This window comes from Amblyomma maculatum, chromosome 2, assembly GCF_055883805.1.
Source record: "Amblyomma maculatum isolate TAMU_Amacu chromosome 2, ASM5588380v1, whole genome shotgun sequence".
In the NCBI taxonomy this organism is placed as follows: domain Eukaryota; kingdom Metazoa; phylum Arthropoda; class Arachnida; order Ixodida; family Ixodidae; genus Amblyomma; species Amblyomma maculatum.
Window position 1 is genome coordinate 173602529 of NC_139345.1, and position 144179 is coordinate 173746707.

The 144179-nt window shown below is 47.4% G+C and overlaps 1 protein-coding gene and 1 long non-coding RNA gene across 2 annotated transcripts; both read right to left on the reverse strand.

Annotated features, from left to right (window-relative positions):
• Positions 1-13661: 13661 nt before the first annotated feature.
• LOC146200458 (glutathione S-transferase 1-1-like) lies at positions 13662-88131 on the reverse strand. The gene is made up of 5 exons (XM_084595523.1): positions 87719-88131; positions 53022-53080; positions 51012-51152; positions 42044-42218; positions 13662-14017 (listed from the first exon to the last, which is right to left on the reverse strand). Exons 1-5 carry the CDS (start codon positions 87857-87859, stop codon positions 13880-13882), a joined length of 654 nt encoding a protein of 217 aa, XP_084451649.1. The 5' UTR covers positions 87860-88131; the 3' UTR covers positions 13662-13879.
• Positions 61388-66151, reverse strand: LOC146200459 (uncharacterized). The gene is made up of 3 exons (XR_014705240.1): positions 65441-66151; positions 64277-64681; positions 61388-63540 (listed from the first exon to the last, which is right to left on the reverse strand). It is a non-coding gene; the product is annotated as an uncharacterized LOC146200459 (long non-coding RNA).
• Positions 88132-144179: the final 56048 nt, after the last annotated feature.

The window sequence follows — 144179 nt, forward strand, 5'->3', positions numbered from 1 at the left end:
TGCTCTTGTCTTTTCTTCTCATCGCGGAGCTCTTGCTTTTCCTGTTCCTCGCGTTGGTCTCGTCTTTTCTGCTCCGCGCGGAGATCTTGCTTTTCCTGTTCCTTGCGTTGCTCTCGTATTTTCTGCTCCGCGCGGGGCGATCTACAATCGTTTCCCAAGCCTCTCCGGCCTCCACAATCGTCACTGCCTCCAGACTCATAACCTCTTGAATATCTTTCTATCGTTTCACACAACCCAGCGAAATTTTCAACTCGTCGTAAATTTCGAGCAGCTCCTGTACCTTGAACTTCTCCATCGTGGTCTTGTACCGCTTGTACACTTTAGCGAAAACGCAACAGACTCAAAATGGCCTGAAACTCATTTCCCGAAAATCACAATCCCTCCTAACTATTTTCCTTTGCTAGGGAGGTCTGGCGAAATGTGAGGTGAATCTCAGGCACTTACCCTGTCGAAGTAGCTAGTGGTCGTCAGTCCCGTTGCTGCCGAGGTCCTTTGGAGCCGGTGAGTGACTTTTCCATCCCATAGCTGCCATCCAGTTCTCGAGATTCACGGGTAGCGTGGTGTCTGGTTGCGAACAGCAATCAAGTGGACAATACGGGATAGAGTTGAGAAGAACAAGTGAAAATAGCTTTATACAGCTATTTAGAGCAGGAACAAAGAACTCGGAGAGCAGGACGGCAGCCTGCTTTCGTTGAGAGCTTATCGAGCAATCTCTCAGTCGCTTCGCAACATACACCTGTCCCAAACACTCTCGTGTCTTTCTCTCGTCAGGTCCCGCCCACGCAGTCACAAATAACTGTCAGGCAGTAGGCGGTCAAGATGCAGCTGCAGGTGCCAAGGTCGCAGGAATGGGGCCACAGGGTCCGGGACCCATCTCGAAGCCGATGGTCGGCCGCGCATCCGGGCCTGCGAATACCGGAGCAGCACGCTGGTTCCTTCTCTCCCGCTTGCCAATATCGCGTTCCTCGCGAAACCGCAAACGCAGGGGGAGAAGAACAAAGTTCATCCCGCGACACGGCGGCGGCACAAAGCCCGGTGACGCGGTGAAGCTTGGCCGGCCTAAATACCCGAGGGCTTCAGCCGGCCTGGCACAACAGCGTCCATCTAGATGCTCCAGCGCATGGCATAGGCACTGTCTTTACTCACTGTATATGAGGCACTCACAAAGAATGTGGCCTAATAGACTCGTTGCACCCACAGTTTGTACATGCAGGGCTGTTTGCCATGCCTATCACAAAAAATACAAGTTTGTGAATGCTACACCAACCCACAGGTGGCGCAGCAAAGTTTCTTCGCGTCGGGGTAGGCCAGGTGGAAGCCGGAGCTTGAGGTCAGGGTCCAGGAATTTTAAGCGGCAGCTCGCAAACTGACCAGAATTCCACAAGGAGAGCGTGTGCTCCCACGCAAGTGTGCGACGCCTGCCAGCTCCGTCTGCCCTCAACACGCAATCGACGTCTTGGTGGGCTGTTCGTGCGACCTCGTCCACCCGAATATTGCCCGCTATGCCACTGTGTCCTGGAAGCCACTGGAAGATGATGTCATGTCCTCCAATAATTGTACAGGGCCACTGGAAGATGATGTCATGTCCTCCATTAATTGCACAGGGATGAATTTGTCCTATTTCTGCCACAAGGTGTACATGGGCTCCACGGCGAAGAGCCGCTTTTAAGGCTTGCAGCGCTGCTTTTGAATCTGTGAAAATAGACCACTGCTGAGGGCTCTGCTGACTGATATGCCTAATTGCGATACGAAGAGCTCTTAGCTCTGCAGCTGTTGAAGAAGTCTGGTGAATTGTCCTAACTTTTATTTTTGTATTAATAGAGGGTATGACCATAGAGCCTGAAGAACTCAGGGCATTTACTGAACCATCGGTGTAGACGTGCAAACGATTTACATGGTGCCCATGGAAGTACTCAAGAGGTGCTTGTTTTAGTTCTGACGGAGATAGCTCGACCTTCTTCCTTATGCCGGGTATTGAACGAAGCACGTGTGATTTCTGCAGGCTCCATAGTGAAGAGAATGGTCTAGATGCGGGTGTAAACTGGGACGGCAAAATAGCGCGATGCGCATCAACGGTCTCTGTAAATGATGTACGCGGCCTGGTAATAGGAAGACTGGCCAAATGATGACAGGGAATCCGGGAGATATGTCGGAAATGTGCCCTCAGGGTGTCAACTGTTAGGTAGGTAGATATGGGAGTCTCCTGTGCAATTAAAATGGTAGCAGCCATAGACGCACATTTCGCCAATCCCACGCAGGTTCCCAGAGCTTGAGCTTGAATGCTCTGTAAAATTCCTAAGTTTGTTTTCCTGATATTTCCAAGTGCAGGTAAGCTGTACCGAAGGGATTCCATAAATATTGCACGATATAGTTGGAGCGTCGACCGCACGGCCGCTCCTGTTGACTTTCCCCCAATAAAGGCAAGTACGTCAGCAATTGCTGTCAGCCTTTTTTTCATGAATGAAATATGGGGAGTCCAAGAAAGATTTCACTCCCAGAAAGCGATGGCTGCTTTCGTAGGGTATTGTTTTACCATCAATGCGTACCGTGTAAGGTGACATGTTCTTGCGTGTAAATGCAACTAGCGAACACTTTTCAGTTGATACTGTAGACCTTGCAGGTGAAGGTAGGCCGCAACTATACTTGCCGCCTTTTGAAGCCTCGCTCTAACTTGTGGGCGCGTAACTCCTGATGCCCAGATAGAGATGTCGTCTGCAAATATTGAAAGTTACGCCGACTGTGGTATTACAAGCCCTACAAGAGTAAGATTGAAAAGCGTTGGGCTTAGTACTCCGCCCTGTGGGACTCCACGGGAAGTGAAATTAGGCGACTTTGGGCCATCCTCAGTCTGCATAAAGTGAGACCTGTTGGATAAATAACTGCGTATCCAGCAAAAACACGACCGCCAAGCTCGGCAGCTTCCAGAGCGTCCAAAATGGCTTGGTGAGTGACGTTGCCATATGCGCTCTTCATATCCAGGAACAACGCCGCGGTTAAGCGCTTCACAATGTTTTGGCGTTGTACAGATGATACCAGGTGCACCACGTTGTCAATTGAAGAGCGTCCACGTCAAAACCTTGACATTATATCCGGATATATACGGTAGTGCTCCAGGTACTACTCTATATGCGTAAGCAGCATTCTTTCCAGTACTTTAAGAACGTAACTAGCCATTGCAATTGGACGGTATGATGCCAAGTCCAGAGGCGATTTGCCAGGTTTCAGGAGTGGAACTAACCGATTGCACTTCCACTCGTCTGAAACGTACTGTACCCTCACTCCATTATTTGTTGTAATATTCCAAAAGAGCGTGCCTAGCTTCTGGTCCAACATTTCTAAGCGCAGTGTAAGTTACACCGTCGGGACCCGGCGATGATGACCGTCTGCAAGAAGCCAGCGCAGCGTCAAGTTCCTCCACAGAGAAGGGAAGGCCCATTCGAGAACCCCGTGAAGCTGGAACATCGTTGAAATGTAGCGTTACCGTTGGAGTCGATTGGCCTGCTACCCTAGCGCAGAAATCTTCAGCTACCACGACCTCGCCACGTCTTTGGTAGAGTGCGAGAGATTTGAATGGGTAGAGCTGTTTAGGGGATGTTCGGAGAGCACGAACGACATTCCAGATGCGTGATAAAGGCTTGCGGGGATCAATTGTTTCAGAGAATGACCGCCAACGTTTTGCTTGGAGAGCTTGAATTCGGCGATGAATTTCCTTTTGCATGTGCCTCTCACCTCTGAGGTCGAGGCTCGACTTCGTGCGTCTGTATCTACGCTCTGCCCTCCGTTGTAATGCTCGCAGGCGCTGTAATTCCGTATCAAACTCTGTGTAGGTAGGCATTGGGGTGAAGAAAGACGTCGCGTTTATCATGGCCTCCTTAATTTTCTCTTCAATACCTGCAGAGAGGCCTCATGTGCAAGAATCTTCCACAGTGCTTGGAATGCCGACCAATGAATGTGGCGCATTCATGGGACAGACGTGGATGTGAAAAGGGTATTTATGATCACATATGTAGGAATAGGCCACTACCGTATGTTTCTATATCTGCAAGCTATTGGACGTTGTTGCTAAGGCCTCGAGACACGAAAGCTAAATCAAGACATCTGCTGTAAGTTGCCCCTCGAATAAATGTCGGTGTACTGTCATTAAGACACTGCAGGTCATGCTCAGAGGCGAAAGACAGAAGCTTCTTTCCTTGAGGTTCATTCGAACACTGCATTTCTGCATTGAAGTGGCTTGGGCACGAAAGGCCGTACCAGGTGTCGGAAATGTCTAATCCTTACATGCGATGGTATGCAGTCTCCCTTGAAAGTGAGCTTGATGCATTTCGATCTCCCTAGGGGCTGCACTTGCAGTATGGAGATGCTATTTCATGCTGGTTTGATTAAGACTGGTAGATCGGTGTCAGCGATGGCCACGTCAACATTGTAGATGACGCCGGCAATAGTGCCATTGCCCTGAAGAATATTGGAGCGCACACTGATGTCGCCGAGTTAATTGATGGCAGCCAATCTCTCCAATGCGCTCCACTCCATGACATCAATGGCAATTATGTTTTTGTAAGGATTCACTCTGACGTCTTTAATTTTTCCAGAGACGAGGCTTTCAAGGAAAACATATGTGACTTGCCTGTTGCGTTGTTTCAGATTGTCCGTTGGCGTCTCTGGCACAAACAAGACAGTGTGTGTCGGAGGGCCACGCGTAGCGATGACTGTAGGCGTGCTTGATGAGGACGAATCTTGTCGTCGGTGTAGTCTTCGCTGTGCTTTCTTGCAAAGCATCGGCACGAACCCATCGTCGTCGGCCGAAGAGTCATCATTGGCAGGCGAGTACAGCACGGTGACCTGGCTGCTTGCGTCACTCGAGTTGTAGAGGCGCTTCCTCTGGGCGACTGCTGCTGGCGCACCGGGATCCATAGGAGGCCCATGGGTGTCCACTTGCATCGCCGTGCGAAAAAGGGAGCGGCACCTCCAAAATTTGTCACGAATTCCAATTAACAGCGGAGACGGGAACGCAGCCTTCTGGTAAAGAACAACTTCTTCTTTCTACTACACTGTCCTATTGGCTCCCTTGAATTGCAGAAAAGCTGTGGATACCTTTTCTGGAATTCAAGGGAGCCAATATGACCGCCCGCGTAGTTCAAGTGGCCTTGTGGGACATTCTGGATGCGTAAGGTGTGGTTGATGGAGTAGCCGATATTTCAAGACATTTATAAATGTAACCAGGTGCTTATACAGAGAGAAACTTTGGTAGAGCTAAGCTTAGTAGCTGAGCGCATCAGTGCGCTTGAGCTAGTTGGCATTTGTCATCAAAATGTATGGGGTCCAGAATTTTGTGATGCCTTTTCATTGTGATGAAAATTTTGGATGTAAGATACTGTTGTGGACTAGTCGATGACAATGGTTTAAGCTTCCAGCGCATGTTAGGAATTGTTTTCAGTTTTCCTGCGCTCACAGATAGCATAGTTAAGCATTTCATAGGAAAACAATGGGCTGTGCATGGTTTGAAAGTAATTGTGAGACAAATGTGGAATATTATAAGGTGCCATTTATGAATGTATTGATATAAATGGTATAAGCTACTGATACGCAGCGAATGTTTTCTTGAAATCTGTACTGCTTTCCCAACGTGTAATTGGGACTTTGCATAGAAAACCAATTGGAGGCCTTTATCCAAAATTAGGAGAAAAAAATAGGAGCCTGCTGAGGGAAGTTAGCAGATGCATTGATTGTTGCCGTGACTTTAAACAATATGCGAAAAAAAGATGTTATGGTTTCTGGGTATGGGAGTGGTAGAAGGCTCCAGATATGGGACGGAACTGCAGACGGCTGGGTTGGTCTCTACCATTTCTCTTGTCATCTGCAACGTCGTAGAGCAATCCGGAAAGTCGTATCGCCTTCAGCGTGGCACGGCTGAGCAAGCGGATGCGCCCACGTGCTCAGATCTCGGCTTACACTTGCAAGTGCCTGCATGGTCTTTTTTAGGACTGAATTGCGCACGAATGGAAGCTGATGGAGACGGCGAAGCACAGTGCGAGAACTACTGGCTGATTGACACGTGTGATGCCAGGATGCGGTGATGGCTCAGTACGCACCGACCGAGTTTGAACCGGAGTGACACTATTTCTTAGTGGGACTCCTGTCTTCGGGTTTGCGTCACATTGCGGTTTGTGCTGATTTGGTACATCTCTAAATATATTATATGTACATAAAATATTGCTTTAGTCTAATGAATACCACATTGAAAAGAATAACTGATGGTTTAGTTACACAAGACCACGCCCAGGGGCTCCATGGGAAATGAATAGATTTGGTCAAGTTGTAATTCGTTATATAAATCGTCGCGCTGTTGTTTGGAATCGTTTTCGAGGTCAGTATGATATTCATTCATTTTGTGCGTTATTATGCGCTCACTACGCTGTGCGGGAAACGTCACACCGTGACATGTGAGGACGGCAGAGTTACTTCTGCTCCTCATGAGTTCATACCTGACATTCACTGGCGCACGACGTTTCATTATGCGTATGCGCGAAAATATTTGTGCAAACGAATAAAAACGCTTTTAGGCTTGCCGTCTCCGTCGCTCCGTTTCAGGTTTCGTTCTGTGATTGTTTCCACCCACACTTGCAGACGAGCCTGGAGGCGAGAACAGCAAGTTGATGTACTTATGCCGTCGCGCATATGGAGAATACAATACGTTCGCGCGCCGACGAATGTTGTGAGTATTGCTTAGGGGTCCCTTTAGAGGTGCAACGGAGGTTCAGGCATTTGTTCCCTCCGTCAGCTTTGCTGTTCATTTTGTACCTACAAAGATTAAAGACCGAACTAGAGAAGATCAGACCCGGCTCTAACCTTTCTTTTGTTTCAAGCCAGGCGATGAAACACAATTGTCAGAACTGATGTGCATGGTTGATACAATACTAGAAGTTGGTAATAGGCAAAATTGAGAGGGTTGATGGACATCCTCGGTACAGGACGAGAGAGATTATATTAGGTCCGAATTTGATTAGCTACGAAGCATCGGCTGTCATAATGTTTAGTGACACTCTCAGAACAAAGACGAGGAAGAATCAGCTCTTGGGGTTTCAACTAATTTTCGTGCTCCTCGCGGTGTGGCGCCAGTGCAAACTTATTCCTTGTCCAGCGCCTTGCCGTGGCTAGCGACTAGAGCACGGTCTGAGAAGCGCTACAAAGCTCCTTCCCGTAGAGCAGAAGCCTGACTATCTGCCCAGCGGACAGGTATATATGAGACCTCACGAAAGGTGGCCGAGTCGAATCTAGTGAATAGCCGTGGGGGAAGGAGCTGCATTATAGATGGGTCTGTGAGCGGACACGACGCATTCACGACCGTTGATGTCGAGCCTAAAGGTTTTCGCTGCACGATGTTGCTCACGGAACCGTTCATCGTTGAATGGTGTTAGGGGAGAACAGAGTTGGTCAGTGGACTAAGACATGGCCGCAGGAGTCCATACATCCTGGCTGACAAATACAGACTGACTGACGGTTAGCAAGGGTGGTAAGAGTATTGCGTAAATATGGATTAGCGGAGGGCACGAAGGAGAGAAATATTCCCCAGGTAGGCGCAGGGTACACCATAGTCTAGCTAAGCAGAACAGCAGCCTGATCAGCCTTCAATTCTGAGTGGTTGCCCATAAGGACAAGGGGAAAGTGGTCGGACCAACACACCCTCTGCTGATAAGTGCTAAGAGCAGCTTTCAGTAGATGATGACGGCATTCCGCCATATCATTTGCCGAATGATGTTAGGCGGTCGTAAGTATTTGAGGGACTTCCAGTATCATGGCAAGACGGTGAACAAGGTCCTTTGAGATTGGCGGCTGAGGTCGGTGGCGAGAACAGACGGACAGCCTAAACGATACCTTCAGAGGCCAGGAAGGCAGCAGTAACTCTTTGGCTTAGAGTCAGCAATGGGCAACATCTCGGGAGAGGGGGTGAAATGATCCACATGTGAGAAGGTAAGGGCCCCACGTGATGACGGGAGCGGTCCAAAAAGCTGGATGTGGACGTGGGGAAACCTCGCGATGGGAGGTCGGAAGGGGAGGAAGACGTAATAGTATGCAAGTGAACTATGACGCGCTAACATTGAAAGCAGGTTTGTGCCCAATGACGGATATCGGCGTTGATGCTCGGCCAACGGAAGCGAGATGTAACCAGCTTCTGTGGCGCACGAACACCAGGTCGGCTTTTTACATAGATGTTGTGCGGGTTTTCAAAAAACAGCGTGACGGAAAGCCAAAACGCGTGAGAAGCGGAACGTCAGTGGATGTCACGTTCGTACTCAACGTGGAGGAGAACGACCGCAAACATTCAGCGATGTACAAGTATGTGGACGCGGAGCATAGGCAATGCAGCTCTGCGTCGCTGCACTGTGCGGTTTGCAGCTCACAATTCAGACGCCAAGGTACCAGCATGGGAAAATGCATCAGCTGCAACATTTTCTGGTCTATGGACGGTAAGAAAAAGCACAGTTGGCGAATCTCGCTTGCAGTTAGGTGCTGTGATTTCGTTGGAAGACAAACGTCAAGGTCTTATGGTATTTGACGAAGTGAAAGTCGCGGCTCTCCAGGGCGAAAATTCTTGATGACGAGGTACACCGCGAGGAGGTCTTGACCAAAAGTACTGTATTTAGCCAAAACTGGCTTCAGGTTTTCTGAGGAAACTGAGAGGCTACCAGCTAGAGACGTGCTTCTCGAGAACTGTACCGACTGCAAAGCTCGATGCATCGGTGACGAGAGGCAGTGAAGCGTCACGAACGTTATGCACGAACATGGTGGCGTCAGTCTGCATCTTAATTCATGTTTAGAAAGAATGGATAGTGCTTTAGGCAGTAATGTCCAAAGGAGGTGCAGATAATTTTGCGCCGCTACACAACTTTCTGATCACTAGTTCTCTTGTTTTTTCGCATAGTTCAGGGACAAACCATCCCACCGAAACTGGCTATTAAAAACTACCTATTGGGGTGTCGCTTTCATTTTCTTTATTTTGTATGAAGCAACAGGGCATAGGGAAAAGGGAAAATATTTTCGTTTTTAATTTTTCCTGAGGTTTTGCCAAACGTTTACTCTTGTTGTTTCTGTTGTTTTCCGTTGTTTGTAGTTTTGACTGCTTTTTCTATGATGGTAACTCAGAACTGCTGGTTCTCTAAACTTTATCATTTTATTTTTATTTTCTCTCAGGCATATAAGCTCGTTCACTGCCTCTGACCTTCCTGGGTTGATGTCTGCTGTACTGGAAATGATTGTAATTGTGCTTCGTGTTTTCTGATTAGTGATATGCGCTTTGGGGTATAAGTTATGACCCGTCTTTCAATAAAAATTCAGTTGGTAGACTGCGCCAGTCCTGCTTTTCCATGTTTTCTGAATTATTTGACTAGCCTTCATAATTATCCAAGAGAAATGTCCGATGCCGCCCAATTAGACTCACTGCCGCAGCGTAAGCTGTTTATCTAAAATTGTAGAATGTGTAACCAACAGCTAGATTTCACGGGCCTTTCAGAAAAGTTAGTAAAATAAGCAGTCCGTCGCTGGCCGAGTGGCAGATGCGTACGCCGAGTCTCACACCTGTAGCCAACAGTGCTTCAAACGCGCAGCACTCACAGAGTGAAATCCAGCACAGAGCATTCAACCTAGGCTGTCTCCTAGCGAGAAAGTTGGAGAATAAGGCACACAAACTTGGTGTCGTAGACCATGGTTCAACCACCTCCGGCTCGACGCAATGGGCGCAAGAGGAGAAGGAGGAAGATGAGGAGGAAAGGCAGGGAGGTCAACCGGTAAAGGAACTGGTTTGCTACTCTGCACTGGGGGAGAGGGGTAGGTGGGTATAAAAGTTGTGGGTGAGAGAGGGATGGGTGATGACAGTACAGTCACACACACAGACATCTCACATCACATCATATCACGTCACAATCACATCACGTAACATAAATGGGCGGACGAAGCAAGAGATGTAAGCGCATCTGCACATGCCTGCAGAATGTAATGGAAAACAAACGCTCTAGGAGAGATGCTTCGTCGGAGCATAGCCACATGCAGACTAAAAGATAGACAAGTAGAAACCTCAACCGTGCGCAGCTTGCATCAAGAGTGCAGACATGCTCTGCGTGACTTCAAGCCTAGCCTGGCCTGGCATGCCGCGCTCCATTAATCCGCAAAATGAAGCGAACACATAAGACTGTGTTTCCCCGGCAGCCAGTTAGTCGATCCGGAGAGCACGGCGCACGAAGTCAGTCTATGCCTAGTGCTGATGAGCGTCACTGGGGGTACTGCCTTGTCGGCCTCCTTCGGTGCTTTGACAAACGTCCACTTTACGGTAATGCAGAATTGCTGATGGGTGGGCACAAGTAGCAATAAAATCAAACGACGATATGCATCCCCGTGACAGGAGGGCGACCAACACGCTGCATCGTCGCTAGGCTGAGAAGGCCGCGCAACGCGCCCCCCTCCCACCTCCCCAACGCTCTCACCGCGCGCTTATCTTCTACCCGTGCGGTGCCTGCGGCCCAGTTGCCCAGAGAGTCTATACGTCATAGACGCAAGGTGACGTCATGGCTTATATAGCTTTCTGAACGCGCAGTCTGCGTTGTGATCATGTCGATGCCAATGGGTTCGGAATATTGAACATTTCTCCAGGCGTGGCAATAAAATCAAATTAAAATATGTTCCACGCAAAGTCCGCGGATGAAACTCGCTGCAAGGTACCTCGGTTCATTCAGAAGTCGAGTCGCATCGCCATCACAGCTTCAAAATTAGGTATCTCTATTCCTTTAAAGGTGCATTTCTTGTGTCCCACCCTGTAATTATACTTCTGAAGAGCAAGCGCCCAGCGGGCTAAACGGCATGCTGGGTTTTGAGCTTTGACAACAACAACGGCTAAAAGCCGATGTGAATCGTAAACTCAGCCCCATTCAAATACATATAACACTTTTTAGTACAAATACAATTGCCAAGCATGCTTTCTCTGTTACCGTGTAATTTAGCTCTGGTGGTATGAGACTGTGGCATTCAAACGCCAAAGGGCAAAGCTTCCCTTCGTTCTCCTGAAGCAAAACAGCACCGACGCCATACGCGCTTCCATCAGTCAGCACTGTAAAGGGTCGGTCTAGGTCCGGCAGCCACAGACCAGCAGTATCGGCGATAATCGTTGACAGCGACCGGGATGATGCCTGCTCTGTGTCTATCCAGAACCAACGGGCACCTTTCCAGGAAAGCTGATGAATAGGCCTTGCCAGGTTGTCGTAGTTTGGAATGACGGGTTGGCAGAAACCCACCATGCCCAAGACTCACTGCAGGCTATTGACGTTTGTCGGGGGTGGCAGCTGTAATATGGCCTGCAGTTTCTAGTCGTCAGGCCGGACTGTGCCCTGTTCAACAACGAAACCAAACAGGTTGATTCTGCGCGAAAACAACTACACTTTGCGGGGGTTAACGGTGATGCCTGTACCCTGCATTCGTTGTAAAACAGTGGTTAAATGGATCAGATTCTCATCTAGCTTTTTGAAAACCTTACGACGGCGTCCATGTAAGCCATTGCATAGTTCAATTTCGCGCCTCCGAGCACGATATTCAGTACGCGCTGAAAGGTAGCTGGCGAGTTGCATGAATCGAAGGGCAGTCGGACAAATTCGAATAATCTCCGGTGGCAAGTGACTGCAGTTTTTGGACATCGCTGCGGTCAATCGGTATTTGCAGAGAACCCCTGCTACAGTCCAGAGTAGTGAAGAACTTTGCTAACCCAAGCATATATACACGACAGATTCGACTGACGGAAAGGGGTACGAGTCTGACTGTCGCGGCGTTCTGCCGCGAGTAGTCGACACAAAATCGTGCTGCGCGGTTTTTAAAAGCTAAAAGAACGGGTAAAGCCGAAGGGCTTTTTGAGGGTGTCACTGTACCAGTAATAGCCGCACCACCATTTCATATAGAGGGTCATCCAGAAGTCCTCGCTTGTGGACGCTCAATGGCCTCGGGTTGACACTGATCGGGCGGGCACTCTCGGTGTCGGTCCGGTGCGTCAGTACCTTAGCATTTCCAAGAGCCTCCCCGAACATGGTAGCGAAGGGCTTTAGTGCCGCTACGATTCTGGGTCTTTCCGCTGCTGACACTGTGAAAGACTGCAGGTTAGTGAGAACTCCACTTTCTGCCACGCCGACTGAGGGGGGGGGGGGTCGACTAGAACATTTGAGTGACGCTCTGTTCTCTTTGTAATGAACTTGAACGGTTCTGCTTTAATACCGTGTCGGTAGCTGCCTGAATGCAGAACAACAATGACTCCTGCTTTCGAAACGAAATTACGACCCAAAATTACCGGACAGGAGAGTTCGCGAAGTCGGAAAACGCTGCCTTATCTTCCGACCATTTGCAGTTACCGTTAGACTTGCAACAGAGGTTGCCGATGATATCTGTGGCGATGCCATACTAAGCTTTCTGTTAACCTCTCGTAACTGCAAATTCCTTGCGTTGCATGCTTGTTTGACCCCACCTCCAAAAAACAGAAACTGTGGAACCTGTGTCCAGTAGAGCGGACACTTCGATTCCTGCTATTTTGACAGCCACCAAAGGTGCATTATCAGGGCCGGCATCCTGGACGCGGACAGTAGACGGCAAATCGATTACCGTTTTGTTCTGGGGCCGCATTTCATGCTCCAAGGGGACGGCCGTCACCCCTGATACCGGGGCTGTCTGGGCCGGAGGGGACTGCAGACCTGTATACTTTTGGCAGGTTTGAAATCGCTGCGCTATTTGCGCTCATTCTACGCGTCTCCAACATTTGGCGGCGGTTATTTGAGCGCCTGCCACGCGCCAATCGATTCTGGCTCGGCGAACGGTGGCCGGCAGACCCAGGCTTAGAAGAGCTATGAGCTCATGTGTCAGTTAACGCGCCTTCTCGCGGAGCAGTGCGTAGAGTGAGTCAGTCTTTTGACAAATGTAGTCGCCTCTCTGTCTGTTGTAAATACTTTTCTGTACTTCGAGTTCTTATGTATAAAGTTAAGTTTTGTCTTCTTAATTCAAGTTGTCTTTCGCCTCTCACTGTGTAAGAGCTACATGTCGCCCACCAAATCGACGAGCACCTTGAACAGGTGCAGAAAAATTGAAGAGGAAAACGAACGAACATGACCTTTGCTGAGACCTTAGTGTCCCCTGAGAGTTTGCTAGTATTTAGCTCATATTTCACCTTGTGCTGTGTGGCCGAAAAGCACCCGGTATCTTCACTGAGCCCTATTTCCGGGGTTTCCTGTGCGGCCAGTTGCATATTTGCTGTAACGATGTTCCGCATCTGTTACTCTATAAGATTTGTTACATTGACAATTTGGCAATATGTGATTTATATCATGCCGTATTCCATACCGTTCCTTTGAAATATAATAATTTGTTAAATGCTTCCGTCTGATCGGTTTTTAGTTCACTTAAGGCTACAAAGAGGTCAGAGTGATTGTCGCTGCCAATGGAGCGAGTGATCAATACGGGATTTTAATCATTAATTTCATAGGAGACCTGCAAAAAAATTCCAACCTCTCAGGAAAACTCGGCACACTATTGTTAGGGACAACATTACAAACGAAACGTAGATCGTGTTCACACGGACCAAAATGCTTCTCGACAGTTCCGGCAGCAAAGCGGTACTTCAGCCGTGTAAGAAACAGTTTAGTACATAATCATGAAGGCTTTTAATTGTATTTGTCCCGGTACCCACTCGATATCGCGTTCACCCTGCGAAACACAACTTCGCGCGCCGACCTTTTAAACAGCCTATTACAGTGCACATGGCTACAGCTGTCGTTTAATTATTTTTAACTGTTTCTTGAGATGGTCAGCACCACTAGCGACCAATAGACCATAGCGCAGCTGTGTACATTGAATGCGCGGTCGCCTATTTCAAACCATTAAGGCGCTCGTTCAACATGTCTATTCCCTGCTGAATTATCTCGTCAAAGTATGGAAGCTCCGATTTGATTTTCTCGTAGTAGGCTTTCAGGTCAGGATACTTCTCCCTCCGAAGAGCTGGAAGCTGCGAAATAGAAAAGGCGAGAAAGTCGGTATAATAATCTGGAGAAGGAAAAATATTTCTCTGATGTAAATATGAATCTGGAAAAATATCTCTGTACACTAATTCTTGGCCGATTTCTATTATTATGCAGACCACAGCAACGGCAATCATCTTTTCGCACACTGTCAAACAAAGTTGTAAAGTCTACACTGTTATCGACTGTACTGTTTACATACTATCATACATTACGCTGTAATAAATTGCAGTTATTTTGCAGCAATACGTTTGCAGCTGGACTTCCTTAATAATGGGCAGCAACGCGGCGGCCATTGGCTTAGCATTGTATGGAAAAGAATGATTTTCCACGCATTAGGACATGGCGTATGCACGTGTAAGCACGGCCAGTATTCTTATTAGGATGTTGGCAAACCGTTAGCCGGATGTATGAAGAGTCTGATGACCATATCTTTGCCTGGGCATATGTGATTATGTGACCAATACATCCTGCAGTATTTGCTTACACAGTTACCCACTGTTCCTCCGCCCCCCCCCCCCCCTCCCCCCGAAGAACTCAAATAGTCGAGGCGAACTATATTTAAGAGCGTCTATTGTACGGTTGATGACTAGTCGATTGGCCAATTCGTCTCGCTGCAAAGTCTACCCAAAAAGGATAATGAGGATATTTTGTCGCTTTCATCTCCGACTGAACATGCTGCAAGCTAAACCTCCTCCCACCTGCACCTGCTCACAAATAAACTTGTTGGTAACTTGTTCTGCAACAGTGAATTTACTTTCGCTGGAGATAAGTCAAGAGAGTGAAGCGACGATGTCGACGCATGTGGTTTTCTAATAAAGATAACTATTGTATTAAAGAAGAGGTAAACGGTGGTTTGGATTAAAAGCTCATAGTAGCGTGGCACGAATTTATTTTTTTACTTACAACTACAGCAGGCAGCAGAGCTGCCCAATAGGAGAGGGAAAAATATTTCTTGCAATAACAACTCAGCAAACATAATTTCACGGGAACATTCAACAATAAATGGAGGTAAACAGCTTCACTGGCGCGTTGTGAGGGGGCCATATTCTGGTAAAGTTCTGTCATGGAGAAATATGGCCGTACTACTTTGGAGTGGTTCAGTCTACTGGGTCTCTCATGACGGAAAACTATAGTGTCACGTGACACACAAGACATCACATCACCTTACTTAGTGATTTGTTAGTCGCTAAGTGATACTTCGTCTTGCATCTGCTTCCCGTTACCTTTTAAAGCATCGTGTCATTGATACCGGAAGTTCTTTGGGGTTCATTGTCTCTATTAGCACCTACATTGGTTTACAAATGTCAAGACCGTGTATGCAAGTGTGAGTTCTGGCATACACTAACACGTACTCAATATTGCAACTTCGAAATTTACCTGATATTTGCGTATTCATTCGCTATAAATAGCGCTCCAGCTTCTTACGAAGACGTATTCAATTTGCGACTTGCCACGAGCTACTGATGTTTCGCTTACTTATTTCATTACGGCACATTGTTAGTCAGGCATGCAGTTAAGCGATGTCCCTTAAGTATATATATATATATATATTTAGCTGGTATACTATACAGGTTTAAGGAGACTAAACTGTCATTTTCAGCTCCTCAGATCGTGGCTAAGTCAGGTACAACGCACTGCTACGAGGCTTAATTGAAATACTTACAGTGCGGGAAAGATTAATTTTATGGGGAGTGTAACTTCGTGATATTTTTACGCGGCAAGCCGCTGAACACAGAACAGAGAACAGAGTGATGATGCTCGATGGGCGTGAGATGATGTTTAATGAAAAATGTTAGCGGGCCTAGCGCGAGCGCTCCTGACCGCGCCACTGCCCGCTTCTTTTTCCTTGCTCATCTGTAACAATATGAATGATATGAGAAAAGTTTGTTCTCGAGATAGCTACGCGAAATTGGTGCGGAGGCTAGAATTGCGCGAGAACAAGTTGTTAAACGCACTGGCTGTCATCGTTTCTTTTTATATGTTTTTTGGCTTCTAAAGACCTCTTTTCTTTAGACAGAGCGAATTTCCGAGCTTACTTTCTTTTTTTGTGCGTGTAAATGTGCAAGCAGTGTCAACAACTGGCAGTCAGCTTGTGGGGTACATTTCTGTCAAAATATGAGCAGTTATAAGTTCAAAACGACCAGCCCAAATATTGGCTCTCCTAGAGTCATGTGTATTCGGCACGTTCAGCTAGAAGAAGCTTATCATCATTATCATCACCATCATCAGCGTGACTATACCCACTGCAGGGCGAAGGCCTCTCCCATATTTCTCCAATTAACCCGGTTCTGTGCTAGCTGCATCCACTTGACTATGGCGAACTTCTTAACCTCATCCGCCCAAACAACTTTCTGCCTCCCCCTGCTACGCTTTCCTTCCCTTGGAATCCAGCTTGTTACACTGAGCGATCATCAGTTATCGGCCCTTCGCACTACATGTCCCACCGATGCCCATTTATTCTTCTTGATTTCCACTAGAAGTAACTTGAGTTATATGTCTGACTCACTCTACACGCTTCCTATCTCTTAATGTTACCCCTACCATTTTTCGTTCCATAGCCCTCTGCGTTATCCTCAACTTAAGTAGAACCCTCTTCGTTAGCCTCCACGTTTCAGCCCTATAGGTGAGTACAGGTAAGAGGCAACTTTTGCATACTTTCCTCTTGAACAATACTAGTAAGCTGCTAGTCATATTCTGCTAGTGCAAGATAGTGACAAGATATGTGATAGATATGGACAAGATAGTCAAAGTAGCCGAGGAGTTTAATACTGATCTCTACAGTAGCCAAAGTAGTCAGGTCAGTCGAACGCGACATTCGGAGGTCGTGGGTTCGACTTCCACCATCGGCGCGTTGTTTTTCCTTCCGCTTTGCATATAATGCTCTTTATTCCAATAATCAACACACCACAACATTCCCAAATGTTAACAGTATGAATAATAAAAAAAAAGTTTGCCTTGCACTCTGAGACTGTTCGCTCCTTTAAATGCTTTATTAACGAGCCCTTCATTTGCCTTTCAATTGTCTGCCTAATAGCTTGCGAGGGTCTCGGTTTTGGCAGTCTGGAAGTCGCAATGGTAGCGTAAGAGGGCTGTTGCCCAGCTGCCGCCCTACCTAATAATCACGTGCTACGTGACGCTTGCGGTATAACAGGATGTTTCACATCCGCCGCTAGGGATGAGGATGGCGCTGGTTCACGCTCACATGTTTAAAACAGTTTGTGAACATATATACCCAAGCAAGCGGAGGGGAGGACAGCCGCCGATGTAGCTTAGTTGGAAGAGCACTGAACGCGACATTCGGAGGTCGTGGGTTGGACTCCCACCATCGGCGCGTTGTTTTTCTTCCCGCTTTGCATTTAATGCTCTTTATTCCGATAATCAACACACGACAACATTCCCGTAAATGTTAAAAGAATGAACAAAAAAAAAGTTTGCCTTGCACTCTGAGGCCGTTCGCTCCTTTAATGCTCTATTAACGAGCCTCTCATTTGCCTTTCAATTATATATATATATATATATATATATATATATATATATATATATATATATATATATATATATATATATATATTGTAGGGGTGTGTTTATTCGGTGAACCCAGGTGATTCCAGCCGCTCAGGGGAGACTCGCAGCGAAGCGTCAGGCGTGGCGAAAAAGCAAGGCAGCGAACAACTTCTTCGTCCTTGAGAGCGGCAGCACGCGACGCATGTCAGTGGTTATATCGATGAAGATTACCACACTACAGTTTCCCCCCGGGCAGAGAAGGAGCCATCCTGGCGACTCATGGTGCCGAAAGGACAGACGGATCGTAGTAAGGCTTGATTCGGTCCACATGAACTATTTCGCGTCCACGGCGACGCAAGTCCGCAGATGGCGTAACCGGCTCAACTACGTAGTTCACAGGAGATGTTTTTTGAAGGACTCGGTATGGACCGTGATACCGAGCAAGAAGCTTCTTTGACAGGCCGGCGGTTGTGGCAGGAACCCAGAGCCACACCAGGGAGTTGGGCGCATATGAAGGCGCCTCACCAGTGTCACGATGGTGTTTTTGTTGCCACTGATTTTCCTTTGTAAGCGAACGAGCGAGCTGACGGCATTCTTCTGCGTACTGGGCGGCGTCCGAGAGTGGCGTCGATTCAGAAACATCAGGGCGGTAGGGAAAAAGCGCGTCCATTGTGCAGGTTGGCTCGCGCCCGTAAAGAAGAAAAAAGGGAGAAAATCCGGTGGTGGTCTGTATCGCAGTGTTGTACGCGTAGGTTACGAAGGGAAGAACATGGTCCCAGTTGGAATGAGCGTCGTTGACGTACATGGCCAGCATGTCACTCAGAGTACGGTTGAAGCGTTCTGTCAGGCCATTCGTCTGAGGGTGGTAAGAAGTAGCGGTGCGATGAATGATGCGACATTCTTTCAGTAGGGCCTCGAGAGCGTCGCACAAGAAAACGCGTCCGCGGTCACTGAGCAGTTCCTTCGGAGTCCCGTGGCGGAGAATCAAGTTGTGGAGAATGAACAAAGCAACGTCTCTTGCAGAGGCAGAGGGTAACGGTGATGTTTCAGTGTAGCGAGTCAGATGGTCTACTGCCACAATAATCCACCGGTTTCCAGCAGGAGTAGTCGGAAGAGGGCCATAGAGATCTATGCCAACGCGGTCAAACAGACGAGCAGGGCAGGGTAACGGCTGCAACGAAACAGAGGACTTCTGAGGAGTTTTTCGGCGTTGACAAGATTCGCAAGCGCGCACGAAATGTCTTACGAAGCGGTACATTCCACGCCAGTAAAATCGCAGACGTAGGCGCGTGTAGGTTTTCAATACGCCACCGTGAGCACATTGTGGGTCACCATGGTACGCAGCACAAATGTCGGCACGGAGATGACGCGGGATGACTAGAAGCCACTTCCGTCCATCAAGCAAATAATTGCGGCGATAGAGAAGACCGTCATGAATGGAGAAGTGGTGGGCTTGGCGGACGAGCGCTTTGGATGAATGACCGGGAGTAGGACTTGAGAGAAAATCCAAAAGTGCATTGATCCAGGGGTCATTCCGCTGCTCGGTAGCCATGTCGATAGTTGTAAGAGTCGACAAATCGTAGGCACAGACGTGGTCAGACGAATTATCTCTAGGCAATGGCGAGCGGGAAAGAGCATCCGCGTCCGTATGCTTTAGGCCTGATCGATAAATGACATGAATGTCAAACTCCTGGAGACGAAGAGCCCAGCGAGCAAGGCGACCGAATGGGTCTTTCAGAGAGGCAAGCCAGCACAAAGCGTGGTGATCGGTCACAACGTAAAACGGTCGACCATACACATAAGGACGAAATTTTCCGATAGCCCAAATAATGGCCAAACATTCCCTTTCTGTGACTGAATAATTAGATTCTGCCTTTGTCAATGTTCGGCTGGCGTATGCCACAACATACTCGCTGTAACCAGGCTTACGTTGGGTAAGGACGGCACCAAGCCCAATACCGCTGGCATCAGTGTGGATCTCCGTAGGCGCAGCCGGATCAAAGTGACGTAGAATGGGCGGCGAAACCAAAAGGCAGCGTAAAGTGTCGAAGGCTTTATCGCAGGCTGGAGTCCAGGCGGAAAGGTCGGAGCTGCCGGCAAGGAGCTGGGTCAGAGGAGCGATGATAGAGGCGAAGTTCAAGATGAAACGTCGAAAGTAGGAGCAGAGGCCGATAAAGCTCCGAAGCTGCTTCAGGGAGGTTGGCTTCGGGAACTCTGCAACTGCGCGAAGTTTGGTGGGGTCGGGAAGAATGCCGTCCTTAGAAACTACGTGGCCTAAAATTGTGAGTTTTCGGGCGGCAAAGTGGCACTTCTTCAAATTCAACTGAAGCCCAGCGCCGGCGAGACACGTGAGGACATCCTTTAGGCGGAGAAGGTGAGAAGAAAAGTCGGCAGAAAAAACTACGATGTCGTCCAGATAACAAAGACAGGTCTGCCACTTGAGTCCACGAAGAACAGTGTCCATCAGGCGCTCGAAAGTAGCCGGGGCATTGCAGAGGCCAAAGGGCATAACGTTGAACTCGTATAATCCATCCGGTGTTATAAAGGCAGTTTTCGAGCGGTCATTATCAGCCATCGGTACTTGCCAGTAGCCGGAGCGCAAATCCAAAGAGGAGAAATACTCGGCTCCCTGTAAACAGTCCAAGGCGTCGTCGATTCGCGGCAAAGGATAGACATCTTTGCGCGTGATTTTGTTAAGCCTACGGTAATCGACGCAAAACCGGATGGAACCATCTTTCTTGGTGACCAAAACAACCGGAGAAGCCCATGGACTGTTAGATGGCTGTATGACGCCCCGGCGAAGCATGTCGTCCACGTTGTCAGCAATGACTTGGCGCTCAGAGGCCGACACGCGATAAGGACGCTGTCGTAAAGGTGCGTTTGTACCAGTGTCGATTGCGTGCGTAACGACAGACGTGCGACCCAGAGCAGTGTGAGGAAGGTCGAAGGCAGAAGTGAAGTTCTGTAGAAGAGCAGCGAGTTGATCGCGTTGTGCGGGTGGGAGATCTGCGTCAATAGCTTGTTGAAGAAGATCGGGTGGTGTCGAAGCGGTCGCTGTATCGCAAGAGCTGAGCACATTAACGTCTAATGAAGTAGGCGTTGCAGGAAGAGTATTTACAAGCTCGGGATCAAGTTCTTCAATACGACCGAGACACTCGCCGCGTAGCAGGACGGACGGGCACGAAGATGGATTTGAGACGTACATTGCACTAAGGCCATCTTCGAACTTGAGGACAGCAAATGGAAGCAGGAGGCAGGGATGGCGTGAAGCGGCGTCGGAAGGTGTGAAGAAGACAGTCGAACTAATAACGCTTTCACAGGAGAGTGGAACGAGGGCAGCAGAAAATGGAGGAATGTCTGTGTCACTGGCGACGAGGAGTTTTGCAGGCCGGGTAGGGACGTCACACAAGACGGTATCACAAAGAGGTAAAAAGGAAACTTCCGCGCGGGCGCAGTCAATAACGGCATGATGAGCGGAAAGGAAATCGTAGCCCAGGATGATGTCGTGTGAGCAGTGAGCCAGTACAATAAACTCGATGGTGTATAAGACGTCTTCGATGAGAACACGGGCCGTGCACGCTGCTGAGGGATGAATGCGCTGGGATGAAGCGGTGCGAAGCGAAAAGTCGGGTAGTGCGGTGGTCACCTTGCGAAGACGACGGCAAAGAGATTCACTGATGACGGATACGGCAGCGCCCGTGTCAACAAGAGCGAGTATTGCGACACCGTCGACGAACACTTGTATTACGTTTGCGGGAGAAGACGGAGGACTTGAAGAGTTCGAACCAAGCGCAGTTCTTGCCCCGGGAACTGCGACTGTTAGTTTCCCTCAACAGCGCCGGTAGAACGTCGGGGAAGCGGTGATGGTGAACGGCGACGAGGGGAAGATGATCGGCGAGAGGTATACGTTTGATTGTCCCGAGGAACGAACTCGGAACCGGGTTGAGTTCTCGGCGAGGGCTGGTCGGCGTCGTACGTGTAGTTCCAGGGGTCAGGGCAAGAAGGTGGAAGGCGTTGGCGGCAAAGACGGGCTACATGGCCCGGCAGCCCACAAGAGTAGCAAATTGGCCGGTTGTCTGCGGTGCGCCAAGGGTTCGTAGGGCGTTGGCGTACCCTTGGAATACGGACATGGAACGCCGACCCAGGCGATGGTGAAGGATGGTTGGAAGGGGCGGCCTGGTAGGAAACAGGTGCGGTTGGCATTAGCGGCCTGGCCGCAACTTGGGCGTACGTTAGTGGTGCCGTTACTTGCGGTGGCACGGGGCTGGTCGGAAGCACTGGGCTGGGCGAGAGCACGGAACTGGGCGAAAGGACATCAGCGATATGGTCTTGCACGGCACGCCGTATGGTAGGGGCCAAAGACGGAGCCATGTCAGGAACAAGGCGACCAGTGTCTTGTAATTGAGGGACCAGGGATAGCTGGCGGGCGACCTCTTCGCGAACGAAGGCTTTTATCTGTTGAATCAAAGGGCTGTCCTCAGATGAAGTAGAACCACCCAGTGCTAGTGTAGAAATGGTGTCGTCTCTAAAACCGGACCGCCGGGTAGAAGCGCGCTGCTTTCGAAGCTCGTCGTAGCTCTGGCAAAGTTTAATCACTTCACTGACGGAGGCAGGATTTTTCAGCCAGAGCATCTGACACGCGTCCTCGGAGATACCTTTCAAGATGTGTCCGATCTTAGCCGCTTCGGACATTACTGGGTCGACACGTTTGCACAGGTCAACGATGTCCTCTATGTAACTTGTGAATGACTCTTCGGCATGCTGTGTGCGCTCACGCAAGCGTTGTTCTGCTCGGAGTTTGCGAACTGCAGGACGGCCAAACACTTCCGAAAAATTCTTCTTAAATGCAGACCAAGATGGCAGGTCTGCCTCATGGTTGCGAAACCAGAGGTTCGCCACGTCGGTCAGGTAAAAGATTACGTTACCTAGTTTAATAGTGTCGTCCCATCTGTTATAACTGCTGACACGTTCATACGCCGACAACCAGTCGTCGACGTCTTGGTCAGCCGTGCCACTGAAGAGGCATGGATCACGCTGCCGTAGAACGCCAGAACACAGTACCGTGGTTGGTAGGGGCGCCGATGTCGAGGTGGTCTCGTCTGGCATGGTGGAAGCAGTGGTCAACGTGCGGCTTCTAAGTTCCAGGGTGAATGGGAACGTACCCAGCACCTCCACCAATTGTAGGGGTGTGTTTATTCGGTGAACCCAGGTGATTCCAGCCGCTCAGGGGAGACTCGCAGCGAAGCGTCAGGCGTGGCGAAAAAGCAAGGCAGCGAACAACTTCTTCGTCCTTGAGAGCGGCAGCACGCGACGCATGTCAGTGGTTATATCGATGAAGATTACCACACTACAATATATATATATATATATATATATATATATATATATATATATATATATATATATATATATATTGTTAAGGTTTATTTACAAAGTGGTTCTGCCCGTTAGCCTGATGTGCTAACCAAGATATAGTGAGCTTCCTCTTTCACTTCTATTCCGGAGAGACTCTTTTTGCACTTCCTTGTTCTCTCCTGTTCGCATGCCTGACATTTCCCCCTTCGCAGACGAAGCCCATGGGCTGTCACAGTCCCGAGCGAGAGTGGCAGTGCTTCATTCTTGCGACATGAACTACCTGTGTTTTCAGAGAGGGGCGACCTTGGGAACATTGGCGAGACACGACGTAATTCAACTCATTGATGCGTTTGAGCACAATAAATGGGCCTGTGTAGTGCGACAACAGCTTCTGGGACAAACCGCGCTTGCGGAGAGGTGTCCAGAGCCACACTAAGTCGCCGGGAAGGTAGGAGACATCCTGATGCCGATGATCATAGCGCTGCTTAGAGCGGTCCTGCGAGGCCAGAGTGCGTAATCGTGCGACCCGACGAGCCTCTTCAGCGCGGCTGAGGGTGCTCGAAACAGACGGCTCGGTGTCGAGAGAGAACGGCAAAATGGTGTCAAGAAAACATCGAGGCGGATGGGCGTAGAGGAGGAAAAATGGACTATAAGAAGTAGTCTCATGCTTCGAGGTGTTATAGGCGTAAGCAATGAAAGAAATCACGTCATCCCAGTTCTTGTGCCGCGAGTCAACATACATCGCAAGCATGTTCGTAAGTGTCCGGTTTGTACGTTCGACGAGGCCATTTGTCTGGGGATGGTACGGCGTAGAGTGACGCAACTGGCCAGTACAATAGCGCAGAAGCTGCTCCACAACATCTGCCGTAAACTGGCGGCCTCGGTCACTGACACTTACACGAGGAGGCCCATGACGGAGGACGACAGCGTGGAGAAGAAAGAACGAGACGTCAGCAGCGGTGGCGGAAGGGATGGCGGCAGTTTCACAGTAACGCGTGAGATAATCAACGCATACGATGACCCAGCGATTGCCTCTGGACGAGCGGGGAAACGGGCCTATGAGGTCAACACCCACTTGCTCATATGGTGTAGTCGGTGGTGTCACCGGATGTAAGTGGCCCGGCGGAGAAGTCGTGAGGAGCTTGAACCGCTGGCACTGCACGCAGGAGTTCACGTAACGCTGAGTCGTTCGACGCATATTTGGCCAGTAGAAATGTTCCTTAATGCGCGTAAGAGTCCTGACAAACCCCAAGTGCCCAGCTGTAACGTCATCGTGCATAGATTGTAGAACAGAGGAGTAGAGGCTAGCCGTAACGACTAGCAGAAAGCGTGCACTGCCAGACGAGTAATTTTTTCGATACAGCAAACCATCGCGAATGCAGAAAGGGTTCGCAGATGCCGAATCACGAGCTTTTTCAAAAAGTGATTCCAAGTCTTGATCTTTTCGTTGTTCTCGCTGGAAAGTGGCAAGATCCGGAAATTGTACGGAAACGGCGGCAAGATAGTCGCCAAACTTGTCATCGCAGAGGGTAGTTGCGAGAGGCAGCCGCGAGAGGCAGTCAGCGTCAGCGTGTTGGCGGCCACCTTTGTAAGACACTGTAAAATTGAACTCCTGAAGGCGTAATGCCCAGCGGGCCAGCCGACCGCAGGGGTCACGTAGATTCACCAACCAGCAAAGCGAATGATGATCGGTGATGACTGTAAAGGAACGTGCACAGCACCCACGCCGATGCCACTTGCGTCAGTGTGGAGTTCAGTGGGAGCTGTCGGGCTGAAATGACGCAGTATGGGCCGCGAGGTAAGAAGAACCTTGAGCTGGCGAAACGCAGAATCACATTCAGGAGTCCATTTGAAAGGAATATTTTTCTGCAAGAGGCATGTGAGGGGGTAGGCTACGTCAGCAAACTTAGGGATAAAGCGTCGAAAGTAAGAGCAAAGTCCCAGGAAGCTCCTGAGTTCTTCCACAGACTTGGGCTCTTTGACGCAGCTGACAGCTTCAATCTTCTGTGGGTCAGGCCTAACACCGTCTTTGTCAACCAAATGCCCAAGCACAACGATCTGGCGTTCACCGAAGCGGCACTTCTTAGAGTTCAGCACGACACTCGCTTTCTCCATGCAGTTAAGGACTACACCTAAACGGCTGTTATGCTCGGCGAAGGTCCTCCCGAAAATCACTACGTCATCTAGGTAACACATGCAAATTTTCCACTTCAGTCCATGCAAAAAAGTGTCCATAAATCTTTCAAAGGTAGCCGGAGCGTTGCATAGGCCGAAAGGCATCACGTTAAATTCATATAGCCCATCGGGAGTCACGAATGCCGTCTTCTCCTTGTCTTTCGGATGCATCGGTATCTGCCAGTATCTGGACCGTAAATTAAGAGATGAAAAGTAGGAAGCTGAATGGAGGCAGTCAATGGCATCATCAACACGTGGGAGCGGGTACACATCCTTCTTGGTGGCAGTATTGAGGCGGCGATAGTCGACACAAAATCGTCAGGTGCCATCTTTCTTTTTCACGAGAATCACAGGGGCGGCCCATGGGCTAGATGATTCCTGAATGATTCCTCTTTGCATCATATCACGGACCTGTTCGTCAATTATCTTACGTTTAGAAGGTGAAACACGGTATGGTGTCTGTCTAATTGGGTGTGCAGATCCAGTGTCGATCATGTGATGGGTGCGGGAAGGCGGAATCGGTGGTGGCTGATCTCGAGCAAAGTCGAACACGTCCGCATGTTTCATAAGAACCGCCATCAATATTCGGCGGTCGTTGGTGGGTAGCGATTTATTTATCATAGACTTAAAATGGGAATTAGCATGATCAAGACGTCTTGTTGAACGAGCAACGCCGTCACTGAACGCGGCGATGTGCATAGAAAGGCGTTCTTCAAAGTCTGCGAGTTTCAAACCGCGCGGTAATACGGCAGGTTCATTGATATGGTTGACAGTCCAAAGCGTGGCACGGCCCTCGTTAACGCTGCGGGGCACCAACACACTCTTTTTGGCACCGGAAAGGGAAGCGGGTTCCACCAGAGCGTCGAAGGCATTGGGAACCGCACCCGAAGACACAACTGGGACGAAGATGGCGGACATCGCCGGAACGACGGTATCCTCGAAGACAGAAAACACTTGGACTGCCCGCGGCGATTCTTCTATAAGGGCCGATCGAAGGCTGGGGCTTATTGATATCTCGCCACTGTTGAAGTCGAGAGTTGCGCCACACTGCTGTAAAAAGTCAACTCCTAGAATAAAGTCGTGCGTAGAGCGAGGGAGCACCGTAAATTCAGTTCTAAACTCGTGTCCAGCCATCGCTACATTTACATAAAAAATACCAAGCGGAAGCAACGATTCTCCCCCTACACCTCGAAATATGACAGTTCCATCCCAGCCAAACATAATTTTGCGGCCGAGACGGTTCTTAAAATCTAAGCTCATCACGGAAACTGTAGCACCCGTATCCACTAAGGCCATAACACAAACACCATCCACTCACACTTCCAAGCGGTTCTTCAGCATAACGAACGGTAGAGGAATTGGCAATATCGATGACCTGGCGACCGCACCTCCATCGGCCGCACACGCTAGTTTCCCGGTGGCGGAGAAGAACGGCGGGGAGAAGGCAATTGTCGGGAGCGGCGGGCAGGAGGAGTCAGGCTGCGATCAGAAACTGGGGAGTCGCTGCGTGGTGGTACGTAGCGGTAGGAGCCCGAAGGAGGGGGATATGTCGGGTCACGGACTTCTGGACTCACGGTAGAACGGCGATTCCACCATTGGCGCTGTTAGCGTGGTGGCGGGTTCCGGCGACGGCAGAATCTGGATATGTGGCCAAGCATACCACAGCGGTAACAGACGGGTGGTTCACGAGCACGGTCCAAATAATAGTCCTCGGTAACAGGATCGAACCGATCAGCAAAGTCCAGCCGCTGGGGTTGTTGCGGAGGAGGTGGCGCCCTGTAGTGGGTACGAGCTGGGGGAGCAGGGCCATATGAGTCGTTTCGGTGGTCACGGACGGGAGGAGGAGCGGTAGGACGCCAAGAAGAGCGCTGGATGGGAGCTGCCTGCAAGGAGCAGCTATCATAGGGGATTGCACTGCGGTTCACATCTTGATGGCGGGAGAGCTCATCACGGACAATTTGGCGAATCATGTCGGCCAAATGCAGAGGCTCATGTGAATCCACGCTTGCAACAGTGGTCACGTTAGGCAGACGGCCGAATTTCGGGGTTATGCGACGCAGCTTTAAAGTTTCGAACGTACGATAGTGCTTGATCACGGCCGTGAGAGAATCTAAGTCTTTTTGTAATTAAAGTTATATACGTCCACCGCGATGCCCTTTAAGAGGTGGCCAACTCTGTCTTGATCACACATGCTCGGATTCACCGCTTTGCAGAGTTTTAGGACCTCTTCTATGTACATTGTGCATGTTTCACCAGGCCCTTGGGCTCGCTGGAATAAAGTCTGCTCAGCGCATTTCCGTTTTGCCGCGGTATCCCCGAAACAATTTCGAATCTTCTCTTCAGAACGCTCCCAGCTCGTTAAGGACGATTCATGGTTCTCAAACCATGTCAGGGCTGTGGAGTCCAAGAAAAAAACATTTGCCAGCATTACAGTGGCATCCCAGCGATTGCACTTGCTCACCCGCTGGTAATTGGTGAGCCAGTCGTCCACGTCTTCGCCAGCCTTGCCAGAAAAGGTCCGCGGCTCACGGTAATGCTGCCATGCGGGTGCCGCTGGACCTGGCTGCCGTGCATCGCCATCTTGAATCATTGTGGGTGTCAAAGGGGAGAGCCCAGCGAGTCGTCGGCTCGAACGAGGTAGAGAGGAATCCGTGGTGATCTTTCAGCACCTTCCACCACACTGTTAAGGTTTATTTACAAAGTGGTTCTGCCCGTTAGGCTGATGTGCTAACCAAGATATAGTGAGCTTCCTCTTCTTTCACTTCTATTCCGGAGAGCCTCTTTTTGCACTTCCTTGTTCGCGTCTGTTCGCATGCCTGATAATATATATATATATATATATATATATATATATATATATATATATGGAGAAGAGGAAGAAGTGCACGAGGAACATTCCAGGTGTGTTGGACCTGACTGTGTTCGCTGTCGCTGTGCTCGCCGCTACTCTGCCCAGTCCTGCTAATCGAGTCCTGCTGATCTGCTCAATAAACACCCATCTTATATTTGGTGGAGCTGCCAGTTAAGATCTATCCTCTCGCCCTGGAACTCCGCAGCCGCACATTACCATCTCCTGCGATGCCTGAGGACGTTAACTACCAAGCCGTACAAGTTGGCTCGGCCATCATCTGTCCCGGCTCCCTCCGCCAGCGAGACCCTGTCACCTTCAGCGGCACTGACGACCATGACGACGAGTACTGGCTCACATCCTATGAGCGAGTGAGCGCTTATAACAAATGGGATGCGGAAACGAAGTTAAGCAACGTGATTTTCTATCTTACCGGCGTAGCAAATTTATGGTTTCCGAACCATGAAGCAATTCCATCATGGTTCGTGTTCAAAGCCAGCTTCTCTGAAGTTTTAGGCCGTCCGGCTGTGAAGAAACTCCGCACTGAACAGCGCTTGCGTGCGCGGTCTCAGCAGGTTGGCGAGAATTTCACGAGTTATATCGAAGACGTCGTCGACTTGTGGAAGCGCGTGAACGCACATATGTCAGAGACCGACAAGATCAAGCACATTCGGCAAGGCATTGATGATGACGCGTTCGAGATGCTGACTGCTCGAGATATCCGCACCGTCTCAAAAGTGGGCATAAGATTGGGATGGTGCGCATTTGGCAAGCACTCGCAGATTATGACTAGCAGCTTACCGGTATCGCTCAAGAGGAAAGTATACAACAGTTGCATCTTGCCTGTACTCACCTATAGGGCTGAAACGTGGAGGCTAACCAAGAGAGTTCTACTTAAGTTGAGGACAACGCAGAGGGCTATGGAACGAAAAATGGTAGGGGTAACATTAAGAGATAGAAAGCGTGCAGAGTTGGTCAGAGAAATAACTCAAGTTACCGACATTCTAGTGGAAATTAAGAAGAAGAAATGGACATGGGCAGGACATGTAGTGCGAAGAGAGGATAACCGATGGTCGCTGAGGGTAACAAACTGGATTCCAAGGGAAGGAAAGCGTAGCAGGGGGCGACAGAAAGTTAGGTGGGCGGATGAGATTAAGAAGTTCGCAGGGGTCAAGTGGATGCAGCTAGCACAGAACCGGGTTAAGTGGAGAAATATGGGAGAGGCCTTCGCCCTGCAGTGGGTATAATCAGGCTGATGATGATGATGATGATGACTGTGTCGAAGTTATGATGAACTGCGCAAACAAAGGGCCATAACTCGCGCGAACACCATGCACTCTGAGTCGCTTGCTGGCCTGACAGATGCAGCTGAACATTCTGCGCTGCTGACACAAATCAAGAGCTTCATTCGGGAAGAAGTTGCTCGACAGCTCTTTCTTATGTCCTGCCATGAAGAACCTTCCTTACATTTAGCTCGCAGTTCGTGCCAGATTATTTAAGAACAAGTAGCTGAATCTCGTCCTGCAGCCCCTCAATCCATGCCTGTCGCAGCCCCGTTTACATATACCGCTGTTGCTGCCCGACCACCACCTACATATGCTCCGTCGCAACCTGCCTACGTTCAGTCGCTTCTCGGTCCTGCTCGAGAACCTGCGCAGTTTATTTGACCGGCTCCAAGACCGCGCAATCCCTGGCGCACGACAGATAACCGGCCAATTCGTAAATTTGCGGGCTGGCAGGACATATTTCTCGTTATTGTCGAAACCGTCTCCCAGTGCCGGCACCACCTACTGATGGTTCTGGGTGCTAGTTTTTGACGCCTCAGTATTCCGCGCCTGCTGAGCCTCAAGCCAGCCGTCATTTCTCCCCAGACCGCTCAGCCAGGTCCGACCGCCGTTCACCGTCACCGCGACGCCGCTCTATCTTTCCGATGCGACGTCGATAGAACGCTTCACGTGAAGAAAACTAGAGGCCGCAGTTCCTGAGGCGAGAACTGCGACCCCGTCGAACTTCCCAAGTTCCCTTCTGTCGCCGGCCAACCTTAGTGAAGTTTTCGTCGAGGGCGTTGCTGTCATGGCGGTAATTGACACTGGTGCTGCGATTTCGGTTATGGACGCAGAGCTATGTAGCTCTTTAAAGAAAGTGAAGACGCCAATTGCGGGACTTTCGTTCCGAACGGCCAGTGCTCAGCATATCAAGCCATTAACAGCTTGCACCGCTCCAGTAGTTATCCCTAACTGCCTTTATACTATTGAGTTCGTTGTGCTGCCAAGTTGCTCACACGCTGTAATTTTAGGCTGGAATTTCCTGTCGCGTCACGCTGCTATTATCGATTGTTCTAGACTTTGCCCGATGCCTTACCAGACGCTGATCCACGAAATTCCTGTGCTAAAGCCCTCGTCGCCGAAGATATCGACCTTCCTCCCTGCGCTTCTGTGCTTGTTCGTGTCACTTGTGCCTCTGTTAGCGATGAGACCGTTCTCTTCACACCAGCTCATACTTTCCTGCGCCGCAAGTGCCTTCCATTGCCCTACGCTGTGCTCGCTAATTCCACTGGCCTTTCCATGTTATGGGTCTCTAACCCATTTAACTCCCCACTGCTTTGCGCAATGGTGAATGCATCTGCAGTATCCAGCCAATCGCACCAATTCTGATCTCTGAGGAACCTGACGACGCGTCGCACTCTGCCGTGACTGCGCTCAGCCCCCATTCACCTGCGCCCGCACCCCCCTCTACAGACTTGTTCCTCCGCTCCATCGACGCCGATCTTCCTCCTGCGCAGCGCACTCAGCTTTTGAACCTAATACATCAATTTCGCTCCGCTTTCGACTGTCATCAAAGTTCTTTGGGTCAGACTTCTACAGTCACTCAACGCATTGACACCGGCACCCACGCACCACTGCGACAGCGCCCCTATCGTGTTTCTCCAACCGAACGCCAGGCTATTGAAGAGCAAGTCGACCTATTGATACAGAAAGGCGTGATTAAGCCCTCAAGCAGCCCTTGTGCGTCACCTGTTGTCCGCGTAAAAAAGAAAGATGGTTCTATCCGCTTCTGTGTCGATTATCGCCGCATGAATAAGATTACGCGAAAGGACGTCTACCCTGTCCCACGCATCGACGACGCTCTCGATTGTTTGTGAGGCACCGAGCTCTTTTCTTCCCTGGATTTACGTTCCGGGTACTGGCAAGTTGCCCTGGAAGCGGCTGATCGCCCCAAAACTGCCTTTGTAACTCTCGACGGCTTGTAAGAATTTACTGTTATGCCATTTGGTCTTTGTAATGCTGCGGCAACATTTGAGCTGATGATGGACACCATTTTGCGTGACCTAAAGTGGAAGACGTGCCTCTGCTATCTTCACGACCTTGTCGTCTTTTCTCCTGACTTTGACACACACCTCTACCGTCTGAAGCACGTTTTGACCTGCCTATCTGATGCCGGACTGCAGCTGAATTCGAAAAAAATGTCGTTTTGCCGCCCGCCAGCTCACCATTCTTGGCCACGTTGCCTCCAAAGACGGTGTATCTCCAGATCCTGCCAAACTTCGTGCCGCAGCAGCCTTTACCAAACCGACTTCCATCAAAGATCTACGTAGCTTCCTCGGGCTGTGCTCTTACTTTCGCCGCTTTATTAGAAATTTTGCTTCAATTGCTGCTCCCTCGACAGAGTTTCTGTCAGGCAGTTCCGACCTTTCGTCGTGGTCGCCAACGTGCAACGATGCCTTCAATGCTTTACGCCGCATACTCACGACACCGCCTGTCTTACGTCACTTCGACCACACAGCGCTTACTGAGGTCCACATGGATGCCAGTGGTATTGGTCCTGGCGCTGTGCTCGCTCAGCGCAAATCAGGTTATACTGAATACGTGGTCGTCTATGCTAGCCGAACACTCACGAAGGCTGAATCTAATTAATTTGTCACTGAGAAAAGAGTGCTTAGCGATTATTTGGGCTCTTACTAAATTCCACTATTATCTCTATGGCCGCTTTTTTGACGTAGTGACGGACCACCATGCGCTTTGCTGGCTTTCCCGTCCTGGCAGACTGGCAAGATGGGCTTTTTGCCTTCGGGAATATGATGTTCGCGTTGTTTACCGCTCCGGCCGCAAGCATCACAACGCCGATGCACTTTCCCGCTGCCCCCTTACAGCTGAGGTCGCCGACAATTCCCCACCATCGCTTCACATCAATGACATGCCGTCAGGGCAGCGGCAAGATCCTTGGATATATTCTCTCCTCGAATTTATTTCCAATCCTACAGCTGCTTCTACATCGCGTGCTCTCCGCCGCCATGCTTCCCACTTCACCATTCGTGGTAACCTCTACCGCCGCAACTACTGCGCAGATGGCCGCAAGTGGTTGCTAGTTATTCCCCGGCAGCTATGTTCGCAAATCGGCGACTATTTCCACGCTGACCCACAATCTGGTCACACGGGCGTCTTCAAGACATACACTCGTCTCCGGCTGCGTTACTACTGGCGGGGCATGTACACCTTCGTACTCGAGTACGTTCGCTCATGCCTCACCTGTCAATGTCGAAAGCTATCTCCTCAACGTTCCGCTGGAGAGTTGCTGCCGTTACCCAACCTACCACGCCCTTTCGACCGCGTCGGCATTGATTTGTACGGGCCGCTTCCCTACACTGCAGCCGGTAACCGTTGGGCTATCGTAGCCGTTGATCATCTGACGAGGTATGCAGAAACCGCCGCACTTCCATCTGCTACAGCGTCAGAAGTCGCTTGTTTCATTTTGCAGTGATTTGTTCTTCGCCACGGCGCACCTCGAGAGCTGCTCAGGGACAGAGGACACGTTTTCTTGAGTGACGTTGTGAAAGACTTGCTCACCAAGTGCAACATTATTTATAGAACCACCTCCGCCTATCATCCCCAGACTAATGGCCTCACTGAGCGTTTCAATCGTACCCTTGGCGACATGCGCTCTATGTACGTCTCCTCCAACCACTCAACCTGGGACTTCGTCCTTCCGTATGTCACTTACGCTTACAATACCGCAACACAGTCTACAACTGGCTTCTTTCCTTTTTTTCTCCTCTACGGCCGTCACCCCTCTGCTACAATCGACACCATACTCCCGCATCGGCCAGACATATCAGAGTATACTCCTGCTTCTCACGCAGCCCAGCATGCGGAAGACTGTCGACAAATCGCCCGCGAATTCACGGCTAACACCCAGTGCCGCCATCAATCCAACCATGACAACCAACACTCGACACCGGACTTCTCGTCTGGCGCTCTTGTGTAGCTGTGGATACCTTCCAATGCTCCTGGACTGTCTTCAAAATTTCTTGTTAAATATCATGGCCCATACCGAGTTCTGGAGCGCACCTCTCCGGTTAAATATGTGGTTTAACCTCTTACGCCGTCTCATGATCTACGCCGGCGCGGACTCGAGATTGTTCACGTCCAGCGCCTTAAACCCTATTGCGACACTGCCGTCTTGCTCACGCCGTAATTCACCAGGATTTCTCCTTGTCGTCCCGCGGGTAATTGTGAAGAGGAAGAAGTGCACGAGGAACATTCCAGGCAGTGACATCGTGATCACTGCGCGTGTTGGACCTGATGGTGTTTGCTGTCGCTGTGCTCGCCGCTGATCTGCCCAGTCCTGCTGATCTGCTCAATAAATCCCCATCTTACAATATATATATATATATATATATATATATATATATATATATATATATATATATATATATATATATATATATATATATATATATATATATATATATATATATATATATAGGCAGTCATTATTCTGCTTGTAGCTTACGGGGGTCTCGGCTCTGCCAGTCTTGAGGCCATAGGTAGCGTAAGAGGGTTCTAGCACAGCTTTCGCCCTCTCTCTTGATCACGTTCTACGTGACGCTGGCGGTAACACAGGACGTTCCACGTCCGCCGCTATGGTTGAGGTTGGCGGTGGTGAACACTCAAGGTTCGTACACAGACAACATTAATACCTAAGAGTTAAATATCAGGTTCCTTTCTTCTTCTTCTTTCTTCAAATTTTCATTCCTCTCCCGATTAACCTGGACCGGAATTCACTCCAATTGCAGAATACATAATTTATTTACACTATATATACACATTGCAGCACAACTTCACTTCAGTCAGGGTGCGGCCTCTCGTCACGGCACCCGAAACGAGTCTCCCGTTTGCCGCGTCGCTCGGATTCCTCGAAGCTTCTCCCCCTCTCCGGGTTCTGCTCTTCCCCCGTCGTCCGGCGTCAGCGTAGCAGCCGTTGCAAACTCTCCTCCGAATTCCTGGAAAAAAAAACTCGCAGGCACGGCTGGAGGTGGTTGAGGGAGGATCGGGTGTCCTCTCGGGAGCGACGCTTTTCTTCAGCCGACATCGCTGGCCGTCCGTGCGGCGCCAGCCCGCAGACTTCCTCCCAAGTTCGGGTCTTTCACCGGGAGGCGTCATCCACGGCCGCTTCGCTTGCACACACGCACGAACATACACACAAACGCCAACACACATACGTCGGAGTCTTCCTATTCGTTCGTTCTTTCTGCCCACGGTCAGGGCGCGCGCACTTAACACCAAGATAGTAGCAGGGGGGACAGCGGCCGATGTAGCTCAGTTGGAAGAGCACCGGACGCGATATTCGGAGGTCGTGGGTTCGGTTTCCACCATAGGCATGTTGTTTTTTCTTCTACATTGCGTTTCATTATCTTTCCCCTGAACAGATTACATTACTAATTTATGTGATTATCGAAGTAAAAAAAAAAAGAAATTATAATCGTCAATGCTTTCCTTGGACTCGCCGACTCTTGGCTTCTTTCCTTCATATATATATATATATGAAGGAAAGAAGCCAACAGTCACGTTCTACGTGACGCAGGCGGTAACAAAGGACGTCCCACGTCCGCCGCTATGGCTGAGGGTGGCACTGGTGAACACTCTCAAGGTTCGTATACAGACAACATAAATACCCAAGAAAGTAGCAGGGGGGACAGCGGCCGATGTAGCTCAGTTGGAAGAGCACCGGACGCGTTATTCGGAGGTCGTGGGTTCGGATGCCACCATCGGCACGTTGTTTTTTCTTCTACTTTGTGTCTAATTATCTTTCCCCTTAACAGATTACATTACTAATTTCTGTGATTATCCAAGTAAACATAAAAAAAGACATGAATTACCATCCCCAACGCTTTCCTTGGCCTCGCCGACTGTTGGCTTCTTTCCTTCATGTATTATAACGAGCACCCTCATTTCCCCTTGATATATATATATATATATATATTGTTACCTGGAAACGCGGTACCAAAGTGATGTGTTCACTGACGAAGACGACGACGACAAAGCATTGAGAAAGAGGACGACGCTGACAGAGTGGACACTGCACGGCTACTGAAGTCTCAGCGTCGAGTTCAGCGCATCGCAGTGCTGTTACATTAAGTGCATCCCCGTAACATCTTGGTGGAGGTGCGGGGTCTGAACAAGATTACAAGGAAAGATGTTTACCCGCTGCCGCGAATAGACGATGCCTTGGCCTGTTTACATGGAGCCCGCTACTTTTCCTCCATCGACCTTCGTAGCGGCTACTGGCAGATCTCTGTTGACGAACAAGACCGCGAGAAGACAGCTTTTGTCACACCCGATGGACTTTACCAATTTAAGGTTATGTCTTTTGGACTTTGCAACGCCCCTGCTACGTTTGAACGCATGATGGATTCCTTACTCCGCGGCTTCAAATGGACGACTTGTCTATGTTACTTGGATGACGTGATTGTCTTCTCGCCCTCGTTCGAAAGCCATCTTAGTCACCTTTCTTCCATCTTGGCACTTTTCCGCCGTGCCGGACTTCAACTGAACTCAAAGAAGTGCAGTTTTGGTCGCCGCGAACTTAAAGTGCTTGGCCATTTGGTGAATGCCACCGGCGTGCAACCCGATCCCGACAAAGTTCGCGCTGTCAGTGCGTTTCCATGTCCCCGTTCACCCCGTGATGTCCGCAGCTTTATAGGACTGCGTTCTTATTTTCGCCGGTTTGTCCCAAACTTTGCCGCTGTTGCTCGTCCTCTCACCAATCTGCTGAAGAAAGGCGTTCCTTTCTCATGGGGACCAGAGCAGGCTAACGCATTCTCCACCCTCATCGCTATTCTCACCAATCCTCCTGTGTTGGCCCATTTCAACCCGTCTGCCCCGACGGAACTTCGCACCGACGCCAGTGGCCACGGGATTGGTGCCATCCTTGCACAGCGACAACGCGGCCAACATTGCGTTATTGCCTACGCCAGTCGTCTCCTGTCATCAGCAGAACAGAACTATTCTATTACAGAACGGGAGTGCCTGGCTCTCGTTTGGGCCGTTGGAAAATTCAGACCCTACTTGTTTGGCCAACCCTTCACTGTAATTACCGATCACCACGCCTTATGTTGGCTCTCTTCCCTCAAGGATCCTGCAGGCCGCCTCGGCCGCTGGGCACTGCGCTTGCAGGAGTATACCTTTTCCGTTGTATACAAATCCGGTCGGCTTCACCAGGATGCAGAATGTCTGTCCCGTTATCCCGTCGATCCCCCTTCCTCTACTGACTATGAGTCGGACCCCTATGTCTTCTATATATCGGACTTTTCCCGCATAGCCAACGAACAGCGATTGGACCCAACCCTCAGTTCTCTTATCTACCGCCTCCGCACACACAGCCGTGACTCTTCCCTCGCCCTGTTCTTCCTTCATGGGAATACGCTATACCGCCGCAACATGCGACCTGATGGTGCTGAGCACTTGCTGGTCGTTCCCCAACACCTACGCTCCGCCGTTCTCGAACAAATGCACGACGCCCCTACAGCTGGTCATCTTGGCCTCTCACGCACATACGACCGCGTGCGCCGGCGTTTCTTCTGGCCTGGACTCTACGGCTCTGTCCAACGTTATGTAGCCGCTTGCGACCTCTGTCAACGCCGGAAGAAACCCCCTGTGCTACCACCTTGACACCTTCAGCCGATTGCTATCCCGACTGAGCCATTTTCTCGTGTTGGCCTTGACCTCCTAGGGCCCTTCCCCGAGTCCTTGTCGGGAAAAAAATGGATCACTGTGGCCACCGATTATGCCACGCGGTACGTGATCACTCGCGCCATTCCAACCAGCTGCGCCACAGACGTTGCTGACTTCCTTTTGTACGACGTCATCCTACACCATGGTGCTCCCTGTCAACTCCTTACCGACTGTGGCCGCTGTTTCCTTTCCCGAGTTGTTGAGGAAATACTTCGTTCTTGCTCCGTTCGGCACAAGTTCACCACTGCGCATCACCCTCAGACGAACGGCCTTACGGAGCGTCTTAACCGCACACTCACCGACATGCTCGCAATGTACGTATCCGACAGTCATCGCGACTGGGATATTAGTCTGCCATTTGTCACCTTTGCATATAACTCTTCGCGTCATGACACTGCTGGCTACTCTCCATTCTATCTTCTCTTTGGAAGAGACCCCTTACTGCCCTTCGACACTTTGCTTCCCGCCGCTAGCCCCGTCACAACCTATGCCCGCGATACCATCGCCAGAGCCGACGCTGCTCGCCAGATTGCTCGTCAGAATCTCACCATCTCTCAAGAAACTCAAAAACGCCGCTACGACGCTCACCACCGCGATGTGCACTATCCTCCCGGATCTCTGGTGTTGCTCTGGCTTCCGTGCCGTCGTGTGGGGTTGTGTTAAAAACTTCTGCCCCACTACACAGGTCCTTACCGTGTACTACGCCCAGTGACCGACGTGACCTATGAGATTTCACCGCTCCATCCAAAGTCACCGACTGCTACACCCACTTCCCAAATCGTACATGTCGCCTGCCTAAAGCCATATTACTCCCCCTCCACATCGCACGCCTAATACGCACCGGGACGTTGCCTTGTTGCCTTTTGCCGAGGGGGGTAGTGTTACCTGGAAACGCGGTACCAAAGTGATGTGCTCACTGACGAAGACGACGACGACAAAGCATTGAGAAAGAGGACGACGCTGACAGAGTGGACACTGCACGGCTACTGAAGTCTCAGCGTCGAGTTCAGCGCATCGCAGTGCTGTTACATTAAGTGCATCCCCGTAACAATATATATATACCGGGTGTCCCAGCTAACTTGAACCAAGGGTTAAAAAATAATATATTTTCGGTAGGTCAGTGAAATCAATTGCATACAACTGCCAGCCTGTTTGTGTACTACAGGCAATTTTTTGTTTTGCAATTACTTAATTAGCTAATTATGTTAATTTTTCTAATTTATTAAATATCGACTTTAAACCAAAAATGTGAATTGGAAATTTGTAGAGCACCTTCAGAAACCCCCCTTTCATTAATTGCGATAAAGAAAGTCTCACGTGTATCTTTTTTTCCGGGCTCAGAAGAAAGCCCGCGAAATACAAATAATACCACGTGACTAGCGCATTTGTGCGCCGCGATTGTGGTGCTCTCAGTCGTGGTTTAAGCGAACGAAATCAGCTGCGGCCGTGACCCGATGGTCCCGTCGCAGCGGCAGGCAGAAATGTTGGCGATGGTTCGAGCGAGTTCGAGCTCGCCCGTCGCCACGGCGATATTGGCCAGGTCTGCGCACCGCAGCAGCTTACATCACGACAGGCGGATGACGATAAAGACCCGCAAATGAAGGTGCAGCGCTAATTTTAGTCGAGTCACATGATGTCATCTCGCCCCTTTACCCAAGCATGTATGCGCAGATTCAGTGGCTGATACCTTATCGCTCATCCGTTTGTCGTGGTGTTCGCTGATGGGAGAGAAGGAGACCTTGTTAGAATCTCGGTGATGTCGGCTCGCCGCTATCGCTACTACTGCACCGTCACGTGGGCCGGCCGTCTGACGCGGGCGAAAAAGCCACCGCAGGCATATCGGCCTGCCGCTTTAACGGATCCAGGAAGACACAGCCGCAGCTAATTTCGTTCGCTCAAACCACGACTGAGAGCACCACAATCACGGCGCACAAATGCGCTAGTCACGTGGTATTATTTATATTTCGCGGGCTTTCTTCTGAGCCCGGAAAAAAAGATACACGTGAGACTTTCTTTATCGCAATTAATGAAAGGGGGGTTTCTGAAGGTGCTCTACAACTTTCCAATTCACATTTTTGGTCTAAAGTCGATATTTAATAAATTAGAGAAATTAACATAATTAGCTAATTAAGTAATTACAAAACAAAAAATTGGCTGTAGTGCGCGAGAAGGCTGGCAGTTGTATGCAATCGGTTTCACTAACCTACCTCAAATATATTATTTTGTACCCCTTAGTTCAAGTTAGCTGGGACACCCGGTATATATATATATATATATATATAGGAGCAGTAGTCGAGCGCATATATATATATATATATATATATATATATATATATATATTACGGCGCTCGACTACTGCTCCTAAGGACGCTGGATCGAATCCCGGCCTCGGCGGCAGCTTTTCGATTTTCGGCTTTTTTTTCGACAAATCCTTTCCTTTATTTTCAAAGTTTTTTTAATTAAAAATTAGAAAAACATCTTCAAAGTGAAGACCCAGTTTTTTGGCTATTTTTTTTTCAGTTTTCGATCGACTATGTAGTTTGCGACTTCGAACGTGGGATTAAGCACTTACATTGGACCTACACCAGAACAGGCGCGCGAAACATGTATTCCAGAATTGGCGTATCAGCACTATATTATGAGGGACTTCGCCAACGCAAAATTAAGCCCGCATTCCTGATTATAAGGGGGGAATGCAGCTAACTGATATCGTTCCTAGTTAGGTGTTCTCCACCTGTCCAGTTGACGTGGCTGACTCAGGCTTAGGAATGCAACAACTAAGCTCCGTTTAGTTCCTGATGATAATAACAAAGCGGGGATGGCTGTAACAGCTGCCACTATTGTTTGTCAGTTAACCTAGTAAGCCATCTCTCCAGCTGCGTCACCCCACCGAAGACTGTGCTGGCCTCATATTTTACAGCTTCACTGGACTAAACCTCCTTACTTGGCTGACTTGCGCCCGCAAACGGCGAAAGACTGAGCAATCGGCGCAGCGATAGCAGCAAGCGTATTCGGAGGTAGCCGATCTACGAGTCCCTGCCGCCAACGCTAAATTTAAAGGTGGCAAAGAAGCATCTAGAAAAAGCCGCAAACGGTGACTAGCATAACATGGAACATTGTATAAACACACGCGAGTGGTTGGAATCTTCGAGATACATTTCGACGCATCTTGCGTGACAAAGAAAATGATAAAGCATCGTCTCGCGGCAACGAGCATGAATAAACAAAGAACAGAGAAATGATTCGCGTGCTGGAATCACAATGATAAGGCCGCATGTCCGCGGCTATAGAAAAATAATAAAGATTTGAATAGTTCGCAACAATACATTTATTATTGGAAGTTTATTTGTGCAGTCCTAACTGCTTTGCAGTAAACCTTCTCAAAAGACGCCTTCGTTTGATGTGGACGGCTATACAATCTGAGATATAGCCACATTTGCTATTTCTGTGATTTGGAAATAGCTTTCTGCACACATAATCACTGGCTCATTCTAGATCTAGAGCAGAAGCCGGGAATTCCTTTTTTACAAATGTGCATATTGTTGAGCGTGTTGTCAATTTCTGATCTTTGCTTCTAACAAGTCGGAAAGTCCTCGTCGCGAGTGAAGCAGAATTGTTCTACATTCGGCGCACCTCACACGCTGGTTTCGGTATCGGCTTGTTTTCTACGCATATTCTAAGCTCAAGAGCTCGAGCTATGACGTCCAATGAGGAATCATAAAAATGAATCAGCCAATAATAGTGAAAGCCTTCAATATTAGTTCTATTATTCTCCCATGTAACCAAAAATAAAAGCGTCTTTAATATAACTACTCCTCTTACCCACTTACTAAAACACGCGTAATATTCACCCTTCCGTTCATGTCTCCTCAGCGACCGAATTGTCATATTTTTAAGAACTTTTGAAATAATGTTTATCCATATTAAAAAAATAATACCCAGACATCAGGCGCGTGTGAGATGACAGGGACGACATTAGGGAAAACTGTTGTTGCGATGTTTCTGCAGCTTCAATATATATTTTGTCTCGGGATATTGGGCGCATCTGTTGCTGCGGAAATCGCAGGCACGTGGTTTCCCCAGCGCGCCTATTCTTTTACCGCTGCTTGGTAGCCACGTCTCTCAACACTCTTCTGTCTGCACGTGGCAGTGAAAGTGGTGCGGAGGAGGATGAATGTGTCGAGAAAGCTAAGAGAAAGCTAGCCGTGAGCTGCATTTCAGCATTAAACCTCCTAAACTTGACTGTCGTCTCTAAGCCCCAAAAGGCAATTCCTCCAGTAGCATCCCTTCTACCCTGTAAGCGCTCACATCCAGACAAGGGCGATATCTTCGGTGATGGCGTGGTAACCAATCGAGCACTCTTGGGAGGGGCCTTTTGGGACCAGGCCGATGACATTTACCTCAAAAGATCACTAAATAAAGCTTCCGTTAATTGTTGCCCACAGTAAAAATTTATTGTCTAACTCGTTCAAATTGTCGTGATACTTGCCCGGGTGCAAAACAAGCAATTATTGACGAGACATTTGAACTTAAACGTCCCTCCGTCACTACAGTCAAACTTGTGGCTTCACTATACCAAAAACGATTGGTTGTCACCGCTTTGAAATGAATGTCATTGCGGTTTAGAGTGACGGAAACTTTTTAACCATGAAATCTATAGGGTTAGTGGCGACACCAGTACTTCATTTTTTTTTTGTCTTTTGTAGTGCACATGCTTTCCATTCCGATTATAATGTTGCTTTTGTTATCAAAGCGTGGCAACATGTCGACAAAGATAAAATTCTATTTCTTAGGGGTCACAGCAAACTGCTGGGTCTTTCCGGCAGCGTCAGAAGTGGCAACCGTGCAGTTATTGTAAGCACTTTCCTTGTCCAGAGCAAACAAATAAAATATGGTGCAAGGTGAACACACGGAATGCAAAGGGTTCTACGGCGACAAGGGCAGCGCCAGTTCCATGGATCCCTCCATCGATACTGCGAATCAGTGAATGGGACTCGAAGTAACGAACTGCTCAAGTTATTATGGGCGCGAAGAGATCAATGTTGGCTCGTATTAGCTGGCCTTAACCCACCCCTGCAATGTATACAAGTACCGTTGGAATGGAGACATTGTCTCACCTCTAAACATATAGTGAGGTGGGCTACAAGGGAGAGGTCAGCCAGAGTTAGACTCTCTCCCACCGCGTAGCCTCCGTTCTTCCCGATGTGGCGGTTGAAGTTGGCCAACACGTTATCTTCGAACGCCGATATTTCTAGAGGCGTCGGCTTCTTGAGGTCGAATAATCGTGGTTTATGGGTAAGAGACGACCATCAGAGAACGCAAGTGGCTAGAGAAAATGACACTTTTCCTCACTATGATTTTTAATGCGGCTGAAAGATATCTGTAGTATCGGTGAGTTGAAAGCATATTTCCTTTCATTTACCTAATTTAAAGGCGTTAGCCTGAACGTAGGATAATCCATTCTATGTATTTACCACTGAAAGGAGTTCTATTTTATTCCTCTTGCAACTTGTAGCAGTCAGTGAAATGCTCTGTTCGCGTTAGCGTTACATCACTGCTCCTCTTGTTCCTTTAAAGACTGAAGCTTTTAAGATTTTTATCGCTTTTCTAATCTGCTAGCATGAGAGATAGAAATATGATAAAACTGACTAACCCCTATAGTCGGCTGAAAGACTTTCCAGCAGAACCTACACGCTTTATTCTGAAACATTTGCGTGAATCAGCTATTTGATTCTACTCAAGAGCATTTTTTTATTAAGGATTTTTTAAATGCTGCCTCGCAATCACTCCTAAGCACGTGCATGGCTTAACAGCGATGAGGACACAAGAAACGGCTATTTCGTCGCCGCTATTTAAAGTTACTTTTGCACTTATTCCTCAGAGAAGAAAGATAATTGTACTGTACAGACCTGCTGTAAGAGACTGTCACCGAAAGCTATATGAATTTCAGCCCACTCTCTAAAAGAAGTATTGCAGAATAGTTATAGATAACTTCACCGGGGTAAACCTTCATAATAGCGTTCTTCCCTCGCTTCATCAGAAATGCCCTCGGGGAAGTGAGGGTGAGAGAGGACTGGCGCTGAAAAAATTGTGAGTGTAAGAGAGAAGGGCAAAGGTGGCAAAATGAGGGTAAGGGAGGGAAAATACTAGGTTATTGAGGTTAACGGTGAGTAAAAAAATTTGGGCCTGCCTTGGCCTTTCGTTATACTCCCCGCCTGGAACACGCAGAATAAAACAAAATCACGCAGACGACAACTGATCGAAAGCGACTAAACACAACACTATAGATTAAAGGCGAGGGCACAAACGTATTTCACCGTTTTCAACCACTGTCTTAATCTGTGTTTTTTTTTTTCCGTGTAGAATTATTTCTTTCACCTCACCTTGCTATTCTATAACTTCAATTTCGTAACACACTACATTTATATATCAATATTTAATGCGATAGTAGAACCATAATGCACAGCATAATTGCTACGGCTTAGCACGGCAAGCGAAAGCTTTGCTATGTTTGGTTACACTGAGCTGCTAAGCCAGGTTCGGCTCAAATAGAGAACCTAGTTTACAGAGCAGAAGCTTGATTAACCATGGCTACACATTGTTGGCTGTGGTTTAACTCCAACATGACTGCATGCGAACGTCAAGGAAACAACGCCGGAGCACTGGTTCGAGTGCGCGACTCCTCCATGGCTGTCTGCGCACTTCAAGGACACCACAGCCGTGTCTAGCCGGTACGAAGGTGTCGACGCCAGTTTAAAGGGAGAGGTTCCACCAGTAGGCGAGCCACATGGGCAGCAATGGCGGTGAAGGGGATGTGTGACCTTGTCTGTCAACTGCGTAAAGCAGCAGATGTGCGAAGCAGAAGCATCGAGGCGTCAGCAGAACAGGAGGAAAACCGCCGCCGGTTCCGCGCGTTACACGTACGAATAAAGAAGAACCTAGCGCCGAGGCTCCTTGCGCCACATCTGAGGTCAAGTTGCGGCGCCTATGACCATGGCTCAACGAGGCCAGTGAAATGTTCACTTTGAAACCCGGTGGTGCCAATGCATTCCCAGATTGGCAGAGATCTGCGAGAAACGTTTTTGGTTGGTCGATTGGACGACATCAGAAAGTCGCGTGGTCTGACTGAGACATGACTGGTCGCCAGAGGGTTTCACGTCATGAAACCTCGTGATATGGCTGCGAACGCATGTGCGCTCGCGTTTGAGAGGTCATGTTGGAATGGAGCCAAAATCGACGCCGCGTTAGTAAGGACAGTCTTAAGTAGCTGTGCTGCATCCACGATGTGCTACGCGTGCTAAAATATGCAAAAGGACGTAGGCCTGCAATGAGAGAAGCCCACAGCCACAAGGATGCTTCTGATGGTGTCGCCCTCCACTTTTATGACGGGTTAGGCGCCCCAAGATATTCGCAACTATCATACCAATACTAGTCATTTTTGGCCATCCCCTGTATTTGTTCATATTTTTGTAGCTTTAATTCTTTAATTTTTACAATACCAGTCCTCCTGTTTTTAACCAAGTTGTCGCTACTACTCTGTGCATGGCAGTGTTTCGTTGGACCAGAATCAGAACAATGAGCTTTTCTATCCAGTATGCTTTGCGTCTTTCATGCCTTCGGCCTGCTGCTGTTAAGCAATCCGATATCTTTTTCACGCACGCTCTGTTGTAGTTTGTCGTACCAACCCTTCGAGGCCTTCGGAGTGTTCAGCGGTGGGCTGGTTCTTCCAATTAAATATTAGAGCGTCTGTCGTACGCTACTGATGATGCTTCCTCGCCTGAAATTCTTCTTGCAAGGGCCTCTGATTGAATACTTACGTTGCCATTCACTTTTTAGGTAGCGGGTTTTCCGGAACAGTTCCTCTTAGCCTCTTTTAGGAGAAAACCAGACTCCAAAATGCCACTGTCTGCTACAGATGAATGCATTGCATCCCTTATTTGTGTCTGTTGTTATCTTGAAAAACTTTAGATATGTAAACACGTCACGAGGACAACCCAGAGGGCTATGGAACGAAAAATGGTAGGGGCAACATTAAGAGATAAGAAGCGTGCAGAGTAGGTCAGAGAAATAACTCATGTTACCGACATAGACATATTTGCCTACTACTTCCAGTACTTCGCTACCTAATGTAAACTGCTGTTCCTTCCCGAGGCTGTTGAACATTACCTTAGTCTTCTGCATATTCATTTTCAAGCCTACCTTTATACTTTTTCTGTCTAGGTCATCAATAATTATTTGCACTTCATCCGCCGAGTTGCTTAGCAAGGCAATGTCATCAGTAACTCGCAGATTACTGAGGTATTCTCCATCTACCCTCATCCCTAACTGCTCCCATTCCAAGTCTCTGAATACTCCCTCTAAGCAAGCTGTGAATAGTACTGGGGAGATTGTGTCTCCTTGCCTAACACTTTTCTTTATCGGAATTTTGTTACTTTCTTTATGCAGAACTATGGTTGCTGTGCAGCCACTATATATATCTTCCAGCAGTTTCACATACGGCTCGTCTACCCCCTGATTTCGCAATGCCTGCATCACCGCCGAGGTTTCAACTGAGTCAAATGCTTTTTCGTAATCAATGAATGCTATGTATAAGGGCTGGTTATATTCCGAGCATTTTTCTATCATCTGATTGATGGTATGGATATGATCGATAGTAGAGTATCGTTTCCGAAACCCTGCTTCATCCTTTGCTTGATTGCAGTCTAAGGGTGTCCTGATTCTATCAGCGATTACCTTAGAAAATACCTTATACATAACAGACAGTACGCTGATTGGTCTGAAATTTTTAAGGTCCTTAGAGTCCCCTTTTTTATGAATGAGGACAATGCATTCTTCCATGGTTCCGGTACCGTCGATGGCACCAGTCACTGCGTACAAAGGGTGGCCAGTTTTTTCAGCACGATAACACCCCCCCCCCCCCCCCGTCCTTCAGCATATCTGTAGTTATCTGATCCTCTCCAGCTGATTTCCCCCTTTTCATAGTTTCTAATGCTTTCTTGACATCGTCCTTCGTCACTGGTGGAACGTCTGACTGTTCTTTCCTACCGCCAATCTCGTCACGGTCCTGACTACTTTGGCTACTGTAGAGATCTGTATAGAACTCCTCGGCTACTTTGACTATCTGTTTATATTCGTGATGATATTGCCCGCCTTGTCCCTTATCGCATACATCTCGTTTTTGTCTATGCCCACTTTCGTCTTTACCGCTTTAAGGCCTCATCCGGTCTTTACAGCAAGCTCAATTTTCTCCATGTTATACTTGCTTATATCGGCCACCTTGAGCTTATTGATTAGCTTTGATATCTCGGCCAATTCGATCTGGTCTGTTGGATTGGAAGCTTTCATACTCTGGCGTTTTTTAATCAAATCATTCGTCTCCTTAGACAGCTTACCGGTACTCTCTAACTATCCCACCGCCTACTTCTACCGCACACTCAGTAATGATATCTCTGAAATTATTGTTCATTGCTTCTAGGGTAATGTCGCCATCCTCAGTTAGAGGTGAATATCTATTCTGTAGCGAGATCCTGAACTCTTCGGTCCTCCCCCTCACCGCAAATTCGTTGATGGATTTCTTTTTTACTACTCTGCTGCGTTCTTTCTTCAGATTTAGGCTAATTCGGGACCTCACCATCCTGTGGTCGCCTCATCGCACTTTCCCAATTACCTGTACATCTTGCATAATGGCGGAGGTTGAACATATTATGAAGTCAATTTCATTTTTAGTCTCCCCGTTAGGACTTTTTCATGCCCCTTTCCGGTTCTTCCGTTTGCTGAAGAAGGTATTCATGATTCTTAAGTTATTGCGCTCTGCTAACTCAACGAATGACTCCCTCCTGTAATTCCTAGAACCAATACCAGAGTCACCTACTGCCTGGTCTCCTGCCTGCTTTTTCCCTACCTTGACATTGAAGTCGCCCATCAGTACAGTATACTGCGTCTTAACTTTTCGCAGTGCCGTTTCTACATCTTCGTAGAAGCCTTGAACTGCCTGGTCATCATAACTACATGTAGGTGCGTAGGCCTGTACAACCTTCAGTTTATACCGCTTATTAAGCCTAATTACGATGCCTGCCACCCTCTAATTAATACTATAGAATTCATCTATATTACCCGCTATATACTTATTGATAAGGAAACCTACCTCCTAGTTGTCGCCTCTCTGGTAAGCCTCGATAACACAGTACATGCCCATCCTTCAGTACAGTATATGCCTCATTCGGCATCCTAACCTCACTAAGCGCTATGGGCTCCAATTTCATACCCTCTAGTTCCTTTAACAGCACTTCTAAACTAGCTTCACTAGCTAGGGTTCTAGCATTAAACGTTGCCAGGGTCAGTTTCCAATGGCGGCCTGTCCAGCGGTGCCAGGCTTTCTTAGCACCCCCTGCTACGTCACAGGTCTGACCGCCGCCGTGGTCAGTTTTCCGCAGCCGCTGGTCACTGAGGGCCGGGGTTTTATGGAGCTTATCATGAGAGGTTGCGGCCAATTACTTCACCAGGGTGGCCAACTCCTGCTCTGGTGAGGGAGTCCGTTGCCGGAGGTGTTCACCGGCATCAGGTCGCACGCCAAACCTGTTTATGCAATTCTATCGACACGCGTTTTTTTTTAATCCAGTGGAGAATTGCGCGGCACCGGGATTTGAACCTCGGTCCTCTTGGATGCGAGGCGGCCTACAAAAGCCTACATAAGCCTAAATAGGGCCTACAAAAGCGCCCATATGTGGCTCTGTAGCGGCCTGTCTCACACCAGATCCATAGGCTAAGTAGTGGCTGATTCCCATCTCTCAATTCTATTGAAAACGAAGATACCAGAATTCACTGTTCCAGCAAACTTGGGCATTTCATCTGGTACAACGACGCCCACAGCGCTCCGACGAATCACTGCCAGGGCATGTTGCCCGCCAGCTGTCATCTGCTTGAAGGCTGCTCGTGAATCTCAAACATAAAAATATCGCCTGCGGCGGATTTTCCGGCCACCACGGTGTTTAAACCGGACGCATCAATGACGCGATTGTTATAAGTGCTAATGTTACGAACGGAGGGTGTTGGGGGGAGGGGGGGGGGGTGAGGGCAGATAAATGTACAAACGAAGCGTGAGGTTGGGAACGGGCCAAAGATAGAAAGAGTTGGGCGAAGCGGAAAGGTGAAATTGAGGGAGTTTGCCCGTCTCTGCTGCAGATCGCTGGACGCATTAGTGCAAAGATATTTCTAGGAAATCATTGCCCATTAAGTAGAGGACAGAAGATAGAAGAAATTCGCCTACACGTGCGCAAACTTAGAATTACGAAACAGAAAAACCACAGGCACCGAGTAAGAGCAATGCCGATGTTTTTACAGCCATAATAAAATAGGCCTCGCCTGTGCGCTCAGGTCACCTAGGCGCTACACGATAAAAAAAAAAGAGCTTATGACTCGAAGCATGAAAGCGATTAAATCCGCGTACTCTGAGTTTGGCGCATAATAGATCATAGCAAGGCTCGAACAGGAGGGCACGCAAAGCCCTTCCTGAATTACATGATTAGGGGAGTGTCACAATTTTCTAGTCATTTACGTTGACTATTGGTCTTTGTGTGCAGAACACGGACACATAACAAGTAAAAGAAGCAATAATGACGTCATTTTCAGTGTTTTAGTGCAGTACCCAGACATTATTATGACATGCTGGCCCAAAATTTTTGATCCTTGCCTAATGAGAAGGACTGTTTGAATTTCTAGAAGACTAAGGCCTCACTTGTCCTGATGAAGAGAGACATGAACTTTTTCAGCCCCGGATGACTGCCGTCATTCCTTGCTGCAGTGGTTTAGTTTTGTTTGTTTCAGTTTTGTCTTTAGTCGGTTACTTAATTTTTAAGTTTGACTGGATGTCTGATGTCTTTACAATGTCTTTTTTTTGGCACATGTATTGTGTAAACATTGACGTAGGATGTACTTATATTTGCACACATGATTAGTGAATAGCTAGTTAAACCAAGCCCCAACAGTTGATCCTTCTGAACCTCGTTATTATGTACGTGGTTTTGTTATTTTTTGTTGTTGTTCCTGTTGTTCGAGTGAATTCTATCTTCCTTTAGCACAACCGCACATTTGTCATTATTTGATGTTTTCTCCCTCGTCTTCGCTGCATCGTCGGGCGGAAAGTTTTACTTTAAGTACAACAGAACCCAGTTACAATTATTTTCAACCTTCGCCAGCGTGATAAGAAATTTAAATTTATCTGCCCCAAGAGAGGTAATTCCGCATTTCTCGGCGTCGCAAACGCGGCTTTCGAAACAACGCTCACACCTATGCTTATATTTCACATACTTTACACGCGAAAACTAGAATTCACGAAAGAACAGTGCGATCCTCTGGAAATCAGTGGAATAAAATACCAACCGACATAGCATTAGCTAACCGTTGCGATCCCTTAGTGGTTAAAGCATCAAGCTGCTCAGTCCAAGAATGCGGGATCAAACACTGGCGCAGCGGCCGCTTTTCGATGGAAGCGAAAAGTAAGGCGCCCGTATGTCATTGGACGTTAAAGAACGGCAGGGGGTCGATATTTCCGGAGTATTCCACTACGGCGTCTCTCATAGCCTGAGTCGCTGTGTAGTGTAAGCTTCATTAACCAACGCAAATCCTTCCCAGGCCTCACAGTGCAAGGTTAGTATATTTGGGTGCATTCTGTGCTTTAATATTTCTAGCTCCATTGATGTCGGGCTCCCCATTCCAACCACAAGCACGCGATCACCTTTCCGCACAGGTCGGACGTAGCCGAGCATGTTGTACTGTCCTTGCAAAGAACGGGAAACCAGGATAGAAAAATCCCACGTATTCTTCAGAAGATATACGGATTCTACCGGCTACTTTATTATGCAGCTACGCCTTTAAACGCATGAGGCTACAGCATTAACTCCTTCGGCCCGCTGCACCTCTTGCAAATCGCGGAGCGTGCACATGTTCTATTCTCAACAATGAATCCTTTAATTTGAATCCCTATTATCTCACACCCATTAGCATACAGTCTACCCAATTACCTTCCTGCACGTTTATCGGGTAGACTGTATGCTAATGATATCCAATTAACGTGGTTGCATCCACATGCGCGTCTGATTCGGGATTCAATTGCCTTATGAACTCGATTTCATCATCAAGTGCTTTATAGCTGGCAGCTCCCACCGTCATATGGTCTCGGGACGTCACACAACCCACCCGCCTGTGCGTGCCCGGTCATGTCACCTTCCAACTACTGTTTGGGCGATCTGTGCTCGATATTTATAGCCGGCAACGCCGACGACACCGGCGACGCCGTATTTTCTGCACAAAGGGCTCTCACTGTCGAGTTAAAAAGACCAGGACACAATGTGATTGACCCAAACATACTCTGCGTGTCTCTTACTGCACACTAGTCTTAACACATAGGAGTTAATGGCCCTTTCTGCGGAAAATCTGGCGTTTTCGTCTTTAAAGTCGCTAGCAAAAACTCACGAGCGTGATTCGTTGCGAGTGTAATTGGCAGGTAAGGTGGCCGAGCACTAACTGTTTTTCAAGTTCTTGGACCTCACGAAGACACATACAACGCAGATAATAGAAGCGTACAATTTGGGTATCTTCTATGAGGTAGGAGCAACTGCGGTGCCGTTGAATTCCTATTCAGATAAGCTAACTGTAGTCTACGGAGCCCTCTTTGTACGGCTACAGAAAGCCAGCCGTTATACCTCTGCGTAGAAGTACTGTACCCAATGTGGCAGCTTATGACTGATTGTAATGAGTATGCGTGACAGATAGAGACATAAATTAAGAAATTAGTGTTTAAGCGAATAGTAAGGTGCATATATGCGAATAAGGATATGCAAAATAAGCTGCAGGCGGTAGATATTTACACTGTGGCGCCATGTCCTTAAAAAAGAGCTTGGATCCTCTCAAACCTTTTGGAGCTCTTCTTCAATTTTACTTTGCGTCATGCCGGTTTGCAGAGTTGAGGTAAGGTTTCAGATTCCATGTTCAAGTAACCCCGAAAGTGTGCGCTACACACAGACGCGTCATGCCGCAGCCCCTGGAAGAGATAATTGGGCGGTTAAGGACCTGCACAGAGGACTTACGAAGAACCTGAAGAAGTGGGGCTGTATAGTGCTGGTCACGGTTGCCAGCACCTGGTCCACCTGGGCTCGCAACTTGGGGCAGGGTGGGTAGAGCGGAGACGATGGCGCATATTTGTTCAAGAGATAGTAGACAATCGCTGAGCTGCGGTTTCACAAAGCTTGATGAGAAATAACGGTGGCAATCGCAGTTATCATAGTTGTGCAGTGATAACGTTTGCAAAGGCGAAACTTCAAAAAATTGATCGTAATAATGGACCTTAACGATGAACTGAATAGAGCACGTAAACGTGTCCAGCATCTTGAGTACACCGCGATGAACATTTCACTCGCACACACTCAAAAGAACCTGTTTGCATTGTTACAACAGTAACAAAAACAGGACCATAACTAGAAACTACTGAAATAATTCACAAATAAAAAACGAGCACGGACAGTGTTAACTTGCAATTGTTTTTGAACCGGTTAAAGGGTAACAAATATGTTACAATTATTTCATGAACTGACAAAGTAGAAGGATATTAGCGAAATATATAAAACACCGGCGCTTATCTTAGCCACATTTTGTCGGCGACTTGGGCAGAAATATTTAAAGAAATGGTTTCTCACTAGCGCGACTGATATTATTGTATAAATCTTAAGTTTTCTGAACATTATGTTGCAATGCTTGCAGCTTGTAGTAAGTGCGAATATGGGGAATTAGCCATGTGTCTTAATTGAGAGTATCCACTCGGCGATAATTTTGTTTGAGAGCGCAGTAAGTTCTGCCATTGATCTGAAGGATGAAGACAATAAAATAAAGACAAGATGCGGATTCAGACATACTCTGAATGCTTCAAAGAATGTAATGAATTGCTTAAATACCAAATTATGACATTTCGGTGGATATATCTCTTTCGGGATATATATATATATATATATATATATATATATATATATATATATATATATATATATATATATATATATATATATATATATATATATATATATATACATATATTTTGTTATTCATTGGTTGTAGTAGTTGAAAGCAATACTAATGAGCAGTAGTTCATTTGTGAAACAAATAACGCTTTGCATGTAGGAAGCCTTATTTTAGTGGGAAGAAACGTGCGACATAGGTGGATCGCACCTGCCACCGAAGGAGATTGATTATTAGCTGTCAGGTATGCGCCTATTACATGGCCCTGTAGAGAAAATGGCACCTGGTTTTAAAAGCGGAACATAGTAAGGTTAGGTTTGCTTCGCATGCCTCCAATGCCGCCGTTTCAATGCTTTTAACTAGTCATCTGCGTGAAAAATGGATCAGTACACATTGAGGCGATAGTCGAGTTCATGATGAGCGGCGAATGGCGCAACCTTAAGAAATGAAAGAGGCTATCAGTAGTGGTAATAGTGGCAAAACATTAAATATAATCTTAATTCGCACAGGCAACTTCGTAGGCATTCACATCTACACACAAGACCGCCCTAATATTTTCTCTTGGTTGCGCATTTAGGGAGTTTTATTCCGTAATAGATTTGGTGCGAGGAAAGCCTAGGGAGAGCGACGTGTCCGTCAAGACTGACATCAAGATTTGAGTATGTAAGAGCCTTACTGAAAGGTAGCCGCAACTACTACGCTCATTTGAAATGAAAACTTCAGGCTCGGTCCATGAACACACTTCACAAAATAAAATTCACTTGGAAATGCCCGTCGGTAACATGCCAATGGGATTTTGAAGAAGACTTCAGACCCACCACATGCCCGACGTTTTCCACATCCGCTGCAGAAGTGGATGTTCTCCACCTGCTGTGGACTTGTGCAGGGACAAGCGCATCAAGGATAAAGATTTTGCAGGAAGGGGGACTAACCGCTACAAGGGAAGAGGATTTCTCCAAATGGCTCACCGACAAAAATAAGAGCAGGAGCCTTCTCCGGTTGCTTACGGATAATAATTTACACGGGATTTCATAATATGCATTATGGCAAGCTTGCGTAATAAAAAAATATTAACAATTCTACCATCACCTTTCGTAAAGGATGAAGCCATCGTCGTCAATCGTCGGCGCCTTGTGGTAAGGGTTGAGCTGTGGAGAAATTAGTACGCTGTATTTAGTGACCCCAGCTTTTTCTGAGCTGTTTAAGACATTAATAAACTTCCAGTAGTCAGTTTATTCGCAGGTTCGTCATTTTATTTCAAATATCTCTGCTGATAAACAAATCCGGACAGAACTGTTTATGAGACTGCTAAAAGAGACTAAGGCGACCCGACAAAACGTTTTATACTGCCACTTGCTCATGGGGATGACGTAATTACAGTCTTCTAAAAAAAGTCGAATAGATTGAAAATGGCATAACTTATTTTCTTTTTGTTATTGCACATCCTCTCAAATACAACCCCATGACAAACCCGCCAGGGTAGCGAAGGGGTTAGGGCGCTCGACTAGTGTGCCCAAGGACGCGGGATTGAATCCTGGCCTAGGCGGCCGCTTTCTGTGGGAAAGAAACGATAGCCGCCTCTGTGCTGTGCGATGTCAGTGTACATTAAAGAAACCCAGGTGGTCAAAATTTCCGGAGCCGTTCACATTTTTTCCGGAGCCCTTCACATCTTTTATAGAATGAGTCACTTTCGGACGTTAAACCCCTCAAACCAAACAAAACCAAATAACCACATGACAGAATTTTAGCCGCGAAAAAAAAAAAAGACATGCAAACATATAGATCGCTACGATGATGATGCTGTAATGAAAAAAGGCGGCAGTCGCTAGGCCTCACATACTCAAGAGCTCTAAAGAAAAAGTTAACCGCGTGAAAGTTAGAATGGCGAGTTGGCACATGACTTAAACGAAACCCGCGTGCTACGAACTGTACAGAGAGTAGAAGACACACACGCACACATGGAAGATTTTATTGCATCTCGTTGCTCTTCAGCAAGATAAAAGTTAAAGGAAAACAGAAAATAAAAAGAAACAGAAAAATGAGAAACAGTAAGAAAAAGAACCAAACGAAAAGAAAAGCAAAACCGCGAACAAAAAGAAAACGAAAACACTTTTGTCTTGTTATATGCCAATGTGCGACATGTGTGCGCACCCCATCGATGGCGCTGACGACGAAAACTTCGGAATCTTTCAACTCATTATGGCAAGATGTGAGAAAAGAAACTTTTTCTCGCTCTCTCTTCCTTATTGGTATTTGTTTCCTGTTCGCTTCGGTTTCCCTTTGGTTTATTTTTTCCTCTGGTTGAACAGGAATTTGATGCAAGAAAACTTAGTTGCTAGCGTTGCTTGTGTGTGTGTGTGTGTGTGCTTGCGTTTGGGCGTGCGTGTGCGTGTGTGTGAGAGAGAGAGGGAGGGAGGGAGGCAGACACAGCCCTGGCAACTAGTCACGATTTCTATATTGAACGCCAGTCGCAACAGTATAACGGGTCCCCAACACGACTCCCAAATAATATCTTCTGAGGCGGCAGATTCTTTGCGTTAGCACCACGCAGGTATGCGGTTAAATGAATGAATAGAAACAACATTACTTAGGAGAAAAAAACATCCTGGTCACCCCTACGTGTGAAGGAGTCCACGGGCTTGAGCTCCACACTGGGCTTGACCAGCCAACCATTTCTGGCGGGCAAGCTGAGTGGTCCGCTGAGTGGCCCCCAGGAGGAATGAGGGGGACGTGGTTATTAGGGACTGTCTTTGGGAAAGGGCACTCTCACAGGGAGTGGAAAAATGTGCATATGGGCAAGCCACAAGTGTCACAATGAGGATGAGATCAGGGTGAAAGTATGGGAGATGGTAGGGCGAAATGAAACATTCCGTCGTCATGTGACGCTGATGAGGGCGGACTGAATTAAAAAATTGAATACGTTATATTAAAATGCGGCAGCATATAGCCAGTGTCGATGCGAGTGCTGTCAATTTCCCCGAGGCCCTAGAGTTTAGATATAAAATACGAAATTTGAATAAGTCTGCAATAAAAGTTAGCAAAAAGCCTTAAGATTATTGGCGGTTAAATGGCAGGGTGGGGACGTAAATTGATAAAAAAGAATTTAAAATGGTATTTAAAACTTTTGCGAATGTGTAGCTAAGCTTGTTGCAGTTTAAGAGTCGCTTAGGTGAAGTTAAAACGAAAAGCTGAATATGCTCGCGACTGTCACCACCACGTTTCGAATATCACGTTGGTAACTTCCGTTCGTATATCCGTCCATCCATGTAAGCACCGACCCATCCCCACCCTTCCATGCGGGCACTGTGCGGTGATGGCACTGTAATGCGACTGTGTTTGCAGAATGAGATTCGGTGATGTGGCATTTCACGCGAGTGTAGGTGTCTAATCATCCGGGATCTCAAAAGAGAGAGTTTCATGATGCGGCTTCAGCCGCATCATGAAATCAGACATGTTCGCAGCGCCTGCAGCGCCGGATGAAGAGAGCTCAGCGGAACGGTGCCGGTAGCGATCGAGGCAGACGGGCGCTCTGGACCACCGTGCTTTGGACGAGCGCACTGCCTGATCGTCACTAGGCCTATTGTTTCGCATCGGCGCCACAGCAGACGACGACGCTTGGAAATTAACACAGCTGTAGTAAACAGGATACTCGTAGACTGCCTACTGAAAATCACTTTGTCTCACAATGAAACGAAGATATTGTGACATATGTGCCCTGCGTCGCTGGACGCTGAAGAAGACAACGATCAGTAACAGTGATACAGAAGAAGAAAAAGTGATAGCAATGGTTAATGCTAGAAGAAGGTTGACGCTGCTGTGCTTCTGTGTTTTGTGTGCTACGTCATCTTGGACTACCCTTCGTGGACTAACCTTGCCACATATCAATATCATTTATCACGGCTCCGCCTATCGGATAAGCCGCGACGGCACCAGCGACTGCCGCTACCCAGCTGTGACGTGAAACTTGTGTAGTAATCCCGATCGCCATCAGCTCGCGCGCCAACCCGAAGAGGTAGACGAAGTGGAGCCGGAGCCTTGTTGGCACTGCACTGCGATTCCTGGATGTCTTGGCGTGTGCAGCGACGCCCTTTGCTCCTTGACGATCGGCTAAGTATTGGGTTGCTGGTCCCGGTTTTGTCTTTCTCCTGTGCTTCTTTTGCTCTCTGTTGACTAACGCACGCGGTGACATTGTCAATTTAAGGTAATGTCGACGCAGTCCCCCGGCCAAGGGCGCTCCCCTTGGTCGGCTTCCCTCCTGACCGATGATCTGCCCTTGGAAGCTTTTCAGAGCTCCGGTGTCCGTAACATCCCTGTGGCACTCGTACCTAAGGATGGGGGCACCATTAAAATGAACAACCCAGGAGCTGTTCGAGGTGCCCTTCAGGAAATCACTTCCTTCTACGAAGGAATAGCCGAGGTGCGCCAATTTGGTCGCGGCGGGATTCTTTGCCGTTCGCAAGAACTATCATGCATAAAGGACCTGCTAAAATGCTCCTCTTTCGCCTCTCATCAGGTAAGCAGTTTTATCCCTTCACACCTGGCTTGCACAAGAGGTCTAGTCCGAGGTGTAGATTCCTCATTAAGTCCACAAGAAACCCTTGACCTTCTTTCCGCGGCAGGTGTTGTTGCGGTCTATCGCTGTAGCCGGGAGGTAAATAATGTTCGTGTGCCGACAGAATCGGTTATTGCTACATTTGCAGGCACAGTCTGTCCATCGGAGATTAAAGCGTGGCCTTTAATATTCAGAGTTGATCACCTACCATCAAAGCCTCTGCAGTGCAACAACTGTTGGCGTTATGGCCATACTGAAGGCGGTTGCAAATCCACTTTGCGGTGTTGCAAATGCGGTGAAGCACATAAAACACACTTATGCTCTGATCAAATTCTCAAATGTTGTCTTTGCGGCGAACGTCACTCAGCAAATTCTTTGGAATGTCCCTCTAGAGCGCATGAAATGAAAATTCTGGAGATTATTGACCGTAAACGTTGCTCGAGGCGTGAGGCAATTCAGGAAATTAAAGACAGAGCTCATGGGTATGCAGGTGTGTCGGCCCGTTCAGGAGCTCCATTAGATTCCACGATGTCTAAAACCATAATAACTGCTATGGAAGCAACCATGACCAAAATGGTGGATAGGATTGTGACAATAGTCACAGAATGCATATCCAATGTTCTAGCAGCTAATAATACTCAGACTGTGCAACCTGCTATGGTTTCTTCTACGGCACCTGGACATTCACTATCAGTGCAGCACTCATTAGCTGCAATGTCTTGTTCGCAAAATGAGTCTCTTTCCGCATTACCTATGCTTAATTCCAACAAGTCAGACGAGGCTCACGATGCAGATATGGATGAGACAGATACGCGAATTCTAAAACGCAGTGGATCCCCGTTGTCAAACCCATCATCACCTCGCCCACAAGCAAAATCAAAAAAGCAACAGCTAGGATCTAAACCAAAGGAAAATATTTTGGGGCAGGCTGTTGCTGCTGCCCGGATTACATAAACATAGGAAAGTTAAAAGTTCTTCAGTGGAATTGTAGATCTCTTCTTTCAGCTACTACAGATTTAGTTTATCTTTCTTTAAAACATAATCCAGAAATAATTGTTTTACAAGAAACTTGGCTTACAACTGAAAAACATTTTCACTTACAAAATTATCTATCATTTCGACAAGATCGCCAGTCAAGAGGTGGTGGGTTACTAATTCTAGTTTCTTCAAAATTTTGTCATAGGGCTAAGATTTCCTTTCAATATTCTAGTTTAGATTCAGAATTATTGGCTCTAGATTTTGAAATTCCAGGGTTCAGTCCGTTTACATTAGCGAATATTTATTTCCCTCATGGTGTTCAGGACACCAGGGCCCGCTTGCACGATAAAGTCCGCGCTAAGTCAAGACTTAAACAGTGTCTTTAGTAAGACCAGACTTTTTCAAGACCGGAGTTATTCAGGGCTGTCTTAACATACCCATAGAGACAGTGGATACCTAGTTTGAGGACAGCGGGTACCTATACATGGGAAATCTTGGCCCCTGCTTAGGGAACGCGCCGTGGCACCTGACGGTGCTTTCAGTCTGTCACGGCGTGGTGAGGATGACATTGTACTGCTGGCAGATAAGAGGGATGGGTTGCAGGAGCTGCTTAAGATCTGTGGAGAAGAGGGCGAAAAGCTGGGACTGCAATTTAGCAGTGAAAAATCAGGAATAATTGTATTTAATGATGAAAGGGGGGACATGCTGGAAATACAAGGCACCAAGGTTGAACATGTGGAGAGCTATAAATACCTGGGCATATGGATCAACGAAGGAAAAAATTACCTAGAAAAGCATGAAGGAATTATGATAGACAAAGGGAAAAGGGGTTCGGATATTATGAAACACAGGGCCCTCTGGAATTATAACAGGTATGAGGTTGTTAGAGGGGTATGGAAGGGTGTTATGGTACCAGGACTCACTTTTGGAAATGCAGTCCTGTGCATGAAATCAGAAGTACAGTCAGGCCTTGAAATCAGACAGAGAAAGGTAGGTAGATTGGCATTGGGAGCACATGGCAACACACCTAATGAAGGAGTCCAGGGAGATATGGGCTGGGCATCATTTGAGGTTAGAGAGGCAATTAGCAAACTAAAATATGATCAGAGACTAACCGAAATGGAGGAATCAAGGTGGGCACGAAAAATGTACAAGCACCTCTTCATGAAAAGCCTGAATACGAAATGGACTAACAGAACCCGAAAGCTCAGATTTAAGTACCTAGAGTTTGGAGATACACCGCAGCAAAACAGCAGCATTGAAAAGCAGGTAAAGGAGGCAGAAAGGAAAATGTGGGAGGAAAGAATGCAAGGAAAATCAGCATTGGGTATGTATAGAACTCGAAAACAGGATATAAAGAAAGAAAGTTTATTCGACAACTCACGAGGGAGCTCATTGCTGTTTGAGGCTAGAACAGGGGCCCTCAGAACAAAAACGTACAGGAAAAAATTTCAGGAAGTAGATATATTATGCGCGGTGTGCGGAACTGAGGAGGAAACAACGGAACATGTTGTTCTAAGGTGCCAAAAACTTCATCCTGCCCTTCCCGCGGAAAAAGCGGCAGATCTGGAGAGAGCACTGGGATTTGCTGGGGAAGATGGACGAATGGATGAGGAACACGTTCTGATAACAAAAGAGAGGTTAGAGGATTGGTGGAAAAAGTCAAGAGAATAAAAAGAGGAAAAAAGGGAGGGGGGCAGATACGGGCGAATTAGAAGCTAAAAATGGGGAAGATATAAATATATTTCTTTTAATTTTTTGGCTAGGCGGCGCAAGCTGCCGCCCGATTCAAAGGGCAGAGCCACTATCATCCATCCATCCATCCATGCACGTCAAGGGTCCTTTATCGCCCCAGCCGGCAGAGGACACCACGCTACCGCGCGCACTGGGTTTTGAATCGGCCGAACGCGGACAGCACAGTGGCGCCATCCGGACGACGAAAGCCCGGCTTCGTATGTGGTGGACAATAGCTAGACGCTGATGGTGTTCATAGCAGCTCTACCCTATCCCTTCTCATTTCTCTCTCTCTTTCTCAGTTTTTCTATTTCACCCGGCTAGGGCACATTACTGAGCCCACCCGATACAAAGGGTGCAGCCACAACGCATCATCATCATCATCATCAGCATGAGTGGAATGCCTAGTATGGGAGGCCACTGGACAAAGCTATCACCATTGCCCTTTGGCCAGGGCCAGTTGGGACTCTAGCGATGAGCAGCTAAGCAAGGCCGCCTCCAAAGTCGATTTTTTCTGCATGTCTAATCTCTTAGGGGGCATGATGCGAGCGCGCGTTAAAGCGTGCTGCAGTCGTTGCTGTCTAAAACAGAGCTCAACTTCGCATGCATATGACGCGACGTTCACGTCTTAAGCAGCAGAAACCGTAGCCGTCGTGCGTGCTTCATTTGCAATCAGAATGTTCATTCTAGCAATGACAATGAAAATGTTAAGCCGCTAGTTTTTCTCAAGCATTTGCCTCATTTTGATTAATTACCACGTCTTTGCTTGGGTATTTTTTTTTCCTCTCATAAAATGCCTACAAGAACGCGCCACGCCCTTCCACAACACGTTTTCGGGATGACTTCAAAAAGCCTCCTAGGGCAGCGGTTATATGCATTTGGGGAGCTTTAATCAACTGCAGTCCTCAAAAGCAAGTATTGTGCTGACGTCAGTGCCGGTTGAATTGCTACTGAGGCGTATTATAGGAATCGACCAGTTACATTTAGACGCTGTCCTAACAGCTATCAAAAGCTAGGAGAGTTGTCTCCCACAATTTTAGAGCACTCTACGCACAGCAGCTACAATTGAGGTTATGTGCGCCGCAAATGTGACCTAAAATCAGGTTGTGACAAAAGATGCCGTATTGGAAGGCTCACAGAATTTCGACCTCTCTAAAGGTCGCTCATTCACGGATCGTGCGTTTTATCTCGACGCAAGATTCACCAATCATGCATTTTATCTTGACGCGAAACTCGAGTCGCTCATTCACCAATATCAATCCAATATTCAATATCATTCCGTTTTTAGAAAACGCCTCACTAGCTGCCACGCTCACACATTCCAATTTTTGGAGCCGTCACCACATCCTTTCTTCGACACGGTTTCCTTACCCACTGCTGGCACAGGCTCGTCGCTCGGAACGTTGCCTGTAAACCTATTTACCAGCGGTATACAAAACGGACCGCAATAGCACTAAAAGAATAACTTGCGCTTAGCAGCGGCACAGGTTGAAACACATGCCCGCAACATCCCTGAATAGAAAACGGGGACGTATTGACGAACTTCAAAATATGCGGTTTTCGTTTTAGAGGGGCTTCGCGAAAAAATCTATACAATTGAAATATGCTTGTTAATCTATCCGTCTTCTGAAAAGTTGATTTGAATTTGTGACTAGTGTAAAAATACCAAATATACCGTTAATTTCTCAATCACCTTACTTTGAAAGCTTCCACGCTTCACCGTGATCGCGTGGACCATGCAGTTAAGTATTCTCAAAACGCGACGGGGCCGTTTCGTAAAGAGGGCCATTGCGACGGTGTGCCCAATAAAGCGCTTTACGAAAACCGATAATAACGTCGTTCTCAATACGCTTTCATTTAAAAAGCAGACAAAATCGCGCAAGTGCACGTCAGGTACAAATGGTTTCTGTCATTTTATTCAGGCCCCTTAAATAAATAATGCTTTCTTATAAAGCGCAGATTTTTCTGGATCCTTAAAGGCTGATATAGGTATATGGAAGTTCACTGCATTCTGCCACGATATGACAGCTCCCACTAGTTTTATGCAGGGCCTTATTGAAAAAAAAATTGTATGTCCAAAGCTGTGTAACATTTGTAATGTACTTTTAGTTTCGGTGTATGCCTATGCACAATATCAGTCATGTGCAAATGTTAGGCAAAAATGACAAAATTTGATTTCTATTATATTTTATTATTTTTGCACCAGTTTGTAGAATATTTATTCTAATGCATTCTTCCCCACAAATGTACTCGATTTGTATATCAAAATGTCAGTACTCCACACCCCACTTTCTGAAACATAAATGAACACAAATATGTTACAGTATTGTTGACAAATACAGCTGTTCATATGACTACAGCAGTTGCCACCATGACAGTAATGTGGTATACTTGTGCAACCACACCATTTGCTCTCACCGTTTTTTCCTGCAGATAAACAAAAACGACCAGGTACTTTTCTTCCAGTCATATAATTTTGGCCTGTTCTGGGTGTTGGATGTGCACAGGTTACGAGTGGTATTGCAACCATATACAGACATGCAAGACCAGTAGCCCTTGAGGTGATTTAATGCAAGCATGTGACCAGCACCAGCACGACATTGAGCAAAGTCATTTGCATATACTATTCTCGCAGCATACAATTGAGGAAATGATGGCCCACATTGGCAAGAAATATTATCATACAAGCAAAACAACATATACTTGAGAAAAGTACAAAATGACAGTTGTAGATGCCTTACACACACCAGACATGCTGATATTTGTTCTGCTGGTCACGCTACATAGTGAGCAGCAGAGAATAAATAACAAACAACAGTTTGTAATGGTTACAGGTATTGGTCTCAAAGGGTGGAATTAATACTTTTGAAGCACTTGCAAGAGTATAATGCAGAAAAGCTTAGTTGACATAAAAACTTGACACAACAAAACATGCACATGATTTGAATCATGGTGGGTGAGGAGTGCTACAAAAGGCTATAAACATTCTAATACAAGGTTAACCAAAATGTTGTTGAATATTGTACCTGCAAATAATAAGACAGTTTTCTGTGGCCCTATATATACTCTTCAGTTGTCGGAACTGTAATTGCAATGTAAGCACTGCCAATAATACAGGTGTGATCACTGAAAGTTGATGGCAAAATTACTCGTTACACTTTGAGCAGGTAGTTCGCATTTTATTTTTATGCCCCATGGCTCGTCCGAGCATTGCTGCCATGGATGCCATCCGAGACAATTTATACAAAATCTGGGGCTGTGAACACCTACCACAATATGGTAGCCCGCGCTTCTACTTTTGCATACATTCACCAAGTCTCCCAGAGTTTACCATTGCACTCTGATGCCATGCAAGTATTTGACAAAATGGCAATCTCTGAGTGATGGAAAAACATATTGCATGTTTAACAATTTACTGCACAGACTGTAACAAAATATATATTGTAGGTATTAAAATAACAAATTCCCAGCTTAAAAACATATGTGTAATCTGTTAAGTACCATACTTTACCACACTGAACCTACTCTTGGTGTAACCGATGTTAAGGTTACGCTTGGTTTCATTTATTGGGCTTAACATCCCACAGTGACTCAAGCTATGAGAGATGCAGTAGTGGAGAGGTAGGAAAATTTCGACCACCTCGGATCTTTTAACAATCACTGACATTGCACAGCAGACGGGCGCCTATGTTTTTGTCTCCATCGAAATGTGGCCACCATAGCCAGGATTCAATCCTTCATCTTCGGGTGCAGTAGTTGAGCACCCTAACCACTGTAACTCCACTGCAGGTAGACATTAAGCTTAGTGCTCAAATATAATCTCCTGTTTACATGTCTCGAATTGGACGTTACAACCAAAATGAAGTAAAAAGATGTTTATGCTCCATATGTTATGCTCTATATGTACTGCAATGTTAAACAGCTCAACAGCAAATACTTCAATGCACACTCTTGCGTAGGCTTCAGGATGTCAGTACAAGACTGACGAAGCACATAGTGAAATAAGCACATTTGCATAGTTATCCGGTCATGAGAAGTCACCCAGTGAAAACATTAAACTCAGTGACTAGCACAGGCATAATTCATTTCACATAACTGTACTTAAAGCAGGAGAAATCTTGCTGCACCATGCCTTTGCGCAGCATAAATCTATAACCCCAGTGAGGATAAGCATGTACAGACACTTCATCTTGCACTTCCATTTGCTTGCCTATGCTGCACGCATACTCCTGGGACACGTTGTGGAGTTAGCACCTCGTCATGATGCTGGTCCACACATGGTCCAGTGACATGTGCTGCTGATCGTGGAGGGAATGGAAGCAGCGTTTCAGCTGCCCTATTGTCCTACAAAAAAAAAAAAACCATCGTGAGTGGGCTATGCAATGCCACTATAAAGTTGGTGACGCGCGTAACGCAAGTTGCTGCAGTAAAAGTGAATGCATATGAATAATAATATATGAATAATATGAATAATAAGTGAATGAATAATAAAAATTTTCTCTCCATCATGATGCATTTTAAATAACGCCACATCTGCTCTGAGTAACCTGTGGTTTATGGAACTGACAGCTTCTTAATATGCTGTACATGGAATGTATGTTTTGAGCATTCGTTCTTCCAGGCTATCACACAACCTGTAAACGTGTCCGGTGAAATGTAATGCAGTAAATACCTTTGCATCATTAATGAATGGAAATATTTCGATACCTTCATTTAAGGAAATATATAACGTGCTCAAATGACAAAATAATGCTATGATTTTTGAACAAATCTAGTTGCTAAGTAAATATTGATATGTGTCATTCAACAAATATAACTTGACTGACATCCAACCATAATTTGTTTGTTTGCTGAACAGCTTCCCCCCCCCCCCCCCCACAGGCTTGGCCAAAGTTATTTGACTGCAGTGTTATTTAACTAGTAAACAAATGCGACATCAAAGTTAATTTCTTTCAGCATACATTGTTCGCTCAACAACATTTGCAACTGTACCAAGCTGTTCGAACAACACGGACATCCACAACCGGTCAGTGTCCGGGATACCATGCAATCCAATATTTAGAATGTGCTGCGCACCTACCTTTCAATCACTGCTCTGGTGGTGCCGTGAGCTGCACTGTATTGCTTTTTGCCACACATGTCCGCATTCTGGAGCCAAAGTCTGCATGGATAGCCACTGCAGCAGGATGCCGGTGTAAGTGCCCGGTTTGAAGAGCTGAGCGAGGGCGCTGTGTGTGAGCACTCGTGCGTCATATGTGCCACCGGGCCACTTTGCGACCACATCGAGGATCTGGCACTTGCTGTCCACCGCAAGCTGCACGAAGATGGAGTGGTAGAAATGCCTATTTATATGTACGCTCCCTCGTACAGCTCATGGGCCTGGATCTTGACATGAGTGGCATCGATGGCGCCCACGATGCCAGGGAAACATCCAGCAGCACAGAAGTCGCTCATGCAGCCCGGCAGCTCATCCTGGGATGGCCAGCTGTAAAGCAGGAAATCTGTATCATTTCTGGTGCGCATATTCATCAGTCACAGTTGCAGGTAATCATGTGGTGGCACAAAACCGAGATTGAATTCCACGCTGATGCTATTGCGTAGCAAGACTTGTCGTCCCTTACTCCATCGGTGACGTGCCGATGAGGCTCTGAAGAGGATGCAGTGCAGAGCACATGCCCTAAGTGTCCAAGGCCAGCTGCCGAGATGGATCTTCACCACATTTTATGGACATGCCCAGGAATGCAGCCGTCAAGAATAAGACGACTACAAGAAGTTGGATCGGCTGTCGGCTACACAGGAGGAACATTTACACTTGTGGCTAATGGACAAATTAAGAGCCGGAGCTTGCTCCGATTCCTTGAATAAAATAGACTGCATGATTCCCTTTAAGTTAAAAGACAGCCTCATTCTATGCCACATGGCAAGCCTTGAAAAAAAAAAAAGCAGAAAAAAAAACTTGTCGTAGACCCTGTATGATGCAAACCCCGTCAAGGTGCGCAATCGGTACCGTTGTGCTCGATCAAGGCAATAAACGCTTATGACCGTAATAGGTGAAAAAAATAAACGTTCCTGATAATATTGCTTCGCTGTCGCTAACGTCCGCTATGGGCCCTGTATATCACAACAACCGCTAAATAAAGGTACACGATTTAAGCACTTTCTTCTATTTCTTCCTGCCTTGACTCTACTAATCAAGAAACATCACAATAGGCAAAATGGGTGAAATGACAACGGCGGCTCTTACCGTGTCCAGGCTGCGGCGTTCCGTTTCAGTGCGACAACGACTCTTCTTACTGCCCGGCTTGCCGTCGACTCGTCCACGCCGACCGGTTCACTAGCCTTTATGAGAAAGCCGCCGGTGGCAAAAACTTCAACGCCAGAAGCACCAGGCAGTATGAAGTTACCGCATGACTGCGATGAGTCGGGCTCGGTTAACGGATGCTGACCCTGCCGAAGCGAGATCGCAGCTGCAGCTCAAACTCGCAGGGATATTTCCTGTCCCTGAAAGCACGTTCACGACACAAGTGGAGATCTGCAACGGGCAGCACGCGATACTGACGCTCCGCAGGCATTCGACGAACGAGAAAACGTGAGCGAACGCACACCACGCCGATCAACACACAACGAGTGACCATCTATTTAGTTTTACGGCCTCCCAAAACATGACGACGGGATTTAGTGCAGTTTCAGTTATTTTGTTAAGCTGCCGAGAAGCGGCGCGCACATCCTTATTTGACAAAACAACGCAAGAAAGGCAAGGGTTTAAAACAAAAACAAAAACGCGTATATGAGCGTCAAGCCAAGCGCTACTTCTAAGGCATTGCCACCTCTCGGTGAAATATTGCGGCAAACGTCGTGACTGTCCAGCTCGTTCATAGGCTTTGTGCAGGCATCAAGTCTATCTCGGTTGGCTCTCTATGTCCCTATGGCCAGCGTTCTTAGCTTAGATTTCCCTACGGCTTAAGTCGCTTGCACAAAACTTTCAGTGCGCGTTTAAGACTGCGGTTAAAGCCGCGTTCAGACTACGTGCGCATCCGTCGTAAGTATCGTATTTATCGCAGTGCGCATAGTGGCTGGAACTCCCGTTTACGTAGCTTGCGACCGCGCATGTTCACACTGGGCCGTTCGGTAAGATGCGTTCTTTACGACCGGCCAATCAGCGCTCTCAACATGGCGCCGGTTAGCAAGCGGCTGATAGCGGAGGTCTGGGCTCTTCAAGCTCAAAATGAGATGTGAAAGAAAAGACTGGACACACAAATAAAATACGAAAAAGAACAATGGGTATATTAACAATTAACTCGATTATAAATACACTTCGTTTCACACACGCACGTTCGCACACAGTTTTCAAACGTCCGCTCACCGTGCTACCGCACCGCTCACTCCTTCGCACATTTCTTCACGAGCCCGTTCTCATTGTCGACGTATCGCGCACTCCCGCTCGGTGTCCCGTGATCGCACTCTCTCGCACCAAACCAGGCGTACGGTCCGCCTGCATCCCTGCTTGCGATTTTACCAGTGCCCCGGAGCGATCTTGGAGACGGGCCGAGGCGGTGACTCAAAGGCCGTACTACTGACTCCAAACAATGAGCCGGGGCGCGCGGCAGACACGGAAACGTCCGCGGAACCTCGTCCCCCCTCAGAAAATGCAGTTTTATTTTTCTCTTTTACGGTGAGCTTCTTTCAAACTTCGACGAGTCCGCACCAGCTCCGTTCTGCGGCCCGACCGCAACGTCGCCCCGCATCGGCCTTTCGCTGCAGGCCAGCTGTTTCCTCACTTGTCAACGGAGCGGATGGGCTGCGGGCATTCCCCGCCTCCATAACCTCAGTTTTCTAAACTAGAGGAAACATTTGCTTGTTGAGAGCTTGTTCGCGCATGAAAAAACGGATTGATAAACCACTTACTACTTTGACTCAGCGCACTGGCAATTTGCAGTCAGGCATCGTTTTGCACTTCTCTCTGTGCGATTTCAGCTACTCGTAGTAGAGAGCCGGCCTCTGCCGAACTTCTTTTACGAGAGGCTGATAATTCCACAGCGAAGATTCCGCACTGCACATGATCAATCTGCGGACAGACACAATCACCAAACAGACACAATCACCGACACAACACCAATAACACCGGCGAGCCGAGACACTGCAGCAGAGTAGGAGCGTTGGATGATGTCGCCTACTAGTAGTTTGCGCGCGAAATCTGGGAGGACCGGAAGCCCCGTGACCGGAAAGGGAAAACCGAAACGGCTGTGCGCATTGGTCGCGCGTAACAGACGTATCTCTGCTAGTCGTAAAAGTCGCGGGTCCTCCGACATTTACGCCCACGCTGGCTGCGTACGTTGCGCATTTTACGCTCAATACGACAGCAGTCTGAACAGGCACGTTACGTTTTTTGCGCTTACGCTTACGATCCTTACGAACGATACGTGCGTTGCGCACGTAGTCTGAACGCGGCTTAAGACGGAGCTTAAAGACAGCGTTCAGGCAGTCTTAACTGCGAACTTTATTAAGATTCAAAATGGCTGCAGTGCGGCTGCTACGGCTGGATACACATGATAGACCCCTTCGAGCGTGGAAAACGTGCAACTAAGTTTTTCTGTACCCCTTCGTGTTGATGCAGAGGTGACACGCGTCCTCTCGGAGTTGTTTAGTGACTGGGAACTTGTGTCGACGTTCTTCCGTTGCTCTTTGGACTGCCATGCGAGTCGCGCTGGCTTCGTCGGCTTGAGGTGAGCTTGAACATTTTCGCCATTCTTTTGCGCGGGTGCTTTGCTATGATACGTCTCTCGTGTATTAAACGGTGAATGCAGTAAAAAAAAATAATAATAGTACGCGAAACGTAGTGATGCTGTTCATCACCGTTTTGTTTGTGCTATGATACCGGGCGATGCAGAATAATTGATGGTGCGTTTCCGAACCCATTTCTTGGTTGCCGTATTTGTCGTCGTAGTTGTTGCGACGCACATATTTCTTTTTTTTCGTTTCCCCTGTTGTGTGTACTGGCACCGTATATCCCACGGGGGCCTTTAGTGGTGTGACTATACGGCTAAACGCGGCACGAGCTGCCGGTTTCAAACCTCGCATGAGTCTCGCTTGCTAATCGCCTCTTTCTTTCCGCTCAGTGTGTAAAATGGGGCGTGCAGCTCAAATATGCGTTCGTACCGCTACATGTAGGTTCCAAATCAAGAGCAATTGAAACATGTGTCACAAGTGAAACACGTACGTCTTCTTTCCAGCCGTCATTCTCCGGAGGATGGGCCTGGCGTGAATACATCAAAGCTTTGGGAGGCTTTCAACGTGTCGTGGGCGCCATCCATTGCACTCTCTTCAAGATCCTAGTGCTGGGCTGCATCTGAGAGCGTGCACAAACCAACTGATCGTCTTCGCATTAGTGCTTCAGTGATTTTGCGCTGTTCAAACAGCACTTGTTCTGCCATCTCAGGTAGCAGCTCGCAAGTAGCTCGTTGATGGTTGGATGTTTATACGTCCCCGCTGCTTTTGGTGTCAACGCTGCGTGCTTATTGTGTGAAGCCCTTCACAGCATCACCAGAAGTGAGACCAGCTGCAGATCGTTTTGATTGCTCATGTGTGCTTGGTGTCAGCACTATGTGTTCAGTGTGTGCAACTTGGATGTTCACAGTGCCGCTAGAGAAGTGAGACCCGTTGCACCTGTGCTGTTGGTGTCAGCCTTGTCAGCTTTGTGTGGTGCCGAAACAATCAGTGTCAACACATGTGAAGCTGCAGCTGCCAATGGACTTCTAACATATCTAGCAAACCTTAAAAGTTGCTGTATCAGGCTCCAGCATATTTAAGCACTCACTTTTGTGGAGGCAGTTGGTGGAGTCCTGACCGGCCTGCTTTTAAAGTGTGATTCACAAGAATGCAGATGTTTGCAAAGTGTTTATGCAATTAAAAAGGCAATTGCATTCATTTATAGCAAAGTATCAATACACTGTTTAAAATGTATTACTGCATATGCAACTTTTGGAACGCTTTTATTATCCCACAGAGTTCACATACTCAGACTCCTGTATCCAATGTGAGCAATGTGTTTTGAATACTGATACTACCTGTTGCTGCAGGCAGGTACGTTATGTGTTTGCCAAGAATGTGAGAGATGTTTCCAACTCCCTTGTATATTCTGTCCCATGTCTCGAAGACCTTTTTCTCAGGCTGTATTACCACGATAAAAATGTGCTGTAGCAAAATCCAGCTCTGAACCAAGGCTTGTCCTTTATGCATTACTTATTTATGTATTATGTTACTGTGAAAGCTACTGTGGCAATCAGCAAAAGACGCTAAAGACGCAGGCACAAAAGTTAAACTTATCCGTGACAAACTGAGAGTAAATGGTGTAGCCTATACCTGGAACATGGAAACTAACAGTCGTGTTAAGCTGAGCAGCACTTGCGGCAGCTCATGCGATAAAGACCATTGACAAATATTCAATAAGGGACTCAATCTGCTAAATGTTAATGCCCGCAGTATTGTTAATAAGCCTGAACTATTCGAATTTTTGTCAGTGTTGCACGAACCGCACTTAATTGCTGGCACAGAGACTTAGTTGCACTACGACGTGCAGAACGCTGAAAACCGTCTCATCTTTATTTGCCATTGGCTCAGGCTTTTTCAGATAGTAGCATCACAATATTTTACATGACAAACTACAATCCTTCAACATTCAACCCTTTAAGGCTCATGATCTTTTTAAATTGCTTAGTTTTTCTTTAGGTTATTGAGCAGGCTGAGTGCATGGAAACAATGTGCACAACAGGCTATTTTGCTAAGATTCTGCATCATGATATATTAATTGTATACATTTCCTTGTGGTTGTGCTATGCCGCACTTCACTTCCAAATGGTCATCATTGAAATATTCATGTGAATCACAAAAGGCCAAGAATTGAGTGTAATGATTGCAATATGCCAAGTTTGAAAGCATTTTGTTTCAACACATTCCTGCTTACAAAAATTTAAATATTTCAGCAGAGAAATAGCTCGATTATGGTACAGCAGAACAAAATTGCATACTGTTCTTCACGTCAGCTCTATAAGTGCAGTATCGTCACTTGTCTAGCATCTTAATCTTTGCTTTGGCTGTTAAGTGAAAGCCTCCTACAAAGCCTCCAGGCATGAGGTTTTCAGTGGTTTTCAGCCTCCAGGCAGAGGTTTTCAATACCTTTAATGATTACAGCAGACAAAGTAGGTCACGGTCACAACACCCAGCACCAGTAAATGGTTGTTGACATATTTATGCACTCTCCTTCGTACCTGATTTCATAAGGGACGTTAAATACCGTTAATGAAAGTATGTTCTTTGTCCTCGCTAATATCCGAACACTGTGATTCTTTAACTGCATGTGCACCAGCAGCTCATATTGACAATGGTTAACCTATTATTTGAAAGTAGATGGGATGCTACAATTTTAATGGGGTGTTTGGCTGGGTTTAAATGAAACTTCAGGGGAAAAAAAAAGGAGGGGGGGACATGCCCACCAATATGGTATACAGAGAAATACCGTAAAGCAGTCTTTTAGGCCCCCTTCTTTTTATTCTCTACAGTAATGATCTTGTTTCCATAGATTCATCTGCAAAACACATTTACGCTGATGATACAAGTCTGTTTTTCTCTGTCACTCGGGCATAGAGCTATCCAGTCGGGCTAACATAACCTTGGAAAAAAAACTGAACACTGAGCGTGTCAAAACAGTCTAAAACTCACTGACAATAAAACAAAAGCAGTTCTCTTCCATCCCACAAATAAAGCAATCGAGCTCTATCAATACACTCAGTGGCACTAAAACAGAAATTGCTCTCTGTGAAAACGTTAGGCGTGTACTTCTCAGGGCACATGACATGGGAAGTTCACATAGAATATTTAGTCAACAAACTACCACACACAATAGGTTCTCTACGCAGACATTTCCCAGTATTTCCACTTACCATTAACATTATGCTTTATAATTCACTCTTTTCGTCAGTTCTGAACTACTCCTTGCTAGTATGGGCAACAACAACAGCAGAAAAACGTACAATAAGAAATATTGCTAAAGCTTCTTACCTCGAACATACAGGACCAATATTTAAGCAGCTAAAAATGGGTAAAGTAACATCTTTGTATACCTACAGGCTTTTGTGATTATATAAACAAGACATCAATAAAAAGGACAACACACTAACACTCATAGCAGCGCTTCAAGACAACACACACATACGACACCCGTAACCCGGAGCATTGGCACGTTACAGCATGCCGGACGAACTATGTCAAGCAGATGCTTCGCTTCAGGCTTTCTACCATATTAAATCAATAATTCCCTTATAGTGGTCAAGATTTCTCTCTTCCTCCCATTAAATTAATCTGTAAAATGTTCTATGAATACATATTTTTAAATTAAGTGTTCTATTGTGCAGCATGTCTCTGTATTATTTTCATGTATTTTTCCTAATTTACCTTGTGCTTTTTTGTAATCTAATTATTTCTCCATTCATTATTTATTCATTGTGTAAGCGTGACTTCTCTGCTGTTAAATGCCATCACATACAGGGGCAGCCGGGGCGTCAAGCTGCTCTTCGAAGCAGCTTTTTAGTGGCTGCTCCTTTCCTTGTATTAAAAGAAAAATAAAGCATATTATAATATTATTATTATTAAATTGCTGTTTTGTATTTCACAATGTGATGCATAGTGCACTGAATTTTTCAAGAGGTACCTGTGTAACATTTAGAATATTACAATGCAATTTTTATTAAATACATTAAATATTAAATAAAATTACATAAACATGCAACATTCCTATTCAGTGGTCCTTGTTTGGAAATGCTGACAGTTATTATTAAGACTGTTGGGAGGGGGGGGGGGGTCACTGATTTCAGTCTACTGCATGTTTCCTTTTTTCAGCCGTTCTATGAACACCTTTGCCGATGTCATTGTGCAAGTGCATGCAAAATGTTTTCAGCCAGCAGCAAGAGACTCATGCTAGTTGGTCACTGTCTAATAAGGCCAGTGCCCAGCAAGCATTTGCATGCCTGTTGCTTATGAGTTTTTTGTTGTTGTTTTTTTCAAGAATAATTTTTCTCAGTAATTTCCTCTTGCAAAATAAACTGTTTCCTTCGTTAGTTGCCTTGTTTTCAGCCTCAATAATTTCTCATTACCAAGCCTTTGTGTTGTTCCTAGGCCCTAAATTACATTATTCACATCACAGCTTGCAGCTCGGCGGCCTATGGGTACTAATGTTGTCTCAGCACAACGCAGTGGCCCAGTTTATGGAACTTGACTGCTAGATTTGGAGAACCCTACTTCGATTCTGCCTTGGTGTCTGCGTTTTGATGGTGACTAAACACAAAGCTGGCCGTGCACTGGGCAATCTCAGTGTATGTTAAAAAAAGGCACAGTAAGCTTGTGCACATCCCGACTATGGCATTGCTTAAAACTTGACATGCTAAATCCTGTAAACAAAAAAAAATCATGTTCTCAAAACGTATGGGCAGAGGATGTACAGACAGCACTAAATGGGTGCTTGAATGAAGACATAGTCGATTTGTTAATTTTCAGTAGGTGAGCGGCGGACCGGTCACCGGGAAGTGTCTGTCATATGAGAACAGGTGAAAGGAAAAATGATAGTGGTATTATTAGAGGTTATGACTTGTGATGACCCACATGTGTACCGACGACCTGTAATTGCAATTGATTAGAAATGAATAAAATGACTTGTAATGACCAAATGTCTAGCAATGACTTGTTACGACTACAATTGATGCATGAGTGCTTGGTATTCCAGCCAAGCGGCAACAAGTCCTGTCATTGACACCGCTTAGTAAGAGTCGCTTAAGCACTTGATGTTTTATGTGCATGCGCTGTTATGTGTATGCACGTGTATGCCCTATTCACAAATGTGGAGCACCACCAAATCGTCAGACAGCTGTTCCGATTTTTGAAGACATGTGCCACGCAAAAAGTCCTGTCTGTCAAGCTTACTATATTTAATCAACATCAAGCAACACAGGTAATGAATATACCCCTTGTTAGCTATCAAACTAGACTGTTTTCTGCAGTGCAACACACCATACCGCAATCCCTATTATGTCAAAAGGTAAAAATACGGCCAGCAAAAACAAAGATAATAGCAAGGTTGAGTCTTTCCCAATCTTCATACAAAGAACATATCTGTACTAAAGCGGGGGGAAAAATGGTAGCACATCTGTGGCGCACATTGCAAAAATAAAGGAATAAAATAAAATGCTGCGATAGCAGCAACTAGTGGAAACGTGGTCTGTGCGTGTCTCTTCCCGATTTTTCCTCACATCCAACTTCATAAAACCTTTCTTGCCATTTGTGCGTTAATTGCAGCGCGAATGTTACTGCAATTCACGCCAATCGCAGCCCAAATGCTTTGTGAACACAAACACGACCCAAGGACGAAAGTTTGTGCTGATCACCGGTCGTTTACAGTACGGAGACAGTAAAATGGAGGCATGTAGAGAGCACAGCATTGCATTAAAGCCACCGACGACCACAGACGTGACACAGGCGTGATCACGCGCACAACTCATCACCTTGCCACGAGACGTATGCACACGGTGCACAGCACGCACACATAAGCGCGCACACACACATACGTCGAATAAAATTACACATCACAGCATGCGCGTTGGACGCGGAAGCTCTTCGGCCATCACCGGAGACGCACTTATAGTCACAAGGACGATTTTATCGCACATTCTATTTTTTTCTTTCTTTTCACTGAACGCTCACTGGTTAACGATGTGCTTGGCTGCCTTACTGCGCCGCGAAAGGGGCCCAAATGCTTCGAACGCTTGCAGCCGGATGCCGAAACGCAGAACCAGTGATTTCAACAGTTGCAGAGAAATAGACTGCTGTAGAACGAATGCTGACAGAGGAAAAAAACGAACTAGTGAGCGCACAGGCCAAACAGCAAAACACCCGACTGCAATCTTCGTTGCTCACTTCGGCTCAGCCCGTGCTCACCAGAGTGGCTTCCATGAACACCCTCAGCAACCACGTTAGTCATTTTACCTCATGACACAATCTTAAGTCGCAAAAAAGCAACGGCACGGATCTAGCACAACGCAAGAATGGCAATGTTTACATCTCAAAGCTGGGACGGGGCCAGCATGTCCCTGCTTTCCTCTGTTTCGCTACTTAGGTACCTGCCGTCCTTGTGTCTTAGCTAAGACGGCACTAGAGTCGTAATCTTGCAAGCGACTTATTCAAGTCAAGACTGAAGCCCAGTCTTGGCTCCAGTCTTAAGCAGCCATGCTAACGGCCTATCCTTAAGACTGCAGTTAAGTCTGGACTTAGCTAAGACAGTCTTAAGATCGTTTGTGCAAGCGGGCCCTCAGATCTCTAGACCACCTACTAGTTAATTGTCAAAATTCGGTTATTTTGGCTGGAGATTTTAATTCGCACCATGTATCGTGGGGTTAAAAGAGGGATCCCTGCGGCAAGCGTCTGTGGGATTGGCTTTCAGACAATAACCTTCACTGCATGAATTCTGGCTTACCAACTTTTGTACGTGCTCACAGTCAATCTGTGATAGATTTAACTTTTTCAAACACTAGTGTTTCTATACTAAATTGGTCGACAATTGATGGTGGCACCTCTAGCGACCATATACCTATTGTTTTTGAGGTTAACTGCCGCTTAACTCTGCCGACATCTCAGTTTAGATCATACGTAAATTATAACCAGCTTCACTCATTTTTGATTTCGTCTCTTGAGTCAGTGGTTGAGTCTACGGAAGAGTTAAAATCGCAAACATTATGCCAGGCTATTGCATCCTGTCGTAAGAAGTGTGAATTTTTAGTACGTACATCTAAAGGCAATGCATCACCAAAATGGTGGAATGCAGATTGTTCGCGCGATTATAGAAGAAGAAAGGCTGCATGGAAGAAGCTCCTTCACAACCAGTGCCCCAAAAATTGGCATGATTATAAATTTTTTGCAGCTGCATTTAAACACACAGTCGCACAAGCGAAAGGTAATTATGATAATGAGTATTTCAATTACCTTTCACAATCTAATAACAGACGTGCACTTTTCAGGTTTTTAAAATCGCGGAAAAAGATTCCTGTCTCAGAAAATTTACCCTCATGTGTTTCGACTCCTCAAGAAGCTCTTAGAACAGTAGAAAACATCGCTAAAGGTTTAGAAAAGCGTTTTTTGTCAACACTTCCCAAATACCCTACGTTAGTAGGCCCAGTATATACGGTTAAGGATGTTCCTAAAATTACTTTTTCTCAGCTTTCTTCGATTATAATGACGTTGCCAACTGCTGCGCCTGGCCCTGACGGAGTAACGTCAAAAATGTTAAAAATCCTCTTTGAAGTTTCTCCAAATTCCTTGTTAGAATTGGTAAATTATTCAATTATTCATTCTTGGATACCTGGTGACTGGAAACTAGCCAAAGTGATTCCTTTACGGAAACACAATGGCGGTGGCTATACTTTGGAAAATATCAGACCAATATCTTTAACATCAAACTTGGTAAAATTAATTGAAAGGGTCGTACTCAAACGTGTTACCGAGTTTGTCGAACAAAAACATATTCTTAGTCCCTGTCAAATCGGATTTCGAGCAAAATTTTCAATATGGAATGCACATAGCGACCTTGAGAGTCGAATTCTTCTTGCGCGGCGCAAAAAAATGCATGCTGCATTGGTGACTCTAGATATAGAGAAGGCTTATGATAGTGTAGAGCCCCGAATTTTATTGCACAGATTAGAATCGCTATGCTTTCCACAATACTTAATTGATTGGATATCTACATTCCTACAAAACAGATAATTTTACTGTTCATTGAATGGAGTACATTCTAGCAAATATCAACAAACCAGAGGTGTCCCTCAAGGGGCAGTTCTCTCGCCCGTGCTCTTTAACATTTTAATGAGTTCAATTCCCACTCATCAGGAGATCCGCACGTATGTCTATGCGGATGACATCGCATTCTTTACGGCTGCACCTGACATTCAATCCCTCAACAGGCGCCTGCAATCGTACCTAAGCTTCCTTCAAAATTGGTTAGATGACTTAAAATTTAAATTAAATGTTAAAAAGTGCGCGTTCCTTGTTTTCCAAATTCAGGATCCGGTAACTCTTGCTCTAACATTTAAGCAGGAAATGATTCCTCAAGTTAAGTCTTTGAAATATCTAGGGGTGATTTACGATGACCATCTGGCATGGAGGGATCACATTGAACATGTTGCAGCGAAGGGGGCACGTGCTGTGGGTATGTTGCGCAGGTTAAGCAGTCCAAGGTCTGGGATGCGGCGAGACGCACTATTAATGTTTTATGTTATGTATGTCCGCCCAATTATAGAATTTGGATCTGTGTTATTTTCTGGTTCACCTGCTTACAAAATTCGTCCGCTTGTTCTTTTAGAGCGGGAAGCGCTTAGATTATGCCTTGGGCTCCCCAAATTCGTGGCTAATAATGTATTATACCTTGAAGCCCGAATACCACCGTTAATAACTAGATTACAATTCTTGACTGTCCAGACGTATCTGAAAATATATGAATCACAATTCCACCGCTCCATATCAATTTTTTGTTGCGAGCCAGACTCCTTTTTTGGAGTCGTATGGCCTCGGTTTCATACCCCGCAGGTAATTCTAGTGCAAAATCTGTTACAACCTTTGCACGTAGTCCTTTCTAACATCTTTCCAACAAAAGTAAGTGCATCGTTGGTTCAAATTATCTTTGATGACATTTTCCCAAATAATGCGAAACACTTAGCACCTCACATTTTAAATGGATTATTAGAAGATCATTTACAAAGTCTTCCCGTTAGCATAACAATAGCAACGGATGCTTCTCAATTTAATGAAAAAGCCGGCGTTGGAATATACTGTCCGCTTTTAGACTGGGCTTTTTCAGTCCGTCTTCCGGATTTTACTCCAATTTTCCAGGCGGAGTTGCTGGCGGTGGTGCTTGCTCTGCGCAAACTAGACACAACATACTCAACAGTGGCTGTAATTACAGACTCTTATTCTTCGTGCTTGTCGCTTTCTTCGAATATGGACTCGCAAATTTTAAACACCTTTCTTTCATTGCTCCCCTCACATTTGAGGCTCATACATATAGTGTGGGTACCAGGACACAGCAATGTGACAGCCAATGAGATTGCAGACAGACTAGCCAAAGATTCTCTGAACGGCCCTGTATTGCCCATCCTCCCGGCAACAGCGTACATAACAGCAGCAAGATTTCGGCGGCGTGCCTTATTAAGCACGCAGTCTGGATCTATTTTATCCTCGGATGACTACCTGCCCCTCAAGTATTCGTGGAATAGGAAATCATGTCAATCAAGGCAGACTGAGGTCTCTCTAACAAGGCTACGCTGTCGTATTCCGCCCCTAAATTTCTATATGCACAGGTCTGGTTTGGCGCTTTCTCCTGTCTGCGCATTCTGCGGGGAACCGGAAACAATAGACCATTTCTTGATATTTTGCCGCCGTTTTACCATGATGAGAAAACGGTACTTAGAGAAGCCGTTACAACAGCTGGGTCTTAATTTGAGCAGCCAAATTTTATTATCGTTCGGTGCCACCATGCTTGGGTACAGCCACAGGTATGTTTTCAACGCCATTCAAAACTTCTTAATAGAAACAAAACGTCTACCTGGCTAATATGCTTTGAAGTTTTGTTCTGTACATATAAATCTTACTATTCTCTTACTGCGTGCGTTAGTATTCACTATTATATATTTTGGTTTATCATATCTACATTTCCTTTTCTATTCCCTAGCATTTATTATTAGTTATACATCTCAAAATCTAATATCTCTGCACCCCAATTCTTGGCCGATCCCCCTGTGTGGGTATGTGCCATCACATTAGAGGAGAACAACAACAACTGTTGGTTCGAACGCTACTCCCGTCGCTTTGGTTTGCGGATGTTGCCTACGGTCTTGGTGCTGCAATAAACACCTTACACTTGCTTCTATCGTAGATCCTACGAGGATCTCTGAACAGGTCAGCGAGCCTCAATAAAAGTAATTTCGGCATTCCGTTATCCCTGGGCTTATTGTTTAGGACAGCAATAAATTTGAGCACGCTTTCTTGACGCTAGCGCAAGGAATCCACGGACAGCTTGCAGAAGGCGCGGCCGGCGCGGCATATGTGGGGGCAGTGCTGCGTTCGGACGATGCTTCAGCGCGCTGTTGCCGCGCTAGCAGCACGGCACTCCGGACACTGCGTTATAAATGATTATTGCAAATGCAGCTTCGTTCTACCGATCATGCATGTTGCTTGCTGTAACTAATTGGCAATTGTTGACGTATAGCTGAGAACAGCGGCGTGCTGTGTAACAACAGTGAGCCGCGAATCGCGTTTTAAGTTCAATATCCTTGGTTAAGCGTAACAACGGTGAAGAAAGGCGTGTAACAACGGTATTGACCTAATTAGGAGTGGGAACAATGACAGAACCACCGCGGACTTCAGTTGTGCTCATTGGATTGAAATCGCAAATGGCCGCAATCGCTGCCAAGATTCGATTCCGTCATCGGCATGCAAATAATCAGTGCAAAACACCGCTGAATTCAAAGGCAAGAATTTTTTTTCCTTTTCATGACAGAGGCCCACAGCTCCGAAAATTTCTTTTCCTCTGGGAGACTATAAAGCACCATGTCGCCTGGACCACCGATGTTCGCACAAAGGAAAGCCGGGCTGATAGCCAGCAGTTGCTTCACACACTCACAGGAACGCTTGTTTTGTAATGACACAAGAAAACAATTTTCGAACATTGACCGACGTTTATTTTACAACTGATCAAAAGAGGCTCACTAGTCGGAGGGCGCTGAACCGGGCGGAGCGCCCCTCCGCAACAGCTGCGCATCTCCTAGTTGACCTCATGGGATCTTTGAACACGAGAAAGCAAACGGCAGCAACAGAGTGCGCTGATCCGTAAATTCCTAAAGCGTGGGACGGAGCGAAGCAAGCGTGTAAAACGCGCTGCCGGCCTGGCAGGCCGGCCGGCATTCCGACATTGACGCCACATCCTCCTGTTCCTTAGTTTCGACGCCCCGACCCCGCCACTCCCGGCAGCGACGAGGGCGTGACCGTGGCGCGTTTTTAACAAGCGATTTCTGCTTTTATTATCAACAGCATTGAAAAGAAATTGACACACATGATTAACAAGACTCCTTCTTTCCAACCACCGAATTTCATGCAATTCGAAAACAGTTTCAGCTTCTCTTTAAAGCAGTACAACTGACACGCTCCTCTAGCATAAATAAAAAAAAAATCGTCCACTAAATTTTTGAAACTTACTGCTTAAAGGGGTCATGACAGCTAACAATTGAGCATAAACTGATTATTGCATCACTCCTCACGCGTTAAATTATAAATCCTTGAAATTTGAACTCATTCCGTGCACTAGATAGTTTTAAAATTATTTTTATTTTTAATATCGGAATCAGCTTTCTGGTCTGGCAACCATTGGCTGCTGACGTCACAACGTCAACCGTGACGACTTCATGTCGTCTGCTATTCGCGGTGCCGGCTGCACTCTTGCATGCACCTCGTCGATGTTGTTCTGTGAGTTCTTTTTTTCTTCAGAAAATATATTTTATTCACATATTCTCTTCTATTTGAGTAGCCTTCCATATAATATGCGACCTTAGAGATCATCGAGATTGTTTTGGGCTTTGCCTAGAGATTGCCGAAAAGGCCACATCGACGGGCTCATGCTGTAATTTAGGCATGCAATCAGAAGCGTATGACTCTTAGGTTATGAGAGTTAGCTTCTTTTAGCAACAAGCGCTACCGCATATAAAAAGGCACTTGTCTAATATTTCCTTCAGCCTTTTACATGTGCCGCGAAAGGGGGGAGAGGATATCGTTATGTTCCTGAATGTTGGGCTATTGTCATCGCTCTTTAGGTCCAAAACCTAAGCGTAAAACTCACACAGGCATACTGACGCGCGAGCATACTTTGCGACATTAGAGGAGCAGCCAAAAATTTCGAACGAATCGCTAGCTCATGACTTGCTGTTATATGCGCGTGTTAGTCGGACGTAATTATTTTCGGCTGGTAAAGCTTTTTTGCAAAACTATATGTTCAATCTGGCCACGGTCAGCGCATGAAAGAATGTGCTGTGGCCGCCGCTTCAGTACCTTCATCGCAAAATCCAACGCGATTCGATTGCTCTTCACTACATGCCCGCTCCGAACACAAGCTTCCGAGTCGTCGCCGTCTCCGTCTCATGCCTCTCCCGCAGCCGCGCGCACGATTGCGACGGACTCACGAGCATCGCCTTCCGTTTTTTAGTGCTTCTCCAGAAATTGACTCGTAAGGGCTTCAACGTAAGCATACAACATTTAGTATTTAGTGTGTGAACCCTAAACTCCCACAGCAAGGCGCCGATCCGCGGATTACGACTGCGCTCCCAGCGTGTTGTTTACATAGCTTTTGCAATGACTGGATGTATGCTGCTTGTTTGCAGGGCAACAAATGCAAGATGAGCAAGCAATACCAAAACTGTCCACTTCTTTTCGCATCAGTTGCGCCTTTATTTGTACACGAACTACAACTGCGCTGCAAGAAGCGCCGTGGATGCTACGTCCCCTGCCTTCGCTAGGTATTCACACATACACGGCCCCGACAGCTGTCGGCTGCGCTCGCTAGACAGGGTCACATATATCGATGCTTTCCGCTCAAAGTACACTCGCTTTGTGATGTAAGCAGTCGTCGATTTTGGGTCGTTACTGCCAGAACCACACTCGGTGACCACATGCGACCGCTAAAGCTTGTGAATACGCGTACTCGAGCTAGGCCTACTCGTCGCTGAACGAGCCAGGAGTTAGGCGCCGACTAACATTTCTGGCCAAGGTCATTGCTGATCACAAAGAAGAACATATAAAGTGTAGCTTCTTGTTTTCCTTTTTCTAACTCGGTTAAGCTACAGACAAGCGCAGCTGTTCAGTTTGTTCACTCGAGTATCAGGTGTCAAGTTCTCGCTCGGCCTCCGATCAGACTAAAACAGGTTGGATTTCCGTCCGCAGATCAGTTTCGTCGGCGTCGCAGGACCGAAAACCTCACGATAGCCTCCTTTATGAGAGGCAATGACCTGTCACTACAGTGATGGGCAACCGGTGGCCGTGCTGGCGTCGTCGCCGGTGCAATGCGAAAGATCAGTGCGTCGATAAGTTAAGGAACCGTGCAGCCCACTAACTGTACTTTACGTTGGTTGAAGAAAATATGCCTTACTCTATATCGTTTTCGTGCGGTAACATCTTTATCGAGCACTTTTACATGAGGGACGACCACCGTGTCAATCGTCAAAAGAAAAAAAAAAAGACATGTCTTTTGCTATTGCAGCCTGCCTTGCAGACGATGCTCCACCGTGTATACGATGTGACCTCGCACGAGCATTTCAAAATGGCGGTCGCTCTCGGTTTGAGGAGCTTCCAAATACCGATTTCTATCGCGTGTTTTTATAATATGCACCACGCGCTAGGCACTAAAACTTTGCGAGTAGCATCACAGACCTGTACATTATTCACAGAAGTATAAAACGGCAATACATCGAACGACCCTGTCATCGCCCCTTTAAGTGCTGCGAGCGCGAAATGCGAGTGTGTCGATGTGAGTTTTGCATTCATTTTGTTGATGTCCAGCTGTCACTGCCACAACTACTGACTGCATTGTGCATTCAATAGGTCCACCTTTATTCAGCCTAGATTAATGCATCCTCGTTGCCTTAGAGTAGCCTGTCCCTCTTGGAATCCAAAAGTTTGATGCGAAAGCTCTTTGAATTAGCCAAAATATATTTTTATCTCAAATGCTTTTTTGTGGTTACTGGTATCTTGTGAGCTATATGGCGTCAAATCAAATGTGTCCTATCTGTTCTGACCTCTGACGTCACCTGGGTCAAGACTCCCTTTCGAATTTATAGCCGTTTGCTGATGATGTCTCCCGCTTGACGACGTCCCATTCCTGACTAGCAGTCCGTGGTTTCGGCAACCACAATTACTGCGACAAAGCGGGATTTCGATACTGAGGGGCAATTTGAGCCTGTCGATAAACAAAGTCTACTTTGTGTTCACAATGTGTGCGTTCTTTATTTCTGGTTATACAGAATGATAAAACTTACAAACTGATTCAATTGCCGAAATGGAAAAAAAAACTTAGCATAGATAATTGCACGCTTAGTCGTCTCGTTCCTTGGGCGCCTCGCCGAAAACTGGCGCCTTCCGATAATTGGACCTAGTTGGTTATACACCTCAGCGCAGTTGTTCATGAAGGCTCTTTCGATCCGTGCCCGAATGGATCTCCTCTCTATGCTTTCCATTGTAGCTTTGTTCTTGCCTCCTCTGTACAATGTGGACACACGACCCTTCTAATGGTATGGCATTTAAAGTTCACTAATGGTTCGGCTACATGCGAGAGCGCGCGCGCACACACACACACACACACACACACACACACACACACACACACACACACACACACACACACACACACACACACACACACACACACACACACACACACACACACACACACACACACACACACACACACACACACACACACACACACACACACACACACACACACACACACACACACACACACACACACACACACACACACACACACACACACACACACACACACACACACACACACACACACACACACACACACACACACACACCACACACACATGCACAAACATTCATATACACAGCACTCGTTCAGATCGCGCGCGGGGTGAGGAAACCGCGCAACCATAGGGACCATTTTCAGTTTTTCTTTAGGTCTCCGGCGCATTTCTTTCCGCAAGAATGCCGTAGTCGTTTGTTAATCGGTGTTCCAGACGTTGTATCAACTCAAGCGACCGACGAAGTGCCCTTTCTCCTGGCGTTCAATCTTGAAAAGCTCTTTCCTTGTTGTCTTTGCAAATTTTCAGCGACTGTACAGCTTCGGTGAACAAAAAGATAACGCCACTGCTGACTTGTTTTCCTCGGTTAACGTCTTCGGAATGCGGAAGCTGTTCCTCCTCTAAGTTTTAGGTGCACCAGAGCTATCAGAACCCTTCCAAAACTTTAGTACGAGCGTAAACAATTTGTCGCAAGTGGGTGCAGCAACCTGGCAACAATATCTTTCCTTTGTAGCTCGGCCAGAGAGGTCCGTCATCTTCTGGCACGAAACATAGCATTTATGGAGTTCATTTTCGCTTCCTTATTACCAGACCTCTTCAAAGAGTGTGATGTGTCTTTTTCAACAGCAACGCTTGCTGTCGTTTCGGAACGATTTCAGGATCCTATGTTTCGCGACTTTCGTTCCCCATTCTTCCGCAGTTCGTTTTGCCCATCCCCTTACCGGTTTCATGACATCAATATTTGTGGTTCAGTTGTTACCGAAAGTTCGTTATTGGGATGTGTTGAATGTTAGTGTAGAAGCGATCTAGCGATGAAGATATCCCAAATCTACCGCAGAACCCCTGGATTTCGGTACCAAACATTTGTGCACGTAATGTACGCGTGTATTCGTCACAGAAAACGAAAGCGAACCTTAATAATTGTTCTGTAGCATGCCATCGTAGCCACCACGGCAGCGCCAGTATTCTCGTCGCACCCACGTGCCCCTCTTCTCCTCCCTCCCTCCCCCCGACCTTCAGTTGTGCACTCGCGTCTTTGTTCGCCACGACGCCGTACGTCCACACTTACGGCCATCATAGGATAGTCCACTCCAAGTGCTCCGGCGTGTTCTTAAGCACTTTCTACTGCACACCAACGGGCAGGGGGGCACGATATCCGTTGATCGCCTCAAACCTGCCCACCTTGAATCAGACGTCATCGCCAAATGTGCCACTGCAACTCCTGCCGATCCGGCCAGTTCTCACCGCGTATGATTCACACCCACAACGTCCGCTTTTCGCCATTCCCCATCGCTCATGGCTTCGTCGCTACAGGGGGAGGGGGGCTGTAGCATGCCATCATGGTCTCGCCGCAAAAGACGACTACAGTCTCGACACGCCAGCCAAACACGTGCAGTTTTTTCTTTCTGGCTGCAGGACTGAATGCCAACGGTTCGCTGTCCCGTTCCCGTCTGGCTGAGCTGGTCCTGTCAAATATTTTTGTGCAGACCCGACAACGAGTGTGTCTATGATCCATTTCTTGAGCTTTAAGTGGCCATATTGAAAACGAAAGTTTTCACAGATAATTTTACGGACGGCCGTTCGTTTCGTTGCGCGTAACACTATCGAATGTCCCCTTCGATCGCTGGCCGAATCGTCCTCTTTATGCTTCCCATAGTCGGTTTGTTGGTGCGGCATGTAGCATCCACTGCTGGTGGGACCTCTGGGTCACACACGGATGAACACACAATCACACGCTAGTATACACGGTGCTCCTGCCTGCGTTCGGGGCGACGAAACCAACATGTTTCTTTCCGTCCTCACCAAAGTACGCAGCAGATTATCGTCCCTTCAGGTATGAAAGTAAAAAACCCAAGCCTTGAATGATGATACCGCATACTGCCGATGGCTTTGCGCTCTGAATTCTCTTTGGGCTAAATTCGAGAGCAGCTTTCATCGAGAAAATGGCGCGACATCAACAACAAAAAAGAAAAGAGAGGCCGTGATACAGTAATTTTCTTCAGGAGCCGTCTTCGCAGGGAGATCAACTCCGTAAGCTTTATGTAGTACATCGTCAGCGTGAAGGGCGGAAAATAATTGCAAAGTTACGCAATTTTCGCCTTCGAGCGTACGCTATACCTAGGATGCCCTGATGAGTTAATCTCAACTGTTACTGCATGCTAGCTTCCAAAACAAGCATAGTCACCTGAGAGGGACACTGCGTGTTCCGCAGTGGCCTCCGGATGTCTGCCTTTCTTAAAAAACATAATTATTATTAATATTTGTTTGCGCATAACACGTACTTTCCTAGGGCGCATGTGGTCTAAAAAAGTAAGGCGACCTCCGTGATAGCGATTCTAAGGCCTACCTCCAACAGCAGGTGGAATGCTCAAAAAAACATTACAAGAGTTCAACGCTGCTGAACCAAATATTGAGCGAAAGCATTAGCTATGGGTGACCGAGCGTTATTCTTCTACTCTTTTTCTTCTTCCTCAGCCCACATATAAAGCCCCGCTTTAACCAAGCCGTATGAACGTGCCTTAGTGGCCTATAGGGGTAAAGTGAATGCCAGGGTCCTAGCAGGCTGATTCTGACTTAACCGTCCCATGTGAAACGAGAGACCCAAGTTGGCAGCTCCGACGGCGCCACGCCGATCGCTTGAGTTGGGAGCTTATCTCTCGCTTTTGTGTCACGTGAGGTGTGACGTCACAGCGTCACGTGGGTAAGACGTGGCTACCGCCGCACTACGCCGACCTCTTGAGTTGGCAGCCCAGCTCTCAGCCTAGTGTCACGTAGGGTGTGACGTCACAGCATCACGTGGGCAAGACGTACGTGGCTACCACCGCGCTATGCTCAAGGCTCGAAACCTAGAGTAGTATTGCTTCCGCAATAAAAAGAAACTGGGGAGGGGGGTTAGGAGGGGGGTTCCTTTCCTGCAGCACTTAGTTCGCTAATAAAATAAAGCTCCAAACATTATTTTCCGGCAGGAGTAACAAAATGCGGATATGTAAACAAAGCTTTGTGCCACAGTACGGAGCTCTACCGTGCTCATAAATGAGAAACGGTTCTCTATGCAAAAAATGAATATATATGAGATACGTTCACAACGAGCATCTAATGAGTGCAATAAAACATGAGCTCCGGCAATTTATTTCTGTCCTTACAGAAACGACTGCGCGCGCCCCTAAATCTTAAATCAATATCAGGAAGCGTGAGAAGAATTTTAAAACAATCATTTGCACAAAGCATTATCGCTGCAACTGCGGTTAGCAAGTTGCCGAGTTTGGAGGCAGCAAAGAGAAGGCTAGCTGAGCAGCCAACATTTTACCTACAAATATTTTTATTCGTCATGAAAAATACTCATGTTATTACCAGCCATGTCTGCAGACGTTCCTTATTCCTATATTGACCGCACAAAAATGTGGGCCCATGGCCGTGCTGCTTGACGCTGCCGCCCGTTGCAAAACTATTTATATCCCCCACGCCAATGGAAAGAACGGAGAGGCTGACTGTAACTTCTGCAGCAGACTGTACACACATTGCACGCATAGCTATTTCGCAAAGCACACTTGGTAGTCGCGTGATTCCGTTCTTTAAACGGTAGGATCCTCTGAGCAGCGTCACCTGGCGACAGCTAGCGGAAATAATGTAAAAATGAATTATAGCACATTTTTAAAGCCGGCCATTCTCGTTGGATTGACCCTAATTATCTAAGCACTGAGCAAATAAAACATATGTTCGAGTCCCGTTATGCACCTTTTTTCAATTTTTTTTAACAACGCAACGTTAAAATAAGCTACGAAGACCTTTCCTGGGTGGGTGTTCCCAGGTTGCATTGTGTGATGTTTTTATTTCCTAATAGCCGCAAAACCAGCCGTGAACACAGCTGCTAGGTGACAGAAAGACAAGGGTAGCACTATTCAGTTACCTTCACCGTAATCATTTTCTGCCTTCAGTGAGTGTATATTACCTTTAGGTTGCGTAGAGAGACAGCTCTCGGTAACGACGCCTTTTAACCCGCTGAGAGGCAACCAGTGAGGAGAAAGCAGTTGTGGGACCCTACCGTTGAGGAAACGGAATTACGCCTGGTTGTCGGCCTGAAAGAAAATCTTATGTTTGTTTGGTTATTTATCTTTGCGGGTCTACGTCTGCATAAACTAGGTTTGGATTGAGGAGTTTCGTTCCAAAGCGACGCAGGCTTATGCTAGAGATTCCCCAGTGAACTGCTGCGCAAATTTAGACCACCTGGGCTTCTTTAACGTGCAGTGACATCGCGCAGGAGATTGACGAGTTCCTTTTCGCCTCCACAGAAAAGCGGCCGCAGCGGCCGGGATTCGATCCTGCACCTTCGTCATAAATTAAATCGGTTTGCGGCCGCAATGTCTGGGGTGTTAAAGAAACTCACGTCGTATAAATGAAGGGTGACCATTCATCTCTTCTATGATTCGCAAGGCGTCGATCATCTATTTTTCAGCCCGCGCAAAACATCTATGTATAAATCGAGTGCTCATCAAACCGATGCAATCTAGCCACAAGCCGCAGGCATACCTTGACTGGCCTTTGCCAAGAAAATTCGCTATCTTCCTCTTGCCCAGCCACAAAATAGTTCAGAAATTTTCCGCCTTAATAATCGGCCATAACATTAAATCGGCTGCAACACAATCCACGTCTTGTGCTTTGTATACTGAAAAAGAGGCGGCTGTTTGTATATTATGACAGCTGTCAACTTGACCTCAATAACGGTGACCGTGTATACATATACTACAAAACGCCTCTACCACTGGCGCTAACAACACAGAAAAGAAAATATCTGTTCATTCTTTAGGATCGTCTTACTAATATTTTATTAAATTATGTGATGTGTGGAAAACGGATTTTTGAAGCTCCTAATAACCGACCCATTCTTTCGGGTAATGATGTCTCACCTTCAGGTACTCTGGTGCCAGGTGGTCCCAGTAGAACATGTTCAAGTTGCGCAGCTCCAGGTCGACACCCACATGCCTGGCAACCATGCGCACGAATCCGCACGGCGGGCTGCCATACTGGTTGTACAACGCCACCGGCATGGCGCCGCCGTCCACAAGCAGTAGTCCGGTAGAATAACAGGCAGGGGTCTGCTGCGATCTGAATCCACTGAATACGCCTCTGCACAGCTGTGAACGCGTAGCACTTATTTTCACTTCGGGTTGAAATTGATCAAACTCTCGCCACGTAGATCCTTTTCAGTTGCTTCAAGACCTAATTCTAGCTCCCGCGCCAAGACTTCTCGTCCCGACTACTGCGGTATCCAAACACACAAGTAGTTGTTTTGAAAACCGTTCCGTGCAGAGAGAGACTGGATGTCGCAACTAGGGAGAGAGAGAGCGGCATTCCGCGAAAGAGAGAAGCGACCGCCGGACATCCTCACCGGCTTTCTCTCCCTTTCCATCGAGCCGACTAGATAGCGAACTGCACAGCTTGCAATGCGCTCGTGACCAGGGCTGCCACAGAGAGCAACGTTACTTTGGCCGAGAGTGCGTAACTACATACTGGCGAGGAGGAACCTGGGCGTTACACTTGGCGGCCCCAGCTGCTCTCCGACCCCATTTTTTCGCATCGGACAAAGAATAAATAAAGTGTATCCGCTGTCGGCTTTCAGTGCAGTAGCTGGAGGCTCTATGCAAAGCAAAATGCATGCATACGAAATTCTCACTTCTGGAAGCAAACTCATCGTTCTCGTGAGGCACGAAAATGTAACATACGAACAGCGGTGTAACACACGCTGTTAACATTACCAAAATAATCGACTTAGAGGTGCTGTCTCTCCAATAGTAGGAATCGGCAGGCAGCGGTGCTCAAGCACGCGGCGTATGTCTGCTTCCGAGTTTATGGTGGGTTTGTTGGCGATGAAAACGTGCCTTATGCAATGCATTAGCGATTTACTGTTTAGAGTGTTCTAATATTGCAGAAAAAATCCGTAAATTTCGCCAATGCCGCAAATAAAAATATATATATGCGAAGATTTTAGGTAAACAAGGCACGCAACCATCCGTCTTTTAGATTTACTGGCATCTCGTGGCAGGTTTTTTGCGTTGTACGGCACCCACAGGCCCTTACATGACATATCTTATCGTCTTTGCAACAGCGTGCGCATGTCTTATACGAATGAGGCAAGCAAATTGAGTGTCAAGCCCACGGAGATACAAGATTCATGCTCTGACCTGCAGTACTTTAGAATGAATCGAGGCATCATGGTTAATTATATTGTACTTTACTCGAAGATTAGGCAGGTTAAATTTAGCACTGGCAGCGTACTGCCCAGCAGGTTGCCGTAGACTGAGTGGACATCAACTCTGCCTAGACAACCAGGTACAAGTATTCCCCAATGTTTACTCCGACATTGACAGGAAACCTCGCCGCAGAGAAAAACTGACTGCTCACGTGTAGAGCGGTGAGAGGATTGAGTTTGCCGAGCTCACAACAAGGCGGATGCTTCTTGCGGCAGATAATCTGGCGCTGCAGTGTGAAATGACGCTAAATGATATCCTGAAACCGAGGAAAGTATAAGGAATTTCACATGTGTGTGACGTTTATAAATGGTAGATTAGTAGTGTAATTATTGTTTTTTTCAATGATAATAAATTTTACCATGGGAGAGACCTTTTACACACTTGGCAAAATTTAGGACTATCAGAGATTAATTTTCAGTCACCTAAAAGTGCAAGCTACGAATCAGCAGCTGCGAAGAAATTGTAAAAACTGCGCTTGGTCGCTGCCATGTTCTGGCAAGGAATTTTGAAGGCTGAAGATTTCTTTATTATTGTAAATAATGTTGAGCAGTGATTCAATCTTATGCGAAGCAAAATATTAGGGTCACTTCCAAAACAGGTGCCGGATATAAAACTAAGCTGAAGGAAACTGAGTACATCTTATCATGCGACTATAAATATCTATTTATTCCAGAAATAAACACGGATGGTTAAGCCCGTGTAAAGGTATTTTACTCCCATTGCCTGAAACAACGAGTTTGCTCGAAATACAGCATAGACGAAAAGGGATTCTGTAGATTCTAATGAGCTACCAGTGTATGTACATTGATCTTGAGTAATATTTAGTGTAACAGGTGCTTCGAAGATTTGTTTCTGAAATGTTCGAGCAATTCTCTAAAACGAAATGTGCCCATTACCACTGTTACGAATGCGCAGAATCCTTCAACAGAAAAAAAAAAGCAGAAATGAAATACATATATGGATTTAATGCGCCATGTGACATCGGCTATATGACGGATGATGTAGGGGCGGGCCTCGGTGTCGTTGACCACGTGGGATTGTTTGACGTGCAGTCGAATCCCACCGCCGAGGAGCGGCTTTCGAAATGGCCGGGATCGAACCCCCGTTCTCGAAATCAGCAGTCGAGCGCCCTAGCACTGAAACACCGTTAGAGAGGCAAACATCAAAAAACATACAAAAAACAAACAAAAGTACTCAGACGACTTTATTGTGAATACAGAAGTAAGTTGTTCAAACTGGATTTTGCTATGCAGCAGGCAACAGTTGCATATTTCAGCAGTTGCGGTATTCCAAACAGAAACGGGAATATACGATTTTCGAGCATTCGCATTAGGTTGTATTAACTGCAGCAACCTGTTTTGCTTTGACACGGCGCCTAAGGATAGCAGTGCTTCGTTTGAGACACCGCTTGTTAAAGAATCTCAAGCGCCGAAGACCGCGATGATGTCCTTTCCAGCGTGACCATACTCGATATGAACAACTATTTTTTTTTTAACAGAGCGTGGGGTAATAGCCTGTTCATACTTATTTCACAAGAGGCAGATAGGTACCCGCAAAACAAACAAAAACCACTCTTGGACACGCTGCACGTAAATCACTGCGGGCTCGCACGCGACGCAACACAAATCCACACTGGGTAGGGTTCGCCGCTATGTCACTAGGCGGCGACTCTGCTCGATCTGGAGGCCAATATTCAGATTTCTGCATTGTTCTTGAGTCAGTCGCAATTTATTTAGTCTGGAATCGCAGATACAGCAACGAAAAAGGAAAGCATGTCTAAAGAGCAGATTCATTCATCGATCTTAATGTGCGAACACGGCAGGTTATATTCGCAAATTGTACGTCCTAAAGAAAGTAACAAAATTTCTATAAATAGAGGAGTTAGGCAAGGAGACACAATCTCTCCAGCACTATTCACAGCTTGCTTAGAGGAAGTATTCAGAGACTTAGAATGGGAGAAGTTAGGGATAAGAGTAGATGGAGAATACCTCAGTAATCTGCGATTTGCTGATGACATTGCCTTGCTAAGTAACTCGGGGGATGAACTACAAATAATGATTGATGGCCTGGACAGGAAAAGTAGAAAGGTAGGCTTAAAAATCAATATGCAGAAAACTAAGGTAATGCTCAACAGCCTCGGGAAGGAACAGCAGCTTACATTAGGTAGCGAAGTACTGGAAGTAGTAGGCGATTATGTCTACTTAAGACAGGTAGTAACCGCAGATCCGGACCATGAAAAGGAAATAACAAGAAGAATAAGATTGGGATGGAGCGCATTTGGTAAGCACTCCAAGGTTATGACTAGCAGCTTACCGGTGTCGCTCAAGAGGAAAGTATACAACAGTTGCATCTTACCTGTTCACCGATGGGGCTGAAACGTGGAGGCTAACCAAGAGAGTTCTACTTAAGTTGAGGACAACCCAGAGGGCTATGGAACGAAAAATGGTAGGGGTAACATTAAGATATAGGAAGCGTGCATAGTGGGTCAGAGAAATAACTCAAGTTACCGACATTCTAGCGGAAATTAATAAATGGACATGGGCAGGACATGTAGTGCGAGGAGAGGATAACCGATGGTCGCTTAGGGTAACAAACTGGATTCCAAGGGAAGGAAAGCGTAGCAGGGGGCGGCAGAAAGTTAGGTGGGCGGATGAGGTTAAGAATTTTGCAGGGGTCAAGTGGATGCAGCTAGCACAGAAGCGGGTTAAGTGTAGAAATATGGGAGACGCCTTCGCCCTGCAGTGGGTATAGTCAGGCTGATGATGATGGTGACGTTCTATCGTTATGTAAAACATTCTCAGGTCTAGAGTTCAAACAACTCAAAACGTCCAGGTGCCTCATATAAAATTCGCGAAGACCACAAGCAGGAAGAGATCATAACCTGCTGTTCTAGGCCGGCCCAGGAAAGCTGGCAACGAACGCTTTGCATAAGGAACAGAAGGCGAAAACAGAAAAAAAAAAATAGAACAAAGCTCCTCGTCGGAGAATCAATTCCCGGTCTCCCGTGTGACAGGCAAAAATGCCGGCCACCACACTAACGATTTTGTTTCTTTATTGCATGGATGTATATCAAGCCCGATTTAACCAGGTCGCATCCCTCAACCTGTCATACACAGTAGCACCAGCATCGAGATCTCACTTTACCCACAAATAAGAATTCCGGGAGTCATATAAATGCATCGAGTAAAGGAGGTCGATCGTTCGCAGCGTATACCCCCCACACCATAGTACACTGTTCTCTGAATAGAGACTTCGATGAGCGTGGTGGCTCTGCGTGGCGATCTGTCATGCACAAAGAGATCACGTGAAGCCTCATATTTCTTTATTGCCAATTTCAAAACCTGGTTTTGAACTAGGCAATTGAACAAACACAGAACATTGCTTAACAAACCACGCCACCTCGGGCTACGTGATCCATTAAAATTTAAGCATGCGTAACAGCGCTTCCAATCTCGGAAGCCACACAGGTCCTGGGTCTTGCGTCTTGAAACCAGCAATATCCCTACCAAGGGATTCTGAAAATACTGCCTCATTTTGCTGGCATCAATGTCTCCATGGCTGAAAGCCATTCTGAATCGCCAAATACAGGGCGGGCACAAAACCATGAACATGTCTAGCAGCAGTCATCGCTTTCAATTGGCTAAAATCTAATTCCGAATGCATTCATGGGTAGGTATTTTTATTCGTTGATTGTAGAATGTCCCAAATAAAATAGGCTTCCCAGCAGTCTAATAAAAAATGTTCGATAGATTCCGGCTTGTTGATAGTGAAGGAGTGATTTTCTCAAGGTACAAAAGATCAATCCCAAGTATAAAAACCCAAGTAACTTCTAGTATATTGCTATGGTGTTTAAAAAATAAAGGTTTGCTCCCCCTGGCACAGGCATATGTTTTACTCGTTTAAGGACTGAATTCCATGGACCTGTCCAATACAACTATCTGTACAATGCGTTAGGAAGCACGACATCGCACAAGTCCTTATTAAGTTTGGCGATACAGGAGATGAATATTCAAACGAAAATCACCATCATAATGATTTTTATTGCCCATTGCGCTACCGAGCCTTGTTTTTTTTTCTTTATTGCCGACTTTGAAAAAATTACGCTAATGATTTTTTGTTATTACCCGTTGATGTAACACACGAATAAAACACGCAGAAGAATTTATCACTTTAAAGTCAACTCAAGGATATGAACTTGGCGACTTTTTAAAAGGGGTGCTGATTTGCTATCAAACCCTGGCAACTGGGGGCTCACTCAAAGCCTTGTACACTTCTCGGACATAAACATGATTTTCTACAAAGTACTTTGCAGGTGTGGTATGAATATTTGCATTTCAAACCGCCATTCTGGTCTTCTATATACTACGCATTCAAAGCAACAATATACCTGATCACACGACACACCACCTGTACCATGAAATGGCAGGAACCGAATTCCAAAAGGCATTAAAGGGAAGAGTGTTCGGTGCTCACTTTATGACGCCCCAGAAGAAGACTGTGTCCAGCAATCCAGCAAAATATGCTCAATTGTTGCTGGCTTGCCGCATATAAAGAAATTTACCCCCCCCCCCCCCCCCCACTCCATGACGCAAAAATACTTCTCTCTTGCGGCCACGGCTTTATCACTGGTCAAGTCTTAATCACGGCTTAATTAACGCGGTTATAGGCGAGTTGATGGGGCACGGTAAGGAACAATGCTGCAGACACGACAGGACAGAACCAAGGAGGCAACACATACAACCCATGCCTTAACAGGGAGTGTACCGTATGCAAAAGGAACATTTTTTTGCAGCTGCGGTAAAGTGCGTACTCTTCACTCTCTTCAACGCATTTTGTTTCGTGCCTAATGCAGATACTAAGCGATATACGGGAATTCATTGAGTACTATAAATCAACCAGACCATTTACAATTGATTCCTCGGGGCGGCAGTGAGAGAGCCAAACGAAACATAGGACCCAAGGCAACGAAAAGTTTCCACGACTTCCCGTAAAAATACCAGTACTACCGCCATTGGCAAGACAATAAATGAAACATTATAATCGGGCATTATGTCACGCGGTGGTACTACATTCTTCGTCCGCAATAAACTATCGCTCTATTCTTTGAGAAGGATAAACCTTAACACTATCTGCTTGAGAAACGAACGTGAAAGGTCACGACATCCGGTTCCAAGCTCATGAAACAAATTTATGCGATTTGTGTGCTCCCATCCCGATTCCTAGATAAAAACAGCGAAACTTCTGGGCAGTTTCTGCATAAACATCCGGCACATAGACAACATTTGCAATGTACAGAACATATTCGGGAACGAAGGCAAGTTACGCCCTGTCTATTGAGCAAAGATGGAAAAATCACGCCTTTAATACCTCATCGCTTGTGTCCTAACCCTTCCTGTTTGCGTTGCCCCGTGTCCTTTCGTATCGCGATAGTGCTCCAGCGGGACTCCTAAGTACTTCTTAAGCGTGCCAATGACTCTAACGTATTCTATCTGACCTGGCTCAGATTCCCATTCATCATGCCAGAAATCTAAGCATTTGTTCTAGCATATGTTCCTGCCGGTCCCCATAACTCCTAAATCGTGTCTTTCATCCTCTTTTCCTCGGCACGAAACACTGAAACGTCACCCGTGCATGATCTCTCTTTCACTTCGGGAGTGAAAAAAAAAAAAAAAAAATTGGAGGGCGCTTAAGCTTCGCCTTCAAGAGTGGAACGCGATAGCGTTATTGCACCTCGTCGAGAAAACTTACTAAACGCAAAGGTATTGGGGCATCCTAGCACCGGTACCCGCGCGGCCCGAAGGGGAGAAGCCGGTGAGCGAAGATAGTGATCTAAAGAAAGGAAAGACGCTTGATTCTAAAACCTGTGAGGGTGCACGGCGAAACGTCAGGGGCGAGTGGCGCGCCACGTGTCGGGGCAGCGCCGCACATTGCGAGGAGGGGTTCTTCTGTGTTTGCCGCAAGATATCTCTGCATGTGCGCAGAGCGCAGAAGAAATGTAGCGGAAACGTACTTCGCTACTCGTGTAACTGCGACTTCTGTAAGTAACATGCTCATAATTACCGATATACACTGCAGTATAACGTTCTACGGCATGTTTCTAAGGCAACACCGCATTCACTAGAAGCGCTTTTGTACCGCTTTCAAGCATCGAACTAAAGAAAGACCTTCCGTTAGATCCGTATGGCATACGGTTCCTTCCAGTCGAGAGTGAGGGTATTCCTTTGGATTTAGTCATGGTCTTGGGCCTCCACAGCCTGTGGAAAACAAGGATGCAAGTGCAACATGCAGATGTCAATACGCGTTCTGTACGCGAGAACTTTATCGAGAGTGTGCTGCTCCTTAGAGAAACGTATCGGGTGCTTTCTGATCCACCTGACTGGATCAGTGTGCTCGATGAACTGGCTGTCCTCAAAAAATTTTAAACCTTTCGTGACAGCCGATGTTGCGAGTTTTACCATTATTGTGGATATTTTTTGAATTGATGTGAACTCAAAACAGGCAATAAAGAAAAAAAAAAAACTCGTGGCTGAGTGGTAGCGTCTCCGTCTCACACTCCGGAGACCCTGGTTCGATTCCCACCCAGCCCATCTTGGAACTTGCTTTTTATTTATGAAGTGCATGCCGGGATTTATCGCTCACTGGACGCCGACGACACCGGCTTTTCTGCGACACGAGCTCCTTAACGCTACCGCGTTAAAAATGCCGGTGGTTTAGCTTCGGTTGCACCTAGTGTGAAGCGACAGCTGAAGCATGGTTACACATGGAATCGATGCAAGTTGCCCCCGCTGTTTTTTTTTTCGTTCATTGGCGCGGCTGTCGGTGTTGACGCAGAAGCAGCGGCGCACCTTTGACCTATGACCTTGAACCTTGTTTGGGAGTATAGCTACCCAAAGTGGCTGCGGCTTAAGTTCCGACTTGACCTCGAAGCTGTTGAAAAGTCATCGGAAGCACACGGTGACCTTTCATTACCTCACGTAGTGAAGCTATCGCTTCAATACCCGCTGATATTTTCGACTCGCATAACCTTTAACCAGAATGGCTCAAGGTATATCGCACACAGCAAAGCAGACGTTTTGCAGCCTTGTCGAAGAGATGATATCACTGCTATATACATGCTTAGTTTTTTGTTGATAGTTAGCGGGTAGAACAGTTCGCGTTAGCTAATTGACTCCACAACTAAGTATTCTTTTCATATCAATGTACTAAACTTTTGTAATAAGATACTGTGGGCCACCCTGTCTAAATATCTTTCAAGATTAAATTGAAGCACTTCGATTCGTCCATACATCCTGTCACAGCATTCCATAGAATTGGAGCTGCATGAATGTTGGTTTAATGTATCCCGCATGCCTGATGATAACCTTATTACCGGTTGAAGGCATTTCGCAAGCACATTCATACACTTCTTGTAGTCAACCTGATATGCTTCTGTAGAAAGTACATCTTTACGTCATCAGGTATTGTGGTGAGCACAACATGGCTCTCCATGAAAGACAGCTGCACTTGTTTACGTTCATAAATTTCAGTTATAACACGATGAATGATTAATGACCTTTATTTGCAGTTCATCCCCCGAGTTACTTAGCAAGGCAATGTCATCAGCAAATCGCAGATTACTGAGGTATTGTCCATCTACTCTTTTCCCTAACTGCTCCCATTCTAAGTCTCTGAATACTTCCTCTAAGTAAGCTGTGATTAGTAACAAAAAAAAAAAAACGTTTTAAAGGACGCACCCATACCATGAGGTCCAGGGGCTTTTCTAGCAGTCAAGTCGTTGATGACGTTTTCTATTTCGCAAGCAGTAGTAGAAGTTTCAAGCGTTCTTACTCGATTTCTGCCAGTCTTGGCAGCAGCAGAAGGAAGCCCGCCATGAACCCTTTAAAGCATCTGCATCGCTGCTTATCAGTGTTCAGTAACACTCAACGAACACTTTTCTATTTTTGTTTCTGTTCCTTCGTGATTGCTACTTCGAATCGCGTTAATTTTATTTTATGCCTGACGCCTTTCTTCACTGACCGCGTGCTCGTTCGCCCAGCCAAGGCCACTCAGCTAGGGTTCTTATCACAGCTCCTTCATTTCTTTCAGGGACAAAAGCCCCAAGTTCACTCTTTACTTTTTTAACGCCTTTAGTAAACAGCCCGGGTATCGTGCACTCTGAGGTTACAAGATAGGAAAATATAATTTCAATCTCACGCTTCCTTTGTTTGAATCTGTACTGTATCGCGCACGCCCCATCGTTTGTGCATAAACTAATATAAAATTAAAACTTGTCCCAAAAAATAACGCTCCTCACAGGGATTTACTTTTTCATTATTCGCTTTTGCAGCACTTCATCTTAGATAATTTTATCTTAAACTTCCATGACAGCTGACAGAATTTTGAATCTTTACATTTGGTGGCGAGTACAAACATAACTAGGTTATGTTCACCAAAACTCACATATTTAACAGTACAATTATCATATAGTGGCACCGGCCCGACGGAGACATAGATATGGTATAATCTCGTGTGACAATCTCCCTCAAATTGTGTAAATTGGACGGCGTTTCCGCTAAGCCCATTGCCAACATTGTCTAAGTCATGCTTCTGCATAAGATCGCAAATTTTCAACGTGCTTTCATCCCACCCAGGTACTATTTGACGGTATCTTCTGGTATGCATATACTGTTGAAGTCACCAAGTAACACTGCATTTCTCTCACATTGTAGAAATTTTTCACCTAAATCAAAAACGTTTTACGTTAGCGCGCTTTGTTCGAAGCATGGACCACATAAATAACCATTTTACATCACTGAGAGTGATGTAAGGCGTTGAATGCGACGGTGCCGATGCCTTTAACAATATGGCGAACGCGTTCAGATTCCATCGGTAAGAGAAGACAGGACAGCTGCAAGAAAGAAAAAAGGAAAGTGAAAGATTGAGGGGAGGGCAGGAAAAGGCGACTGCCGATTTCCTCCGGTTCGGCTAGCGCGGTGCAGCGCAGTAGAAGATGTTCGAGAGTTTCTACCGCGCCACAGTCGTCACACACGTCACTAGTGGCAAGTCCGTGGCGAATCCGTCGTTCCCCAGGCCACACACATCCAATGCGTGCACGGAGGATCATTGCGCGTTGCAGCCGAGTCAGCGCTGCAACGCGCTGACTCGGCCAGGGGCCGCTAACACTGTGAATGCGCTCACCTCTTGCGATGCGTGGGTCGGGGTCGGGGTGCTGCGTCCGGAGGTGATCGTCGATTACCGCACGCCGTGAGTTGCTGGCGGCTTACAGAGCGCAGGGGGTAATCCCGGACAGCGTAGCTGTGCTCCTATGGCCGCCGGGCAGTGCGCGCGTCCGCGAGCGAGCTCACCTGAGCCTGTGTGAGTACATCGAACAGGCGGGCTTGATGACCCGCCTATTTCACCTCGCCAGATAGTGCGCGCTGGGACTGAACGCTCCACGTGTGCTATTTCCCACAATAACGGCCGATCGCCCACGACAGCCGTCAGTGTTTTGTACAGTTGGCCAGTGCGTGCGTTGTGAACAGTTGCCGGACGCAGAGTTATTGCGGAGGCCCGCCCGGTGTGCCGAGTGCTCAGTGACTTAAGACATTTGCGGGTGGGCCTCAAGCAAACTACTGTATACTGTATCATAGTGTATATATTTCTTTTATTTTTACCTACCCTTTTATTTCTCCCTATCTCTCACCTCTTTGATTTCCTCTACCTTCTCCTCGCTATCCCTTTATTTCCGCCGCCCCAGTTCAGGTGGTTCAGATATAAGATAGAAGATACCGGGGACGGCAAACATCTCTTCTTTCCTTTTGTACATACAATAAATAACCACTACAACAACAACAACATTTCCTCCGGGTGGGTCAGCGTGCAGGGGCTGTCTGTGGGAAGCGTGGGCCAAAGTGGTGTGTTGCCTCCGCCGAGGGGACTTAAAGTTCCAAACACTCAGCATCGGCTCAACCACCAGAATCAGATTATGACTAGCAGCTTACCGGTATCGCTCAAGAGGAAAGCATACAAGAGTTGCATCTTACCTGTACTCACCTGTGGGGCTGAAACGTGGTGGCTAACCAAGAGGGCTCTACTTAAGTTGAGGACAACGCAGATGCTATGGAACGAAAAATGGTAGGGGTGACATAAAGAGATAGGAAGCGTGAAGAGTAGGTCAGAGAAATAACTCAAGTTACTAGTGGAAATCAAGATGAAGAAATGGGCATGGGCAGTACATGTAGTGCGAAGAGAGGATAACCAATGGTCGCTTGGGTAACAAACTGGATTCCGAGGGAAGGAAAGTGTAACAGGGGGCGGCAGAAATTTAGGTGGGCGGATGATGTTAAGAAGTTCGCAGGGGTCAGGTGGATGCAGCTAGCACAGAACTGGGCTAATTGGAGAATTATGGGAGAGGCCTTCGCCCTGCAGTGGGTATAGTCAGGCTGCTGCTGCTGATGATGATGAGCATGGTGGAGACGAGCTAAAAAGCGGCTTTTAGCAGCTTAACTGGACCTCGTCCCCTACAAACAGCAGCGTGTGACGCTGTGCAAAATACCCAGCCGCAACCTAACAAACAGCAAACAAATATGTGGGCATAACATACCAATAGACTTTCTAATGATGACAAAAATAACGCAGGAAGTACGATGGATATCCAGCCACAACCTAATAAACAGCACAAATATGTCTGAGCATAACATATCAAAGACTGTATCTAATCATGACAAACGTAACGAAGGAAGTACGATGCACAGACACAAAGAAAATAACAAAAAGTGAAAATTCTACTCATACATACCTAACAGAACAGCTCTCAAAGTGATGGTACAAAAAAACAAGTTACTGACACTAAGAAACATGATATAAAAGGAAAATGTAATGAGCACTGTAGTTGTTCGGAAAAATACAAAAATAGCTTAACAAACAGATGATCACATTGCAGTCAGGCATGCTTAAAATTGATTTGAAATGGTTGACAACAGTTACTTGTGGCGCTAGGGTGGTTTTACGTTAGTACGCGGCACTCTTCACAAAGGTATCTGTAAGGCGTTGCACGCTCAGCTCGAAGATGTCAATGTTATTATTTAGGTACATGTTTAATAACAGAGGGATATTATAACTTAGAGTTCGCATAGCGAAATTTATGCGATAAGGATAGATCTCCCAGTGTTCCGGATTTCGCGTGGCATGACGGGAGGTTTCTTTGATGGAAAGTTCTGCTAAGCTCGCTAGAATATTACTCTTAGAAACTACTAGAAACTCGACTAATATCTGAAGCCCAAAATGTGGATAAAGCTCAGTGAAAGGTCTGTTCGCTGATTGTTGACTAGATGAGGATAAAAGAGAAGCAACGTCATTGCTTTGTTGAGCATGTGGACAAAGGCCGGAATAGCAAAGTGACGACCTTGTCTTAGCTAATTCCCTCCTGTGCTTTGCCATCAGTGGACGGTCAACAACGTTTCAAATTCCAGTCGCTTATTATTTTACAAAAGGTCTCACTGGGCCTAAACTCCACAGGTCGCTAATTTCTGTCATGATCAAAGTTGAAGCCTGTGGGTTCAGGATTGTTCGTCTAGTAACTGACAACCATAAGGTGAACGTGAACTGCATGAAATAGCAAGAAAATGGCCTGCTCAGTTACCGTATCGAGCACCCCTGTGACCGCAGAAGGTTTCGTTTTCTTAGCTTTGATACGTGCCACGTGTTGAGGAATGTCGGAGGGGTGAAATTTCCGCTTCTCATGTAAAGAACCTCTATGAGCTGCAGAAGCGCCTGTCAGTAAAGCCTGTTCGCTATCTGAGCAGGAAGCGCGTATATCTGAAAAACACAGAAAAAAATGAACGTGGCAAGGCCGTCTAACTCATGTCTCCAAGTGTCACTGCTGCCTTGGAACACCTCAAGGAGCAGGCTGGGCACACTTGTCCCTTATCATTTTCAGCCGCAGGCCCAACAAATACGTTCATGCAGAACATTTATTGTTGGTTCCTGCTACATGCTATCAGCACCACGACGCCGCACACACGCCACAATTTTTGTGATGCTCGTCAATTTGACGACAGGGCTGACCGGTGTCTTAAGTGGCTTGAGATAACTTTCCCCATGCATCTAGAAGGGCTAAAAAAAACCTCAAAGGTGGTGTTGAAATGGGTTGTTGATTGACGGCCGTAAACTAAGAAGATTGGACTGTAGCCAGTGGTGCGTTGAATGGCAGATTTATAGGCATAGGTAACGAAAGGCAAAATGATGCCCCAGTTCTTATGGTCAGGACTGATGTACAGGCAAGGTGCGGTGAAAGCGTTCGATGAGGTCATTGGTTTGAGGATGATAACTTAATGTCTTGTGGACGGTGTTGGTAGCGTGGAGTACATCCGCCAAGACTTGGGAAAGAAATGTCTTCCCACGGTCGCTAATCAAGTTACGGAGAGCACCAAGGCGCAAGACGATCGCTCCCAGGAAAAACTCAGCAACTTCAGAAGCAGGACTGGAGCAAAGAGGGGCTATTTCAGCGTACCGCGTCAGATGGTCAATAGCGGTTACAACCCATCGATGATCGGCGGGAGTGAGAGGTAAGAGGCCGAATAAGTCAATGGCGACAGAAAAAGGCACATATGGGCAAATCTGCGTTGCGCAAAACTGAAGTAGCTGACGGGAGGTTCGAGCTTCCAGGAACTAAACTTGCTTTACCGGAGAGCTCCTCTCGGATAATGGTGTGCAAGTTGCCGCCAACGAGAACGCAGTCATTGATGTTGTCTTGCTGCAGGAAGAACGACCGAAGTTCGTCCAGGCGTTGGCAGGTAGTGGGGATGTCCGACACAGTGGAAGGGTTCTGGACCAGCAAGGTGTTGAATGCGACAGTTCCGATGCCTTTACCAATATGGCGAACGCATTCAGATTCCATTATCCCTAGTGAAAAACACCGTATGAGTCACAATAAACTAATAAAGATTTCTCATACTAACCTCATACAAATCTTATTAATTCTCATATACTTCTCATATGATGGATGAGTTTTGTATGAGATTATATGAGATTTGTATGAGACTAGTATGAGAATTTGTATGAGGTTATTGTGACTCATAGGGTTTTTTCACTAGGGATAGCAGCATCTACTCGGCAGCAGGGGGCTAAAACTTCCTTAATGATACGATATGTAGGACTCACCAGGCTGATGAAGACGGGGAGCGAGCTTCTTCTTAGCCAGCGCAGACCGACCAGATGGCGTGCCCAAAATTTTCCGCAGCTGCTGGGTGAATGTTGTCCTCGTGATTGTGAAACCACGTCTTTGCAACGTCAGTCAAATAGAAGACAATGTTGCATAGCTTGTGGAAGTCCTCCCAGCGGCTGAACGAACTCACTCTGGTGTAATTTTCAAGCCCGTCTTCGACATCGTCGCCGCGAAGGCCGGCAAAGAGCTGGGGATCACGTTGGTGGCTGTTGGCGATCCAGGCAGGGATAGCCACAACAGTAGGGGTAGATGCCGGAAGCGGGCAGGTTCCGTAGCCCTGGTTCATACCGAATGGCTGGGAGGGCAAGCGAAGGCCGGAATGGAACTCCAGGAGTAACAGTAGACAGGTCTAAAGCGAGAGACTTGGGATACCAAGGGCACCTCCGCCACTTGTGAGCCACAAACGTCTTTATTCTAGCCAAAATTTGGAACTCTGGACGAGAGCTCCCGAACACTAGGGAAAGATGACAATGCCATGGAGGAAGAAAAATTTTTTTTCTTTCTTCCTCCATGGACAATGCTGCGTATGTACAGGTGAAAGAGGTGAAAGGCCTGTCACCGCGCTCACAATATCACAACGTATTTTTCATTTTAAAGAATGGAGTATTTTTCACTGGCATGTGGGAGTTATACCCTCTACAATAAATGCCATTTTTTTCGAGTAAACCTGTTCTGACTCACAATTTACTATTTAAAAAAAAATATATATATAATCCTCTTTGCGCAGTGATATCTGCATGCAGGTCGTCACGTAACTGACAGCAATGACAGCATGACGCATTTCTCGCGCACGACAATTAATTAGTGTGTTTGTGCTTTGTATGTGTCATTTCTATTTTTCACTGTGTATGTGTCATTTCGTGCGGCGTCTGTCCGCACTAGTGTTGCAGGAAGTACGTGGCAGGGTGCCCTGTTTCTTACCATCTCAATATAACCTGCTTTAAATTCTCAAATTATGAAATAAAAGCATGGCACATATGCACATTTTCTGGCGCCACCTCTAACTTCCGTTCACTGGCGATAACTCTAACTCTAAAAAATGTTAAGGAATGAACGCTGGATCGGGCACTTAACGGGGATAGAACAATTTGAGAAGCCTTACATTTGAGTAGGCGCACTCTCTCACATCGGCGCAGTAGACGACGCGCGAGTGCATTGCACAGCAGTAGCGGAGTACGACGCATGTATAAAATGGGCGCGTTGCAAAGCGCGACAACTGCTTCAGGGTTCCTTTTCAGAAACGTTTGGATCGTACTTCGTAAAACACGACTGCCGTCGAAAAATCTGCGACCGAACAGCTGGAAACGCAGCCGCGGCTGGCGTATCCATGACCGACCTTGATCCTGCTCTGGTGGAGGCGCGTGGCGGCGAAATGCCGTACTAGCGCCGACAGTTATTGTTATCCACTCTTTTTCCCAGCCACCTTCTAACAGTTTATAATTTAACACCCACAGTTTTAAATTGAATTTGGAAGTTTTTTTCTTTTCTGCCAAATGTAACGATCACTAACGAATGTTAACTAAAGTTCACATGCTCGCACTTCTAACACATTGGTTTCAACGGGTACATAAATGCGGTTGAGTCTAGGATGCGAAGTATCTTGAAAGTGCGTAAAATTCGCTAAGCTACAAGTGTATGCACCATACCATTGTCTTCTAACTTATTCTTGTTAACAATACTCAGAAGCAATTTAGCGCTTGTGCCCGGCACGAAATTTTTGGTTGCCTTATCATCCGCTCTGCATACACAGTTGAAGTCACCAAGCAGTAAAAAACCTCATTCACAAGCTAGGTAAGATTCGACATATTCACCTTCCACACGCTTATTCGGTGCGTAAACACTGCGGTCCATGGTATTCCATCAAAAAAGAAATCGCACACTACAACTCCACCCGTTCCACACGTTATCACACCTTCAACAAGGCCGATAGACTTGCGTAATAAAAACATGCATCCGGCCGACTTGTGGACCCCATAACATACACATACGTTGTATCAGCTCCGAAAAACTTCCACTATTCGATCTAATTGTTCTTCACTTTCAATTTTTGTTCGTTGTACTGCTAGTAAGTCGATATCGTTATCTAGCAGTAGTCTATTCAGCTGCTGCGGCCGACAGCGTGCAGAAAGGTCCTTAATATTAAGCGTTGCGACCCGTTGAGAAGTTTGAAAGTCAGCAAGCATTTTGAGTAAAGAAAGAGGACGCCGATCATTCTACTCACACTCGCAAAGCACCGCGACCTAGTGCGGGACCAGAGATTAGCGTCTTGATAAGATGCTCATTGTAGCGCACAAAACAAAGTCTAAAGTGACCTTTAGTCCCGGTCACCGATCGGGACACCACAGCTGTTCTGCAAACTTCTCCTCCGCTATGCGGATGCGTATATCCTAACGAGGAAACACAGCAGCCCCGTCAGTCCACGCTTAGCGTAGGGCACACAGGGCGAAAGGAGAAATAAGGAAATGAAGCTCTCAGTCGGGGAATCAAACCCCGGTCTACCACGTGACAGGCGAAGATACTGACTATAGTAACGAAGATCTTTTCTTTATTGCTTCATCAACACCAGAGCCACAAAACTCAGAGTGTTTTTAGACACGAAAAGAACAACTAGGTTCCGGTTACTGTGGGATCATTTTGAAGGTAGCACGAAAACAAGGACCAAGAGTAGAAGGACACAACACGAGCGCTTTTTCACAAATAAACTTTTTACTGAAAAACACGGAATAAATACCAATCTCACGAAACTAAAACAAAAAAAAAAAACAAACAAACGTGATAGCATCAAGTACAGGAAAAGTGTACGGCATGATACAGCTGGTCGGGGTGCTTGCTAACTAAGATAAGACGTACAAACAAATACAAAAGAGCCTCATAGTCACCAAAGTCAACAAGAGTTACCAAAAACGATGAAGGAAGCAATGGGAGAGATTAGTTCCATGTGGGGTCTAGATATGCCAGTTCTATTTGTGTTTGAGCAATCAACAGTGGGGTTATGCATGTACTCCCTTGTCTTGATATGTAAAAAGCCTTCGTGATTTAACGCTGAAGTCGGTCCTTATGAGTTGACAATATTTCTGCTTCCTCAAAAAGGGGCTTACAATTTTTTTTGCACACCAGCTTACACTGTGGCTTACAATCTTGACATCCCTGGCAACGGTCAACCCAATGCGAGGACTTTGACCCTGATAGCGATTTTTCGTGTTCCTTTCGCCGTACATTCACACAACGTCCCGTCTGACCTATGCAGGTCTTTCCACAGGAAACTGGCAGCTCGCATACCACCCGCGTTTTGCAAGGAAAGAACCCTGAAGCATGGCATGCTTTAGATCTTTCTTATATTTGTTTTGTCCGTTCCGATTCACCATCATTCTGCCTACTAAGCCACATACTTTCCTGAGCTTGTTTGGAGTGAAAAAGATTACCTTTACACCATAGCGCTTGGCTAAGGTGCTGAGATTGTGTGAAAGTCAATGCTTGTATGGCATCAGCAGCTTTTTCTTTTTGCCATATCGTCAGATGCCTTCTTTGGTGCGTTACCTTTGTGGGGCCCCACAGCCCCTTTTAATGTTTCAAACCGCTCGCGCTTTTTTCTGTTTGTGTTGGTGTCCGCCCGGGCAGCGCGAGTACGCATGAGCGAGCTGCCTGGAGGGGGGGGGGGGGCATGTTATCAGCGCGAGACCGAGGGTAGATGAGCGCGTCAGAAGCATGGCTCGGGGCTTTTTTGCCAGGCGGCCGACCAGCGAAGGGCGGCGAGACAGCGTCCTAGGCCGGCGGAATGTACACGGACGACGGAGCGAGGTCCTGCCAAACGAAGACGGAAGCGGTGCCTACAAGAATGCCTTAGGAGTATTAGCGTGAGTGCTGCCAAGCTAGAAGCAATGCTTTTGTACCGTCGTCAACGCTTTGGCCCTATTACTCGCCCTATCCGCGCCGCAGTGTGTTTTTGGTTGCCGCGGTGAAGCCCTCACCCATGTTCCGTTTTATTCTGCATAGTCCATTGTCGCGCCCTTCGACGGCATGTTTTCAGCGCAGTTTTGACCAATGCTGTTTCTTTTTTATTTTACACTTTTCTGTTGATCCGGAATAAACCGGTGTTTTTAAGAAAGACTTGGTTTTTCACTCGTCGGCCGAGACCATCGCTCGCGGACCCGTATTCTAGAAGGCGGAGCCTACATTTGGCGCCCAACGTGATTTCTGCTCGAGCTTTGGCTTGCCCGCGAGTGTCGCAAATTGAGGTTCGTGCAGTTTCGTGCGTAGCAATGTCGGACTTACCGGGTGCAAGCGCCCAGTTGACAGAGAGTTCGGCCTCCCACACAGGCGGGTTCCGGGCATGAGCAATGAGAAGACAGGAAAAGCGAGCCGCCGGACATTTGTAGCGGAATTCTTGGCCTACTGTTCGAGCTACTTGAATCAATGGCACATTTCAGAGAAATGGTAGGAAGCGAGGTAGTTTCGTTAACGCTTACTCCCTTGTATCGCGATAATGACCTGCAGCTGAGTTTGGCCGTGCCAAGGTCTGAAGGATACGCGAACAAGAAATCTGTTTGCGATTTTCTTTATGAAATCGACGATTATCAGATGGCAATGGCAATTTCGGACAGCGCTCTGGTCACGCGTGTGCTTCCCGTAGCTTTGGTAGGTACCGCAGCAACCTGGAGGCGTAGACAGCGGCCATTCACAACAAAGGAGGTTTTTATAAACCGTTTTCGAGAAGAGTTTTTGACGCCTGATTATGACATCCGTATGAAAGACGAGCTTTGCACCAGGATGCAAGGCGAAAACGAGGGTTTGCTAGAGTTTTTGCGCAGTTTTCAAGAGCTGCAAGAGCGTGCAGATCCTGCAGTTCCGGAACCAGAGAAGGTGGCTCATGCCATACATCGGTGCCGTCCAAGGTACCAGCCATATCTCCGGCGTCGCCAGTTCGCGGACTTCGATGATATGGTTAGAAAAGCATCCCGCATCGAGGCATCGTTCCTAGCGGAGCTCCAGTACAAACCACCTCCCCCGGCGGAGACCTGCCTTGAGCCGTCCTGTGCGTGGCCTGGATCATCGGCAGCCAGCAACCTGGAGACGCCAGGCTGCCGTACGGGGGCTGGCGACTTGCACGGGGTCATAAGCACTGATGCGCCTACTCAGGTGACGAGCCGATTGCATGGAGTTACAGGTCAGACGAGGCCCCTTGTCTTCTTGCCATACGCAGGCGCTGGGACCCCTTGTGTGGCAGCAGTTGGGACGCCCCACGTCGAAGCGCGCAAATCCCGGACATCACCTACAGCGGCTGCCGGCTACCTACGGGTGCAGCGTGGGTGTCGCCACCGGGTGCAGCATGGACGTCACGTACAGTCGCGATCAAAATGAAGGTGATCGCGCGAGCGTCGACCAGCGGGCTTTTCGAGCTGCAAGCGGCCGATATTGGAACTGCGACATTAAAGATTGCGTTGTTTTCTTTCCCTCGTCGGCTCTTCCGGCTACAGTCGTCACCCCTATGACTACCTCGTCACCTTTTTCCTGTTTGTTCTAAGGGCTTTGGTATATCTCAATTGTATACCATTTATTTTCATTTTTGCCGATATATCAGGGGCGGGTGTTTCTGCCATCACAGGTTGTGACAACACTGTCACTATTTCTATGGCCCACATGCGCCGCACTAGTAATGCATAGAAAAAAAATGTCACCGGGCGTCCTCACAAGATTACGACACGTGTGTACCTGTCTGATGACGCGTAAAACAAAAAAATTGGGACTTGCTAGAAGAGAGTGACAGCAGCTCAAGGAACAGCGAAAAGTGAGAGGGAAGCTACTCTGATGTTCCTCTTGCCACGGAGCGTGATGACGTAACGTGGCGCTGCTCTTTGCTTTGGTCGTCGCTCGAGCGATCACCTTCATATTGATCGCCACTGTACGGGTGCAGCGTGCAGCGTGGACGCCACGTACGGGTGCAGCCTGGTACGTGGGCGTCACGTACGGGTGCAGCGTGGGTGTCACCACCGGATGCAACGTGGACGGCACTTACGGGTGCAACGTGTACGGCACTTACGGATGCAGCGTGGGTGTCACCACCGGGTGCAACGTGGGTATCACCACCGTGTGCAACGGTGTCGCCCCCTGGCACAACTTGTCCTACGACTCGCGGATTCAGGACAACGCAGGGGAGGATGTTTTGGACATCACATCATCCAGCGGCCAGGCCACAAAGACGTGGCCAACCACCGGGATAGCTGATCCCGTCGCTACCTTTCCGGCCTGAACGGACCCAGGTGCCTTCGACCCAGGTACCATTGATGCAGTTGTGGAGTGTAAACACTAACCTTCGTATGGCGTCGACTCACATAGTACCCGCAACCTCAGCAGCCCGCCTAACAGTTACTATAAATGGTCGAAAGATTATACAGCGTTTCTTACACGTCCCGGACTATCCTGGCCAGTTACACTAGGCCGTAACTTCAGAGTGAAGGCAGGAATCGTGATGGATCTCAGTAAGGGAACCTACCAGTACGGCACCGGTACAGAAACATTTCAGTTCAAGACCAAGGCCGCTGGGCCACAACAGAGTTGCTTGCCACGAACGGCCATTCGGCCAATATCACAGGAAGTGGTATTCTAGCCGTTTTGAATTCCTTCACGGGGTCACCAGCGGAAAAATGCAGACTCGAGATAGTGCTCAGGCCTTTTGCAGCAATGTTCACTTAGGCTCCGGGGAAGGCCAACGTACTAACTCACAGGAATGACACCGGCGATGCTTGTCCTATCCGATTCAATCCAAGGCCCTTGAGTGTCCACAAGCGAGCGCTGCTGGATGGGGCCCTCGACGGTATGGTGGCTACCGGTGCGGTGAGAACATCAAAAAGCCCCTGGGCATTTCTTGTTCTCGCGCCTAAGAAAGATGGCACAGCACGGTTGTGTGTCGATTATCGACGTCTGAACGCTGTGACAGTGCGAGACTCTTACCCTTTGCTGTCTGTTGACTCTGTCATGTGCTCACTTGGGTCAGCAAAATTTTTTACAACTCTTGACTGCAGTAGGGGTTTTCTGCAAATTCCGATTGACCGCTGCGACATTGAGAAAACGGCTTTCACTTGGCACCGGGGACTGTTCAAATTTGTGCGATTGCTTTTCGGTTTGTGCAATTCGCCTGCTACTTTTTAACGGATAATGGATATTGTGCTCGGAGACGCTAATTTTAACTATGCTATGCCCTACATGGATGACGTAGTAGTGTTCTCAGAAAGCTTAGAAGAGCACCTCCTTCATCTAACGAATGTCCTTCAACCAATGCAGAATGCGGGCGTCACCATTAACCCTGGCAAGGTTCAGTTGGTGACAGCGCAATCAACCTTCTTGGTTTCATTGTGCAACAGGGCACAGTTCGCCCGGATGAAGAGAAGCTTCAGGCCATTCTGCAGCTCCCACCACCAACCAACATAAAGAGCCTCCAGCGTTTCTTGGGCATGATGGGGGGTCTACCACCACTTCATCCCGAACTGCGCTGATCTGGCGCGACCCCTCCATCAGCTCCTCCGGAAGGGTGCCCGCTGGTCATGGACAGAAGCCGAGCAGGGATCCTTCCGTTCAATGTCTGCAGACATCGCGGATACTGCACGTCTGCGGCTTCCAGACCTTAACCGGCCATTCACATTACAAACTGATGCAAATGAGTACGGGATTGGTGCGATATTGCTTCAAGAACATCAAGGAATGCTTTGCCCATTGGCATTTGCTAGTCATACACTGACGACATCGGAAAGGAACTATACTGTGACAGAGAAAGAGTGTCTCGTGTTTGTGTTTGCCCTCAAGTATTTGACATGTATTTGGAGGGCGCAGAATTCATTATTCAGACCGACCACCAGGCCCTATCGGGGCTTTCAAGGTTTCAAAATCCAGCTGGCCGTCTAGCCCACTGGTCACTCGCTCTCCAAAAGTATAATTACAGGCTAGAATACAGAAGAGACACTGTCAACATAGTGGCTGATGCCCTGTCCCGAGCTCCACTTCCTGCTGAGTGCGAGCGAGCACCCGCAGTCCATGCTGTGACAGCTCCTGCAGACACCTGGGGCACACTGGTGTCCCGTCAACAGCTCCTCGACGCTCACTCTCAGACGACCAGTGCAACCAGATACGCCAAAGCCTGAACAGCGCCAACCCTGCAGGGAGCCGGGTGCGCAACGGAAGCTACGACAGCTACGTGGAAGCAGAAGATGGCTTGATCCTGCGGTATAGACCTACTGCGGACACCGAGAGTGGTGAGGCCGCATTTCGTGCGGTCGTTCCTGAGGGCCCACCTAAGCATCTTCTAGAGTACTTCCACGATACATGCCTCGAAGGCCACAGCGATGCAAGCACACATCTGACAATTTGTGTATGGCCCCGCATGAGAAGGGATGTCCTGACATACGTCCGCAATTAGTATACCTGCCAGACCGCGGAGCCAGAGGGAGGGAAACCACCGGGCCTGATGCAACCTGTAGAGAGCCGATACCCATGGGAAATCATAGCCGGCGACATAATGGGTCCCTACCTCAGATCAGTGAAAGGGAATCGCTACTTGTTAGTAATCACTGATCATTTCTCGAAATGGGAAGAATTGTATCCCCTGAGTAGGCTAGACTCGAAAATTATTTGGGATAAGCTACTAGAAACATTCACTCGCTTTAGTTTCCTTGCTCAGCTTATCACTGATAATGCAACGTATTTCACCGGTAGGATATTCAGTGACACCTGACTACGCCCTACCACCCCCAAGCAAACATTACAGAGCGAGTGAATCGAAATCTCAAGACTATGACGGTGGCATTCATGGAGCGGCACATAGACTGGGACGCTCGTATCCAGGAGATGGCCTTCGCCACAAGAACCACGGTAAACCAGTCAACAGGGTTTACGCCAGCGGCCATTCTCCTTGGTCGTGAGCTCAGGTTCCCTATTGAGCATGCTCTGAATGGCTCCGATTTACCGAGTCTCAGCCATTCTAAATTCGCGAATGATCTTTCCAGCCGCTTGGCCGAGACTCTTAAGGTCATCATCATCATCAGCCTGATTATACCCACTGCAGGGTGAAGGCCTCTCCCATATTTCTCCACTTAACCCGGTTCTGTGCTAGCTGCATCCACTTGACCCCTGCGAACTTCTTAATCTCATTCACCCACCTAAATTTCTGGCGCCCCCTGCTACGCTTTCCTTCCCTTGGAATCCAGTTTGTTACCCTCAGCGACCATCGGTTATCCTCTCTTCACACTACATGTCCTGCCCATGTCCATTTCTTCTTCTTAATTTCCACTAGAATGTCGGTAACTTGAGTTATTTCTCTGACCCACTCTGCACGCTTTCTATCTCTTAATGTTACCCCTACCATTTTTCGTTCCATAGCCCTCTGGGTTGTCCTCAACTTACGGTGGCAAGGGAAAATTTGGACCTTGTCCGCCTAGAACACTAACCAGTACAACAAGGGAAGGCGACCTTTGGAGTTTGCAGTCGACGACAAAGTCCTTCGACGCACGCACCCACTAAGGTTGCAGCAAAAGGGTTTGCTACTTCTCTCGCTCCATGATGGACTGGCCCTAACACGATAACAAAGCGCGTGTCTCGGCTTTCTTACTTTATTCGCCATGTGCAGGGTGGTCAAGAAACCGGACCAGTCAACGTGACCGATCTCCGAGCTTACCACGGCCGTCCATTAGCCACATAGAACCACTTGATCTACCAGGCACTAGGCTACCCACGCTCGGCGGATACCTCCAAGCATGCGCCCCACCAGAAGCTGTACCAGTTCCGTCCTTATCCCGCGTTATTTTTGTTTTACACCTCGGGAGGTGCCCCGTCTTGAGAAGGAGGGAGTGTGGGGCCCCACAGCCCCTTCTAGTGTTTCAAACCGCGCGCGCTTTTTTGTGTTTGTGTTGGTGTCCGCCAGGGCAGTGCGAGTACGCATGAGCGAGCTGCCTGGAGCGGGGGACGGCATATCGGAGCGAGGTCCTGCCAGACGAAGACGGAAGCGGTGCCTACAAGAATGTCTTCGGAGTATTAGCGTGACTGCTGCCACGGTAGAAGCAATGCTTTTGTACCGTCGTCAACGCTTTGGCCCTATTACTCGCCCTATCCGCGCCGCAGTGTGCTTTTGGTTGCCGCGGTGAAGCCCTCACCCATGTTCCGTTTTATTCTGCATAGTCGACACTCGCGCACTTCAACGGCATGTTTTCAGCGCAGTTTTGACCAATGCTGTTTCTTTTTTATTTTACACTTTTCTGTTGATCCGGAATAAACCGGTGGTTTCAAGAAAGGTTTTTCACTCGTCGGGCGAGACCATTGCTCGCGGACCCGTATTCTAGAAGGCGGAGCCTTCACCTTTTACCCAGAGGGTACGTTTATCACATGCGAATCTGAGTATGCTGTCCGGATAATCTGATGCCTTTATTCTATTCACCTGTTCATGAAGGCTGTCCACCATGTCGGGGATGCACGAGTATACCAGGACTGAACGCAGACAAGAAAGAACAATTTCGTTTTTTACAACTTTCGAGTGGCCTGAGGTGCTATGTAGTAAGGGTTTGATTGATTTCGGATGATAGCGCCAACAAACATGACTGCGGTTGAAGGATATCAGCACATCTAAAAACTGTAATTTTTCTCCGGTTGGCGACTCAAAAGTAAAAACGAGCCATTTCCCACACTCTCGGAAGACCTTTAAAATGTTCACAACTCTGTCTGTGAAGTGTACACCTTCCACACACACCAGGTTCACGTATATAAATACACGGGAACACATGCCATTTAGATTTTCTTCAAGACATCAGTCCACGCTACAGAGAAAGATGTCTGCGAGAACAGGTGCCACACATAGCGTCGCAGGCCACTCGAAAGTTGTAAAAAACGGAATTGTTCTTGTCTGCGTTCAGTCCTGGTAAAATCTTGCATCCACGACATTCTGAAAAGCTTTCATGAACAGGTGACTAGAATAAAGGCATCAGGTTATCCGGACAGCGCAATCAGGTTCGCATGTGATAAACTTATCCGCTGGGTAAAGAGGCAAAAAAAGGCGCCAAAGCAGGCATCTGACTATAAGGCAAAAAATTAAAAAGGTGGTGATGCCGTTACAAGCGTCGACGTTGACGCAATCTCAACAGCGTGGCCAAGCGCTATAGTGTAAAGGCAATCTTTTCCGCTACAAACAAGCTCAAGAAAGTATGTGGCTTAGTAGGCAGAATAATGTCGAATCGGAAGGGACAAAACAAAAATAAAAAACGATCTAAACCATGCCATGCTTCAGAGTTCATTCCTTGCAAAGCGGGAGTGATATGCGAGCTACCAGTTTCCTGTGGAACGACCTACATAGGTCAGACGGAACGTTGTGCAAATGTGCGGCCAGAGGAACACGAAAAATCGCTATCAGGGTCGAAGTCCTCGCATTGAGTTCACCATTGCCAGGGATATGAAGATTGTAAGCCGGTGTGCAAGAAAAAATGTAAGCCCCTTTATGAAGAAGCAGAAATATTGTCAACTCATAAGGGATTATTTCAGCGCGAAATCGCGGAGGCTTTTTACATACCAAGACAAGGGAGTACATGCATAAGCGCACCGTCGATTGCTCTAACAGAAAAAGAACTGGCATATGCAGACCACACAAGGAACTAATCTCTCCCGCCGCTTCCTTCATCTTTTTTTGGTAACTTGTTTGCTTTCGTGACTATGAGGCTCTTTTGCTTTTGTTTTTACATCTTATCTTAGTAAGCACCTCCACCAGCTGTATCATGCCCTACACATTTCCTGTACTTGATGCTATCACGTCTGTTTTCTTGTGTTTTAGTTTCGTGAGATGGGCATTTATTCCGTGTTTTTCAATAAAACGTTTAGTTGTGAAAAAGCGCTCGTGTTGTGCCCTTCTACTCTTGATCCTCGTTTTTCGCGCTACCTTCAGAACGAGCCAGATTCAACTCGCCCAACTTTCACCCTTACTATTATTACTGTGGGATGTTCAAAAGCGCTTCGAAACAGGGAACGTATTCAGAATATTACACCGTAAAGGAAGTTGCCCTTCTGCCTTGTAAAAATCCCGAAAATACATGACACTCTCTAAAATATTCTCCCTTACAGACCGCACTTCGTCATTGGCACAGTGTAGCGCCATGCGTGTCTTCCATATTGCAAGCAGACTCGTTGCCATTATTATCTCATAAGGCACGCTTCCTTCGTCTGCCACTGAAAGGAACCTGATGCCGTATGGTGTAATTGGTTAATTCTTTCTTTACAGTGGGCTTCAGGATGTCCCAGTGAAACACTTCATCCCAGCAGTCCAGAAAAATATGGTCAATAGTTTCCGGTTTTTGACATATTAGGCAGCTAAATGTCGGAGAACAAATAGTTATTTTTTCTTAAGCCAGGTTTTGACGGCAAAACCAAAAAAGAAACTCTTGACTGAGGGGCTAAACAGGCACCCTTTTTATAGTTTTCAAGACGTCCTTCAACTCATCTACACTATATTTTAATCGATTAATGGGCACTGGCAAATAAGTGTCAATAAGGTCCCTGTACAGTCTTTTTTCCGTGAGACAGCAGCAAGGTTCACTATTTAAAAGCACTTTGAGTATGTTAAATGACTACTACCACACGCAGGCAGCCCTTAACACTAGTCGATTCAAAACTGCAGGATGATACTATAAAATCAGGCAAGAAATGATGCAGCCGCACCTGGGGTACAGTTCTGAAGAAAAAAACACACTTTGAACGCGCAAGGAACAAGATCGTGAGAAAACCTGCCTCATAAAAAGATGTACCAGACCAAGGCTGCCAGTCCAAAGCGAGAGAAAGAAATTCGTGCGACTCGTGTGCTCCCAGTTCGAGCCTCATACAAACATCGCAAAGACCTTGCACAATTTCGGTACACTCATTCTGGTCATGCATGTTGCCTGCAGTGTATACCACACTTTTGCCACAAGAAAAAGGTCGCAAACAGTTGCCCGGGCAAACAGACAGATTTCTGCCTCCCCATCTGGCGTTTTCGCAAACCATTTCGATCTCCTCATTTCAATGGATTACTGAGTTCTCGTAATGTTGTAGCGGCACACCCATATATTTTGTTCATGTAAGCGACGACTGCATTCCCTCGAACACTGCTGGTGGCTCTTCCCACATCTCATTACACAAACCTACACATTTGTTCCAGTTTATGGCAATACCTGACATGTTGCAGAAGTCTCGTTCCACTCTCACAATCTCTCTTGCGATGCCTTTGTTTTGGCAGAAAATGGCAACATCATCCGCTTAGGATAGTATTTTAACTTCGGTGCACATTAGTTTGATCATGGAAGGCAGCGTGCTGTCCCGTCGCTTACTTTTGTCGCTGTCCTTTGTGTTTTTCACGCTAGTTGCAATTGCAGTTGCAACTAGTTGCCCGCTAGTTGCAGTTTGAAGCCTTGTATACATTTATTATTATTAATTTTTAAGCAAAATGGTTCAAAAGATATTATAAAACGTAAAGCCGACAGTGAACATTCGTGTCGAACAGACCAGCAGATGGCAATGCTTTTGGTGAGCTTCTTGTTAATAATGATCTTTGCGGTACAATCATTATAGGCTAATTTTGTCCCTTTCAGCATAACCGACATCGATGTATTCTAAAGCAGGGAAAAGCATGTAGTGTACAGTACGACCAAAGGCATTCACCAAGTCCAATTTTAAGATAACTACACGGCTTTTCCAAGCGTCAGAACTCTCGAGAAAGCTTCTTGCTACGTTCACGCTCGAAACAAGCGTTCGGTCTTTGGTGCCGCACATCTGATAAGCAGCCACTATTCATTTTACAACTGACTGCATTCTTCGGGTAAGAACTTTCATCAATTATTGTAATCTGCAATTATAAGTGTTATGGACCGATATGAATGAACGGACTGAAGAATCACAGGGTCGTCGCTTTTAGGAACAAGTATACTGTGTGCTCTGCGGAAAGAAGGCGGCAGTTTTTTTTTTACTTGATAAGCTTGGGCTATCAGATGGTGGAACCGTTTAATCCAGGCGTCTTTCCCGTACTTCGCTCTTGAATGTACTTGAGAAATTCCATGACGCTAATTGGGGCTTCCACGCCCCTTTTGTTCTCGTTGTCTAAACGAGGCAAGTACGCTAAAAATTCTCTTTCAAATTCGTGTTCAAATTGTCGTTCATGCCCTAACACTTCCCGGTAATATTCAAATAACGCTAGCTGCATTGAGCTGGATTCTGCAGTGATAATGTTCCCATACCGAATTTCGGTCGTTTCATTCAGCGAAGCACATCTTTTTTTTTTATCGGTGAACGAGCATAGTGCTGTCATTTTGCCCATCCGCAACCGCTCGGCACGTGATCGGATCGTCGCTTCTTTATATTTTTCCTGGTCGATCAGTTCGAGCTCACTCTCTTTGGTTACTTTTTCGTCTTGCACATGTTCCAGAGATAGCAAAATGTCCAGCTTACTTGCAAATTCCTCTCTTTGTTTTATTCTATACTGAATCAGAGACGCTCTTTTGATAGCAGTAATATTTTTTTCTTCGTTTAACTCCTGCCATAACGCTGCAAAGTTTAGGGTCGTCGAACTTAGTAGCTTTTCAACGTTGTTTCGAAATTTGTTAACAAAGGTTTCGCCGTTTAGCAACTGCACATTTAGCTTCTAAAACTCCCAGTTAAAGCGAGTTTTCGCAATTTTTGTTCCAATTAATAACGTGACTAAACTGCGATCACTAAAATATGCATGTTTAATGTTAACACAGTTGAATAGGCGGAACTCGAAAGTATACTCTGTCCAGTCCAGCACGACGTTCGCCTTAGAAATGTGTGTATTTAGGGCCCCTTCGGTCTCGAAGCTTTGCACCAACGTCTTCTGAATGCATATCTTCAACAAGAATATTTGAATACTTCGCACTTTGTTCTTCTACCGCTCAATTTGCGTTTCTTTCTTTGACCAAGCACCCTTTAGTGACATCTCTAATGAAATATTTTCCTTATACATAAGATATCAATTTAAAGTCTTAAAACATTCATTTGGATATTTTTCATTGTTGGCGGCATATAGACAGATCGCAGGCAGTTAGAAGCAGCGAACAGACACTCACAAGCAACTGGGTGGCCTGCACAGCAAGTGTAGTCGCGTTTTTCTACGACACCTATAGATCTGCGAATAAATAAGGCGCAACCTGCTGAGGTGCCTACGGAATGACTCACGCAGACATTAAATCGCGTTTTAAAGGTGTCCGCCATATGGTCTGTATGTCTTAGTTTCATGAATGGCCAATAAATCAATGTCATTGCCTGCAAGTACGTGCTCTGTGCTGGAGCTGGCACCTTCTTGTTTTCCAGACATGGCAGTAATTAAATTACAGTAATGAAATTACTGTAACTTAATTACTTTTTGCGGTAATTTGTAATGTAATGAATTACTTTTTCGGTTCGGTAAATTAGTAATGTAATGAATTACTTTTTGGTAGTAATTTCGCAGCAAAAGTAATTAATTCCTTTCGAAATTACTTTTACTAAAGTGCGCCACTACTCCTTCAATAGACAACAAAGTAGTGCCGCGAAAGCAGGAAGGCAGGAACGACGTAAGGCAAGCCGAAGCCAGCGTAACGGATTGGCGAAAGGAGACAGAATTGTGCAGAACTGTGCGTCTGAGACCTCGTGTGTAGCAGGGTCGCTTAGTGCGGCTATCCCAAGACAACCATTCTCCAAACAGCAGGATACAAGGCGTCAAGGGAATTCCGAAGGGATAGATGGTGCAAGAATTCTGGAGTTGAAAACTAGCTGGGAGCGCGGCGCAGTGGCACTCCCTGTTGCGTCGACTAGGGCACAGCGGTGCCTGGTTACACTCGTCAGCACGGGGCGAGGGAGGATTGGGGTGGGGGGAGATAGGTGGAAGGCTTCATGGCGTGAGCCGCCGTGGCTTGAGCATTACTGAGCAGTGAGTACAAGGTGCCGACGTCGAATCTTGGGACTGCGGAAGCAATAAATAAGCTAGCTTCTTCGGGCCCTTGAAATGGCGGAGACAGGCCAGCAAGACGCTGCGTTTGCCGGTCATATAACGACCGTTCGACCCTGCTTCTGCTTTTTTTTCTTTTTTTTTTCAGTTGTCTTGTTCTGGTAATGGCAAGTGCTGTAGGCAAGAGGGAAGGAGTAGGTCTCTGGGACGGAATTTGGCGGGAAGACGAAATAATGTGTGTGCTTCGCGTCTGGAGAACAAGTTATTTTGTTCACTAGCTTTACATAGTTTTTGCATGGATGGAAACTAGAAAGTAATTTAAAAGTAATTGAATTACTCAGTATAAGTAATTGTAATGTAATTTCATTACTTTTTGGGAGCAGTAATGAGTAATGTAATTTAATTATTTTTCTGCAATTTTCAGCAAAGTAATTAGTAATGTAATTTAATTCCTTTTGAAAAGTAATTTTGCCATGTATGTTGTTTTCACACCTCTGTACGCCGCCTTCTTCAGCGCTTGCTACCTACCTTCCCCCCTCCCCGAGGTGACCGGACGGTGGGTTCGCCGGGCCAAGCTTCAAACATTTCGTCCCTTAAGCTTGCTGGTACAAGTAGGTATTGGCGACTGTTGGTGGCATAATTATTCTTGACGAGAACGCCGTCACGTAAACATAGACAGCACATATTGCGACAGAACGATTTAGGTATTGGGCTGTTGGCACAGTGAAGAAAGTCGATTACATGCCGGATATCTCGATCGTTGCGTTGGTTATCGACAAAGTTGGCTGCAATGGTCGAATTCAGAAGTGAATCGTCGTTAGCAGGGGCTTTCGGAGCCACTGCGCTCGTTTGCACAGGAGCATGGGACAAGCAATCCGCGTCGAAATGCTTACTACCTGACTTCTACGCTACAGCAACGTCATACTCCTGACGTCGTATGATCCATATTGTGAGGCGTGCTGAAGAAGCTTTGAGGTTATATGTATTATCGAAACTTCGAAATAAACCACGCAATGGCGAGAAATTCATTTTCATTGGAAGAGCAGTTTGCAAGTCTGCCTTGCACAAAGCCCAGCTAGCATAGGTGATCACGCGCTGTGTGTTCTGTATCTGTACTAGGACAGCGTACAAACCGATATTGTTAGCATTGGTGCGCACTTTCGTATCGGCGTTTTAAGCGAAATGTGCCAGAACCGAATATCACTAGAGCGAAACACAAACTCGGCAAAACTTCACAGGCTTCTGTCAGGGCACGAATTTTATAGGCCATTCCTACTTTTCCATGTTCAGGACTTGCGGCCTGGCCTGCCTGGTCGAATGTGGAAGCTACAGCCTTTCTCTCTGCTGTAAGGAGGCATGAAATTAGCTGTTAAGCTACCTCAACGAAAGGAAGCCGCAGTGGAGGGCTTATTAACAGCACCTAATATTGTAAACAGCATTGCAGAGTTAGACAAGGGGACTTAAGCAATGAAAGGTGACCTTAATAAGACAAGGAGCGTTTTAGATTTTGTACATAAGTCTGTGCAAGGTGCGAAGAACCCTTCTCCACATCTCTAGGCCATTTGGATGGCTGGGTGTTTGCGCAAATATTTCGGAGTCGTCTCCCAGAATGTCAAAGGTGGGGCAAATAGCGGGGCAAAAAATGTCTGCAGACATATGTTTTAAGCAATATATCTGTACATTTTTTAGGTGGCAGGCGCGTTGCACAGAGCGAAAGACATGATAATTTTCTAAAGGGCATCGGGCGTACAAGATGCCCATTTCGCTCGCTCAGGGGCGGCAAACTAGGAGAAACTTAAGTCAGAGGACAAAACGTATGCCATGTCTTGCATGCAGTCAAGCATGTCGTCAATGCGCGGAAGGGGGTAATTTAATGGTCCTTGCCTGTAATTTCGTTGAGGTGACGGCATTTGATAAAAACGAGAATATCACCACCTTTCTTCTTTACGAGGACCAGCGGCGAATATCAAGAGCTGTGAGATGGATGGACGATACGTGACAAATGTCCTCAACTTGGTCGCAAATTACGTGACGCTCTGCCTCCGACATATGATATAAAAGGCGGATGAGAACTGATCTCACTGCGATAGCGACGGTGTGAGTGCGGCCGAAGGGAGAGTGGGCGGTGTCGAAAACTGACGGAAAAATTTGTAGGGGGCCACGAGCTGCAGAAGGCGTCTGGAAACGGGTCAGGTGTCTGATCAGAATGGAGAGTTTTCACAGAGGAACTGCGGGCAGTCCTGGGCCATCCAAGTCTGAGAGAAGGTGGGCAGGTTGAATGGAATCAGGAGGCTTGGCACGTAAAGTGAGATGGAAAGAATTGTAGATGAGCATGTTTTTAGTTGTTAAAGTACCTGGAGCTATGATACTAATATTTGATTGAAAACATACAAACAAGAGAAAACTCGACGACTGTTTGTTCACCTAGAAGCAATGCACTATGAAACAGAATGTCGTTATTGTAAAATACAGTAAAATATATTTTCCTAAGTTCCTCACATCGCGGGCATGAGATTAAAATCTGATTGTGGACTGTGAGTTAATTACCGCGCAATTCACAAAATGGTTTGTCTCTTTCTGCCAGGTGGAATTCATGGTTGATGGGTTTGTGTCCTATGCGTAGACGACAAATTAACTGCCATAAAACGTTCCTGGTGTTGGCACGGTTTCTATTCCCCTAAGCAAGACTTTACAGAATGTAGCTGTTGTTTCCTTCACTTTCTCAAGCGGCCTGTGACTTAGCTTTCTGTTTACTGTTCACTAACTTTACGCAATCATTGTGTGGCAAGTGCACGTTTTATATTCATGGTTCTAGCTTGTATCGCACACGCGTCTGCTATGTTATTCCCTTTAATTCCAATATCATTGGGAAACCACCAGAATTAGGTATTGTAGCGGATGAAATGGTTTTAATACAGGTGAAGACTTTACGAATGAAACTTGGTTGCAGGCGCCTCAGAGCCCGATCGGTCTGCGCGAGTCTCCCTCTTCTTCTACCTTCAACTACAATTCCCCAGTAAGCCGTTAAGCAGCGTGACAATATATTTTCGTGATGTGACCTTTACTATGTCGTGTTTTACGCTTCCTATTAGCACTTCAACTGCATTTTGTAGTTTATTGCGGTGAGCACAGTCAAGGAATCTGCGTAGATTATGCTATTTTTGGTGTTTTGATTCCTTATTTGTCCACAGCAGCATAAACCGTGCAAAATTCTAGAGAAAAAGCTGATGTACACTGAGGAAGCCATATAGTGTCTTCTGAATGGTTTTGTAGCACAGCACATCCAACATAGTGGTTGGTATTTCAACCGTCTGTGTAAAAGCAGGTGTAATTGTTAGGTGTTTCAGTGTACGGTATTTCTGTAATATGCGCTCACGTGGAGTGTACATTTTTTGAAATTGTGTTAGCTTGAGGTCAATAACTGTGAGGAGAGTGTAAAACGGAGCGAGTGGCTCAAAGCTTGTGGCAATACTGGGTATTTCATTCGTTATATTTCAGACCTGGCATTGTTCTTCATAAGATTGGGATGGAGTGCATTTGGCAAGCACTCGCAGATTATTACTAGCAGCTTACCGGTATCGCTCAAGAGGAAAGTATACAACGGTTGCATCTTACCTGTACTCACCTATGGGGCTGAAACGTGGAGGCTAACCAAGAGGGTTCTACTTAATTTGAGGACAACTCAGAGGGCTATGGAACGACAAATGGTAGGGGTAACATTAAAAGATAGGAAGCGTGCAGAGTGGGTCAGAGAAATAACTCAAGTTACCGACATTCTAGCGGAAATTAAGAAGAAGAAATGGACATGGGCAGGGCATGTAGTACGAAGAGAGGATAACCGATGGTCGCTTAGGGTAACAAACTGGATTCCAAGGGAAGGAAAGCGTAGCAGGGGGGGGGGGGGGGGGCAGAAAGTTAGGTGGGTGGATGAGGTCAAGAAGTCCGCAAGGGTCATGTGGATGCATCTAGCACAGAACCGGATTAAGTGGAGAAATATGGGAGAGGCCTTCGCCCTGCAGTGGGTACCCTATTGCAAAAACCAGCGTCTCCAGTGCGAAACCAGTAAGATTTTCGCGCTGGCTTTGCACTGGATCTGCTGGGCACGCTGGAGGTCTGCGATATTCACTAGAGCAGTAACGGGAAGACACTGGCTGCACTGGTGCGATGGGAGAAAAACGCTGGGATTAGACTTTTGACGCTGGGTGTGTCGCTGGCATCCGCGATGCACTGGGAGAAGCGCTGGGGCCGCACTGGTCCCAGTGCCCCAGTATAGCCGGTGCGGCCGGCGGCGTCAGCCGGAGTAGCATCCCTCAGGGGCCAACAGGGCAACAGCGTACTTTCAATCGATCATCGGGGGGCATATGAAAAATATGGTTCAAGCAAGCGCTTTTTGCTGCGAAGTCATTGCGCATTTGTAAGAAAACAAAGGCAGTATCTTTTTTATAGAGTTTCCATGTTTCGATAGGTCGTTTCGAGCGTTTCGAGAGCGACAACGATCGCCGCGCCTCGATCTCAAGACAGACTGACGATTACCGCACTACTAAAGCTGGAATTGAATAATGTGGGCTACCATGCATAACCAACTTCACAGCTGATCTTAAGGGCACTCTAACACAATGATTACTGCCAAAATGTTCAATGCGGGCTCAATCGCAGGCGAGTGTAGCCTGCACCACGGCCCAGTATCAACAGCAGAAAGAAAAACTAAAACGAGGAAGAGAGTAGTTTACCGAGCGATGGGTCCATGAGAGAAAAAGCAACAACATACAGCGCTTGTAATACATAATATTTGGCGTGTTTCTCAAGCTTTTGCACTCCTTCTTACTCTGCGTATCAAGCAGCCGAACCCTCGGTCATCGCAACGCTTCCCGTAATGTTTACATACAAATAAGGTTTAGTTACACGCAATTAGGGTCATCGCTGCGGCGCTTGCCGGTATTGAAGCTTGGTCGCACGTTTTTCCTTGAAGGCTTCTACTAAAGCTCCGTGTTCAGCGAAAATTACGCCCACGGTAGCAGAGCACCACCCAAGAGCCGGCGTTGGTAAATTTGCCAGCGATGACAAACTCTACATGTTAAAATGATTCCAGTGCACAAAATAGCGCGCGTAGGCACCCAGAACATTAGTTGCAAGTCGTGAGAGCAGACAGCAAGCTAAAATGATCAAGAAGTTGTAATTGTTAGAGCGGTAGCAATGGCCTGTAGACTGCGAAACATGAAGTCCCAACCTTATAAATGCGGGTCATGACATAAAATGCAAACATGTTTATAGATTCTCCAGTTCTCGGCGTGGCCGAGTGGTTAGCGTGCTGAGCTAGTGATTGGTATGTACCTAGGGACTTAGTTCGAGGCACGCTTGGTGCACTAATTTTTTTTTTCACTTTTTAAAGGTTTTTTTATGTGCCTAACTTGTTTCGTTACTTTTTAATTTTTATCCCGCGCCTTTTTTTTTTCCGGGCGAACAGTGCCGCCAGCGCGGAGCGTCCCAGTATGCCGCGTCCCAGTGCGCCCAGTGTCCAGCGTCATACTGGGACCATAATCAGGTATGGCGCTGGGGCGCTGGCTCCCAGTGGCACTGGTTTTTGCAATAGGGTATAGTCAGGGTGATGATGACGATGATGATGATTGTTCTTCGAAATGCAAAAGCAGTGGTAATACCCAGAAATATTGCGTAACAAACGCAAACACATGCGAAGAGACACAATTGCGCCACATTTCTGGGTATTATGCAGCACCAACTAGCTCCTCAAGCCGTTATTTTCAAAAGCAGTGGCTTCATTGCTCGGGGCTGGTTGAAGATTGTTCTCGATGTGCATTTGTCGTGACTAAGTTATAACACAGGTGTTTTGGCCGACAACGAAGACTAAGAAATTATGTGCATGTTTTGCTGTTCTTTGGTTTTCTGAGGCAGGCTCATCAGTTTCCGCATGAGGACTCGCTATTGGAGATGTCCTGTAAGCAGCGGATGACAACCACTGACCGAGATTATGGACTGGATGAAATGGTGTCAGGTAGGACGGTCTTGACGACCAATATGCTTATTTACCCATAGTCTAACTTAGAGTGAATGTGAGTATGAGAGATATGTTATAACCCTGCCCTGTTAGAATCTCAATGTTTTCGTGCCAGTAGTTCGAAGAAGCTGAAGGCCGGCGGCGCTTTTTTTCAGGTTATGTGGGGTAAAAATTTTATTTTCTTATCAAAATGAACAGGTAAAAATTTATGTTCTTGTTTGAGTCGTAGTGCGTTTTGATTAAGTTATATTGTGGGGTCAGCCTGTAGGCTTAGGCTAAAAGAAAACAGGACTGCTACTGTTTTTTAGTAAAACCTAATTACATTTTTATTTATCCATGTAGCCATTTATTTATTGTCCGTCGTATATGTTGCTCACAAGTAGATATGCTGGAACAAGTAAAGCTACTCAAGTAGCACAAAGTGGGCTATGACATGAGAGCCCACGTTGGGCCCGTGAGGAAAGTCCATATAGGGACCCCTGGGAGATCTGCAACAGGTACCCAGAGGGGCCCAACTTGGGCTGCTTAATTTTGCCGTGACCGGTCCCAGTCTTTATCCGTTTGGGAATCCCAAATAGGGCTGCTCGCATTCAGTTCAGATAGCCGAATGTGGACAGCATACCAGAATCACTAATGGGTCCTACGTTTGTGTAGGCAGTGCCGCCCCATTGATCAAGGTTTTAATTTTTAAGCCGAATAATCCCTCCAATGCCTGAATTGTACCGGCGCGGGCTTTGCTGAGGCCATTCCATTTCGGGCTGGCCCGGATGATGCCCTCATGGCTGAATCTGCCATTTTCTGGGCTGCCCGAATTCCATTAATCATCAAGTGTGAAACATCGAGCACTGTTTCTTTACCTTGTATTCGAAATTCAGTAACAGAAGAGAAATTTATTCGATATACTACAATATTGTGGGCTTGCCCTCATCACCCCAAAATGTTGGTCTGAATATTTATTTCAGTGGTGTGTGCAGAACAATAATGGTTGGTTGCGACTGCAGGAAGAATGAAAAGAAAATGCACGGGCCTGGTACTGGGCTCTGTTGCTGAGTCACCTCCCTGCCTCTTGCGAACAGAGGACAAAATAAAAATTACAGCCGATTTGCATAGTCAATCAAATGCGAAGTAGATGCGTAGCACTTCTTATCCCTACTATATTTTGCAAGCATTTTATCCTTTGTTATGCTTCATTTTGCATGAGCACGCATGGCACGTTTATTCAGCTTTCCTTGCACCATGTTCACTGGTTCTTATTACAAATTAGCGAGAATAGGCATAATGTATTGCATCCCTCTTTAGAATGCACAGCTGTGAGCCTGAAAGGTCTAAAGCAGGATCTAAGGGGGAGAGAAAGAGATAATTAAGGAGAATGTAGGGAATGCACAAAATAGATGCTCCGGCGTTTCATTCCGAGCATGAAAGAAGGTCTCGACTCTCCAGGACGAAGAAAGGTAATCCAAGAGTAGGGAAATGCGCTTGAAGGCGAGCGCCAGTAAAGTCGAGGACGTAAGCACAAGCTGCTTCACTACGCGGCGAGCTGCTCGGAGCCGAAGCCCAGGCAGACCCGCGCGTGCTCGTCGGCTGTCCGTGAAAGCTCAGAAATGAATGATGCGAGGGGAGAGATGCCGAAGTTGAGTAAAGTTGAGGACGCGCGAGCGACACACGACTGCTCAGTGCGGGCATGCCCGTATTGAGCTTCGCCGCGGCCCATGCGGGACCTATTGGGCTTTTGAGTGGGTAACCGCAATTAGATTAGCCCAGGAGTTTTCTACACATAGCCCAAATCTTATTTCCATCGGCCCCAAGATTCCCCAAGCGAGACCCGTGAGGGCCAGATGTGGGAATATTGTCACGGACAACAGGGCTAGATGTGACAGACGACGGGACGAAGCTGTACCAGCAGGCAAAGTTCGGCACGCGAGTCAACTTCAGTGTCCTCTTCTTCCAGGCGCAGCAACAACATGAGGACACCAGGTGGCAATACTCCCCCTCTTAAAAAAGCGAAATAAGGGACGGAGCGCGAGGTAAGGCGTCCTACGCGACAACGAAACAAGCGCATAGCGCACTACCGCGTGAAATAGGGCTTCATGCGGACGACGTGCACGACCTCGGAGCGCGGCTGCCGACGCGAAGGCTGCACAGTACCCACTGGAAGAACTTTGTATGTTACTTCCGTGACTCGGCGCAGAACTTCGTAAGGTCCGAAGTAACGAGAAATCAGTTTATCACACAAGCCGGGCCGACGCACCGGGTCCACACCCAAACTTTCTCTCCGGGATGGTAGGCGACGTGTCGATGACGGAGGTTGTAGCGGCGTGCATCCGTGCCCTGCTGTTGCTGAATGTGAATGCGGGCAAGTTGACGTGCTTCCTCAGCGCGCTGAGCAAACTGCTCGGCGTCTGGCATGAGTGGATGATCATCTGTGCAGCTCGGAAGCATAGCATCCAACATCGTCTGAACGTCACGTCCGTAGACTAGGCGAAATGGTGTAAAACGCGTCGTATCTTGGGTGGCCGTGTTGTGGGCATATGTGATGTAGGGGAGAATTTCATCCCAGTTTTTGTGCTGCGAGTCTATGCACATTGCGATCATGTCGGCGGTGGTTTTGTTGAGTCTCTCCGTGAGGCCATTCGTCTGCGGGTGATATGCAGTAGTTTTTCGGTGGCTGGTATGACTAAGCTCGAGCACATCGTGCATGAGCTGTGCCGTAAACGCGGTGCCTCGATCGGTTACGACTAGGGACGGTGCGCCATGACGCAACACAGTTTGCTGCATAAAAAATTGAGCGATCTCAATTGATGTGCCCCGCTGCACAGCCTTGGCTTCCGCATAACGTATGAGATAGTCGGTCGCGACTATAATCCATTTGTTACCCATTGATGACAGCGGAAATGGGCCCAGTAGGTCGATGCCGACTTGGTCAAACGGCGTCCGAGGTGGAATAATAGGTTGGAGCAAACCCGCGGGTTTGAGAGGAGGTACCTTTCGACGTTGACACTCGCGGCAGCCTCTGACGCAGCGATGGACTGCGTCAGAAAGTTTAGGCCAATAATAGGCTTGACGAACTCGAGTGAGTGTGCGTGCAAAGCCCAAGTGGCCGCAGGTGGGCTCATCGTGGCAAGCAAAAAGGATATCGTCGCGAAAGTCGGCCGGCACGACAAGGAGGTGCGCTCTATCGACAGTGCTGGAGTTTTTCTTGAATAAAACGCCATTCCGAAGACAGAATGCAGACAGGTGCCTTCCAAACTGGCGGGGGACGTCAGCAGCGCGGCCCTCCAGATGGTCAGAAGGTTTCGCGAGCGTTTCGCGAGCGAGCGGACGCGTTTCACCTGGGCTCCGTGTTTTTTTCATTGAACTGCCAGATTTTTTGAGTCGCACCTTAATGAAAGTGCGTCGACCGGATGCATGAAGTTGTGTGGACCACCGGGAACTCGAATTCCGAGGTAGGGGACCGCTTTTGCCAAATTTAAAGGACTTTTGTGTGCCGAGAGGAGCGCCCGCAGCTGGGCCTAACGTCGACTCCGGCCTTGGCCGGAGGAGCGGTAGGCACAGCCCGAGCCTCGGTGAGGCCGCCAGCGGAACATCGATTCATCGGTGATTACGCAAGTGAGCATTGACCTAAGATAACTACAGCTATGCGAGTAGAGGTGGACGGCGTCGAAATTCCGCCGGACCAGTGCACAAGATCGCAAGGCTGGAAAACTGCCGGCGAGAGGGTCAGGCACAAAGGCATGGGCAAGTTAGGCCTAAATGCCGTACTTCAAACGAACCAAGATGGCGCCAAGGCCATGGCTGCCACTGGCAGCGATACACGTCACTCAAGGGCGAAACGTATAAACAAGGGCAAATTGTTGAAGGGCGCGCGCATGCCAGACTTGCCGCGCGGCGACATAAAGATCGTATTACGACCACGAGGCGGGCTCCACGTGAGCGACGTGACCCGCGTTGAACTAAGTCGTGCAATTGTGGCGGCGGCACAGATCCCCGGCAATGAAGCAAGTGAAGATGTCGTGTGCCCCAACCTCCAGCAGAATATCGTTGTGGTGAGCACCTCCAAGAGAGAGAACGCCGACCTATACACTGCAGTCGGAAGGATCGACATACGCGGCACGGCACACGAAGTAAGTACCTACGAAACGGCCCCCCACGGCACGGTGAAGGGCGTCATAAGGGGCATCCCGCTCGAGGATACGGCCCAGGATATTCAGGACAATGTTGTGCACAAGCATAACCCAACGGCACTACAGGCAAACCGGATCGGTAAGACCCGATCAGTCGTCATTGCTTTCGAAGGGCATAAAGTACCCAAATACGTGAGATACGGCAACCTGCTCATGGAGTGCACGTTACATAGAAAACAAATCGACGTATGCTATGCGTGCGGAAGAGTGGGCCACAGAATGGACGTGTGCCCGGATCCTTCGAACACGATCTGTCGAGGGTGCGGAATCTCCAACCCCGCCGAAGATCACGAATGTGTCCCGAACTGTGGCCTGTGCGGAGGCAAACACCTGACAGCGGACAAGGCCTGCAAAGCCCGCTTCAAGACACCCTACGTCGTCCGCCGGCGGCGCTGGGAACGGCGCCGAGCAGAGGAAGAAGACATCGAGAGAAGGAACCAAGACAAGAGAGGTCCTGCAGGCGGACCCCACCGCAGCGCCTCCAAACAACGGGGCCGGTCACACACGCCGGGCCGCAACAGCAACAACAGTGGCTGTCAACAACAGTCGCCAGAGTCAACCGGACACCGAGGGATCGCCGAGAAAAAGGTGGGCCGGACCAACAGGTCTCCCGTCGCTCTAACCAGCGACACCGAATTCCCACCCCTCACCCCCTCCCAACCCCTTAACTCACAAGCGAATCCGCAAAAGGACAGTAGCGAAGTGATAGAGCTTAAGAGGATCATAGAGCGCCAAAACGCTCAGATCCAGGAACAGAACGCCCAAATACAGGCGCTTATGAATAAGATCGAAACGCTAGCGAGTAACGGCAGCTTGGCAAATTCAGGACCCCAAGACAACACGGCGACAAGCAACGCCGCAGGCTTGCGCAAGGTGCCGCGGAGGGCCCCCCCCTCGCCCCGCCAAGGGCGGACAGCTGGAGAGGCTGAGGCCATGCAACGTGCAGCAAATAACCTAGAGGCGATGGACGCCGAAGAGAGCCCCGCGAGCGGAGAGGAAACTGCGAACGCAGAGACCGCGACCACGGTAACGACACAGATCCCGCGAGAAGGAGAGCTTATGGCCATTTTGGCCGCAATTTCCCAAATTAACGAAAGGCTCAGCAAAATAGACGACCGACTTAAAGCTGTCGAGAGTCAGCCTCAGACGCCATCGGCGAAGCACAAACGTCAAGCGCTAAAAGTAGCCTCAACATCGGTGAGGAACCACTTCGCGTCCCTGAAAAAGGAGCGGGCCGAAAAAATAAAAAACGCGATCGCGAAAAGGCGCAATCGACTCGAGACAGCCGGAAAGGATGATGCAGAAGCCAAGTAAGAAGCACAAGAAGACCGGGGGGGAAACCACCGTGATTTACCAATGGAACTGCCGTGGGATTCGCAACAAAGAAGCGGAACTAATGTTATACATTGACGGGCAAGACAACAAGCCTGATGTAATTGCTCTACAGGAGACGAACGGGAAACCAAGACTTCCGGGGTACGTCACTTACACGGACCCCACGGAGAACGGAACGGCGGTGCTCGTTCGCAGCAACGTGGCGGCAACTCAACATGTTACGGCGCAGGGCGGGTGCGAGCACACGCTGGTCGAAATTCATGCAAGAGAAATTGGCAGCGCGGGCAATTTATTTGTAATGAGCGCGTACTGTCGGCCGTCACAACGGCAGTACGAATTTGACCGCATCGTGAGTCAGGCGAAAGGGTTGGCGGGGACCAGGCCGCTCCTGATCCTCGGCGACTTTAACGCCCCTCACACAACATGGGGCTATAAGTTCCAGTCAAAAAGAGGAAAAGCATTGGCCAAAGCAATGGAGGATCACGAGATTGCCCTCCTGAACGAGCCTGACGTAACTACCAGAAGAGGCAACAGTGCCGCGAGGGACACTACGCCAGACCTTTCGTGGTTATCGGGAACGCTAGACGTCTCCTGGAGAAGCGAAGAAGTGGACCTGGGTTCTGACCACAGCGTGATCGGCATCACGATCCGAGGTTCCCGATATCGGGCTGTGTTGGGGACAGCGCGGATCACGGATTGGGACAAGATGAGAAAGTTCACCCAGGAACAAGAAGAGGCGTCTGAGGAAGAATCGGGACGAGCTGAAACACAACAGACCTACACCGAATGGTCGAGGGACCAGAAGAAGACCCTCCAAAAATTTACCCAAGAAATCGCAACGACTTCGCAGACACCGTACGTGGACGCCAGACTGACGCACATGTGGGCGGCCCGGCACTCGTTAACGCGGCGATGGAAACGTCAGCGGCACAACAGAAAACTGGCCAAGCGCATAGCAGCCTTGAACAAGCAGATCGTCGAGCACGCGGCCAAACTATGCAGGGAGAATTGGCTGAAGACCTGCGACGGCCTGCAGGGCAAGCTCTCGACGTGGAATACGTGGTGCCTCTTGAGGCATCTGATCGACCCGCTGAGTAGCAAAACTGCGACCAATCGCAACCTTACCAAAGTATTGAACATGTACAAGGGAGACGGCCGCAGTCTCCTGGAAGACCTGAAGGCGAAGTACCTAAAGACAGAGAAGGGACAGTACCCGGAGCCAGAGAGATACGAAGGACCCGACAACGAAGACCTGGACCGGCCGTTTTCCATGACAGAATTGTGGACAGCGATAGATCAAAGTAACAAGAAAAGTGCACCCGGCAGGGATGCCATAACATACAAACTACTCAGTAACATGAGCAGTAAAGCGGCCCGCGGCCTCCTAGGGCACATCAACGAAGCCTGGGAGAGCTCGCGGTTGCCGAAGGAATGGAAGGACGCCGAGGTCTGCTTCATTCCAAAGCCCGGCAAAGCCCTCACGATAGACAACATGCGGCCCATCTCCCTCACGTCCTGCGCGGGGAAGGTGATGGAGCGTATGGTCCTTCGCCGGCTGCAGAAGCACCTCGAAGAAACAGATCAGATGCCGGAGACGATGTACGGCTTCAGGCAACATCTCAGCACCCAAGACGTGATGATCCAACTTCACGAACTGGTCGTCAAGCCGGCAACGAGGCACACGCCGCGCGGGATACTCGCCCTCGACCTGAAGGGAGCGTTTGATAACGTGTCCCACGCGAGCGTGTTGCGGAATCTGAATATGACCAGGTGTGGCCGAAAGACATTCGACTACATCAAAGAATTTCTGTCAAACCGAACAGCGACCATCAGAATAGGGGAGGAGAAGTCAGACCCTGTCGAGCTGGGTGATAGGGGCACCCCACAGGGATCGGTCTTGTCGCCCCTGCTCTTCAATCTGGCCCTCCTGCCCCTGCCCGGTCTACTCAAGCAAATCGAAGGCGTGGACCATGCGTTCTACGCCGACGATATTACGGTGTGGACAGCTCGAGCCGGTTCTGATGCCTGGATGGAGGAAGCCTTGCAGAAGGCGGCAACAACCGTGCACGAGTACGCAAAGTCATGCGGACTGAGCTGCGCTCCCCAGAAATCAGAGTTGCTTATTATCCAACCGGGAAAATCCAAGAAAGAGCTGCCGCCGAACGTGATCGTCACCATCGACGGAACGGCTATCAAGCCAACACAGCAGATTAGGATCCTCGGCCTACTACTTCAGGCCGACGGGAAGGCACACGCCGCCGTCACAAAGATCAAAACTACAACCGAACAGATACTCAGTATGATCAGAAGGGTATCTAATAGAAACCGAGGCCTCAAAGAGGACGATGTCATGCGCCTGATACGCGCATTCGTCGTGTCACGGGTTACCTACTCCGCCCCCTATCTCCAGCTGACGAAGGCGAATAGGGACACCCTAAACACGATGCTTCGTAAGGCAACGAAGCAAGCACTGGGCATTCCCATATACTCATCCACACAAAGACTGCTGGACATGGGCGCCCACAACACGGTGGAGGAGCTCATTGAAGCCCACCTCTCTAATCAGAGAATCCGGCTCAGTCATACGAAACACGGACGAGCCGTCTTACGCAAGATAGGATGGCAGATTGAGCCAGTACCCCTCAAGGAAGCCCTTCCGGAAGACTGGAAGACGGCCATTCAGACCAAACCCCTTCCCCGGAACATGACGCCGGGCAAGGACGACGAGAGGCGCACCGCGCGGGCCAAAGCCATAGCCCGAAAGCTGGAAGAGAACCCCAGGGTCCTCTACGCGGACGCCTCGCTCCGAAAACACAGTGACCGTGCAGCAGTGGTGGTTACGTCAAAAGACAGGCTGATCGTCAGCGCGTCCATAAAGACAACAGACGCCGCAGTTGCAGAAGAAGCGGCCATAGCCCTCGCACTCGCACAGCCGAGCGTAGACACCGTGGTTACTGACTCAAAGACAGCCTACAGAAGCTTCCGCAGAGGGGTAATATCCTCCGCGGCCCGAGCCATTCTATCCAAGTGCAAGCCTCCGGGAAGAGCTATAGAGCTCGTGTGGGTCCCGGCTCACTCGCAGGTAGCAGGCAACATCATCGCAGAATACCATGCCCGAGAAATGTCAATCCGGGGCGAGAACGAGCCGGAAGAGCTACCGCATCCGGTTACCAGCTTTCGGGAAATTACAAGTATGTACCGAGAGGAAAGGTGCAGACTGCCAGAACCGCACCCCAAGCTCACCAGGCAACAACAGACGATCCTGCGCCGAGCGCAGGCGGGATCGCTTGCGCATCCCGTATTGATGAGCCGCATGTACCCTGCGGAACACGACATGCTCTGTCCTTTTTGTAAAAAAGAAAAGGGCACCCTGCCGCACGTTTTGGCAGAATGCAAACAACTCAAAACCCCCCCTCCTCCCCTTCCCGCCAACACCCCCAATCCCCAACCCCTTGAGCGATGGGAGACCTTGTTGTCCAGCCCCGCCCTATCGATCCAGCTCGCACTGACAGACAGGGGCCAGGAGCTGCTGGAAACATATGGGTCCCGCAACTAGGGAACCACCCCGTCTGGTGCAAGCATGCACCACCGAATTATTTCGGGCTTAATAAATGTTGATTCCTCCTCCAGATGGTCAATGACAGGTCGAAGGTCTGGGTCAGCTCGCTGTCGGGTCATTATGTCTGAGGCATTCAGTATACCAAGAAAACCTGTCATCCGTGGCGTTATCGACAAATCCGACGGGTGCCCGCGAGAGCGCGCCAGCATCTTCGTGCTTCTGACCAGATTTGTACACAATGGAGTAATCAAATTCTTGAAGGCGAAGGCTCCAACGTGCTAGGCGCCCCGATGGATCACGGAGATTGGCCAGCCAGCACAAAGAATGGTGGTCAGTAACGACTTTAAACGCGCGGCCATAGAGGTAAGGCCTAAATTTCATAGTTGCCCACACAACTGCGAGGCATTCCTTTTCCGTAGTGGAATAATTTGTTTCAGCGCGGGAGAGCGTGCGGCTGGCATACGCAATGACCCTCTCCACGCCAGCTTGGTGTTGAACGAGTACAGCGCCAACGCCGATGTTGCTGGCGTCGGTGTGGATTTCGGTGGCAGCGTCTTCATCAAACTGCGCAAGAACAGGGGTAGTTTGCAGTCGTCTGCGTAGCTCCGCAAAAGCTTCCTGTTGCTCGGCGGCCCACACGAACTGTGCATCATCCCGCGTGAGACGGGTGAGGGGTGCGGCTATCTTGGAAAAACCGGCGATGAAGCGGCGGTAGTACGCACACAAACCCAGGAAACGTTTTAAACTCCTCTTCGTGGTAGGAACGGGAAATTTTGCGACAGCGGCAGTTTTGTCGGGGTCTGGCCTAACGCCTGCGGCACTCACAAGATGACCAAGAAACTTCAACTCTTTGTAGCCAAAGTGGCACTTTTCGGGCTTGAGCGTCAATTCAGCTACCGGAGGGCATCAAATACTGCGCGAAGGCGTTCGAGGTGTTCTCCAAAGGTTTCAGAGAACACGACAACGTCGTCGAGATAAACTAAACAGATTTGCCATTTGAGGCCGGCGAGAACGGTGTCCATCATGAGCTCAAAAGTAGCTGGTGCTGAACATAGGCCGAATGGCAGCACTTTAATCTCATACAGTCCATCTGGGGTAACAAAAGCTGTTTTTTCGCGGTCCCGCTCATCAACCTCAATCTGCCAGTACCCGCTCTTCAAGTCAATGGAGGAGAAGTACTGGGCGCGACGAAGCTTGTCGAGCGAATCGTCGATACGGGGCAGCGGGTAGACGTCTTTTTTTGTGATGTCGTTCAACTTTCGATAGTCAACACAGAAGCGAAGTGTGCTGTCCTTTTTTTTCACAAGCACGACAGGGGACGACCACGGACTGTTGGAGGGTTGGATGACACCATCACGAAGCATCTCCTGAACCTGTGTGTGAATCGCTTCATGTTCCGTTCCGTCGTTGAGATGCGGTACGGCTGCTGGCGTATAGGGCGGCCATCGTCGGGAGTAATTATACGGTGCTTCACAAGAGGCGTCTGCCGAATTTTCGATGATGTCGCGAAACAAGCACTGTACTTTAGAAGGAGAGAACGTAGGTCGTGCTGCTGTGCTTCCGAGAGATCTGTACTAATATCCAGACGATCAAGGGATGGGTGCACATTTTCAACTTCTCCGAACGTAAAACATTCAGAAACGTCCGCTAAGGCGTCAGCGAATGCGATTGCGGTAGCGCGGAAAAGATGGCGGGGCTCGTTTGTGAAGTTAGTCACCAGGAGCTCAGATCGGCCGTTACGGAGATGGATGAGACTCCGCGCCGTGGTGATGCCGTGGGTGAGCAAAAGGGACTGGTTGCCCTCAGCGATCGCCGTTCCGTTACGCAGTTCATCGCAGTTAACGGTCACAAAAACACTGGAACGTGGCGGAATAGAAACGCTCTCGGCGGAAATTTGAAGAGGGGCATGGCTTTGGCGGTCTGCGGTGTCAGTATCATCCACTTTCTCGGTCGAAAAGGTCACGGTACGCTTCCGGAGATCGATAATGGCCCCATACTCCCGAAGAAAATCGACCCCAAGGATACAGTCGCGGAAGCAGTCAGGTATTACAAGGCAGCTTACAACAAACGTGGAGTTGCGAATTTGGACTCTCGCCGTGCACTGACCGCTCGGAGTTACGACATGTCCGCCAGCGGTTCGAATCTGCGTGCCAGACCATGGCGTCATCACTTTTTTTAGAAGCGCCGCTACCTTCCCGCTTAAAATCGAAAAATCAGCACCAGTGTCTACCAATGCGCTAACCTTATAGCCGTCGAGGACCACGGGTATATCCAGCGAGAATCTATCTTCACGTGTACGAACTGTCGTCGGAGCCGTCAAGTCGCGGTCGCTCACAGGTGGCATTGTCGGGGGGTCTTAGTCGCGTCGATTTAAAGCGGCCTCGCCCCCTGAGGTCGCTGTCTTTAGTTTTCCCGGCTCGGACTAGACGGCCGTCGCTGCGCCATCCAGGAGGAGCTGGGCTGCGAGGATAGTCGGCGTGGAGACGGAGATCGTGACTGTCGTCTAGAAGTTGGCGCCATGCGCTGCTGGGCTACGTAGTCCTCAATATCCCGGGGTCGTTGGCCTAAAGGAGGGCTACGCATGTCGATGGGGAAACCCTTCAGTCCCAGTTGTCGATATGGGCACTGTCGATACAGGTGGCGAGGTTCTCCGCAGTGGAAGCACAGGCGCTGCCGATTTGGGGCACGCCACAGGTCTGCCTTTCGGTGGGGTGGTCGGCGGTTGTCGATGTACGGCTCGGGGTGGGCTGAATAAGCGAGCCTTGGTCGGGTGGCGGTAATTGTGTGGAATCAGTTGCGGGACGTCGCAAGATGTCCGCATAGGTTGGCCGACAGGACTCGGTGGAAAAGGATGGCGGGCTAGCAGATGGTACCGAAGGCCGAAATGCTTGTTGGAGCTCTTCTCGGACAATATTAGCGATAGAGCTGACCATCGGCTGGGGAGCACCGAAGAGCGTCTGGAGCTCTTCGCGCAAAATGGAGCGGATGATGTCGCGAAGAAGATCCGGACTAGCCCCGAAGGCCGAATGCGACTCCGTGAGCGAAGCGGCGAGTACCGGCCTGTCGTAGGTCGTAGACCGCTGCTGGAGCATTCTTTCCATCGTGACTGCCTCCGAAAGAAACTCGGCAACAGTGCTCGGCGGATTGCGCACGAGCCCAGCGAACAGTTGTTCCTTAACGCCGTGCATGAGATGGCGTACCTTTTTCTCTTCGGGCATGGCCGGGTCAGATCGTCGGAACAGCCTAGTCATGTCCTCCACGTACATGGTTATGGTCTCGTTCGGCATCTGTATGCGAGAGCGTAAAGCCCTTTCCGCTCGTTCTCGGTGATCCGGGCGGATGCAGCGGCAGAACTCGCGCCACGATGTTAGGGCGCCTTCGCGATTCTCGTACCAAATACGAGCGCCATCTTCCAGGCTAAAGAAGACGTTCCTGAGCTTTGCGGCGTCGTCCCACTGATTAAATGCGGCGACGCGTTCAAACTGGGTGAGCCAGTCTTCGACGTCTTCCGTCTGGCAGCCGTGGAAAGCCTTAGGCAAACGTGGGTTCTGGAAAGTGTAATACGGTTTGCGTGACAGGTCGAGGGGCGGCTGCGGTTGTGAATTCCAACGGCCCGTGCTCAGGTGGTAGGCCTAGGTTCCTCCGGCTAGCGCGGTGAACAGGCGTGTCAATTGGCACAGGACCTGAATCCTGGGTATTCGGAGGAGTGCGGGACATATACTGGGATCGATACCCAGCACCTCCACCAAATATGTCACGGACAACAGGGCTAGACGTGACAGACGATGGGACGAAGCTGTACCAGCAGGCAAAGTTCGGCATGCGAGTCAACTTCAGTGTCCTCTTCTTCCAGGCGCAGCAAGAACATGAGGACACCAGGTGGCAATATGTACTCAGTTAATGACTGAGTACATATTCCTAAAAACACATCTACAGGAATAGATGGAATTCCGATCAAGCTGATTAATGAACTCGGTCCAAAAAGTAAGGAAACGTCGTTAAAAGCTTTGGAAACAGTCATAGCGAATAAGCAAATTCCGGACAGCTGGCGGCAGAGTAAAATGAATTTGATTTATAAAGGAAAAGGAGAAAGGATGCACATAAAATCCTACAGGCCGATTACCATAACATCTGTAATGTACAGGTTAGCCATGCAGGCGGTGAAATTAAAGGTGCAAGCATGGGTTGAAAGTAACAAGATACTCGGAGAACTTCAGAACGGCTTTAGAAATGGTAGGCGCTTAAATGATTGCCTGTTCGTGCTTACCCAATGCATCGAAATATCTAGAGTGGAAAATAGACCTTTTGTATTTGGCCTTCCTGGACATAAACGGGGCGTACGACAACGTAAGCAGGGAACTCCTGTGGAACATATTAAAAGAAGAAGGTAGCGGTTATGAGATAATAGAGTTCCTACAGGTAATATACCGGGATAACGAAGTAGAAATTACGTGGGAAGGGATAAGAAGTACGGAGGATGTCAAAGTATGCAAAGGATTAAGACAAGGCTGTCCTCTATCACCGGTGCTGTTCATGCTTTGTATGATAAACCTGGAACGAAGGATACAAGACAGTAACCTAGGTTTTAACCTGTCACACAGATTAGGTGGAAAGGCGATAGAGCAGCGCCTCCCCGGTTTGATGTATGCAGACGATATTGTGCTGCTAGCTGAGAGTCTGGAAGAATTGCAAACTCTAGTTAAGTATTGCGGAGACGAAGGGGACGCTCTAGGCTTCAGTTTCAGCGCAGTTAAGTCGGGTCTGATGATTTTCAACGGCTCACCTTATCAGGGTCTTAAAATTCAAGGCCTTGAATTACCTGGAGTAGCAGAATATAAATATTTGGGGGTAAGGGTAAACGAAGGATTGGCATACATTGGAAAGCATGAGCAATCACTTAAGGCCAAAGGGCGAAGGAATGCCGGGATAATGAAGCATAAGGCACTGTGGGGATACAATAGGTATGAGGTGTTGAGGGGTATTTGGAAAGGAATTATGGTGCCCGGACTTACTTTCGGAAATGCGGTTTTGTGCCTAAAATCAGAGGTACAGTCGACATTAGAAACAAATCAGAGATCCGTTGGACGATTAGCACTAGGTGCCCACGGCAAAACTACAAATGAGGCGGTACAGGGAGATATGGGCTGGGCATCTTTCGAAGTACGGGAAGCTCAGAATAAAATATTATGTGAGGAACGCCTGAGGAAATTGGACAGTAACAGATGGGCAGCTAAGGTATTTAAATACCTGTACCTAAAAAGCGTTGACTCACAATGAAGGAAAAGAACTAGGAAACTAACTAGTAAGTATGCTAGTAACAAAGACGGGGAAATAAAGAGCATTAAGTGACAGGTGAAAAACACAGAAGGTAAAAATTGGATAAATTCGATGGAAAAAAAAACAGTGTGGAATTATACCGAAAGTGGAAAATGCAGATCAGGAAGGAAGATTTCTTTGATAACTCAAGAGGCAGTGCCCTACTTTTTGAAGCTAGATCAGGGTGCCTTAGAACACGCAGCTACAAAAAGAAGTTTAACAATGGAGATGACGCATGTGCTGTATGTGGAAACTCCAGTGAAACAATTGACCATATTATACTCGAATGCAATGGTATGCATCCGGAAGTTGATGCAGGCGCAATCACTGTTCCTGAAGCTCTGGGGTTTAGAGATAACAGTGGCCGGGTGAATAAACCGGCGGTGGAAGCTAGCAAAAAACGGCTGGAAGATTGGTGGCTTAAAAGCAGAGAAGAGACATAATGTTAGTCATGTAAGAGCAAAATTTAATAAATAGAATGATGGTTTAGTTAACGATTCTAAATCAATAATTAAGATATATGGAGAAAAATGAGCATGATAGCTACTGCTACCACCCCGTTTCAAAGGGGACGCTCCTATATTCCATCCATCCATCCATCCATCCATCCATCCATCCATCCATCCATCCATCCATCCATCCATCCATCCATCCATCCATCCATCCATCCATCCATCCATCCATCCATCCATCCATCCATCCATCCATCCATCCATCCATCCATCCACCCATCCATCCCATGACTGCGACATTGCAACTAGCATGAAAAAACACTAAGGACAGCGACACAAGGTACCGACGGGACAGAAGGCTAGACTTCAACTGAGGTTTAATGCACACGTAACAAAATTTATACGCTCGCATTAGGCGCATGCCCAGGAGACTGGTCCCTCCCCCTTTCCTGATCAAGAAGCATGCTGTCATAATAAAGAGTAAACATTTAAACCAAATGGACGCGCAAGTGGTTTGACAAATAGATTATCTCTTTTTTCGGGAGAAATAATCTATTTGTGAAAACACTTGCGCGTCAATTTGGTTTAAATGTTTCAGTTCAGTTCAGTCGTTCAGTCGTGTCCGACTCTTCGTGAACCTATGGACCATGTCACGCCACGCTTTCCGGTCTCTCACTATCTTCCTAACATCACATAACTTCATCTACAGTGCCTCGAGGATGCCATCTAAGCTTCGCGTTCGCTGCCTACTCCTTCTCCGGCGACCCTCAACCTTTCCCAACGTCAAATCTTTCTCCAGCGACTCCTCTCTTCTCATCAGATGACCAAAGTAGCTGAGCTTTAACTTTATAATTTGACCCTCCAATGAGCAGTCGGGTTTATGGTCGACAATATCGACTGATTTGATCTTCTGACAGTCCAAGCAACTCTCAATAGTCTTCGCCAGCACCACAATTCAAACGCGTCAATTCTTCGGCGGTCAGCTTCTTCACAGTGCAACTCTCGCATCCATGCATCACAACTGGAAAGACCATAGCAGGAGTTATACGGATCTTGGTTGGCAGTCTAATATCTCTGCTCTTTACTAGGCGGTCAAGGCTAACCATTGCTCTCTTTCCCAGAAGCAGGCGTCTCCTAATTTCATGGCTGCAGTCTCCTTCCGAGGTAATCTTGGAGCCTAAGGAGAAAAAATCTGTCACAGCTGCCACTTCTTGTCCATTGATGCTCCAGGACTTGATAGGGTAAGACACCATGATCTTTGTCTTTTTAATGTTCAGTTTAAGTCCAAACTTCTCACTCTCTTCTTGTACGCGCATCAGAAGTCTCTTGAGTTCTATTTCACTTTCTGCCATTAAAGTGGTATCATCCGCATATCTAAGGTTGTTGATACGTTTTCCAGCAATCTTCACTCCATCTGAAGATTCGTCCAGACCGGCCATCCTCATGAGCACTCTGCATATAGGTTAAATAGGCAGGGCGACAGTATGCAGCCTTGCCTCACTCCTTTCTCAATCGGAAACCAATCAGTAAGACCATGCCCAGTTCTGACTCTGGCCTCTTGCCCTTCATACAGGTTCCTGAGGAGGCAGATGAGCTGGATTGGAACTCCCATCTCTTGGAGAGCTTGCCACAATCTGCTGTGATCTACGCAGTCAAACGCTTTCGCATAATCAATAAAGCAGAAGTAGATGGGTTTCTGGAACTTTCTTGCTTTTTCCATGATCCAGCGAAGGTTGGCAATTTGGTCTCTAGTTCCTCTGCCCTTGCGAAAACTAGCTTGCACGTCCAGACGCTCTCGATCCACATACTGCTGCAGCCTACCTTGGAGGATTTTCAACATCACCTTGCTAGCATGCGAAATAAGCGCGATCGTGCGGTAGTTGGAACAATCGTTGGCACTGCCTTTCTTTGGAATGGGGATGTAAACTGACCTCCTCCAAACCTGTGGCCACTGCAGGGTTGTCCAAATCTTCTGACATAATGTATGCAGAATGTTAACAGCGTCATGGTTGAGGTTTTGAAGTAACTAAGCTGGAATCCCATCAATTCCGCTAGCTTTGTTCTTAGCAAGGCTGGCTAAGGGCCATTAAACTTCACTATTCAGGATGGCCGGCTCGAGACCATTAATCACAACCGTCTTATGTTGGGTTTGCACATTAGGGTCCTTCTTGTACAGTTCTGTGTATTCCTGCCACCTCTTGTTTATGTCTGAGGCTTCAGTGAGGTCCTTGCCTCGTTTGTCCTTTATCATGCCCAGCTTAGCACAGAAGCTTCCTTTGATATCTTTGATTGTCTTATACAGAGCTCTTCTGTTCCTTAATTGGCTGTTGTCCTCAACTGCTTGGCACTGTATGTTCAGGAAGGCATTCTTATCTCTCCTTGATATTTTCTGAAAATCCGCATTGAGAATCTTGTATCTTTCTCTTCCCCCCATAACTTTTGCCATCCTGCTTTCCTCAACTATTTGGAAAGCCTCTTCAGATAACCAGTTTGCTTTCTTGCATTTCTTTTGCTTTGGAACTACTATAGTAGCAACATCTTGTATTATATCACGAACATCAGTCCCCATCTCCTCGGGCTCTCTGTCTTCTAAATCTAATTCTTGAAATCGATTCCTCACTTCCACAGCATATTGTAATGGAATTTGATCCAGATCATACCTGAAAGGCCTTCTAGGTTTCTTCGTTTTCCTCAATTGAAGGTTAAATTTGGCAACAAGAAGCTGATGATCGGTGCCACAATCGGCCCCAGGCCTTGTTTTTACTGCTTGTATAGCGCTTCTCCATCTCTGCCGGCAAAGAATATAATCGATCTGATTCCTGTACAGACCGTCCGGTGAAGTCCATGTGTACAGGCGCCTCTTGTGCGGTTGAAAATGAGTATTCGCTATGGTCAGGTTGTTTTCTTGACAAAACTCTACTAGCCTCTGCCCAGCTTCATTTGGCTCGCCAAGACCGAACTTGCCTATAATTCCGGATATTTCTCCACTCCCGACCTTAGCATTTCAGTCTCTTATGAGAAAAACGACATCTGATGATGGGGTGCGGTCTAAAAGGCATTATAGGTCCGCATAAAATCTCAAAGTCAGCTTCTTCAGCAGTAGTGGTCGGTGCATAAACTTGGATAACTGTTATGTTGAAAGGGTGACCTTGGATCCGAAGTGAAATCATTCGGTCGTTTTTGGGGTTGTACCCTAGCACTGCTTTGGCCATTCTTCTGTTTACTATGAGAGCGACCCCATTCCTTCTCTTGGATTCGTGCCCACAATAAAAGACATAATGGTCGCCGGAGTTAAATTGTCCCATTCCGGTCCACTTGAGCTCGCTTATACCTAAGATATCAATGTTCAATCTGTCCGTTTCTCGCTTGACGACATCCAGTTTACCTTGCGTCATAGATCTTACATTCCATGTTGCTATGTAATGTATCTCCTTGCAACATCGGACTTTTCGGTCGCTTCCCGACACGTCCATAACTGAGCGTCCTTTTGGCTTTAGCCCAGCCGCTTCATTCGTCCTGGAGCTACCAGGAATCGCCCTTTGTTCATCCCCAGTAACATGTGGGGCGCCTTCCAACCTGGGGGGTTCATCTTCCGGCGCCATATCATTAGTGGTATTGTGACTGGCCACAGGGTTTTCTTGGCAGGAAATAGTGGAGTGGGTTGCCATTTCCTTCTCCAGTGAATCATTTTGTCAGAACTCTCTGCGGTGACCTGTCTATCTTGGGTGGCCCTACACAGCAGAGCTCACGACTTCATCGAGTTTCGCAAGCCCCTCCGCCCTTCCTTATCAAGAAGCTTGACAACATGCTTCTTGATAAGGAAAGGGGGGGGGGACCAGTCTCCTGGGCACGCGCCTAATTTGAGTGCATAAATTTTGTTACGTGTGCATTAAACATCAGTTGAAGTCTAGCGTGCTGTCCCGTCGGTACCTTGAGTCGCTGTCCTTTGTATTTTTTTATGCTAGTTGCAATGTCGCAGTCATTACCGAATACACACCAATTAGCCCAACTGTCTTCCATGATCATGTACTCAGTTAGCCACTTCCACGCCTATATGATGCCCAGATAGAAAAAGCAGGGGAAGCCCAATTTGGGCTTGCCCGCTTGATACCTATAGGGTGTTACCTCATGGTTGTTACTGCGGTTGCCAACGCCCAACGTGCCCACACGGGCTCCAGGTGGGCCACATAATGTGTGCTACTTGGGTATTTACAGGACATATACGTAAACGAAATGCATCACAGATTTAGGGCTGACTTTTGCTAAGTCACTCAAACAGCTCAGTATCCTGCCGCGGATACCTATACCATCTAGGCCATGGAGGATACGGAACCTCCACGTAACGTAGCGCGTCTCTAGGTCGAAGAGGAGTCCGATACAGTGTCGGTTGGCTGAACCCTTTCTGGACTGTGTTCTCAAAGCGGACAAGCTGATCGGTGGTGTAACATGTCTATTTACCCCCACATTGCTGTACATCTTAACTTCAGCGGAACTGGGATGCTCAAGTCATCGATGAGCTGGACATCACCAAGGCACTCACTACAGAGAAAAGAGCAGGTGCTCAGTAAAGGTTTGGAAACCTGAATTAGGCTGCAACTCTCTTGGACAGTCAGCACAGCAGAGGGTGGAAGCAGGGCGTGACGAGATTCAAAGCATATGAACGGGTTGAAAATGATGGCGCTGTCAGGTGCGGAGAGGCAGGAAACAGGAATGGTGATAGATGAGCGTGTAGGGACCTCGATTTCGGCAGCTACAGTCAGTTTGCTGGGCGCAGAAAATAAATCGGTATTTGAAGAGGCGCTGCAATGGAGATGTTCGAGTTCGGCGCGAGCGCAGTTGATGATGGCGTGATGGTCGCAGAGAAAGTCATGTGAGCACGACGTCAGAACGACGAATTATATGGTATATAAGGCGTCTTGAATGACAACCCTGGCTGTACAAGCCAACAAAGGGAAGACACGCTGTGCATTAGCGGTGAGTTGAAGGCGTCGTCACTTTGCGTAGCTTCCGGCAGAGTTGACTCATACAAGCACAGCAGCGCCAGTGTCCACAAAGACCAAGACACTCGCATCAACAACTTCAAGCACATTCGTAGAAATGAGGGGAGGCCTTACATTGGTCGATGT

Coding starts and splice junctions, on each gene's coding strand:
- LOC146200458 (XM_084595523.1), bottom strand. CDS start 87,859: ATGCCGGTGGCGTTGTACAACCAGTATGGCAGCCCGCCGTGCGGATTC. Junction 53,081..87,718: donor TGGCACCAGAGTACCTGAAG/GTGAGACATCAT, acceptor ATTTCTCCACAG/CTCAACCCTTACCACAAGGC. Junction 51,153..53,021: donor GGCTTCATCCTTTACGAAAG/GTGATGGTAGAA, acceptor GTGAAACCGCAG/CTCAGCGATTGTCTACTATC.